The sequence below is a fragment of the Salmo salar genome, chromosome ssa26 (genome assembly GCF_905237065.1).
Source record: "Salmo salar chromosome ssa26, Ssal_v3.1, whole genome shotgun sequence".
Lineage (NCBI taxonomy): Eukaryota > Metazoa > Chordata > Actinopteri > Salmoniformes > Salmonidae > Salmo > Salmo salar.
In genome coordinates, this window is record NC_059467.1 from 34,048,383 (window position 1) to 34,192,561 (window position 144,179).

The window sequence follows — 144,179 nt, forward strand, 5'->3', positions numbered from 1 at the left end:
TGAGAGTACTGTAGCGATGGCAAGGTCTCAGATGCAGAGATTACACAGGGACACAACAACCAGCGAGTGCTGATGTCTCATACATACACACACACATGTACACACACACACACACATTTCTCTGAATGCATCACCATATTGAAATGTAATATACTCAAAAACAAATATTGTGTTGCTGAGGGAAACAAAAGTGGAGGAATAGAATCATGAATCCTGTATGATTAATTCATATCATTAGATGGAGATTATGCTTCTGTCATGTCCTTTTTTCTCTGACATTTAACTAATGGAAATCACATCATTAAAACACATGTAAGGGCAGATGAACAGAGAGAGAGAAAGAGACAGAGAGAGAGAGAGAGAGAGAGAGAGAAAGAGAGAGAGAGATGAAGGGGAGAGGGAGAGAGAGCAGAGCGATAGATGAAGAGAGAGAGAGATCAGAGAGCAGGGAGAGATGGAAAGAGAGAGGGGGAGAGAGAGGGGGAGAGTGATGGGGGAGAGAAAGATAGAGAGATTGGGGCATAGACATCCTATAATTGGCTGTTCTATATAATTGTGTGGATGGGGAAACAGCAACAACAAGTGGGATGGTGAAAGAACAAGAAGAGAGAGAGAGAAAAAGAGAGAGGGAGAGAAAGAAAGAGAGCGAGAAAGAGAGTGAGAGAGAAAGCGTATGCACACATACACATACATACACACACACACATTTCTCTGAATGCATCACCATATTGAAATGTAATTTACTCAAAAACAAATATTGCATTACAAGTGGGAAACAAGAGGAGAAATAGATTAATGAATCCTGAATGATTAATTAATATAATTAGATGGAGATTATGGTTTTGTAACATCCTTTTCTCTTTTTTAACTAATGGAAATCACATCATTAACACACATGTAAGGGCAGATGAACAGAGAGAGAGAGATGAAGGGGGAGAGAGACCGCAGAGCGAGAGAGAGAGAGAGAGTAGAGCGCAGAGAGAGAGAGAGAGAGTGGAGAGAGAGAGAGCAGAAAGAGAGAGAGAGAGAGACCACTGACCACTTTGACTGACCCCAAATTAAGAAAATCCTTGACTATTTGCAGACTCAGTGAGCATAGCCTTGCTATTGAGAGAGGCTGCCATAAGCAGACCTGGTTCTCGAGAGAAGACAGGCTATGTTCCCACTGTCCACAAAATGAGGTGGAAACTGAGCTACACTTCCTAACCTCCTGCCAAATGTATGACCACATTAGAGATACATACAGTACCAGTCAAAAGTTTGGCCACACCTACACATTCAAGGGTTTTTCTTTATTTTGGCTATTTTCTACATTGTAGAATAATAGTGAAGACATCAAAACTATGAAATAACACATATGGAATCATGTAGTAACCAAAAAAGTGTTAAACAAATCAAAATGTACTTTATATTTGAGATTCTTCAAAGTAGCAACCCTTTGCCTTGATGACAGCTTTGCACTCTCTTGGCATTCTCTCAACCAGCTTCATGAGTTAGTCACCTGGATTGCATTTCAATTAACAGGTGTGCCTTGTTAAAGGTTCATTTGTGAAATGGCTTTCTTAATGCGTTCGAGCTAATCAGTTGTGTTGTGACAAGGTAGGGGTGGTATACAGAAGATAGCCCTATTACAGTCCCTCCAGGATTCTGCGATCAGCGAGGTATTATGCTAGAGCTCGCAATATTGACCAATCCCCGCACTTTTAGCGCATAAAAGAGTCCAATCAAAAGCGGGTTCGTAATTTTGACCAATTACTGCAATGTTATTGTGGAAAATTGCCCAATCCAACCACACATCAACAATGTTTTTTCCTCCTGGCCTGTCAGCGTATTCATGTGCGAAGGTGATGGTCGATGGCTGACAGTACAATGAACAGAAATCAATCTCATTTGACCAAAAAAATAACAGCTAAAGACCGTGCTGTAACGAGTGTCGTGTGTGGAGGACCAAGATGCAACAGGGAAGTGTATACTCATCTTCTCTTTTTAATATATAAGAAGGAGAAACAAATATACAATCAACAGACACGACACTAACAGTTCTGTCAGGTGCCAAGCACAAAACAGAATACAACTACCCACAAACCACAATACAAACACACCCCTAATTATAGGACCTTCAATCAGAGGCAACGATAGACAGCTGCCTCCAAATGAAGGCCCCAACACCAATTAACTAAACATAGAAATACAAATGACTAGACAGAACATAGAAATAAACTAACATAGAACAATAACCAAAACCCTGGACTAATAAATCAAATACCCCTCTCTACATGGACACATACACACAACCACCCTGAACCACATAAAACAAATACCCCCTGCCACGTCCTGACCAAACTAAACACTAACAAATCACACCTTTACAGGTCAGAACGTGACACGTGCGAAACAATATCCAAATGTTTTTGGAAACTAGAGAAATTCGTCAATAAACAGTCACTTCGAATCAGCAAAGTATATGAGAATGTCAGAACAGTTCCCACAGCAGCGGCAGATCACCATGACTACAGTGGTAGCAGGGAAGACTGTGGCAAGCGCTGAAAGAATCAAGGTGAGTGGCGTTTTACTCAAACTTTTACTCCGCTAACCGGTGTTAATGAGAGAATCACTGACATGATGTCAGCTGGTAATTTTGTGGCAGGGCTGAAATGCAGTGGAAATGTTTTTTGGGATTAAGTTCATTTGCATGGCAAAGAGGGACTTTGCAATTAATTGCAATTCATCTGATCACTCTTCATGTCACCGAATATGTCGTACTCTTCGGCGAATATGTCGTATGTGAGAGAGAAGGACCAAGGCGCAGCGGGATTGTGGATGCTCATGTTTTAATTTAAAAAAGGAGTAAAGCATCCACTGGAAAAACAATGCACACGACAGGAACAGTCTTACAGGCATACAAAAAAGCAGTGCAAAAACAATTCCCCACAACCCCAAAGACAAACACACACACCTATATAGGACTTCCAATCAAAGGCAACTATACACACCTGCCTTCAATTGGAAGTCCCAATCACCAACACAACATTCAACAAACACAAACCACCTGCCACATCCTGACCAAGACTAAGCAATACGCCCTCTGCTGGTCAGGACGTGACACTTCATAACATTCTGGAGTATATGCAAATTGCCATCATACAAACTGAGACAGCAGACTTTGTGAAAATTAATATTTGTGTCATTCTCAAAACTTTTGGCCACAACTGTATACTGAACAAAAATATAAAAGCAACAATTTCAACGATTTTATTGAGTTACAGTTCATGTAAAGAAATCAGTCAATTGAAATAAATTCACTAGGCCCTAATCTATGGATTTCACATAACTGGGCAAGGGCGCAGCCAACGGGGGCCTGGGAAGGCATTGGCCCACCCACTTGGGAGCCATGCCCACCCACTGGGGAGCCAGGCCCAGCCAATCAGACTGAGTTTTTCCCCACAAAAGGGCTTTATTACAGACAGAAATACTCAGTTTCATCAGCTGTCCGGGTGGCTGGTCTCCGGGTGGCTGGTCTCCGGGTGGCTGGTGTCCGGGTGGCTGCTGTCCGGGTGGCTGCTGTCCGGGTGGCTGCTCCGAGTGGCTGCTCCGGGTGGCTGCTGTCCGGGTGGCTGCTCCGGGTGGCTGCTGTCCGGGTGGCTGCTGTCCGGGTGGCTGCTCCGAGTGGCTGCTCCGGGTGGCTGCTCCGGGTGGCTGGTCTCCGGGTGGCTGGTCTCCGGGTGGCTGGTCTCCGGGTGGCTGGTCTCCGGGTGGCTGCTGTCCGGGTGGCTGCTGTCCGGGTGGCTGCTCCGGGTGGCTGCTCCGGGTGGCTGGTCTCTGGGTGGCTGCTCCGGTGGCTGCTGTCCGGGTGGCTGCTCCAGGTGGCTGCTGTCCGGGTGGCTGCTGTCCAGGTGGCTGCTGTCCGGGTGGCTGGTCTCCGGGTGGCTGGTCTCTGGGTGGCTGCTCCGGTGGCTGCTGTCCGGGTGGCTGCTGTCCGGGTGGCTGCTGTCCGGGTGGCTGCTGTCCGGGTGGCTGCTGTCCGGGTGGCTGCTGTCCGGGTGGCTGCTCAGTGGCGTCCGGGTGGCTGCTGTCCGGGTGGCTGCTCCGGTGGCTGCTCCGGGTGGCTGCTGTCCGGGTGGCTGCTGTCCGGGTGGCTGGTCTCCGGGTGGCTGGTCTCCGGGTGGCTGGTCTCCGGGTGGCTGGTCTCCGGGTGGCTGGTCTCCGGGTGGCTGGTCTCCGGGTGGCTGGTCTCCGGGTGGCTGCTGTCCGGGTGGCTGCTGTCCGGGTGGCTGCTCCGGGTGGCTGCTCCGGGTGGCTGGTCTCTGGGTGGCTGCTCCGGTGGCTGCTGTCCGGGTGGCTGCTCCAGGTGGCTGCTGTCCGGGTGGCTGCTGTCCAGGTGGCTGCTGTCCGGGTGGCTGGTCTCCAGGTGGCTGGTCTCTGGGTGGCTGCTCCGGTGGCTGCTGTCCGGGTGGCTGCTGTCCGGGTGGCTGCTGTCCGGGTGGCTGCTCCGGTGGCTGCTGTCCGGGTGGCTGCTCCGGTGGCTGCTGTCCGGGTGGCTGCTCCGGTGGCTGCTGTCCGGGTGGCTGGTCTCCGGGTGGCTGCTCCGGTGGCTGCTGTCCGGGGGGCTGGTCTCCGGGTGGCTGCTGTCCGGGTGGCTGCTGTCCGGGTGGCTGCTGATGTGGAGGTCCTGGGCTGGTGTGGTTACATGTGGTCAGCGGTTGTGAATCCGGTTGGACATACTGCCAAATTCTCTAGAATAACGTTGGAGGCGGCTTATGGTAGGTAGAGAAATTAACATTACATTCTCTGGCAACAGCTTTGGTGGACATTCCTGCAGTCCGCATGTCAATTGCACGCTTCCTCGAAACTTGAGACATCTGTGGCATTGTGTTGTGTGACAAAACTGCACATTTTAGAGTGGACTTTTATTGTCCCCAGCACAAGGTGCACCTGTGTAATGATCATGCTGTTTAATCAGCTTCTTGATATGCCACACCTGTCAGGTGGATGGATTATCTTGGCAAAGGAGAAATGCTCACTAACAGGGATGTAAAAACATTTTTGCACACATTTTGAGAGAAATAAGCTTCATGTGCGTATCGGACGTTTCTGGGATCTTTTATTATTGCGTTTATATTTTTGTTCCATGTATAATGCTTTTGTCCATTTCAATTTGTGACACCTACCAATAACCGAACCATAGATGCAGTTCCATTTTGAGTCTCAGAGTATTGTATGCATGCACGCAAACACACACACACACACACACACACACACACACACACACACACACACACACACACACACACACACACACACACACACACTGAGAACATATCAAATAAAATAAAATCAAACTTTATTTGTCACATGCGCCGAATACAACAAGTGTAGACCTTTCCGTGAAATGCTTACTTACAAGTCCTTAACCAACAGTGCAGTTCAAGAAGAGTTAAGAAAATATTTACCAAATACCTAAAGTAAAAAATTATGAAAAGTAACACAATAAAATAACAATAACGAGGCTATATACAGGGGTACCGGTACCGAATCAGTGTGTGGGGGTACAGGTTAGTTGAGGTAATTTGTACCTATAGGTAGGGTGAAGTGACTATGCATAGATAATAAACAGCCAGTAGCAGCAGTGTACAAACAAATGTAGGGGGGAAGGGGGTTTATTGTAAATAGTCCGGTGGCCGTTTGATTAATTGTTCAGCAGTCTTATGGCTTGGGGGTAGAAGCTGTTAAGGAGCCTTTTGATCCTAAACTTGGCGCTCTGGTACCGCTTGCCATGCGGTAGCATAGAAAACAGTCTATGACTTGGGTGACTGGAGTCTCTGACAATTTTATGGGCTTTCCTCTGACACAGCCTATTATATAGGTCCTGGATGGCAGGAAGTTTGGCCCCAGTGATGTACTGGGCCGTACGCACTACCCTCTGTAGCGCCTTACGGTCAGATGCCGAGCAATTGCCATACCAGGCGGTGATGCAACCGGTCAGGATGCTCTCGTTAGTGCAGCTGTAGAACTTCTTTAGGATCTGGGGACCCATGCCAAATCTTTTCAGTCTCCTGAGGGGAAAAGGTTCTGTCGTGCCCTCTTCATGAATGTCTTGGTGTGTTTGGACCATGATAGTTCGTTGGTGATGTGGACACTAAGGAACTTGAAACTCTCGACCCACTCCACTACAGCCCCGTCGATGTTAATGGGGGCCTGTACGGCCCACCTTTTCCAGTAGTCCACGATCAGCTCCTTTGTCTTGCTCACATTGAGGGAACGGTTGTTGTCCTGGCACCACACTATGTATTACAGACTCAGTCAGGGAGAGTTTGAAAATGTCAGTGAAGACACTTACCAGTTGGTCCACGCATGCTTTGAGTACAGGTCCTGGTAATCCGTCTGCCCCGCTGCTTTGTGAATGTTGACCTGTTTAAAGGTCTTGCTCACATCGGCCACCGAGAGCGTTATTACACAGTCATCCAGAACAGCTGGTGCTCTCGTGCATGCTTCAGTGTTGCTTGCCTCAAAGCAGACATGAAAGGCATTTAGGCTTGCGTCACTGCGCAGCTCATGTCTGGGTTTCCCTTTGTAGTCCGTAATAGTTTTCAAGCCCTGCCACATCCGACGAGCGTCAGAGCCTGATTCTTAATCCTGTATTGACGCTTTTCTTTTTTGATGGTTCGTCTGAGGGCATAGTGGGATTTCTTATAAGCGTCCAGATTAGTGTCCCGCTACTTGAAAGCGGCAGCTCTAGCCCATAGCTCGATGCGGATGTTGCTTGTAATCCATGGTTTGTGGTTGGGATATGTACGTACCGTCACTGTTGGGATGACGTCGTCAATGCACTTATTGATGAAGCCGATGACTGAAGTGGTATTTCCCTCAATGCCATTGGATGAATCCCGGAACATATTCCAGTCTGTGCTAGCAAAACAGTCCTGTAGCGTAGCATCCGCATCATCTGACCATTTCCGTATTGAGCGAGTCACTAGTACTTCCTGCTTTAGTTTTTGCTTGTAAGCAGGAATCAAGAGGATAGAATTTTGGTCAGATTTGCCAAATGGCGGGCGAGGGAGAGCTTCGTATCCATCTCTGTGTGTGGAGTAAAGGTGGTCTAGAATCTTTTTCCCTCTGGTTGCACATGTGACATGCTGGTAAAAATGTGGTAAAACTGATTTAAGTTTCCCTGCATTAAAGTCACCGTGCCACTAGGTACGCCGCTTCTGGATGAGCATTTTCTTGTTTGCTTATGGCCTTATAGAGTTGGTTGAGTGCGGTCTTAGTGCCAGCATCGGTCTGTGGTGGTAAATAGACGGCTACGAATAATATACAGTGGGGGAAAAAAGTATTTGATCCCCTGCTGATTTTGTACGTTTGCCCACTTACAAAGAAATTATCAGTCTATAATTTTAATAGTAGGTTTATTTGAACAGTGAGAGACAGAATAACAACCAAAAAATCCAGAAAAACGCATGTCAAAAATGTTATAAAATTATTTGCATTTTAATGAGGGAAATAAGTATTTGACCCCTCTGCAAAACATGACTTAGTACTTGGTGGCAAAACCCTTGTTGGCAATCACAGAGGTCAGACGTTTCTTGTAGTTGGCCACCCGGTTTGCACACATCTCAGGAGGGATTTTGTCCCACTCCTCTTTGTAGATCTTCTCCAAGTCATTAAGGTTTCGAGGCTGACGTTTGGCAACTCGAACCTTCAGCTCCCTCCACAGATTTTCTATGGGATTAAGGTCTGGAGACTGGCTAGGCCACTCCAGGACCTTAATGTGCTTCTTCTTGAGCCACTCCTTTGTTGCCTTGGCCGTGTGTTTTGGGTCATTGTCATGCTGGAATACCCATCCACGACCCATTGTCAATGCCCTGGCTGAGGGAAGGAGGTTCTCACCCAAGATTTGACGGTACATGGCCCCGTCCATCGTCCCTTTGACGCGGTGAAGTTGTCCTGTCCCCTTAGCAGAAAAACACCCCCAAAGCATAATGTTTCCACCTCCATGTTTGACGGTGGAGATGGTGTTCTTGGGGTCATAGGCAGCATTCCTCCTCCTCCAAACACGGCGAGTTGAGTTGATGTCAAAGAGCTCCATTTTTGTCTCATCTGACCACAACACTTTCACCCAGTTGTCCTCTGAATCATTCAGATGTTCATTGGCAAACTTCAGACGGGCATGTATATGTATTCTTGAGCAGGGGGACCAGCTGGGACCTGCAGAATTTCAGTCCTTCACGGCGTAGTGTGTTACCAATTGTTTTCTTGGTGACTATGGTCCCAGCTGCCTTGAGATCATTGACAAGATCCTCCCGTGTAGTTCTGGGCTGATTCCTCACCGTTCTCATGATCATTGCAACTCCACGAGGTGAGATCTTGCATAGAGCCCCAGGCCGAGGGATATTGACAGTTCTTTTGTGTTTCTTCCATTTGCGAATAATCGCACCAAATGTTGTCACCTTCTCACCAAGCTGCTTGGCGATGGTCTTGTAGCCCATTTCAGCCTTGTGTAGGTCTACAATCTTGTCCCTGACATCCTTGGAGAGCTCCTTGGTCTTGGCCATGGTGGAGAGTTTGGAATCTGATTGATTGATTGCTTCTGTGGACAGGTGTCTTTTTTACAGGTAACAAGCTGCAGTTAGGAGCACTCCCTTTAAGAGTGTGCTCCTAATCTCAGCTCGTTACCTGTATAAAAGACACCTGGGAGCCAGAAATCTTTCTGATTGAGAGGGGGTCAAATACTTATTTCCCTCATTAAAATGCAAATCAATTTATAACATTTTTGACATGCGTTTTTCTGGATATTTTTGTTGTAATTCTGTCTCTCACTGTTCAAATAAACCTACCATTAAAATTATAGACTGATCCTTTCTTTGTCAGTGGGCAAACGTACAAAATCAGCAGGGGAACAAATACTTTTCCCCCCCACTGTAGATGAGAACTCTCTTAGTAGATAGTGTGGTCTACAGCTTATCATAAGGTACTCTACCTCAGGCGAGTAATACCTCAAGACTTCTTTAGTATTAGACATCGCGCACTAGCTGTTATCGACGTAGCTTCTCTGTTCTGCCTGTGCATGGAAAATCCCGCCTATATTATCCGTGTCGTCGTTCAGCCACGACTCAGTGAAACATAAGATATGACTGTTTTTAATGTCCCGTTGGTAGGATAATCTTTTCTATCTTTTATCAATTTTATTTTCCAATGATTGCACGTTAGACAGTAGAACGGATGGCAGTGGGAGTTTACTCGCTCACCTACGGGTTCTCAGAAGGCAGCCCGACCTGCGCCCCATTTTCCTGCGCCTTTTCTTCACGCAAATTACGGGGATTTGGGCCTGTTCCCGGGAAAGCAGTATATCCTTGTTAAAGGAAAATCTTCTTCCAGTTCGCTATTCTGATGTCCAGAAGTTATTTTCGGTCATAAGAGATGGTAGCAGCAACATAATGTACAAAATAAGTTAAAAAATAAGTTACAAACAACGCATAAAAACTAACAAGTTAGCACAGTTGGTTAGGAGCATGTAAACCGTCAGCCATCCTCTTCGGCCCCATCTTAACATATCCAGAGGTTTATATACAGAATTAAATCCTGTCTCATAACACCAGAAATGAAACATAATCAATGAATCTTATCACTAAATAGCCTCCTGCGGTCAGAAAGGATCTCCTCTCCAGTCATCTGTATTGATAATGACAGATGTTTGTAAACAGAAGAGTCAATCTGGGCTGATACAGCTGTATCCTGATTACTGTGACAGGATCACTTTCATCACTGTTCAGTATAGTTACCTTACTTACTTTATCGTGTTCTTCCTATTTCTTATTTTATATCTTGTGTGTTTTTGTTCTACCTTGTTATTTTTACTATTACATTGTTATTGATTACAGCATTGTTGGGGTTAGAGCTTGCAAGAAAGGCATTTCACTGTACTTGTGCACGTGACATTGAAACTTGACACACTATAGAGGATGGTCAAGAAAATATAAGGGTAGAAAACAGAGACATCACAGAGGAAGACATGGTATTGTGTCCTTATCAGTCCATCTCTGTCTGTTTAGAAGGGTAAAGATGCAAAGACAGCTGTTCTCTCTCTCTCTCTCCTCTACTTCCCCTCTCCCCTCCCTCCTCTGTGTACTGCTGTGATTGTGTAGAGGACTAATAGAGCAGGGTTGTTAAACAGATAGCGAAATAAGAGATGTGGGTGACATTTAAAACTGTGAGACCATAACACCTGCTGCATTAACCCCCCTTCCTATCTTTCTCTCTCTCTTTTCTTTCTCTCTCCCCTCAGCCTACGCTGCCTCCCTTAGCCTCTCCTGACCCCTGCTGGTGACATACTGATGTAACATCTTTATTTATTCACGACTGCTGTTCTCTTTTCTGTCAGCAGGTGGCGCTGCTGAACCACTGCCATCTGGAGTGTGTTTGAACAAGTATAATTAATTGACTGATCCCTCCTGATGACGTGGATGGAATTGTTTGATCCTTCCTTAAACCATAGGAAGTCCCACCCAGTTCAAATAAAATAAAATGTTATTGGTTGCTTACACATATTTAGCAGATGTTACGGCATGTGCAGTGAAATGCTTATGTTTCTAGCTCCAACAGTTCAGTAATACCTAACAACACAAAACAATACACACAAATCCAAAACATTAAGAGAAAGGAATTAAGAAATATCAGAATGAGCAATGTCAGAGTCCGGAATATAAATATATACACGAGTGTACAAAACATTAAGAACACCTGCTCTTTCCATGACATAGACTGACCAGGTGAATCCAGGTGAAAGCTGTGATCCCTTATTGATGTCACTTGTTAAATCCACTTTAATCAGTGAAGGGGAGGAGACAGGTTAAAGAAGGATTTTTAAGCCTTGAGAAAATTCAGACACTGATTGTGTATGAGTGCTTGCCATTGAGAGGGTAAACGGGCAAGGCAAAATATTTAAGTGCCTTTGAACGGGGTATGGTAGTAGGTGCCAGGCGCACCAGTTTGTGTCAAGAACTGCAACGCTGCTGGGTTTTTCACGCTCAGCAGTTTCCAGTGTGTATCAAGAATGGTCCACCACCCAAAGGACATCCAGCCAACTTGACACAACTGTGGGAAGCATTGGAGTCAACATGGGCCAGCATCCCTGTGGAAAGCTTTCGACACCTTGTAGAGTCCATGCCCCGACGAATTGAGGCTGTTCTGAAAAAAGGGGGTGCAACTCAATATTAGGTGTTTGTTATGTTTTGTACACTCAGTGTACGTATATGATGGTGTTCGGGTTGCACATTTTGGGGAATATTCAGAAGTGGAAACTTTCTGTGGGAATTAAGAGGAATATATGGGAATTAACAGGAATATATGGGAATTAACAGGAATATATGCAAATTAATGTTTTTTGCATTGGATATATTTACCATATCATATTGAGACAGAAACATAAACCTTTTACCTTATCATAAGTATACATAAATGCAAACGATTAAATCCTTCCAAAAGAAATTTAAAAAACGATTTAGTTACGAAATGAACGTTAATTAAATGAGTTGACTCTTCACATGGGGTGATTTCACTGAACAACAAAAGAAAGGGAATATTGAATGATCCCCAATGATCCATCACATCTCACAAAAACGTTTTCAACATACATCTTTAAAATTATAGTCTAGAAACTAAAGCTTTGGTTGTCTTCCACTCAGGCTTCCATGTCTTCTCCCTGGACCTCCTCAATGTCCACCTCTTGAACATCAGACTCCGATGCCTCATCTTCACTGTCATTTACCAATCTTGTTGAGGATGGTTCGTTGTCACGCTCAAAAAGCTTCAAATTTGCCCGGATGGCCACCAATTTCTTAACCCTTGTATTGGTCAGCCTGTTGCGTGCTTTGGTGTGTGTGTTTCCAAACAAGGACCAGTTGCTCTCTGAGGCGGCTGATGTTGGTGGGATTTGGAGGATGGAGGCAACAGGGGAAAGAGCCTCAATCCACAAAGTCCCTTCCACCAGGTGGCTGATGAGATATGTTGGCACGAATGCCATCCATCCCAAAGCCCTTGCTTGGAAGTGTACTTCGCCAGACTGCCAAGAACCTTGCCTTCACCTAGGCCAAGGTGGCAGAACCTTGCCTTCACCTAGGCCAAGGTGGCAGAACCTTGCCTTCACCTAGGCCAAGGTGGCAGAACCTTGCCTTCACCTAGGCCAAGGTGGCAGAACCTTGCCTTCACCTAGACTAGGTGGCGAGACACAGAAGTCTTCACACTTTTTGATGTATTTCAGAACTGCAGTTTCCTCTGCTTGGAGCTCTGCTTGGAGCAAGGCAGTATGGATTTCTTCTCTTACATCTGCAAGCAGAGTCTGAACAGCAGACAGGATGGCATTGTCTCCCTCAATCCGTGCACTAGCTACTGCTATAGGTTTCAGGAGTTTCAGGCTGCTTACCACTCTCCTAAAATACATCATCCAGGAGGATCCTCTTGATGGGGCTGTCCATATCGTCAGACTGTGATATGGCCATTTCTTGGAGAGACTCCTTCCCCTCCAGGAGACTGTCAAACATGATGACAACACCTCCCCAATAGGTGTTGCTGGGCAGCTTCAATGTGGTGCTCTTATCCTTCTCACTTTGCCTGGTGAGGTAGATTGCTGCTATAACTTGATGACCCTTCACATACCTAACCATTTCCTTGGCTCTCTTGTAGTGTATCCATTGTTTTCAGTGCCATGATGTCTTTGAGGAGCTTGAGGAGCTCCACTTTAGACCAAGCAGCCTTCATGTTCGCAGCATTGTCTGTCAACAGTGCAAATACCTTCTGTGGTCCAAGGTCATTGATGACTGCCTTCAGCTCATCTGCAATGTTGAGACCGGTGTGTCTGTTGTCCCTTGTGTCTGTGCTCTTGTAGAATACTGGTTGAGGGGTGGAGATGATGTAGTTAATTATTCCTTGCCCACGAACATTCAACCACCCATCAGAGATGATTCCAATGCAGTCTGCTTTCTCTATGATTTGCTTGACCTTCACTTGAACTCTGTTGAACTCTGCATCCAGCAAATGGGTAGATAAAGCATGTTTGGTTGGAGGGGTGTATGCTGGGCGAAGAACATTCAGAAATCTCTTCCAATACACATTGCCTGTGAGCATCAGAGGTGAACCAGTTGCATACACAGCTCAAGGAAAACATTCATCAGCATTTCTCTGACTACGTTCCTCCATTTAGTCAAAAAAACTTAGGATTCCAGGAGGACCATGATCTGTTGCTATCGATAAGGTGCCTGATTCATCGTTTTCACCTTGAATAGAGTAGAGGGACTTTTGTCAAAGGTTGCTTGTTGTGAGCGCTGAGGGAACTTTATTGCACTTGACCAGATGATTCTGCATCTTTGTTGCATTCTTCACATATGATTTGGCACAGTATTTGCAAATGTACACAGCTTTTCCTTCTACATTAACTGCAGTGAAATGTCTCCACACATCAGATAGCGCCCATGGCATTTTCCTGTAAAGATTATAATTTTTTTTATTAAAAAAAAGAAATACAATTCCATGTACAGATAAATAGTTAAGCAGTTAGATTAAACAACTCCTTTGTAAGATAAATGTTTTAAAATGAAACATGTATGGAAACAGGTGAATTAACACTCCTCCGTTAGCAGGTGTGCATAGACAGTATGGCCAGTATATGAATAGAACATGTGTGTACAGCAGTAGTTATATAGGATGAGCCATGACTAGAATACAGTATATACATACAGTATGAAAGTGGGTAAAACAGTATGGCCTGTTATCATTAAATGGCCTGTTATCATTAACCGTACTGTCTGAGTGTCACCCACCTAAATATTTCTATAGAAACAGTGAATACGTTTCAGCTGGAAGTTGACACAGGGCTGGTGAGCCAGGCAGTGCCTTCAAAAAGGATTCACACCCCTTGACTTTTTCCACATTTTGTTGTGTTAAAGTCTGAATTTCAAATGGATTAAAGTGAGATGCTTTGTCACTGGCCTAACACACAATACTCCATAATTTAGATTGACATTTTTTTATTAATTAAATATGAAAAGCTGAAATGTCTTGAGTCAATAAGTATTCAAGCCGTTTGTTATGGCAAGCCTAAATAAGTTCAGGAGGAAAAATTTGGTTAACACTTTACTTGAAACCCAGCGTCATAACACTTTATGACACGTCATAACCATGTCATAATATGTCATATGGGTCATGATAGTGTTATATTTACACCTGTTAAAATTTGTCACATGCGCAGAATACAACAGGTACCGCGTGCAGTTACCTTACCGCGTGAAATGCTTACTTACAAGTCCTTAACCAACTATGCAGTTTTAAGAAAATATAGTTTAGAAAATATTTGGTGCGGCTGATATATATATATATATATATATATATATACATACATACATACATATATATATATACATACATACATACATACACACACAAACATACAGTGCCTTCGGAAAGTATTCAGACCCCTTGACTTTTGCCACATTTTGTTACAACCTTATTCTAAAATGTATTAAATACCTTTTTTTCTTAAGAAATCTACACACAATACTCCATAATGACAAAGCAAAAACATTTTTTTTTTTTTGCAAATGTATAAAAAAAACTAAAACAGAAATGCCTTATTTACATAAGTATTCATACTCTTTGCTATGAGACTCATGACAGTCTGCTTGGAGTTTGCCAAAAGGCACCTAAAAACTCAGACCATGAGAAACAAAATTCTCTGGTCTGATGAAACCAAGATTGAACTCTTTAGTCTGAATGCCAAGCATCACGTCTGGAGGAAACCTGGCACCATCCCTACGGTGAAGCATGGTGGTGGCAGCATCATGCTGTGGGGATGTTTTTTAGCGTCAGGGACTGGAAGGCTAGTCAGGATCAAGGCAAAGATGAACGGAGCAAAGTACAGAGAGATCCTTGGTGAAAACCTGCTCCAGAGCGCTCAGGACGGAAGGTTCACCTTCCAACAGGACAACGACCCTAAGCACACAGCCAAGACAACACAGGAGTGGCTTCAGGACAAGTCTCTGAATGTTCTTGAGTGGCCCAGCCAGAGCCCGGACTTGAACATCTCTGGAGAGACCTGAAAATAGCTATGCAGAAACACTCCCCATCCAACCTGACAGAGCTTAAGATGATCTGTAGAGGAGAATGGGAGAAACTACCCAAATACAGGTGTGCCAAGCTTGTAACATCACACCCATGACTCAAGGCTGTAATCGCTGCCAAAGGTGCTTCAACAAAGTACTGAGTAAAGGGTCTGAATACTTATGTAAATATGATATTTAAAATTTCTAAATCCTGTTTTTGCTTTGTCCTTATGGGGTATTGTGTGTAGATTGATGATGGGGAAAAAACAATTACGGTGTCAATTTTAGAATAAGGCTATAACTTAAAAAAATGTGGAAAACATCAAGGGGTCTGAATACTTTCCGAATGCACCGTATATATTTACTAAATAAAGTTAAGAAATATATCTATATTGTGTTATTCTATGGCTGGTTATGGCACCTACATAAGGGTGTCAAAACCCACATTTATTCAAATGTTTTTCCCTGCCAAGAAGTTTCCTTTCTTTGAAAGTTTGTTTCTTAAGTCCTTTGTTGTAATGAATTCTTTACAGTCATGTTTTCATAATATTTAAATAACTTGTAGAAAATACACTTTATGACACTGTCAAGAAGCATTATGACCATCATAATCATATAAACCAGATAGGCCTATCACGTACATGCCCTTATGTCATTCATCAGTCAAAAAGAGGGTATCTTGTCCTGCTGCTGAAATCTGCTCCTGTGTTCATCCCAGTCATCAGCAACAGAGCATTGGGGTAGGTGCATGTCTGACATCAATGTGTGCTCAATTACAATAATTTTATATGGTACATTTTAGCAAATGTTATATAACAAACATACTGTTGACAAGTAGGCTATGGTGTCATGGAATATTGTGCCTTGTGTGGTAGGTTTTGACACTTATGTGGGTGTCATAACCAGCCATAAAATAACAATATAGGTCATGACAGTGTTATGAACATTTTATGACAGGTTATGACAAGTTGTCAGTTATGACATTATGATGATGCTGGTTGTCAAGTGTTACCAAGTTGAATACATATCTAATCAAGATATGTTCTTTTTCATTTTTAGTATTTTGTTTTGATCATGACCAAAAAAAAGAAAAGACAATTAAATCCATTTTAATCCCACTTTAACACAAAATATGTAAAAAGTCAAGGGGTGTGAATACTTTCTGAAGGGACTGACCAGGAGATCAATCATACCGCCAGTTGCTCATAAAGACAATAAGAAAAACTTTTACAAGAAAATAATTTATTTTTGGAACACAACCATATTTGTTTTATTATTACATCACACACGCCATTGGTTTTCTTTACAAAAACACACCAGTGATCTGAATTCATAATGTCATACTGTATGATTATATCAGTGCACCAAAATTACATTTCAACATCCACCACCCTTTCAAAACAGCTAATATCTTCATACAATGAAACAGATTGTAAACAAGAATAAAGCTCTAGAATGTTAAAGTGAACATTTATTGATGTCATGGATCACTGTGTTCTTATTGGTGGAAAGGGCTCCATTCCCCATATCTTAGGTGTGTTCACCAGCGCGGAATGGTCAGAACGTTTCAGATAGAAATGGATTGCATAGCATTTACAGAGCTTTCTTTCTTGTGGAATCGAGAACCATGTTGGTTCTATGCACTACTTTTCTATGAGCATCGTTCTGGACATTTCACCCCATGGAACAAACCCCTGGGGCTGTAGGAGTGCTGATCTAGGTCCTGAATGTCCATACAATCAATGTATTTTGATCTAAAAGCCAAAACTGATCCTAGATCAGCACTTCTACTCTGAGACACTAATTACATTTGGCCTCTGATCTCAGTGTGGTGACCTCATCCAGTCTCAAAGGGTTGTTTCTCAAAAGCAGGACCTGCAAGACCATAGTCAGTCACACTTACATAATTAGTTTCAACAAGCGGAAGTTAAGATTAATACATTGTTTCATATCAATCCTAAAATAAAACAACTCAGAACATCAGACATGGATTGGAGCCCATTCTCTATGTCGAAACAAAACTGCATAAATAAGATTGTTCTCCCACTTTCATTTTGTACTCATCTTTCCCCTCACATGTTTGCATTTACACCTTGAGAGAAACAAAAATCCCTATTGATTATTGCCTTAATCTTTTATAAAATGGCCCCTGGTCCCTGTCATACAGTAACATATAACTGGGTCGTTTCACCAAATGACTGCCTTTTGCATCCTTTTGATAGTTGAAGTAGAAATTGTGTAGCAATATTGAATTTTAAAAGCCTGTTACATTCATTGAAGCGCCCTTTAATATAGACCACATGGAGAATTCAATAAATCCCATTTTTTATATGAATAGACTTCCTAAAGTGCAAAAATTCAGCATTGGCATGTCCCTCCATGAAGATTTTAACCCACTTAAGCTCAACATTTCTCCATCATTGTAAAGCCCTAGTTATTTAGTTGCTATGGCAGTCATTTCTGAAGATTGTACATTTTTTCATGTGATTACTAATTCATTTCAAGAAAAAAAAAGTCCCTTCATTAAGGTCAACTCTGTTACATTAACTGAACTCTCGTTTTAAAATGGTGAAACTATAATAATGAGCTAAAGAAACTAATATCTAATAGTCAAATCACAGTGTAAAAGCAGATGAGCTGGTTCTGGTGTTCTGTGGTGGGAAACTGAGTGGGTCGAGCATAACACATCAACCCTGTTACCTCATATATAGACAGGCTAGAAATGTTTGAACTTTTATTTTTTTAAAGCTTGCATTCAATTGCCCCTCCCGGTTGTAGACAGCAGGCTCCCATTCAACCCGATTACTTTATTTCACACTTAATATAGTCGGTTTTTATTTAACCTCTGGAGATGGGGAAAAAGTGTTTTTAATTAAGTTGAACATGTGCACTTTGAGAGAATGTTACCAGCTGAATTCTAAAAAGGCTCTGAATTGGTGGAAGGACCAAACTATGTGAACATTTAATTCATTTGTATCTTTAAAAGTGAAGACATGTTTTGGTTTTCCAAACCAGAGATGGTGTTAGGACTCAGCATACACACCTACATTCATTCATATACACTCACACACTGACAAATCTGCACATACAAGAAAATAATAAGTCACCATAACAATACAAAATACAAAAAACATTTCAAAAATAAATCTGAAAAACAAAATGTTGAATTCTGTAAGTAGTTTGAAGAGATACAATCCAAACCTGCATTTCTGTGCAAAGTTAGGTGATAAGTGGATTTTTATAGACAGAACACACCCTGTTGGTGTGGAGTCATAGCGAAGACGGCTTGTTATGCTGGTGTATCAAGACTCAGATCTTACTCGCTGGGATATCTCAGAACGACATGACTATCGGTTAGACTGGACGAGTCACTGACTAACTGATTTTCTATCAACTTTTAACTAGAACTGTGAAGTGTCCTTAAAAATTGGTAACAAACATTGGTAATAAACATCAGTTAGTTCAACAGCTGTATTAAAATCTGGTCTGAGTTAACATCAATAATGTCTAAAGGACTACAGTACAGTAACCTACTGGCTGGATTTAAGACAGTAGTTGTAGTTTGCTCTCCAAGCCTGCAGATGGCACCCTTGTGTTTGGATGCCAGTCGACTGAGGTGAAGTTCGAGAAGGGAGTGACGTTTACAAGGCTGAAAGAACTCAGCCAGCCAAATGACTGGCATGAGGTGATGTTGAAAGAGCTCATTATGGTACACAGAAGGTATGGGTTGGGTGGGACTGATACGCCTGGACAGCGTCCCAAATGGCACCCTACTCCTTATATAGTGCACTACTTTTGACCAGGGTCCATAGGGCTCATATAGGGAATATAATGCCATTTGGGACATAACCCTAATGTACAGTGAATCACCAGCTTTACCTCCCTACAGTTCACTTGGCTGGACCTCTGGACTAGACATGTCATGACAACACACCACCAGCATGGCTGCCACTGCAGGCTTTGAAGGGGACAATGCATGGCCATTATATATATAAGAAGAGGAAACACGGAAAGCTATGACATCTAAACTTGATCTTTTTCGCCACTACCCCTTGACTTCGGGGTTGAGACTTTGCGAACATCAGATTCTCACCTACATATCGTTCTCATACACCTCAGCATCTTGCAGCATTAACATTCCAGCATTCCTTCAAACACAAATATGTGTGCTAAGACCTTCGGTCCTGACAAAACTAAATGGAAAGAAGTTCTCTCCCCCTTTGAAAGATAATGTTCCCTAGCAACAAAGTTGGGCCATTTCCATGTATAATATACTTCCTCTCAACACTGCCACCAATATTCTATCAGTATTCTACCACCAAAAAACCTTTTCTGTGACGACTTTTGGTTCAACAAAATGGAGTCTGTTGGAAGTCAAACACAATGATTATGGCCATCCTACTCAGCACACCTCCCAGCTCAGGTCCCATGAACACATGGTCTATAATACCATACATGATTGTACGTTCATGTCTGTAAAGTGCCCTCGCTAATGAAGGGTTCAACATCAGATGTGATAAACCAGTTATCACAGCAAGTTATGCATGTTGTGACTTTGGTTGAAAAGGTATTTTAGTGATATTATTGAGTCTGAGCTGCTAGCCCAAACAAGTACACCTAGGTCCATTTCTATACGAGTGTCTGACACCGGAGTGTCTGTGTATTGGCAGTGGGCTACTCTCTGTGTCTAAGGGAATGAGTCTATAGTCAGTCATGCTTTAGAAGACCTGGAGCTGATCAAGGGTATAGGACTGAGTAGGTTAGGGTTAGTAGTAAGGCTGAGTAGGTTAGGGTTAGTAGTGAGGCTGAGTAGGTTGACTGCACAGGACAGACAGCCAAGGAAGACTCACCCTGAGGGCTAATCTCAAATGACACTATTCCCTACATAGTGTACTAACATTTAGGGCACTATATTGGAAAAAGTGTGTTGTTTTTATTTTTTATATACAGAAATCCTCTACTGGGAGGGTGGACTGTAGGGTTTAGTGAACGTGGGGATCATTCGGGCCGTCTAACTTGAAGAGTTATCAACCTCTCTCCCTCCCGTTCGTTCATTCGTGTCACTGAACGAAACGTTACGCAAAATAAAAAAGTTTAACTAGTTTCCGCTAGTCCCATAAAAGAAAGAATAACAAAATGGTTGAAGAAAGAAAGAAACGTGACATACAATGTATAAAGTGCATTGAATAAAAGTGATAGAACAACGAGACAGTAGGAATGTGCATGGATCTCATTGAGATTGACCACAGGTCAGGTCCGCTAGGCAAAAACCTACCTCCACTGCTTAATATCACTGAGGGGGTAGTGAGATCTTAGATGCATCCCAAAAGGCACCATATTCCCTTTATAGTGCTCTACCTTTGACCAGGTCCACTATATTTCACCATAGGAACTAGGCTGCATTGTGAGACATACCCCTTGATTCTACATGGAATCAAGTGCGAAATAGATAGTGGGGGATCTGAAAATAATTGTATAATAAAATGACTATAATAATAATAATAATAATAATAATAATAATAATACATTTCATATTTGTATACCTTCCAAAAAGGGCTGATATTCACCAAGAAAACATATTTTGGACTAAAACAGAGTGAACAGAGAATCAGATCAACCTAATAGAAAAGGTCACATACTAACAGAGCTATCCCGTAGCTCTCCTTCTCAGCACACACGGCCTGCTAAACTAAACTGGCTTTTTATACAGTATTTGTGAGTAACATACATTGTATAAAGAGGCGGTGTTGGTTTAAGATGGCAAACTAGGCTAAAGCCTTGGCAGTCGTCAGCAGTGAGCGCAGTGTAACGTACAGTAACTGCAGCTTCGTTAGTCCTCAGAGATAGTACTAGGAGGTTTCTTCTGTGCTCGTTTTCTCTACGACTACACATCTACCATGTCGCTCTCGCTCCCTCTCTACTCGTAGGATGCCAGTTTGTTTCATCCCTTTTTAGTGAGTATTTGGTCAAAGTCTCCATGGTCGGATCTCAGGGATCTCTCTTGGTAATGTATACGTAAGGACAAAAGTAGTTGTTCCTCTCCACTCCACTAGTTCCCCTCAGAGACAAAGCACAAAGGCATTTAGTCGTTTTAGTTCCTTCACGTGTAAGGTGGTTTTGGTTAGAGGGGGGCAGCAGGAGGAGTAGAGGCTGAGGGAATAGGGGTACCAGGGAGGAGAGGGTTGAGACAGTAGCCCGAGAAGAGGCGTGAGAGGAGAGAGAGAGTAATAGTTCAAGTTTGGTTAAGGTTTCTCCTCAGTGAGTGAGTGGGGGGGGGGGGTCAGAGGTGAGCGAGAGAGGAGTTCAGGAAGTTAAAGGTTACGCTGCCTTCTCTTCAGGACAGGGTGTATTCAGGTTCCCACTTTTTTGGCATGGAGGTTTCTGTTTTTCCCATTGGCACATGGCGTTGGCGTAACCCACGATCACCTTGTCCATCCAGGTGAGGGGCTGGGGGACGAGCACGGCCCCCTCAAAGAAGCCCAGGTGCCCCCCGTGCAGTGTCAGGGCGAAGATGACATTCTGCTTCTTCTCTGAAGGGGGATAGGGAACAGAAAGGGAGGGGGTAGAATTAAAAGATAGTAGCATCTTTTAAAACATATTTTTTAGTTGAAAGACAAATGGATGGAAATGTATGAGAGGGAGAGAGATAAGATGGATACAGTACAGAAAGCAAGTGGAGGAACGGGAGATGGAGGAACGGGAGATGGAGGAACGGGAGATGGAGGAACGGGAGATGGAGGAACGGGAGATGGAACCGCTGCCTCCAGGGGCATGTGATCCGGGTCGGCAGCACTACCACCAGACCAGCCGCCGGAACCACATGGGAGTCATTGTTTAGTGACAGTTATGTCAGGAATGATGCTATACATTCTGTAAAATGACGAACACAGCACAATGTTACACCAGGGTCGTAAAATGGCGTCATCCGTGTAATGGGACAGAGATAGAGTCAGGCGTCTAGGAGGACAGGGAGAGGAAGGAGAGCAGGGTCCAGTGTATTAACACAGATGACTATCACCAGGTAGCGCAATAACCCTGATGAAGATAAATAGCGCCTTGATAAAGGCAATAAGCATGTATTATCTATCAGGATCGACCAACTAGAACAATCAACTCATGACACTGTAGCTTTGCTACTTCATACCGTTCGGTTTTGGTTTTTGTTGAAACACCAAATCGTTCAACCCAATCCACTGGGTGGTGCACGTCAACAAAAATGGGACAAGTCACTTTGATTATAGGCTGTACAGTACAGCCTATTTATAACCTATTTAGTGAGGTTAGTGTTCATATATTAACTTGAAATAAATTGTTAGAACCTTGTAAATAACCGATTAAAATAGCACAACATAACCTTTTATGAAATGACTAAGCATGTAGCAAGTCACAACAGTATTGCAGGTAATCCCCAGCTGCTGCCTACCAGTTAGAACTGAATCAGGGTTGGGCTGATTAAGGAACTAAATTGATATTCCAATTCAATAATTTAAAAAAATGCCCCCCATTTTCCATTACTTCTAAATTAAACAGAAAAGTAGAAGCCATATACTTAACCCCAACCCTGAACAGAACACTGGCGTGGCATCCAGACATAGAGCTGGAGAAATTAGGGCTCCAACTGGGTTAGTGGGAAAACTGCAGTGTTCGCCTGGTGAGCGTGACCCCACAGGGCTTGTACCAACCATACACTATCTGCTAACATCTTCCAGCGGTTATAATAGACTAGGTGATTCTAGGAAATGACTCATATTTATAAAAAATTCAAAACGGACACCTCAGCTTTCCATTAGGCTGAACCCTGAAGAGGGTTTGATGTAGGATCACATCATAATAAACCATTCAGTTTGGCTGGCTGCATCTTTTGGGAAGCGGTGTCCTATCAATTGTTTAATAGCGTTTTAAAAAAGGACCAGGGAAAAGTTGAAGCTTGCTTTAAAACAGAAATGATGTCTAATATACAGCTTCCATTTTGTGACACGGAAGATAAGTACGAGCAAAGCATCACGAGGTGGCCCAAGTTGAGGTCAATTCTACAGAAGCCTAATTCATCTAAACTACACACTGTTTAGTCATAATAATACAGTCATATTCTTCATTTGAATAACATTCCATTTGAATCCTAAAATGAAATGGAATCGACTTGGGTTAAGCACTACGCAGCACAAGACTCCTGACTGAGGTTTCCAACTAAAAGATTGTTGTCTGGATTTGTCCGTCAGACAGTCCTAATGACATGTACCAACTACCATGCGGCTTAAAGTCTGATTCCAGGTGAGGTGACTACATTAGTTACACAACAGCTTTTGCATGTTTCCAGGCTTCCTGTGGCCAGTGTGAGTCAGCCTGACTCTTCTAGGGCAAAGGGGACAGAACCAGCAGCTGATTTCCCCTTTCAGAGTGTTAGGCAGGGCACCAGCCTATTTCCCCTTTCAGAGTGTTAGGCAGGGCACCAGCTGATTTCCCCTTTCAGAGAGTTAGGCAGGGTACCAGCTGATTTCCCCTTTCAGAGTGTTAGGCAGGGCACCAGCTGATTTCCCATTTCAGAGAGTTAGGCAGGGCACCAGCCTATTTCCCCTTTCAGAGAGTTAGGCAGGGCACCAGCTGATTTCCCCTTTCAGAGTGTTAGGCAGGGCACCAGCTGATTTCCCCTTTCAGAGTGTTAGGCAGGGCACCAGCTGATTTCCCCTTTCAGAGTGTTAGGCAGGGCACCAGCTGATTTCCCCTTTCAGAGTGTTAGGCAGGGCACCAGCTGATTTCCCCTTTCAGAGAGTTAGGCAGGGCACCAGCTGATTTCCCCTTTCAGAGTGTTAGGCAGGGCACCAGCTGATTTCCCCTTTCAGAGTGTTAGGCAGGGCACCAGCTGATTTCCCCTTTCAGAGTGTTAGGCAGGGCACCAGCTGATTTCCCCTTTCAGAGTGTTAGGCAGGGCACCAGCTGATTTCCCCTTTCAGAGTGTTAGGCAGTGCACCAGCTGATTTCCCCTTTCAGAGTGTTAGGCAGGGCACCAGCTGATTTCCCCTTTCAGAGTGTTAGGCAGGGCACCAGCTGATTTCCCCTTTCAGAGTGTTAGGCAGGGCACCAGCTGATTTCCCCTTTCAGAGAGTTAGGCAGGGCACCAGCTGATTTCCCATTTCAGAGTGTTAGGCAGGGCACCAGCTGATTTCCCCTTTCAGAGCGTTAGGCAGGGCACCAGCTGATTTCCCCTTTCAGAGTGTTAGGCAGGGCACCAGCTGATTTCCCCTTTCAGAGCGTTAGGCAGGGCACCAGCTGATTTCCCATTTCAGAGTGTTAGGCAGGGCACCAGCTGAGAATCTCCTATATCTCCACCCTGCATCTCTGTGTAGCGCAGGACACAACAAGCCAGTGGGCTAGTGTTACCCTCCATCCCAGCTCTGGGACTCTATAAATAACAGGACACAGGAGGCATCACATCACCACCACACATTGTGCACCACTTTGAGGAAACGTGATCATTTCAGTCGGGAATTTCTCTTTGGACCTACTCCTTCAATGTTTGCAGATCTGTAAGGTGGGAAGCAATATGGTGGAAGCTCTACCACTACACAGCTTATACCTATCCAGACCCTTCAGACATGCTTACATTAAAGGGTAAGGGCCAAGGGGGAGGGAGAGAGAGCAATTTGGGATGGGCTGTTCCAGAAATCCCGTGAGAGATGAGAACTGGCTAGAGTACTGTACAGTCCATGGATCTAACATAATCCAACAAATGGTGACTAGTTGGTAGTGCTGAGGTGGTTGTTTCCATAAATAGCATGCTTTCCTTTACTGCTCCATTTGATCAACCCAGTAAACCCTTGAGGATTGAGCTGATTGGCCGTTATTTTCAGTGTTCCATTTTAAAATGATAGGTTACCATGATGGGTGTTCTATCAGTCATCAGAATCAGTTAGTGTTGAAAAAAATGACAGATTTAGCTTGCATATCTAAAAAGGTAAGGCCTAGCGGTGTCTACAGTCTAAGTCACGAGCACACGAGGAGACAGAGGCTCTCATCTGTGTGATACACTACCGTGTGTGTGTGTGTGTTTGAGTTACTGAGCCAGTGTTAACCAGTCAGACATTCCCAACACACCTAGTTCTATATACCGCCCCCTCCCTGGCCTGGGTGTGGGACTTAAAGGATTCGTCTGCCTATTCCAGCTCTGCTGTTTCAGAGACAACGTAAGGGAGAACTTTGTACCAGGTGTTGAACTGGTGAAAATACAGTAGACTTCTAATGATTTCCCTTGTGTTAGTACACAAATAACATGTGCACATACTGTTCTGGACATTACTTTTTAAAGGGGCTTGCTGACACCAAGTTCATTTCAGCAATGTGTTTTTCTTACTGTGTTACAGTACTGGCTAACTTCTTATGGAGCGGCTGCATGATCGGATTCTCTGGATGCCTCTTCTCAATAGCTAAACAACCGTAACTTCAGCCCACAATTATTTTCATGTAGCTCCGCTGCTCCCTCTGCCCTGCATAAAGGCATGTTGTACAACATCTGTTGTAAATATAAACACCATCCACATGTTGTACAACATCTGTTGTAAATATAAACACCATCCACATGTTGTACAACATCTGTTGTAAATATAAACACCATCCACATGTTGTACAAACATCTGTTGTAAATATAAACACCATCCACATGTTGTACAACATCTGTTGTAAATATAAACACCATCCACATGTTGTACAACATCTGTTGTAAATATAAACACCATCCACATGTTGTACAACATCTGTTGTAAATATAAACACCATCCACATGTTGTACAACATCTGTTGTAAATATAAACACCATCCACATGTTGTACAACATCTGTTGTAAATATAAACACCATCCACATGTTGTACAACATCTGTTGTAAATATAAACACCATCCACATGTTGTACAACATCTGTTGTAAATATAAACACCATCCACATGTTGTACAACATCTGTTGTAAATATAAAACATGATCGACGTGTTGTAGCCTACAAACTTCTGTTATAACTATTAGTTGTAACTATAAACAACATGATGTACAAACCTCTGTCTGCATGTTAACTATAATGACATGATCAACATGTTGTACAGACCTCTGTCTGTGTTAACTATAATGACATGATCAACATGTTGTACAAACCTCTGTCTGTGTTAACTATAATGACATGATCAACATGTTGTACAGACCTCTGTGTCTGTGTTAACTATAATGACATGATCAACATGTCTGGCTTCTGTGTCTGTGTTAACTATAATGACATGATCAACATGTTGTACAAACCTCTGTCTGTGTTAACTATAATGACATGATCAACATGTCTGGCTTCTGTGTCCGTGTTAACTATAATGACATGATCAACATGTTGTACAGACCTCTGTGTCCATGTTAACTATAATGACATGATCAACATGTTGTACAAACCTCTGTGTCCATGTTAACTATAATGACATGATCAACATGTTGTACAGACCTCTGTGTCCATGTTAACTATAATGACATGATCAACATGTTGTACAGACCTCTGTGTCCATGTTAACTATAATGACATGATCAACATGTCTGGCTTCTGTGTCTGTGTTAACTATAATGACATGATCAACATGTTGTACAGACCTCTGTCTGTGTTAACTATAATGACATGATCAACATGTCTGGCTTCTGCGTCTATGTTAACTATAATGACATGATCAACATGTCTGGCTTCTGCGTCTATGTTAACTATAATGACATGATCAACATGTTTGGCTTCTGTGTCTGTGTTAACTATAATGACATGATCAACATGTTGTACAGACCTCTGTCTGTGTTAACTATAATGACATGATCAACATGTCTGGCTTCTGTGTCTGTGTTAACTATAATGACATGATCAACATGTTGTACAGACCTCTGTCTGTGTTAACTATAATGACATGATCAACATGTTTGGCTTCTGTGTCTGTGTTAACTATAATGACATGATCAACATGTTGTACAAACCTCTGTGTCTGTGTTAACTATAATGACATGATCAACATGTCTGGCTTCTGTGTCTGTGTTAACTATAATGACATGATCAACATGTTGGACAAACCTCTGTGTCTGTGTTAACTATAATGACATGATCAACATGTCTGGCTTCAGTGTCCGTGTTAACTATAATGACATGATCAACATGTTGTACAAACCTCTGTCTGTGTCAACTATAATGACATGATCAACATGTCTGGCTTCTGCGTCTATGTTAACTATAATGACATTATCAACATGTCTGGCTTCTGTGTCTGTGTTAACTATAATGACATGATCAACATGTTGTACAGACCTCTGTCTGTGTTAACTATAATGACATTGCATTATAGCAGAAGCAGGACAGACAGTCCAAGTAGAGATGTCATTTTATCAAGTGGGGAATTACACATGCGCATGTTTATCTCTGGGGAAAAGGTGTCCTGGGGACGGGATAGGGCGGGTCGAGCCGGTCACGCAGCCTCTGACAACTTTTTAAATGCCCAGAACTGTACTGTGATTTTAGAGCCAGTACCAACAATCAGATCAGTGTACTGGCTCTACATGTGCACGTCAGCATGTCTTAGGTTGAAGACAATAGGCTGACTGACAGATTGACCAGGCACCGCCGAGTGGCCCTGTGTCTCTGTAGGGACGAGCTCTGAGTAGAGAGAGACTCTGTGTGTGTACAAATGCAGGTGTGTGTTACCTGCCAGTGTGCGAGGGATGGTGAGCAGAGACCCGTGCACCAGAGGATCATCTGCAGAGTTGACCAGCAGAAGTGGCACGTCAACCTACAAAATACAACCATAATTAGATATACTGTATGCAATACACAAGCCCAATAAGAGTCCACTTAGACAAGCTTAAATCATGAACTCTCCAAAGAACCTCACACTGTTCTAAGCACTTCCTTTAGTGCATTTCTTAACATTCATACATGTTTAGAAAAGTATTCTTAATTCACACAGGAGAGGGAGGGAGAGAAGTAGGGATTAAGAGCATCGACCTACATTGTGAATATAATGCACACAGCTCTCCTTCTCGTAGTATTCTTTGAGGGAGTTGTGCCCGTGGAACTTCCTGCAGAGACGGGGGTGACAGGTCACAAAACAAAGCAGCATGCTGTGGAAACTGGAGAGGGATTATTAAGTGACATACTACGTGGGTGAGCACATCCCTATGAACCATGCACAGCAAGATACTCAGAGGCCTTTCTTAGGGCTGGGCGATATAGCAAATTAATGTTTTAACACAATGTTCAAAATGCCTGTAAATCGAAACCTTTTTTTTTTTTAATCGAACTGTCTTTTTGCTCCTTCTGTGCTGTGTTCACTGTGCACCTTCCCACTGACAGACACCAAGCCCTCCTCCTTCTGTGCTGTGTTCACTGTGCACCTTCCCACTGACAGACACCAAGCCCTCCTCCTTCTGTGCTGTGTTCACTGTGCACCTTCCCACTGACAGACACCAAGCCCTCCTCCTTCTGTGCTGTGTTCACTGTGCACCTTCCCACTGACAGACACCAAGCCCTCCTCCTTCTGTGCTGTGTTCACTGTGCACCTTCCCACTGACAGACACCAAGCCCTCCTCCTTCTGTGCTGTGTTCACTGTGCACCTTCCCACTGACAGACACCAAGCCCTCCTCCTTCTGTGCTGTGTTCACTGTGCACCTTCCCACTGACAGACACCAAGCCCTCCTCCTTCTGTGCTGTGTTCACTGTGCACCTTCCCACTGACAGACACCAAGCCCTCCTCCTTCTGTGCTGTGTTCACTGTGCACCTTCCCACTGACAGACACCAAGCCCTCCTCCTTCTGTGCTGTGTTCACTGTGCACCTTCCCACTGACAGACACCAAGCCCTCCTCCTTCTGTGCTGTGTTCACTGTGCACCTTCCCACTGACAGACACCAAGCCCTCCTCCTTCTGTGCTGTGTTCACTGTGCACCTTCCCACTGACAGACACCAAGCCCTCCTCCTTCTGTGCTGTGTTCACTGTGCACCTTCCCACTGACAGACACCAAGCCCTCCTCCTTCTGTGCTGTGTTCACTGTGCACCTTCCCACTGACAGACACCAAGCCCTCCTCCTTCTGTGCTGTGTTCACTGTGCACCTTCCCACTGACAGACACCAAGCCCTCCTCCTTCTGTGCTGTGTTCACTGTGCACCTTCCCACTGACAGACACCAAGCCCTCCTCCTTCTGTGCTGTGTTCACTGTGCACCTTCCCACTGACAGACACCAAGCCCTCCTCCTCTGTGCTGTGTTCACTGTGCACCTTCCCACTGACAGACACCAAGCCCTCCTCCTTCTGTGCTGTGTTCACTGTGCACCTTCCCACTGACAGACACCAAGCCCTCCTCCTTCTGTGCTGTGTTCACTGTGCACCTTCCCACTGACAGACACCAAGCCCTCCTCCTTCTGTGCTGTGTTCACTGTGCACCTTCCCACTGACAGACACCAAGCCCTCCTCCTTCTGTGCTGTGTTCACTGTGCACCTTCCCACTGACAGACACCAAGCTCCTCCTCCTTCTGTGCTGTGTTCACTGTGCACCTTCCCACTGACAGACACCAAGCCCTCCTCCTTCTGTGCTGTGTTCACTGTGCACCTTCCCACTGACAGACACCAAGCTCCTCCTCCTTCTGTGCTGTGTTCACTGTGCACCTTCCCACTGACAGACACCAAGCCCTCCTCCTTCTGTGCTGTGTTCACTGTGCACCTTCCCACTGACAGACACCAAGCCCTCCTCCTTCTGTGCTGTGTTCACTGTGCACCTTCCCACTGACAGACACCAAGCCCTCCTCCTTCTGTGCTGTGTTCACTGTGCACCTTCCCACTGACAGACAACAAGCCCCTCCCCCTGCCACTCACCACAACAAAGACTGAAGAGCACTTCTTTCTCTCTGACAACAAGCAGTTTAAACTCTATCTGCATTTAAACTAAACCCTTCTAATGATACCCTTCTCATGTCTCAACTCCCAACATGTAGAACAGAGCAGACCTTACTAAGACGTGTGTATCAACGACTTTGGCAAATGTATGCTAAGTTCCTGTCGTGCGCAGCATTGCAGTAACACCACCGCTAGCAGCATTTTAGCCACATGCTGTTATGTGCTAGCTGTCTAGTATGTGTTTTAGAAATGTGCAATGAGCATAAAAAGATGCATTAATATTAGGAATTGGCAACTCGTTCTCACTTGATTTCAATATCTAAACAAAGTGAACAGTTTGTACAAACAGGTGGAGATGGACAGGAGGGTGTATTCAAAGCAGTTCAACTGTTTATACCATGTTAGCAAGCAAATACACCCAAGTTGGCTAGACTTGAAATATAAAGATTAGCTGGCTACCCACTAGAAGGTTGATCTGTGTTCTTTATCTATAAGTCCTGCTACCTTAAGTTAGTCATTATTAGTGAATGTACATTGTGCCTGGTTCTGGTTACATTTGTAACAAAAAGGGCATTTTCAGAGATTTGAAAGCCAGATCAGTGATCATTGCAAAAAAAGCAGGTTAATCTATTTTGATAAAAATACATTTCATTATTAAATGGGTCAAAGGCTTAGGTATAATTTGACAATCCCTGAATTCATTATATTATTCCAAACTGTTTGAAATGCAGTGTTTTGACCTTAAATTGTGCAACAAAGCTTATTTCAAGATTTAAATGGAGAAACTCCCATAAGTTAGAATTTGTTTCAGGCCATAATCGCCCAGCCCTGCTCAACGGCTCCTAGCATATTGTTCCTATGTATTGACAAAACTCCAAAAGTTTGGCTTCAACTTCAGCAGGTGCTGTTGAGTGTTGACAGTCTATTTTAAACATACAGCCATAAATCTCACATTGACCCCCCTGTGAAATCAGTCCTAAATATTGTAGTGTTGAAGACTCAACACAAACATTTCAGACTGATTTCACAGGGGATCAATGTGAGACCGGCTGCTCACAGGAATAATTGCGGTGTGTGTCATTTTAGCATGTGTTCCTTATTAGATTCTATCTAGTGTCTTTTACTAAAATGTATTGGGTGGAAAGCGAAACACTGATTTGATTGTGAGTCTAGGTTATTTTCAGCATGTCCTATACCTCATGATGGTTTCATCGATCTGCATGAGGGAGGTGGCCGTGTAGAGTCGGCTCAGGTCTGCGTCCTCCATCTTCGTTGCACTTCCAAACAGACTGCCCCTGTAAACACACACACAAAATGTTGAGACATGCCGTTGAAACCCGTGACAACACTAGTTATTCTCAGTAAAGTCCATACCTATACCAGGAATTTCCGTGCCCTCGCTAATTGCCTCCATTTCATTAGTTAAATAGTTTGCCTCAGGGAGCTGCTCTGTACGGGTTTGGTGTTTCTCCTCTATGGGGAATTTTACTGATCTGCTGGGTTGTGACTATGAGTTAAGTCCAAGCCATTTGTCATAGATCTTAAATAATATAAGCCATTTAGCAGACAGTTTGTTTTCCTATGGGTGGCCCCAGCAGGGCTTGAATGGGTGTTATCAGGTGATGATCGCTCCCAATCACCACATGGAGTTTCCACCATATCGCTTTTACAGTAATTTGGCCATTTCAGATGTATGAGAAGTGTCATGGCCCTAGGGTAGGGGCTAGGGGTTTCTTTGGGACTGGGCCTACCAGTGTGAATGTACTAAGTATTGGAACAGGGCTGAGTACCTGTGTGAGAGGATGATCTTCTTCATGTTGTCGGCCATGAGGAAGTTGTAGAAGCGTCTGCACTGGTCCCACTGTAGGAACGTCTCCTGGGCCCTGTACACACACACACACACACCACGAAGTCAGTTGTGTGTAGAGAGAGAACTAATTATATTGTTGTCATGGTTATATCTGTTTGGCCTGACAACCAACATACTCAAAAGTAGGCTAAAGAATGCAACACAGGTTTCATCACTGTAGGCCAATACAGGACAACAAAAAACTGCTGCCAACAACACTTTATACTCTTGAAGCTGACATGCTAACCATCGCCCCACACGCAGAACGATCTCTCACTGCACTATGAACTCACCAACACTATCTAGCTAGCAACAAGCTATCAACAAGCTAGCAGTACGAGCAACTAGCTAATAACTAGCTAGCAACAAGCTAATAACTAGCTAGCAACAAGCTAGCAGTACCCATCTAGCAATTAGCTAGTCCAACTTCATATCTGCTAGTGCACATGTGAAACAAGGTTGAGGAGTAACTGATTACATGTTATCAGTTACATGTAGGCTTAATCAGATTTTTTTGCCTGACCACAAGTTCAGAGACCTCTATGATGACACACCAAATGTGTTTGATGGATCCTTTTTGTCTTCTTCTAATGCCTCTTAAGGGGAAAGTAATCAAAAAGTAATCAGATTACATTACTGAGTTTGGACAATCCAAAAGTTACATTACTGATTACAATTTGACAGGTAACTAGTAACTAACAAATTACATTTAGAAAGTAACCTACCCACCCAACCCTGATGAGAAATACTACAGATGTAGCATATATAGTGAGAACTACGCAGCAGGCATATCAATCCCATTCAACAGATGGCATGGGCAATGACAAAAGACATGGCTTTAGCTATGACATAGACAGGAATGGAAAATAAAATGGAGGTATAAAGACTAATCCCATTTCACAAAAGGTCAGTCTGCCTGGTCCTGACACACACGAACACACTGTTTACTCTCTGGACAGAGCAGACAGTGTTCCTGCCAAGAGACGTTGGCCACCTTTCAAACTCTACGAAAGTGTGGTTCAGAAACACCACACGTTTCACAGAGTTCCATCTTCTCCGTCCCAGAGCTTGTGCAATACCACATCTAGAAACACTAGAGTTGTGCGTTTTCGGTCACTGTGTCGTGATAAAACAGTTTTCCCCATCACTACAGAAGCTCAAGTGTTTACAAAGTCTATGCTCATTATGATAACAGGCAGTCTGCTGCAGACTCAAGTGGGACTAAGAACGGAAAACACTGAAACAACCTCCATGGAAGAACTGCATGGTGCATGAACAATAACACTAACAACCCAGGTTAACGGAGCAGCCAACAGTATGAGTCTGTTTCAGTATTCAATAACACATAACTACTGTAGCCTAGCCTACATCTTTGCCTTCCTCAAAAGACTTGGCAAGGCAACAACCAGTTGTCTACAGCAGAGACAGACTGGCACCCAGGCAAGGATAAAAGGTGGGGCATCTGTCCTCTGTCTTTGTTGTGTTAGTCACTAGTCCACTGAGATCACAGATAAAGCTAAACTACAGGAAATGATCAATGTTTGCTCAGAAGTAGGAGAGACAGAGCACTTGTATTCAAAGCAATACACTTGGAAAGTATAAAGGTGCATAAAAGATGACGGCCATCCATGTACTTAGCATAAAACGCCTCGTTTGCTAAGTTCGCCGTATTGTACATTGCTTTCTGTTACTCATTTATTCTATTGGCATTATCACAGTATACATGATTCTAATTCTCACAGCAAGACAGTGGCAATTAAAAAAATAAAAAACTTTGTGCTTATTTACTGGCACATTGAACCATGTCGCTTGCCGTAGTTTACACACTCAGTGGATCGTGCTCAAACTAAGACATATCTGAATTCCTTCATTTTTAGGCGTCTTCGCCAATGGTAAAACACAGCTGAACAGAATCATTTGATAGCTGTTTTACCATAGCTTGCAAAAGAGTAGCAATGGATGCTAACCAACTGTACAGTAAATAACTTCAGCTAGCTAGCTAACTTCACTAAGTTGGGGAAAAACAATTCACTTATTTACATGAAGTTAGCTATGTTACAGCTCATTGCTAACAAGCATAACACTGCCTCTAAAAAAGACAATGTGTCTCCACTGTTTATATTTTGATGTTTATGACACCTTCACTGACCAAGTGTACAGCTGTGTGTAAAAAGGGGATATAGTATGTAATGCAACAAACACCATTAGCTAGGCAAAATGGCTGTTCGGCGTCCTTGCGTAGCAATTATAATACACAAACGTGTGCAGCACTGCAATCTGTAACTCCACGGGATAGCCATTTTGAGTAGCTCTTACATGTTGCTTTTGCGTACTTGAACAGGGTATAAATAAGTCTTAAGACCGTAGCCCACCTGAGTGCACTGTATCCCTGGCAGACGCTAATGCAGCACAGCACCCTCTCCTGATTGGTCCGGTTCTCTCCCAGGAACTTGCACACGATGTTGCCTCCCAGGCTGAAGCCCACCACTATGAGGTGGGTGTGAGGGAACATCTTCTTGATGTAGCCCACCATGGACGCAAACTCCCACGTGCAACCTACCAGAACAAGCACACGGGCAAGGACATTACATACTGGGGCTTTGAGTTGGTTCATTTCCTTGGTAGCTTAATTCATGGCCACTGATCTGAAATGAGGGTGGTGTGGTGAAAACCTATCCTGTCTTTTCACCTATAAAACTCGTTGTTGCACACACACACACACACACACACACACACACACACACACACACACACACACGTGTTTTTTTTATTAGGAGTATGTGTGTGTTTGTACACGTCTGTGTAGTCCTCACCGTAGGTGAACATGCGAGGTGAGGTGAGCTCGATGTTGGGCAGAGCACCCAGGTGATTGAGCACAGCACACCTGTAACCCTCCTTCTGGGAGTGACCCACAAAGGTGCGGATGTAGTGCTTCTCGCTATGGTTACCGATCCCCGGGCATATCACCATGGTGACGTCATCTGTTGGAATAGCAAACATACAGACAGATGGATCAGTGAGCTGTTTGCAAATGAAAATATGTAAAGGCAAGATTACACGTCCTCATGGGCCGATCATTGCACGGTGTGGTACGCAAATATGACAGGCAGCAAACAGAGACAGTATGGTGCCTCAATAAAACCTCTATAGGATGAGATGTCCCAGTCACTCAAATAATAAAACAACAACTAGCCTAGTTACCAGAGACTCTTTATTACCTTTATTTAACAGGCTAGTCCATTAAGAACAAATTGTTATTTACAATGACGGCCTGACAAGAGGCAAAAGGGATACAAATATATTTTTTAACTAACTATCTAAGATAAAACGGACAACACAGACAGAAGCCACTGGCAACAGCACAACTAGAACAGGAAACAAACAGTGGATGTGGATGTGTGTAGGCATGTGAAGTAAAGCAACATGCTTCCTTCCATATGGCAACGCGCAAACTAGTGATAATTAGAAACTCAACTCTGAGGTCAAAACAAATGATCTACGTCCCAAATGGCACCCTATTCAGTACACTACTTTTGACCATGGCCAATAGTCTGATCAAAAGTAGTGCACTAAATAGGGAATAGGGTACCATTTGGGTCGCAACCCTGATCTCATCACCTTAGCCGAAAGTAGAGGTAGTAGAGTTTACCTAGAGTCACGGTCTGTAAATCTGTGTCCTCAACAACACTGACATAATAATCACCTACAGAACAGGAAATGGAACCATAGTGTAAACAAGTCAATGGACCAAAAGGTGTCAAAACCGCCCTGACAAACTGAGCCCAGACAGGACCGATACTGTACATAGGACAGGTCCATAACACAACATTGGGCTATGAATTTTCTCTCATGCTTCCAATGAGCTCATTTAACAGCTTTCCTTCCCATTGCACTTCTCTCCTTGGTCATTGCTGTAAATGACAATGCATTCTCAACCAGTTAACCTAGGCATAGAAAAGATAAGACAAGCACATCTCAATTGAGGGGGATGCTTTTGTTGTTGACTGTTTATATTGCAAAAATAGAGTCCTAAGCCAATAGAGATTCTCCATTCTTGATAAAAGATCCATAAATGACTGAACTAGCCCACCTCCTGTCCGGTGGTCCCCCATGGGCTCGAAGAGGTCAAAGGTGGCGGTGGCCCCATCCTGCATGGGTAAATACTTCCTGAGGCCTATGGGGTGAGGGCAGCTCACCCGCCCCATCTTGCCATACAGTGCTGTCTGTAGGTGGCCACTTTTACCCCACAGCAGGGGCGGAATGTACCTGCAAAACACACAAACACACAGATTCACTATGGGCTGTTCTGGCTCAGACAAGGCTTACTTACTTAATTTACTCAAGAGATTAAAGGTTTATTTGCTGTTAATAAAATACATTGTAATTCTTCGTATAGGCCCTAGGAGCTCTATCACATAGGCTAGTAGCCTACATCGCACACATATAGTACACTCAACAATGCCATGCTAACTCGAGATCTGAGCACAGAAACGTGTGTGGAATGTGCAGCAGTGTCCATAAGAGGTCCCTGTAAGAAACAAACACACAACAGCATTAGGATGTCCCTTGAAGTAATAGAATAACTTTACTTGATGACTTGTTCTTGCTGACAGTTGTGTTTTATTTCAGTCAGTCAGCTAATGTAGTATACTATTTTATTTGTATTAAATCTTTAACTAGGCAAGTTAATTAAGAAGTCATTGTTATTTACAATGACAGCCTACTAAGAGGCAAAAGGCCTCCTGCGGGGAACGGGGCTTTTTTTTAATAAAAGGTAGGACAAAACAGACTTCATGACAAAAGAGACACCAACACTACATAAAAAGAGAGACCTAAGACAACACAACATGGCAACAACACAACATCAACATGGCAGCAGCACAACATGAAAACACAGTATCAGCACAACATGGCAGCAGCACAACACAGTGGCAGCACAACATGGCAGCAGCACAACACGACAACAACACAGTAGCAGCACAACATGGCAGCAGCACAACATGACAACAGCACAAACGTTGTTAGGCACAGACAACGGCAAAAAGGTGGGTGTTTTATTTGCTGTGTTGACTTTCAGTCACAGTGCGTTGGAACAACATTTACACACAGCGGGGGATAGGGAAGAGATTGACATTCCTAAGTAGAACACACAGGAAGCTGACCATCCTTGATAATGCATCTGCCCTGGTACTGTATCTGTATGGGAGTACACGTATGCAAGGGTCCAACCCTGCAGGAGATCAAAGTGGATCTATCTGCTGCTAGCACTGCAGTGAGACATGAGCTGGGCTAGTCATATCACAGTCATACAATCTACCATCTCACATCCGCACACTGAGTTTAGCACAGAAGTACACCGATCATTTAGCAGGAAACTCTTGGCAAAAGGCCAAAAACAACTAGTGGTTTCCATTTTAGGTCTGTTTATAGATTAGCGGGCACGATAACAAAAGAAGGAGATCGATGTTGACAATTGCAATGTCCTCAAATGTAGCTTTGGCCTCCGATGCTCTCAAATGTAGCTTTGGCCTCCGATGCTCTCAAATGTAGCTTTGGCCTCCGATGCTCTCAAATGTAGCTTTGGCCTCCGATGCTCTCAAATGTAGCTTTGGCCTCCGATGCTCTCAAATGTAGCTTTGGCCTACTCACTATGGCCTCCAGCCAGGCAGCTCCCCGACTGGAGCGAACAGCCAGGCAGCTCCCCGACTGGAGCGAACAGCCAGGCAGCTCCCCGACTGGAGCGAACAGCCAGGCAGCTCCCCGACTGGAGCGAACAGCCAGGCAGCTCCCCGACTGGAGCGAACAGCCAGGCAGCTCCCCGACTGGAGCGAACAGCCAGGCAGCTCCCCGACTGGAGCGAACAGCCAGGCAGCTCCCCGACTGGAGCGAACAGCCAGGCAGCTCCCCGACTGGAGCGAACAGCCAGGCAGCTCCCCGACTGGAGCGAACAGCCAGGCAGCTCCCCGACTGGAGCGAACAGCCAGGCAGCTCCCCGACTGGAGCGAACAGCCAGGCAGCTCCCCGACTGGAGCGAACAGCCAGGCAGCTCCCCGACTGGAGCGAACAGCCAGGCAGCTCCCCGACTGAACAGCCAGGCAGCTCCCCGACTGAACAGCCAGGCAGCTCCCCGACTGAACAGCCAGGCAGCTCCCCGACTGGAGCGAACAGCCAGGCAGCTCCCGACTAGCAAACGCCAGGCAGCGTGAACAGCCAGGCAGCTCCCCGACTGGAGCGAACAGCTAGGCAGAGAAAACCAAGGTCAGGGTGAACCAAGGTCAGGGTGAACCAAGGTCAGGGTGAACCAAGGTCAGGGTGAACCAAGGTCAGGGTGAACCAAGGTCAGGGTGAACCAAGATCAGGGTGAACCTCTCGCAGTCAAAAGACGGACTGACGGTGCACACACATGGGTGGGGAGTGTACACACTGGTACAGTAAGTATTGTCAGCGAGCAAAGTCTGTTGCTAAATCAACAGTTGCACAACCCCCTCAATCTCATCTTCCTTCAGTGTCATTAGAGCAGTCTGAGCACCTGGACATTACTTCCCTTACATAACGCCTATCTCAAAACACACAATGACTGCTGATGCTTCCCCACACCATTACTAATATTACAGATAAGCCCTCCAACCCCTGTGTGTAAACAGCATTATCAACTCTGACGTAGGTAGAGTTAGGGAGGTAGCATGAAGTAGAACAGAAGAGCAGGAGTACTCCAGACCTCCAGGCTCTGATTTAAATATCCCCGATATAGACTAACACACTAAAGCCTTGGTCAGGTTTGATTCCCCAGAACATTCTAGCTCTGCGAATAATCCTCGACTGGCAGGGATGACGTAATGTTGTCACAGGAGGGCTAAGAGGACAAGGGGAGGAGTCCAGGCAGGCGAGGGGGGGGGGCAATACTGTTCCAATTACACATCTGACATGACTGATGAAAGCTACACTTTTGAATATCTACTGTGTGAATGAAACCAGTCTGTCATATTGCCTACACTTTAGAGTGGTGTAGGTCTGGGTGCTCCAGTCAAGACATAAAAAAGAGGAGAATCTGAATCTCGTTCCAGCAAACGTGTGTCCACACGCATGTAGCTACATGTCTGTGTGCAAGTGTGTGTCCTCATACATGTCTATGTGTATGAGTGTGTGCACTGTAACCTGCTGTCGCCCTTGACAGTCAGCAGCAGACCAAAGCAAAGGAAACAGAAGCCAGCGTGGGCTGATAGATAGACAACACCCTTAGTTGTCTGAGGTACAGATCAAAGTCACAGGTCTGTTCTATTGGAGGTCTGATTTAATAACTAGCCTTTTGATATGATGCAATACACAGCCCTCTGATCTACTGCCTGGAGGGGTAACCACAACACTTGTTGGTGGTAAAATCATGGGGTAAGCCAGTTAACCTAAGCTCTTCAAGGCATTCATAAATGATATTCTTCAAAAAAACAATGGCTACATATCATTAATTTAAACATTCAAAAACGGATGTACCAATCCCACGTTGCCCCTTTACAGGGCTGGTTTCCTGAACACAAAGCCATCCGAGACAGATTGAGATAAAAGGCCAAGTAGACCTCTGATCATTGAAACCTGGCTTCACTCAGTCTCAGAGAAGAATGGCTCTGTTGCACATCACTCCAGCGCAGGATCTGCCCTTTCAGAGGCTAACTCCCAAACTACTTAGGCTATTCCCAAACTCTCCGTAGGCTAAATTGAGTAAAATGTTGCAGCTGCGCCCTTATTTTCTAGAATACAATGACAGATGGAATGCATTGACTGCTTTGAAGACAGAGTCGTTGCCCCCCTGTCTCGTATTTCCTCCACTGTGTACCCCTCTCCTTCTCCATGATTGATCTGTCCGTGGTCACCGTGCTGGAAACAGTGTTATGCAACTCGACTGGGTGTCACTAGGAGTTACACGAACCGTCTTGGACCATTAGTCAGCATAAACGGTGCCAAGGAGCAATAGATGAATGAACGACAGCCCTACTAGCCCAATATCCATTTACACACTTTCTGTCTTGGCTAGCTTTTGACTGAGTACAGCCCAGTGGAAGGATATAGTGCAAAATTAAGATTAAAATTCATTTAATTAAGAAGCATTTCACCTACTGATTAGTATAATGAACCTTATAAATTATACAAGAGTTGGAGCTAAACAAATAGTCTTATCACATACTTATTAAGCCTATGACTAGATCAAATGAACTGACGGCAAAAATTTAACTGGGCATCCCTCCCTGAGGAAGTCTGGAACATTCCAGGTCCGTTAGGCACAGCTAAAATCACACCAGTCTTAAAACACAGACAGACTGTCAAATAAAAGCAAACATGAACACACACAAACCTCAAACTACATCTACAGTCTGTTTGGATAAAACGAATCTGCATCCCAATTCCCTACATGCACTAGTCTTGACCAGAGCCCTAAGGGGAGCACTCGTGGCCAGAGATTTGAGATTAAGTAACAGAGGCTTACATAATGAGACAGCTGATGAGGGAAGCCTCCAGAGTCTCCCACTGGGCTTCAGACTCCCTTAAGACAGGACTATTAGGCCAGTAGAGTAGAGTACTGGCTCTGAACCATGCCACACATTCAGAGAAACCGCTAGTCATACAGGAGTATCGTTTTTTTACACAACACACAGGAGTTCTTTGGAATGTAGCACTAGATGTAGGCTATAGCGTAGCGTGACAACAGAAGTGTTGGTGCTGTCACGGCAAGGTGATCATGGGTGCAGTGTTCCAATTACGGGCTACTGAAAACTCCCAGAACAAATCATAGGACCCCAATAAGCTATAAAATACTCACGGCCAACTCAGTGGCCTGGTGGTTAGAGTGTCCGCCCGGAGACTGGAAGGTTGGGTTCCCCCGGTCAAGTCATAACAAAGACTGGAAAAATGAGACCTGATGGGTCTCTGCTTGGCACTCAGCATTAAGATATATTGGGGGTAAGGACCTGCGCTAGACTAGTGTCCTGTATGGTCGCAGAACACAGCCAAAGACTGAACGACAGGCAGAAAGGTCACTCACTCTTTGGTCAGGATGGGACAGGACTTGAGCAGGAAGCGGTTGAGGGGCGTGTCCTGGTAGGTGATGTCAGGAGCGGCGGTGGGACTCTTGAGGTTCAGGCAGCGGACGATGACGTACAACACCGTGGCGACCGCCGCCAGCTTCATGCCGTCGAACATAGCCGGCATCTCCGGGGCGACGATGGTGTAGTCATAGTAGCCCGAGTCTTGGGTGGCCATGGTGCCTCTGAGAGAGACAAACACAGAGAAGTAAACAAAGCGTTAGACTGTAAATAATCCACTTAGAACAAATACAGCTAGTACGGATGATCCTGCTACACAGAACACATTAAATCAACTAGCCTACATCAGCCATGCTCACTAGTACACTGATTAACTGTACAACACAACTACATTTATGTCACTTTAAACTTACGTCTTGTTCACAAAACTTAATCAGTGGCAGTAAACAGTGTGGACCATGGAACAAACAGAGGGCACAAAGTGGTCTAGCTATTTCTCTGTCAAAAATAGGAATTCAAGGCATGTAGCCTAGCAACAGCTAAATATGTTTCAGCTGCCTGCTAAGAGCAATGACAGAAGCAGAAAATGAACAAAGCCAATGATGGTAAACAGACTGGCAAAAACAAAAAGAGATGGTGGAGAAAGAGGTAGGCTGGTTTACAGTCCAAAAAGAGGAACTTGTGGTATGTAAATATGAGTCAGATGAGGTAGTTTAGATAAAACAAACAAACTTCAGAACATGGATAGGAAAGAGTTGAGCAATTCTATCAAACAATTATTTACTTACAATTTAGGTTTCAATTCAATAAAAAGATGATCCACTCTGTCCAACAGCCTTTATTTCTGAGGTGACAGAGTCACAGTGACGTGGTCAAATCTGGAAGAAAAACAAACACTTTTATTTCATGTTTTAAAACAGGTGTTAAGAATTTGCGTGATCTGGCCAAGACAACCCAACATCAGAGAAAATGTGCCTCTTCATATCTCCATACTAGACTTCTTTCCTTTAACATGGTTCTACAAACCCTATAGTTCCTCTTCAATATTAAGCACTGACCTCAAACCAGTTATTTGTGAAGGATGTGTTCAAGTTCATTTGTCTCCTTGGTTAACAAGAGAAGTGATCAATCCTAACAGCTCATTACTAACAGCGATCCCGCTGTCCTCCACTGCTCCAAATGGAATTCCCCGTAGAGCACGGAATTGCTGCCCTCTCCAATCAGAAATAACACTATCTGATAAGAATCAATTACATTAGCCATGGCCACTAAGGTCAGCAGGCCGAGCACTTCTATGAATCCTTTCTACGGCTGTGTGCACTAGGCCTATATAGGGAATAGGGAGCCATTTGGGATGTAAACTAGGCTCTGTGTGTTCTCCTCTATACCCTCTAGAATGCATTAGTTATGTCCTAATAATAACTGCAGTAACTACTGTTTCATGTAAACTGCAGATTTCCTCTTCGATGTGGGAAGGCCAGTCAGTCATCCAGTGTGATCACTGATGTAGCCTTAAATCATTTGGGGGGGAAAGCAGGTGCCTCAATAGGCCACGGCTAGCAATGTGCTAAGAATCACAGCCTGCCCTGCCATCATGAGATACAATAACATTCCAGAGCTGCGTAGTTGAGAGATTAGGGAAACCACCACGGGCTCAGCCCCATATCACCCCACTCTTTAATCTGTCTGTCACAGTAGTGAACACTTGCAGCTGGGCATGAGTGAGAATGCAGAGAGATGGCTTACCCCAAACTTAACTCTCCTGTTTTAGTTTTCATCACATGGACCACTTTTTTTCACATGTGTATTGGTAGGCAGGTGTAGGAATAATTTGCCTAAGTGTGTGATGATGATGATGACGATAATATAGGAATAGGAACACACACTGCATGAGAAGACAATTACCTAGCTATCTAATTTAGTTAGCCATCTCAGTAAATGCAGATTATCATGGTGCGCAGCAAGTCAAGCCTAGTCATGGGAAACCCACCACCAGCTACAGTACGCACCACGCAGTCCCCGTTGCTTTTTCTAGCAATGGCTTTGCCACCGACAAGTAATGCTGGACACAGCAATGTTTTAGACAGCTTTTGTAAAATAAAAATGTTTTTGTCGACATAAGTAATAATATAGTAAACAAGTAAGAGAGGACTAGTACTGTAACGTTAGCTCGATGCTATTTGGCAAAGGGCCCCAACTCACCATCCCTGCTTTTCGCGCATCCACGAGCTAGTGGTGGAATGAATGTTGCAACCTCTCTCGCAGTATGTCAAACCAACATACAGCTAGCGAACTAAGCAAGGTATTTGTTCAAGTAGAAAATACAATTTGTTAGGTAGCTAGCATACATTGCTTAGTTCGATAGTGGTGTGTTCAGCTAGCTAAACCGACGAAAACAACACAGGTCTCTGCGCCCCGTCCCTAATCGGTACAGACAGAGATAGCTGGCAAACTAACCTCGTTACCGTCCTCTCCTACACCGTGTTCAGTCTTTTCCTTTTCTCCTTTGTGTCTGAATCCGTGTCTTTCCATAGGGATGTTTCTATATTTATCTCGAAATAATTTACGGTCCGTTTTTTCTATTATTTCCCTGTCTGTCGATGGACATGCATTGACATGTAGCTACCGCTAGACTGACATCTCGGAATTCACTTCCTATTCCTATCTCATTTGCATATGATTCCCCTTATTCTATTGGGTTACAAACGCAGATACGTAATTTCTCTGACGTATTTTCCATCTCTTACACTGCGCGGCTCCAGTTTCTTTACAGCGATTGGCTAAAGAAAATGAATACAATTGTATCCCCCAAACAATATTCAGGAAAATAACATGCTTACATATTCATCCGTTAATTGAATAAATAGCTAGCTCAATGATCACAACCTTTTGTTGAAACGTGTGGAGAGTCGTGCGTCAATGTATAAGCCAATATAGTTGTATCTCATATAATACATTTTCATTGATCAAAATGATCAATAGCATATAGTCTTTCTTGGAATGTGCAAGAAGCATGAGGATGCCTCCAAACAACAGTTATGTAACATCAATACATTCCCTTTTAGAAAGAAATCTGAGCGCTTTGTTCAGATAGGATTTACAGATTCAGCTGTAATGTGTAGACTATCTTATTCCTTCAAACAATAACTTTTGTGCAATCACACAACTTTCCTAATGGATCACACACATTCACAACACTATAACAAAATCATTTTCAAATAATCAAATGTACTTGTAGGCTTTTGATCTGTAATTACTGTAATTACTTTATGTAAGTTTGACCCATAGAGATAGTTACAGTAGGGGTTCCCAAACTGTGCGGCGCTCCCCCCACAGGTCAAATTTTTTTATTGTGTAGTGCATCATCAGTTTTTCTCTTGTCATATCAGTCATTACATACCTTAGAGAGATATTTATAACTGCCAGAAATGTCCAGATCAACTAGCCCATGTCAGCTAATGTTTTTCAGCTAGGTGTTTTAGCCCATAGATTTTGTTGTAATGTTCAAGTCACTCAAATATCACATAAATACACACTAGACATGGCAAAATCTATAGAATTCCAAGGAAATTAGCTTTAAAACAGAAAAAAAATGATGCACCCCGTGACAAAATGTGTGTAATTGCAGGAAATAATATTTAAACCTGCACATGTTCCTCAACGCCAACAAGAGGGTGTGAGCAATTTCTCTCATGAACAGGGCTTGTTCTCATATAAATAGGCGTGGCGCACACACACGGGGGGTGGGCGGGTGTTCTCCAATTCTGGAAGAGGGTCCTGAGTGAAAAAGTTTGGAAACCCCTGAGTTAGAGACCACATTTTGAAGTAGTCAATTTCCTTCTTCTACTACTTCTAGGATTTGGCAAACAAACTGAAAGGGGGCATACTGCCACCTGGAGTGTGTTTTTTTAAGTATAAAAGCCAAGGTTGGCGTTTTACTGCCACATGTAGTTATGGAATGTTTGCTCACAAGTATAATTCATTGTGATGACCTGGATGGAATTATGTGATCCTTCCTTAACCCATAGGAAGTCCCTACCCAGTAGACTACTTCAAATTGCGAAAGTCCTCAATGGCGCTGCCCATGCTAAAACGTACTTTTGGGCACTATAGAGTCCTCTATCTATCTCTATGGTTTGACCATAGCCACAAGTTGTTCTATTTCATTGGGAAAAGCGTCCACTAGGGAGCGATAAAACTCAAAATGTGGACGTCAAACCCCCCAAATCCAGATCTGCAGAGGGTAGGGTATAGGTACCCACTATAAAGGGTAAATTAGTTACTTATAGCGAAAAATGTTAGCCTACCATTGTTCTTATACTATAGCCAGACTTCACCAACATAGTAAGTTCTCTGAGTACATATGTCTATTCCAAAGTGTTTATAAAAAAATGTATAAAGTGAAACACAAATGTTAACACTAATTTTACAGTACAAGGTTTAGGGATCTACTCCAGCCACAGATGCGCCCACCCGCGCATTAATCCATGGAATCAGCTCATTTAGAACCCGCCTACCTTCCTTGTCAATCTCAGCCGGGAAACTAGCGGTATCGCTGTACTAGGTTATCCATCTGGTCTACTCTCGGAAAGAGTGGGGAATTCTCGAGAAATCAACATGAAACGTCACGGGTTTTTGTGCCCTTTGACATTTATTTGCACTTGTGTCCTTATCGCTGCCATCTGCTCAGTGAAAGGTGAGTCCCGTTTATTTAGTTGGTTAACTCATCCAACCCTATCGCAAGAATCTACTGTTAAAACCTAATCCTTCAAAGGGACAATCCGGAGTTCAAACAATAACAAAGCGGCTGACCCGCTACTCGTTTTGGTAAACAGCTGAAAGATGTAGCTTGAGAAATATAACCACTCTCAAATTCACAGATAGACTAACCATCCATGAGGACTGACCATCCATGAGATCAACATTATAGTTTTAACCATGTTTTGACGCTATAGACCTACAGTGTATATTTACATTGACTTTGTTTACAAACATTGGATTAAAACAAGCTTAAATGTTGGGTTCTGATGAAGTTCATGAAGCATTTACAAATTATATTCTTTAATAATCAATGGCTATATGTCTTTCATTTAACAGTCCAAAAATGGATGTAGTAACTCCAGATTGTCCCTTTAACATGCAAGGACCTTATGTGTTACATTCAGAGGTAGACTGGCTCTGACAGACAAAACAGCCAAAGACTCCATCTAAGGTTCTAGAAACATACTGCCCTCTACTTTTATATCAGATACAAATATAAAATATAAACTTACTGTACAGTACACTGTTTCAACCAACAATATTTTTGAGTTACAACAAGTTTCTGGCATCCTTCCTTCACACACATACTGGTTACTCACAGGTGTTCATATTTGTATCATTTACCTGTATTGATTTTATTCAGATGACTATTTTTCACTGTAAAAGAACTAAGCAAAGTAACTGTCTGTAGGCCAACACTTAATTAATGCCAGATATAACTGCTGATTTTGCCTGTCACTCTCATGTCCAACTCTCTTGTATTTACTGCTCTGGCCCATACCTCTTGCATCAGACACTTACAATGCAATGTCCCAACTTTTCTCCTGTAGGTCTCAGTGAAAAGGTTAAATGTCACAGGAGATTGGAATCCAAATGTGGGCTGGATGATAAACATAACAGGATGAAAAATCTTTTTAATCAGGAAACTGTCATTTTCTTGTCATGACTTCTTTGTTTTTTTGTGTAGTCAGGTCTGTAAAATGAAGGGATGTCAGTTTCTATGATCCATGATTAGTTTATCATTTAACTCTCATCATGAATACAATTTCCCTGCATTACTCAGCTAAGAATTACATTTGAAGTGTGCTTTCAGTCAAGTGATTTTCCTTCTCACCTACTCAAACACACTTTTCAAGCTCTGCTTTCATCCTTTTTATGCATTTAATTGTGTAAATCATATTTTAAACAGTTATCACGTATCACCACTAAAAATATTTTGTCTGTCTAATCTTAGCTAAAAAAAAAATCACTAGAACTTAGTGAAGATTGCTGCTCTTTGCCTCAGACATTTCCTTGATCCAATCCAGAGGGCTGTACCTCTCTCAAATGGTCTAGGTGAGTGGAGTTGTTCAGACCATGGTTCTAGTGATGACAACCCCCATAAACCTAAAAGATCATCAAAGTTGGCGCTTCAAAAGTGTGAAGGGTATTATTTCAGTCCTGTCTGCTATTTTTAGGGCACCCCAAAGAGTCAATGTATGTAATTGAACGCCTGACTCAGACATATTGTTGCCATGTGATTTTTGATGATAGACTGTCAAGCCTGTACTTAAATGTAACGATATGGTTAGCAATGTATTTTTGTTACTCAACCCACCCCAATGCACACAGAAGGGTTGGAAGCACAGGGTCAGCCACTGTGCAGCACCCCTGGAGCAGATGGCAGCTAAATATTCAGTTCTCACCAGATTTTTACTGTCGGGCCTGTGATTCTACCCGGCAACCCTCCGCTTTCTGGCCTGTCTCTCTAACCCTTTAGGCTACCTGCCACCCCCAAGTAGGATCTGTTCTCTACTAGTCCTAATGTACACACAATAATACTGTATTTCCATAAGATATGCTTCACAGAAAGTGTATAAGAAGCTGTACCGATTGAATAGGAATCATCCGTATGTGATGTTACCTGTTCCCGCTGTAAAACAGCATTATCAGCCTACAAAGCTGCTATCTACAACCTAAAAGTGTCCCCATAGAACTGTTTAAAGAACCTTTTTGGTTCCCGGTAGAACCCGTTTGGTTCCAGGTAGAACCCTTTTGGTTCCCGGTAGAACCCATTTGAGTTCCAGGTAGAACCCTTTACACAAAGGATTCTACATGGAACCCAAAAGAGTTCTACCTGGAACCAAAAAGGGTTCTCTTATGGGGACAGACGATTAACCCTTTTGGAACCCTTTTTTCTAAGAGTGTATAGCTACTGTAATGAAAGGTCTACCTGTAAGCTTAGGCAACAATGTGCTCAATTATATCCGCATCACTATACAACAAAACATATGTTTCTTTGCAACATCTCTTGGAATACTTATAATGCAGAGATTTTCAGATTATCTTCAGAGAATTTAGAGAATCATCAGTTTCTCTCTGGTGATAGAATGAGCTCTGTATAGTCACCCTTATTTGTGCGCCAGGAATGTTTACCTCAACCACCTGTCCATGTTGTGTATTGATGGGTTCAGGTGATATACCTGGCTCAAGCCCCCTGACCCTCGACACACCTAGGTCGCGTTCCACTGCTTAGACGTTGTCAGATCTTACAACGAAAGAGTTGCTTGGAGTTTGTCAGAATTTGTCGGTTTTTGTTTGTCCACCCGCCTCTTGAGGATTGACCACAAGTTCTCAATGGGATTAAGGTCTGGGGAGTTTCCTGGCCATGGACCCAAAATATCAATGTTTTGTTCCCTGAGCCACTTATCACTTTTGCCTTATGGCAAGGTGCTCCATCATGCTGGAAAAGGCATTGTTCGTCACCAAACTGTTCCTGGATGGTTGGGAGCAGTTGCTCTTGGAGGATGTGTTGGTACCATTCTTTATTCATGGCTGTGTTCTTAGGCAAAATTGTGAGTGAGCCCATTCCCTTGGCTGAGAAGCAACCCCACACATGAAGGGTCTCAGGATGCTTTACTGTTGGCATAACACAGGACTGATGGTAGCACTCACCTTGTCTTCTCCGGACTAGCTTTTTTCCAGATGCCCCAAACAATCGGCAAGGGGATTCATCACAGAAAATGATGCAGTCCAATCCCTGTACCTTTTGCAGAATATCAGTCTGTCCCTGATGTTTTTCCAGGAGAGAAGTGGCTTCTTTGCTGCCCTTCTTGACACCAGGCCATCGTCCAAAAGTCTTCGCCTCACTGTGCGTGCAGATGCACTCACACTTGCCTGCTGCCATTCCTGAGCAAGCCCTGTACTGGTGGTGCCCCGATCCTGCAGCTGAATCAACTTCAGGAGATGGTCCTGGCGCTTGCTGGACTTTCTTGGGCACCCTGAAGCCTTCTTCACAACAATTGAACCGCTCTCCTTGAAGTTCTTGATGATCCGCTAAATGGTTGATTTAGGTGCAATCTTACTGGCAGCAATATCCTTGCCTGTGAAGCCCTTTTTGTGCAAAGCAATGATGACGCCACGTGTTTCCTTGCAGGTAACCTTGGTTGACAGAGAAAGAACAATGATTCCAAGCACCACCCTCCTTTTGAAGCTTCCAGTCTGTTATTCAAACTCAATCAGCATGACAGAGTGATCTCCAGCCTTGTCCTCGTCAACACTCACACCTGTGTTAACGAGAGAATCACTGACATGATGTCAGCTGGTCCTTTTGTGGCAGGGCTGAAATGCAGTGGAAATGTTTTTGGGGGATTCAGTTCATTTGCATGGCAAAGAGGGACTTTGCAATTAATTGCAATTCATCTGATCACTCTTCATAACATTCTGGAGTAAATGCAAATTGCCATCATACAAACTGAGGCAGCAGACTTTGTGAAAATTAATATTTGTGTCATTCTCAACATTTGGCCACGACTGTACACAACACGAGGGTCGCGTTCCACTTGAATAGCTGACAATTGGTGAAAGAAACTGAAACAGGTTGATACCATTGATGATTTATTGGCATGAACCATAAACTCAAAGACAGGTGTCACTTCTGTTCCCCTTTCCATCCCCTCCCTGAGTGTAATCAGCAGAGGAATTTTTGGGTTCCAGGTAGATTGGGTTCCAGGTAGAAGCCTTTTTGGGTTCCAGGTAGAAGCCTTTTTGGGTTCCAGGTAGAAGCCTTTTTGGGTTCCAGGTAGAAGCCTTTTTGGGTTCCAGGTAGAAGCCTTTTTGGGTTCCAGGTAGAAGCCTCTGTGGAAAGGGTTCTACATTGAACCTAAAAAGGTTTCTACCTGGAACCAAATGGGTTCTACATGGAACAAAAAAGGGTTCTACCTGGAACCAAAAATGTTTCTCCTATGGGGACAGTCAAAGAACCCTTTAAGGTTCTAGATAGCACCTTTTTTTTCTAAGACTTTAGGAGTCTCCACAAAATCATGAAATTCCTCGTACACTTTCAACACAACACTTTCTCTCACCCCTTTTGTCAGCTCCTCAAAGGAAGTGTTTTAACGCTGGTGTTCATGCTGTAACGTGTCTGTTGTTGGTTGGTATAAAGCCAGTATGCTCACTACAAAAGGTTGACCGAGGCTGTAAAACCCACTGATGAATAGAACAGCCCAGGTGAATGGTGAGAGGAGTGAGATCCCCACCATGCAGCCCTCTACATTACATAGACCTGGGTATCTAAAACACTTAGTATTTACATTGTACCAAGAGGGTAACTACATCAAGTATTCCTGTAACTCTATAATAAGCTACGTAGCAATACTTGACAGGGAGCACACCAACTATTTTTCTCAGGCAGGGAGCTTGTTCATGATTGTCAACTCTAATGACCATTCTCAGCTCACCTCTTCAAACTCCTGTATGTCATTGAACCTACCCATTGTAAAGCAACTATTATTCTGTTTTATGAATTGGAATAGTATGCTGGTATGTCATGTCATGGAGGACTGTAAGGTCACTCTTGGCTTAGTTGAACCATAAAACCACCTGTCTCCTACTGGATGTTTCTGTCCTCTCCTTCCTGTGCTCTGTGAGTCAGGACTTAGGCCCTCTATGACCTCCCAGCTAACATGGGCCCTCAACATCACCACATCTCCTTTGTGTACATGGAGGGAAACGACACTCGTTAGAGTGCCAGTGCCTGTATTAACAAAGTGTCTCAGAGTAGGAGTGCTGACCTCGTATCAGGTCCTCCCTGCCCGTGTCATCTTATTCATTATGATCTGAAAGAATATACTGACCCTAGAGCAGCACGCCTACTCCTACTGCTTGATAAGGGACGTCCCCAGGAGTCCAGGGACGTCCCTTATCAAGCCTCCAACTCTTCATGCTGTGATGTAAGATATGCTTGATCACATGTAATGGAGAGGCCATTGGGGTGAGGTGTGACTGCCTTTTGACTCAGAGATTGTCAAACTGTTTAAAACATGGCAGGTGCATGGAGGCTCCATATCGTGCCTTTATGGGGCCACCCTGTGACACTCCTCTCTCTCACGTAATTTTATTTCCTCCGCCCTCTCTCTCCCTCTCTTTACCACTGTCTCTTTCTCCCTCTCCCCCATTTCCCTGTCTCTCTCTTGCTCCCCCTCTTCCAGGAGACTACTGTGAAGTGAATCTCTGCCATAACGGAGGGACGTGTGTGACCGGGGTGGGGGAGGACCCATTCATCTGTATCTGTGCTGATGCTTTTACTGGAGACACCTGCCACCTCAATGAGACTGGTAAGGAGGAGTAGAGCTAGCCAAATATGGTCAAGGTAGGTCGAGGAGACTGGTAAGGAGGAGTAGAGCTAGCCAAATATGGTCAAGGTAGGTCGAGGAGACTGGTAAGGAGGAGTAGAGCTAGCCAAATATGTCAAGGCAGGTCGATGAGACTGGTAAGGAGGAGTAGAGCTAGCCAAATATGTCAAGGCAGGTCAATGAGACTGGTAAGGAGGAGTAGAGCTAGCCAAATATGGTCAAGACAGGTCAATGAGACTGGTAAGGAGGAGTAGAGCTAGCCAGATATGTCAAGGCAGGTCGATGAGACTGGTAAGGAGGAGTAGAGCTAGCCAAATATGTCAAGGCAGGTCAATGAGACTGGTAAGGAGGAGTAGAGCTAGCCAAATATGGTCAAGACAGGTCAATGAGACTGGTAAGGAGGAGTAGAGCTAGCCAGATATGGTCAAGGCAGGTCAATGGGTAAGGAGGAGTAGAGCTAGGCAAATATGGTCAAGGCAGGTCAATGAGACTGGTAAGGAAGAGTAAAGCTAGCTAAATATGGTCAAGGCAGGTCAATGAGACTGGTAAGGAGGAGTAGAGCTAGCCTAATATGGTCAAGACAGGTCAATGAGACTGGTAAGGAGGAGTAGAGCTAGCCAAATATGGTCAAGGCAGGTCAATGAGACTGGTAAGGAGGAGTAGAGCTAGCCAAATATGGTCAAGACAGGTCGATGAGACTGGTAAGGAGGAGTTAAGCTAGGCAAATATGGTCAAGGCAGGTCAATGAGACTGGTAAGGAGGAGATGAGCTAGCCAAATGTCATCAAGGCAGGTCAATGAGACTGGTAAGGAGGAGTAGACCTAGCCAAATATGGTCAAGGCAGGTCAATGAGACTGGTAAGGAGGAGTAGAGCTTGCCAAATATGGTCAAGGCAGGTCAATGAGACTGGTAAGGAGGAGTAGAGCTAGCCAAATATGGTCAAGGCAGGTCAATGAGACTGGTAAGGAGGAGTAGAGCTAGCCAGATATGGTCAAGGCAGGTCAATGGGTAAGGAGGAGTAGAGCTAGGCAAATATGGTCAAGGCAGGTCAATGAGACTGGTAAGGAAGAGTAAAGCTAGCTAAATATGGTCAAGACAGGTCAATGAGACTAGTAAGGAGGAGTTAAGCTAGGCAAATATGGTCAAGGCAGGTCAATGAGACTAGTATGGAGGATTAGAGCTAGGCAAATATGGTCAAGGCAGGTCAATGAGACTGGTAAGGAGGAGTAGAGCTAGCCAAATATGGTCAAGACAGGTCAATGAGACTGGTAAGGAGGAGTTAAGCTAGGCAAATATGGTCAAGGCAGGTCAATGAGACTAGTATGGAGGAGTAGAGCTAGGCAAATATGGTCAAGGCAGGTCAATGTGACTGGTATGGAGGAGTAGAGCTAGCCAAATATGGTCAAGGCAGGTCAATGAGACTGGTAAGGAGGAGTAGAGCTAGCCAAATGTCATCAAGACAGGTCAATGAGACTGGTAAAGAGGAGATGAGCTAGCCAAATGTCATCAAGGCAGGTCAATGAGACTGGTAAGGAGGAGTAGACCTAGCCAAATATGGTCAAGACAGGTCAATGAGACCGGTAAGGAGGAGTAGAGCTAGCCAAATGTGGTCAAGACAGGTCAATGAGCCTGGTAAGGAGGAGTAGAGCTAGCCAAATATGGTCAAGGCAGGTCAATGAGACTGGTAAGGAGGAGTAGAGCTAGCCAAATGTGGTCAAGACAGGTCAATGAGACTGGTAAGGAGGAGTAGAGCTAGCCAAATGTGGTCAAGACAGGTCAATGAGCCTGGTAAGGAGGAGTAGAGCTAGCCAAATATGGTCAAGGCAGGTCAATGAGACTGGTAAGGAGGAGTAGAGCTAGCCAGATATGGTCAAGGCAGGTCAATGAGACTGGTAAGGAGGAGTAGAGCTAGGCAAATATGGTCAAGGCAGGTCAATGAGACTGGTAAGGAAGAGTAAAGCTAGCTAAATATGGTCAAGACAGGTCAATGAGACTAGTAAGGAGGAGTTAAGCTAGGCAAATATGGTCAAGGCAGGTCAATGAGACTAGTATGGAGGATTAGAGCTAGGCAAATATGGTCAAGGCAGGTCAATGAGACTGGTAAGGAGGAGTAGAGCTAGCCAAATATGGTCAAGACAGGTCAATGAGACCGGTAAGGAGGAGTTAAGCTAGCCAAATGTGGTCAAGGCAGGTCAATGAGACTGGTATGGAGGAGTAGAGCTAGCCAAATATGGTCAAGGCAGGTCAATGTGACTGGTATGGAGGAGTAGAGCTAGCCAAATATGGTCAAGGCAGGTCAATGAGACTGGTAAGGAGGAGTAGAGCTAGCCAAATGTCATCAAGACAGGTCAATGAGACTGGTAAAGAGGAGATGAGCTAGCCAAATATCGTCAAGGCAGGTCAATGAGACTGGTAAGGAGGAGTAGAGCTAGCCAAATATGGTCAAGGCAGGTCAATGAGACCGGTAAGGAGGAGTAGAGCTAGCCAAATGTGGTCAAGACAGGTCAATGAGACTAGTAAGGAGGAGTAGAGCTAGCCAAATATGGTCAAGGCAGGTCAATGAGACTGGTATGGAGGAGTAGAGCTAGCCAAATGTGGTCAAGACAGGTCAATGAGACTGGTAAGGAGGAGTAGAGCTAGCCAAATGTGGTCAAGACAGGTCAATGAGCCTGGTAAGGAGGAGTAGAGCTAGCCAAATATGGTCAAGGCAGGTCAATGAGACTGGTAAGGAGGAGTAGAGCTAGCCAGATATGGTCAAGGCAGGTCAATGGGTAAGGAGGAGTAGAGCTAGGCAAATATGGTCAAGGCAGGTCAATGAGACTGGTAAGGAAGTGTAAAGCTAGCTAAATATGGTCAAGGCAGGTCAATGAGACTGGTAAGGAGGAGTAGAGCTAGCCAAATATGGTCAAGACAGGTCAATGAGACTGGTGAGGAGTAGAGCTAGCCAAATATGGTCAAGGCAGGTCAATGAGACTGGTAAGGAAGAGTAAAGCTAGCTAAATATGGTCAAGGCAGGTCAATGAGACTGGTAAGGAGGAGTAGAGCTAGCCAAATATGGTCAAGACAGGTCAATGAGACTGGTAAGGAGGAGTAGAGCTAGCCAAATATGGTCAAGGCAGGTCAATGACACTGGTAAGGAGGAGTAGAGCTAGCCAGATATGGTCAAGGCAGGTCAATGGGTAAGGAGGAGTTAAGCTAGGCAAATATGGTCAAGGCAGGTCAATGAGACTAGTATGGAGGAGTAGAGCTAGCTAAATATGATCAAGACAGGTCAATGAGACTGGTAAGGAGGAGTAGAGCTAGCCAAATGTCGTCAAGACAGGTCAATGAGACTGGTAAGGAGGAGTAGAGCTAGCCAAATATGGTCAAGGCAGGCGGACGTATTTACAAAGCTTTGAGTTTCAAATGGGACAATTCAATATACTGAGATTTTGGTCTTATCACTTCATTTTTAGAAGCAAAGCTAATTTCTTGGACTGGCACCCAGGCACTGGCTTCCATTTCTGTTCTTTAAACCTGACTGTTTTTTATTAAATAAAGCATATTCTCAATTTTTTTCCTGGAGCTTGTCCCGTCTTTATAAATGGTCAATCCACCCTTAGGTCCCTGCATTCCCAACCCCTGCAGGAATGATGGGTCGTGTGAGGTCATCACTCCGACCAGACGAGGAGACGTGTTCAGCGAGTACGTGTGTAAATGCCAGCCTGGCTTCGAGGGCGTGCACTGCCAGATCAGTAAGTTCCTTACTTGTGACTGTACCTGTCCTGTCCTGTCCTAATTCGCCCTGCTGACCCGGGCTTTCCTTCCTTCAAGTAATCCCAGATCTGAATTGGTTGGTTGGATTGGTGAAAGTAATAGGGAAGTAGTCGAACATGGCCAACATGTCTGTGCTACTCAGCGTTTCCCCTAGATTGTTGTCTTAAGATACATTTTTAAATTGAAGACAATTAATGCCAAATTGTTTTAGGTGAGGAGAACCAGAGCTTGGCTTGGGTAGGGTCCACTACCCCAATCCTAACTTCCACCATTCCGGTCAAAACAACAAACTGACAGACTGAATGGTGTGTCATGGCAGGTTGTGTTGAGGTATTATTAACATTAATGGGTGTAAAAGTTGGAAACGCCTGAGACATTTTCCACTCTGTGAATGAGTGTAAGAAAGCATTGTGGTGAGCTCATGATTCATGAGACTTTCATTCAGCTCATTGGAGAGCTGTTAGCTAATGAGGAAATGGCAACCCACCCAAGTCTCTTAGAGTGAAAAAGCGCTTTTACGGCCATTTTGACTAAATGCAGCATGACTGGGTGAATCGTGGATATGAATCTCCTTTCAATCTCCTGCTTGGAAGACATAAGATGTTCAGTGTGATCTCAGCTTTTGAACAAGTTGTGATTTAGCTCTTTAACCTTCACTGGGGGTCCAATCTGGTCCTTACTTAAAAAAAAAAAGTTAAATATGTGAGTAGTACAGAAGACATCACCTTTCAGTCATTAGCAGACACTCATATCCAAAGGGACTTTTTGTAAGTGCTTACATAGAGCAGAATGGATTAAAACAACTGTATTATCCACATGATATGGAAATGTCCCTTTGGCTTCACACTATGACGTAACATTAAAGGGGCAATCTGTGTTAAATACATCCATCTTTAGACTTTTAAAATGAATTATACATGCCCATTTCCCATGAGTTTAGATCAACTGTCGTACCCTATTAGAACCCCAAATATATAAACTTGTTTTACTCCTTTGTTTGTAAACAAATGAATTGCAGCCCAAAACTGTATAGCCTAAAAACATGGTTAAAACTATCATTTTGAGATCATGTATGGACAGTCCTTGTATCCATAGCTCTGTCCATGAATTATAAATATGTTGATTTCTCCAGCCCCTTCCCTCAGCTGTTAACCAAAACAGCAGCTGGGTGTCTTTTGTTATTGTATTGAAACTGCAGATTACCCCTTTAAAAACAGTGAGGTCGTTATGATGACATTTACAACATTTATTTGGATAACAAAAACCTAAGAATGAGTGTTCTAAACCCTTCTATGGTGAGGAGAGGTAACTGCCTGCAGTGCATCCCAGGGACACACCCAGGATGTGGTGAAGCGTGGGCTGCTGATGGATGGGCTTTAAATACTGTGTGTGTGTGTGTGTGTGTGTGTGTGTGTGTGTGTGTGTGTGTGTGTGTGTGTGTGTGTGTGTGTGTGTGTGTGTGTGTGTGTGTGTGTGTGTGTGTGTGTGTGTGTGTGTGTGTGTGTGTGTGTGTGTGTGTGTGTGTGTGAGAAAGAGAGAGAGAACACTGACTGGCCAGAACAATGCATTCTGAAAGTATTGGATCCTGTTTGAATAGTTTCCATCCTTCCTCAGAGGAATCACTGATCCAACCAAATTGGATACGTAACAGGCAACAGCATAGGTTCCACCACATACCTTTCACCTATCGACACTGTAAAACATTCAAGAAATCCATGTAGCTTAAATATACACATTTGCTGGACTTAAAATGTGTAAATTGTTGAGCTGACATGGAATACTCTACTTAACCTACTAATTTCTGCTCAGTCTGAGTCGAATTTGAAAAACAACTTACCTATTTGTGTTGCAAAGGAAACTTTAATATTTGAGTAGTAATGCATTATATTTCAGCCTCTAAAATATACAGTACCAGTCAAATGTGTCCAAACACTTACTCCTTCCAGGGTTTTCCTTTATTTTTACCATTTTCTACATTGCAGAATAATAGTGAAGAAATCAAAACTATGAAATAACACATATGGAATCATTTACTAACCAAAAAAGTGTTAAACAAATCAAAATATATTTTATATTTGAGATGTTTCAAAGTAGCCATTCTTTGCCTTGATAGCTTTGCACACTCTTGGCATTTTCTCAACCAGCTTCGTGAGGTAATCACGTGGAATGCATTTCAATTAACAGGTGTGCCTTGTTAAAGTTAATTTGTGGAATTTCTTTCCTTCTTAATGCATTTGAGCAAATCAGTTGTGTTGTGACAAGGTAGGGTTGGTATACAGAAGATAGCCCTATTTGGTAAAAGACCAAGTCCATATTATGGCAAGAACAGCTCAAATAAGCAAAGAGAAATGACAGTCCATCATTACTTTAAGACATGAAGGTCAGTCAATCCGGACATTTTCAGAACTCTGAAAGTTTCCAAAAAGTTCTTTGATAAAACTGGCTCTCATGAGGACCACCACAGGAAAGGAAGACCTCTGCTACAGAGGATACGTTCATTAGAGTTAACTGCACCTCAGATTGCAGTGCAAGTAAATGCTTCACAGAGTTCAAGTAACAGATACATCTCAACAACTGTTCAATGGAGACTGCGAGAATCAGGCCTTCATGGTCGTATTGCTGCAAAGAAACCACTGCTAAAGGACACCAATAAGAAGAAGAGACTTGATTGGGCCAAGAAACACGAGCAATGGACATTAGACCGGTGGAAATCTGTCCTTTGGTCTGATGAGTCCAAATTTGAGATTTTTGGTTCCAATGGATGATCTCCGCATGTGTGGTTCCCACCGTGAAGCATGGAGGTGTGGTGGTGCTTTGCTGGTGAATACTGTCTGTGATTTTATTTAGAATTCAAGGCACACTTAACCAGCATGGCTTCCACAGCGATACCCCATCCCATCTGGTTTGCGCTTAGTGGGACTATCATTTGTTTTTCAACAGGACAATGACCCAAAACACACCTCCAGGCTGTTTAATGGCTATTTGACCAAGAAGGAGAGTGATGGAGTGACCTGTTCTCCACAATCAGCCGACCTCAACCCAATTGAGATGGTTTGGGATGAGTAGGACCGCAGAGTGAAGGAAAAACAGCCAACAAGTGGTCAGCGTACTGTGTGTTGGAACTCCTTCAAGACTGTTGAAAAAGCATTCCAGGTGAAGCTGGTTGAGAGAATGCCAAGAGTGTGCAAAGCTGTCATCAAGGCAAAGGGTGGCTACTTCGAAGAATCTAAAATATAGAATATATTTTGATTTGTTTAACAGTTTTTTTTGTATATGACATGATTCCATATATGTTATTTCATAGTTTTGATGTCTTCACTATTATTTTACAACGTAGAAAATAGTAAAAATAAAGAAAAACCCTTGAATGAGTATGTGTGTCCAAACTTTTGACTGGTACTGTATGTAATAATGATAAACTGGTCCCTGACAAAAAATGTAATAACATCAAATGGAACTTGCAAAGGCAAAAAACATTGACTCACGTTGAGCATAAATTATTGGGTTAACGGGGTATACAATGTCAGCTCAACAATTTCCCAATTTTAACTTCAGCCATCTTGGATATTTATGTTCAATTTACTTTTTCTAAGTTGCATGTTTTGTGTGTACAGGCTTCTACCAGGTTTTCTGTAATACCCCCCTAGCCAGCCAGGAACTCTCCCTCCGAGGCACCTTTACAGCAATTAGCCATAGTCCACTCTAATCTCAGAAGGCTTTAGCAGAGCAAGGAGAGCGCTGCCAGTCCTGCTCTCTACACAGTAGGCCTAGCTATTGAGAGCCTCAGTGCTAGTTGGGTCAGTAGTTGCCATCTCATTAAAACAAACTGATATTCATGCATGGACTGGTACAAGACTTTTCACATTCCAGATTAGGATCTAGGAGGCTAATGCCACTATAACCCTTGTCCTTTCCATTCATTTCCTTGGTTTGTCCAAGTTTTCCATTGAAAGTCCAGAATCTGATTGAAAAACCAGGCGCTACTGACTACTGACCCATGCGACTACAAAACTGTAGATGATTCATAGCATATTTATAACCTCTAACTGCTAGTCTGACCACCTATTGCAGTGTTATTGCTGTCTGGTTGTCACCACCCACATTTGTTCTTGTTCTACCAGACGTCATAGATTTTATAGGCCTGTAGGTAGGGTGGATCCCAGTACTGTCTTGTTAGTCCATCGTTTGACACCAACATGGCTGGAATTCTCCTGCTTGGGTAGTGGTTGGATATACTGCTGTTTGTTATGGACCCCATTATTCTAGAATCTTCTGCCCTTCCTTCTAAGAATGGATCAAACCACTCTTGACCTTCTGTCAGTGTCCCTGTCTGTCATTGGCACAGACGTAGACTCGTACACACATGCAGGCGCACGCACACACAGACACACACACACAGTCTAAAGATAAACCTACGGCATTTAATCTACCTAATCAAGGTCAGAGATGTTATTTACTGAGTAGATTCTCAGAATGACTGGAGGGTGTGTGTGTGTGTGTGTGTGTTCTGTGTATGTGCATGCACGTGGGTGTGTGTGCTTGTATTTCTCAGTGCGGGTGTGTGTGTGTTGTCACGCCGTTGAGCGGAATGGGTTTTAGAGTTGGGACCAATCCTCTTAGAGTTAACAGGAACAGCAGCTAAACAGAAGATGTAGTGGTAAAGTGCTGTCTGCCCCCTAGATTACAACCTGGAAGTGGCTCCCAGGGACACTTAGACTGCTATAAACACAGTTTTCAACCACTGTGTTTACTGTTTATGGCCTATTTTTAAATTCCCGGGATGAGTAATTACAATATCAAGATGTTCTATCTCTGTGGTTACCAAATATTTCTGTCCGATGACCCACCAAACCATTTTGGAATTTTCCTGTGACCCACGGGCACTGAAAGAACGAACAAAGCAGATTTTTCGAAGGTCCACACCCTAGAACAAATCAGTAATGACTCGCTAATGTGTACCAACCCACCGTTTGGGATATACTGTTTTATCTGACGACAATAATCACTTATAAAATTCCGCTGACGCCAATTACTTTGAATAATTTTTGTTGTTGTTCAATAAGAAGCAAACAGGGGACCTACCAATGTTTTCTGTTGCAAAACATTTTGCTATGGTTTGCTATGGTGTGGACTAATGAATACAGGCCAGTTATAAGTCCATGTTATTTATAATACAACTGAGCCCCCTGGTGGGGACTAGAAAGAGCTGCAGCAGTGGACAGACTACCATAGACTACTCCCAGATCACCTCACCCTGCAGGCACAACATAGAACACACCCAAAACCACAACCCTGCCCTTCACCTGTGGTAATTAATGATGCCTGGCCCCAACATTGCCCCCAGCTGTGCCCCTGTCATCACCCCTGTGTCTTAGAGAACACACCTGCAGAGAGGCATTATGGAGGCACGCTGGTATCGTGGTGCTTCAAGGTTCACCCACCTGGCTGATTAGCCTGCATGCCAGGTAGTCTTACTACTGGGCTATATCTGACCTACCGTTGGGGTACAAGTGTACTGCATTTAGCCATCAGGGACTGTGTTCTCTCCTGCTCAGGTCCAGGGAGGGTTTTAGATGTCAGACCCAGTGGGCAGAACTGGTTCATTCTGATGTATTTTCAATCGTTATGGTCCAGTTGTATAGAGCAAATCTAGTTATATGACCAGATAAGGACAACAATGTTTAGTCTTTCTTGATGTCATGCTGAATAAAATCCATCCAGAAAAGTATTATGTGACATTATGAAGTCCCATGTCAGATTCCTATGTTAGGACAAGGTTTATTATGTGACATTATGAAGTCCCATGTCAGATTCCTATGTTAGGACAAGGTTTATTATGTGACATTATGAAGTCCCATGTCAGATTCCTATGTTAGGACAAGGTTTATTATGTGACATTATGAAGTCCCATGTCAGATTCCTATGTTAGGACAAGGTTTATTATGTGACATTATGAAGTCCCATGTCAGATTCCTATGTTAGGACAAGGTTTATTATGTGACATTATGAAGTCCCATGTCAGATTCCTATGTTAGGACAAGGTTTATTATGTGACATTATGAAGTCCCATGTCAGATTCCTATGTTAGGACAAGGTTTATTATGTGACATAATGATGACATAATGAAGTCCCATTTTCAGATTCTTATGTTAGGACAAGGTTTATTATAATGACATACCCAACTTCTATATAACTGTGTCTATCTCTTGTGCTTGTCCTGTCTAGATGTGAATGACTGTGAGAAGCAGCCATGTAAGAACGGTGGGATGTGTCGAGATCTGGATGGTGACTACACCTGCCTGTGCCCTTCACCCTACGTTGGAAAGCAATGCCAGCTCCGTAAGTATAGGGCAGGGGAATCACTGCGTAGTAGAGACTGAAACATGTCTACAACTCCGTGTATTACACGTTATGAACTGTCTCTCTTTGTACTTTAAGTCATAACCAGTATGTCCATATTAGAGATTATAACCTCCTATATAAGACAATATAACATATGTATGTCTCTGTATGTGTTTGTTCCAGGTTGTATCTCTCTGATGGGGATGGAGGGAGGAGAAATCGTAGAGTCTCAGATCTCAGCCTCCTCTGTACACTATGGCATTATGGGTCTTCAGCGCTGGGGTCCAGAACTGGCCCGGCTCAACAACCAGGGCATGGTCAACGCCTGGACCGCAGCCAACCATGACAAGAACCCCTGGATGGAGGTTAGAGAACCAAGTCAGTTTAGTAAATAATCACTTGTTGTGGTAATCGTGTTCTCAAATGGTGGGTCATAACCCACTGGTGGACCGTGGCCAGCTCCTCATGGGTCCACACTAAACTTTGGCTTGAAACATGCTTTTCTACTTGATGAAGTCACTCAATCTGGCCTCTCTATGGACATTGTCATGGAAAAGAAATGAAACACTTTTTCGATTTGTCTGAACGATGCCACACAGCTCTAGTAAAGTCTAAGCATGCAGTACACATATAAACAGCCATACACTGTACACTCTCAGAAAAAAAGGTGCCATCTAGACCATAAAAGGGTTCTTTGTCTGTCCCCATAGGACTACCCTTTGAAGAACCCTTTTTGGTTCCAGGAATAACCCTTTGGGGTTCTATGTAGAATTCTTTCTAGCTGGAACAAAAAAATTGTTCCTATGGGGACAACTGTAGAAACCTTTTGGAACTATTGTTTCTAAGAATGTATCATCTAAATCCCAGTGGGGAGGATGATTTAGTGGTTTGACCCCTGTCTGACCTTTCTCTGACCTCTGACTCTAGATCAACATGCAAAAGAAGATGCGCCTAACTGGCATCATCACCCAGGGTGCCAGTCGAATGGGCATAGCTGAGTACATTAAGGTCTTTAAAGTGTCTTCCAGCTTTGATGGTAAGACCTACACCCCCTACAGACCAGCGGGACAGAGGAAGGACAAGGTGACTTTACAATATGAGTTTACCATAGTAATATTCATTTATAGTTAGTGACTCAGTGTAAGTTAATTTAAACAGTTGTCCCATTTCCTACAGTCTACAATAACTTATAAAGGGTCAGATACGTTTCATCCTCTTAATGGTTAAGGTCAGAATTGTGGGAGGTTTAAGCTGTTCCTAGATCTGTTCCTACTGGCGTGTTTTACTTGGAGCTGTACAGTTGCTCCCACATGAATGCCTGTAACAACTTGGTGACCTCACTTCTGTGCCCTGTGCCACAGGTGTTTGTGGGTAACATTGATAATGACAGCACCAAGACCAACCTCTTTGACCCTCCCATTGTGGCCCAGTTCATCCGCGTCATTCCTGTGGTGTGTCGCAAGGCCTGCACCCTGCGTATGGAGCTGGTGGGCTGTGAGCTCAATGGTAAACAGACACCTCTACACGAGAAAATAGAGAGGAAAGACGACTAGACTGCATCTCAATAGTTTTAATTGGCTTCCTTTCCTCCTCGTCTGCATCGATCTGGAAACTCAGGACAGGTGATAGAAATATGGTCTGGCCATTTGGTGTCTGGTTTTTTACATCAGATGAAAATAAGGAGATAAAGAGAGGAAGCCACTCCAGACTGTTGAGATGCAGCTGTAAATAAACCCCCATTCAAAACCCCAGGGACATTCAGAGTTCTCTGCCTGAACCACAAATAGTCCTTGAGAAAACTTACACGCCCACCAAGTAAAAGGCATTAAGTTGGGTACATGCGGTCTCCTTGTGTTGACACTGTGGCTCTTCTGTCCAGCTTGCTGACAGTAAGAGGGGTTTGTTTAGATGGCCTAACACTAGTCTAGATTTAGTTATGGTTAGACCACATACTGTAGGGAATGGTTTGGACAGCATTCAGAGGGAGACCCATGCCGTGCAACAATGGAGACGGAATTCTTGACAAAAGCACCACCCATACACACGCACACTCACACACCATGTCCATATGTGTTTCCAGCCCCACCCTATTACTCAGTGTGTATAGAGCTACAGTTCAAATTGACTTGCTGCTAGTAAGGCTATTGGGCACCCATTATTTTCGTATTCCCTGCCTCACCTTTCCTATTAATTTCAATGCCTCCTTTATTCAATTTGATATTTGTTTATTATCAATATCTGTCTGGTACTTTAAATTACTTGGTCTTATTATTGACTTTCTGTACTGTGCATTTACACAGGAAATAATCTGCCATACATATCTGTCCTTCACTGTTTGTGTCATGCTATCTGTCCTTCACTGTTTGTGTCATGCTATCTGTCCTTCACTATTTATGTCATGCTATCTGTCCTTCACTATTTATGTCATGCTATCTGTCCTTCACTGTTTGTGTCATGCTATCTGTCCTTCACTATTTATGTCATGCTATCTGTCATTCACTGTTTGTGTCATGCTATCTGTGCTACAATGTTTATGTCATGCTATCTGTCCTTCACTGTTTGTGTCATGCTATCTGTGCTACAATGTTTATGTCATGCTATCTGTTCTTCACTGTTTATGTCATGCTATCTGTTCTTCACTGTTTGTGTCATGCTATCTGTCCTTCACTATTTATGTCATGCTGTCTGTCCTTCACTGTTTGTGTCATGCTATCTGTCCTTCACTATTTATGTCATGCTGTCTGTCCTTCACTGTTTATGTCATGCTATCTGTCCTTCACTATTTATGTCATGCTATCTGTTATTCACTGTTTGTGTCATGCTATCTGTGCTACAATGTTTATGTCATGCTATCGGTCCTACAATGATTGTCATGCTATCGGTCCTACAATGATTGTCATGCTATCTGTCCTACGCTGTTTATGTCATGCTATCTGTCCTACACTGTTTGTCATGCTATCTGTCCTTCAACGTTTATGTCATGCTGTCTGTCCTTCACTATTTATGTCATGCTATCTGTCATTCACTGTTTGTGTCATGCTATCTGTGCTACAATGTTTATGTCATGCTATCGGTCCTACAATGATTGTCATGCTATCGGTCCTACAATGATTGTCATGCTGTCTGTCCTACACTGTTTGTCATGCTATCTGTCCTTCAACGTTTATGTCATGCTGTCTGTCCTTCACTGTTTATGTCATGTTGTCAAATCAATCGATCAATCAGTAAGTGGCTAATCTGCATGCCTTGAGCTGCAGTGTTGGCTGGTGGAGGGATAAATTAGGAGGATGGGCTCCTTGTAATGTACTCCACTGAGTGGGTGGTTCTTCACTTGGGTGTGATCATTGGTTTCTCTCTATTGGTTCTCTGTCTCTCACCTCCGCTCCTTTCCTGTCCATCATTGTCTCTCTGCTGTTTTGTTTACAGTATATTCCAACACGACAGGTTGCTCTGAGCCAATGGGCATGAAGTCCCGCCTTGTCTCTGATGGACAGCTCTCGGCGTCCAGTGCCTTCCGCACCTGGGGCATTGATGCCTTCACATGGCACCCACAGTTCGCCCGGCTAGACAAACAGGGCAAGACCAACGCCTGGTCCCCCGCCACAAACAACCGCTCAGAGTGGCTACAGGTGAGACTGACTCCACCAGCGCTAATATAATGATGAGATCTCCTCTTTTAAATGGGTAATCTGGATTCCAAAAACAAACCTCTTGTTTTGGTAAACAGCTGAGGGAAGGGGCGTGGAGAAATTTAACCACACTCAAATTCATAGAGCTATGGATGCAAGGACTGAACATCCATGAGCTCAAGCATAGTTTTAACCATGTTTTGAAGTTGGTGTTTGTTTAAAATTACATTGTTTACAAACAATGGAGTAAAACAGTATTTTTGGTTCTGATGGAGTAAAGCAGCTAAACGTCTATTCTTTAAGAACCAATAGCTAGCTATATACACTACCATTCAAAAGTCTGGGGTCACTTAGAAATGGCCTTGTTTTTGAAGGCTACTCCATGTGAGAAATCACCAAGAAACTGAAGATCTGGTACAACGCTGTGTACTTTCTACTCCCTTCACAGAACAGCGCAGACTGGCTCTAACCAGAATAGAAAGAGGAGGGGGAGGCCCACAACTGAGCAAGAGCACAAGTACATTAGAGTGTCTATTTTGAGAAACAGACGCCTCACAAGTCCTCAACTGGCAGCTTCATTAAATAGTACCCGCAATCTCTTCAGATTACCTCAACAAATTGACAACTACAATACCAAAGGTCTGCAAGGCTGTAATTGCTGCAAAATTGAGGATTCTTTGACAAAAGCAATGTTTGAAGAACACAATTATTATTCAATGAAAAATCATTATTTATAACCTTGTCAACGTCTTGACTATATTTCTTATTCATTTTGCAACTCATTTCATGTATGTTTTCATGGAAAACAAGGACATTTCTAAGTGACCCCAAAATTTTTGAACAGTAGTGTAAGTAAAATACATGTATGTACCAATCCCACATGACCATTTTAAACTGTCTTCTTTAACAAAGGATTACAGGAAGCACTTTATTTTTGACAGTTTAGAAATGACATGGTAATTACTTGGAAGTTACTTGGTAAAATGGTATTCATACAGTAATAACCTATGAGTTACTTGTTTATGTCTTTAGGATGGGAACTTTTAGTTACCAGGTAGTTCCCAGTTGTGTTGAATTAGTTGTAGTACGTACCAGAGTGTACAGATTGTTACCGCATAATTTCTTACTAAATACCATCTAAATATCAATGGAAACAGTGCTTAGAGGAAGGATCACTTTCTCTTCCTAATATGATTTGTAACACAAAAATTCATGGATCATTTTTATCATCCTTGTGGGATTCTGACATCTGTTCTTGCTTCATACTATTTTATATGATGAAACAGCTATTCAATATTGGGCAGAAATAGTGTGGTAAAACAGAGCTCAGGGATAGGAGACTGAGATATGTTGACGTAGTATCTTTGTTTATAAACTTCACCCCGCTTCTTATTCTGAAAAGTGAAGACATTCCTGTGAGGGGAGTCTACCTTTTAGTAGTTGTAGGTTTTTATGACACAGATGAAGGTCAGATGGACGAATCGTTTGAAATGGAATAAACCTTTTACTTTTTTCACCTGAAATCAATGTGTGTGAACTATCCTTCTCTTTTCTACGGTGGTTTTTCTACAGTAGACAAGACACGTTTTGTGATTTTATTTGACCTTGGGGAAAGGAGCTACTTCGTAAATACCAAAATACAGGGTTCATTGAATTGAAGGTATTATCTCATCATTAATCTGGTCTATATGCTACTGTCTTGTCCTCCATGATCCTGTCCCAGGTGGACCTGGAGAAGACCAAGCATCTGACAGGCATCATCACCCAGGGGGCCAAGGACTTTGGGGTGGTGCAGTTTGTGTCCTCCTTCAAAGTGGCCTACAGTGACGACGGACAGACCTGGAACCTGGTGAAGGATGAGAACACCAACACAGAGAAGGTCTGTGAACCATTGCTTACAATGTATTCTCATTATGACAGTCTCATATATTGGGGCTCCCCAACAAAATAAGTATTTTTCAGCTTCATAGTTCTGATACGCTTAACTAGCTTCCTTTCCTTGTCTCCTCTCCTTCATCGCCACTGATCTTATCTGTTAGATGATATATGTCTACCCAGCCATTTCAATGTTCATAAAGGAAAGGAGAGGAAGCCATTTAAAAGCAAAGGGACACAGACATACTATAATCTTTTTTACCCTGACTATTTGATTTCAACAGTAGGGATAAGGGGTTTTGCAAACCTCTGCACAGTTTGTTGACATGAGTTGGGACCTGACTGTGTTTTCCGTGCCAATTTACGGACCCCCTCTCCGGACCCCCACCATGTGTGTGGAGTGTATCCCCTGGTCCTCTGTGAATGATCTCTTTACTTCCTGTTTTGCCCCTGGTTGGATGAGTGCTAGTGACGCTCAGCCCTGTAGCCCCCCTCTCTGTGTGGGATAGTGGAATAGGAGAGGCCAAGCTTCACCCCCATGGGAGTATTGCAAGCAAGTGGCTGTTTAAATTTGCATTGGGGGCCTATGCTGAATAATTCAATGACCTTCAGTGATGTATAAACAACCAATATTTTCATTGAGTGTAGACCCTTGACATTATATGACGTAGCCAGGGGCTTCCTCAGAGGGACTGGGAGGGAAGTTGTGTTTGGGTCGTAATGCTGTCATGAATGAGGTCATAGTTCAGACCAATTTACAACCCTTGATGGGAGGGCTCAGACATTGACCTTTGACCTTTACATATTGGATCTGTCCTCCCATTCAGTAGTCCATTAAAAATGACTGTTTCAATGAATATGGTGAATATTGAAGTTTATCTGAATAATAACTGCTACACACATTAAGTCATGTCTTAACACAGTTGGGTAGGAGATTGAAAAACTGAAGTGAACCTTGAAGGACTCCCGCACACTGTGTATAATGCAAAAAAAGACATTTGATGAGTCCCTTTCAACATACATATTTGTTCAGATGTAGAATTATTCACAGCATACAACAAATATGGTAGTTAACCGTTGACCATTTGTGTGTGTGTGTGTGTGTGTGTGTGTGTGTGTGTGTGTGTGTGTGTGTGTGTGTGTGTGTGTGTGTGTGTTCCCTGACAGATATGGTAGTTAACCCTTGACCATTGATGTGTGTGTGTTCCCTGACAGATATGGTAGTTAACAATTGACCATTGATGTGTGTGTTCCCTGACAGATTTTCCAAGGCAACATTGACAACAACATGCATAAGAAGAACCTGTTTGAGCCTCCATTCTACGCCCGCTACCTGCGCGTTGTGCCCTGGGAGTGGCACGAGCGCATCACCCTGCGCATGGAGCTGCTGGGCTGTGACTTCTAGGACTACATTACCCATAATCCCAGTGCTCCACTCAGCCCTCCACCCAGTCTCCATACCGTACCTGTCCACACTTGACCCACACTGGAATCAGTCACACCTTCCTCTGCACCAGGACATAGAAATCTAATGTATAGAATGTACATTGGGAAATTGGGTCAGGTTCTAACTTTCCAGGACTTTGCATCAATAGAATATGCTCCAGATTAAGTCTGCTCTACAGCTTGTATTTCTACAAATATCTTTGATTTTTTTTTTATTCTCCAGCTAAAACTGATCAATTCCAATTGGTTTTCAATCCTTTCCACAGTGACTGTGGCACAGTGTCAATTCTAAATATATGGGCTCTCACATTCTCTTTGTAGAATTAGGGTATGTCTGAAATGACAGCCTATTCCCTATGTAGTGCACAATTGTTGACCTATTGGCAGTACATGTGCTGTGGTCAAAAGTAGCACAGTATAGGGAACATGTTGGACAAGCCCTTCCCCCAGCGCTGCCAGTTCCAACACGTTCCAAACACTCACAGTTCTGTGTGATGTCACTTTGCCAGCCGACCTAGCAGCTGCTTGTCCCGCCGTGCTCTCTGACATTATGTATCCAGGGTGAAAGCCTTCTATTTACAGCAGTGGTATTCAGGGTCAGGGTCGACAAATAAAAATAACATTCTATCCCAGTCGGCGTGGACTTATCCTAGTTGGTGGCAACCTAAAAAATGAAGAGTAGCCAACAGCTTATAGTATGGGACAATATACGTTTTTGAGAAAGATTGGTTCTCTTAATTTTTATAAGAGAGATGAAAAGACAATGAATTGAAGGTTATTTGTTGATGTAAAAATCTAAACTTAGAGATTTGAAGGTTGTGTTTTTAGATTTGGGTTGGGGTCACCAGAAATTCTGCCGAAAAAATGGGGTCCCTGCTGAAAAAGTTTGAATACCACTGATTTAACACAGGAGGTTGGTGGCACCTTTAATTGGGGAGGACGGGCTCGTAGTAATAGCTGTCGCAGAGTTAATGGAATGCTATCAAACACATGGTTTCTATGTGTTTGATTCCATTCGCTCCATTCCAGCCATTATTATGAGCTGTCTTCCCCTCAGCAGCCTCCACTGTGATTTACAGTAAACAAAAGGCTCTGTCGAGGACCACAAAAAAGCAGCTTGCAGTCCTGATGTGGCCCCCAGACCTGGAGTTAAAGACCCCTGGTCTACCATAATATAGATGGGAGAGTATCAAAGGGAGAGTAGACACATCAGCTGGTCGATATGAGCACTTAGTAGTATATTAAAGCAGGGCCTGTGTGCAATATACTTTTTTGGGAAATAGCTGGACATAATAAATTAACGAATGTGTTAATTGACAATGGAATTATTGTACTGTATTTTACCTACACTGTATATTAATTGAAGGAAGGACATTGCTTTTTAAAGTGAAACTAAAAGCTGCAAAGGATTGTTCAGTATGATGGTGTACCTTTCACACTTGATCCATGACCTAAGTTTTTTTCCAATTTAGCAGATTTGTTTATGTTCTAATAATAATCTTGCATTCCAAGTGGGCCTAAAACAGTTTTTTTCCATAATTTATTAGCAGGAATGAAATCGTACAGACGAGACAAGTAGAAATTATTGAGTGAGTAGAAATTCGACAATGTTGTGGTTTTTAATTCTATTTTAAAGAAATCAACTGTTGGTCTTCAACAGACATCATTAATTAAAAAAAGTTGAAAAACATTCTGTGTTAAACATTTTGATTGAAAAGAATGTCCATTACATAAGACATTGCACGGGTAGACATTGATGTTAGTATTACAGTAATAGCATCAACTTAGTTAGAAGCATAAAAAGAAGTGTCCCTTTGTAATTTCGCCCTTCTGCCTAACTCTCATTGACAGGCAGATTCTCTCTCTCTCTCATTTCTCTTTGTCCCTCTACTACTTCCCCCTTCTCCTTTTCCTTCCCTCTCTCTCCCTCCCACTGTTTCTTCCTCTTCAATTTGTGTCCATGCCGCTGCCAGGATGTTACAGAGCAGAACTTTGTGTTCCCCCATTCTCCTGCCTGACCTGTCTGATCATACTGTCAGGACGGGTGTGTCGTGGACAGCAGGACAGAAAAAAGTTGGTTCCAGCAGAAGTGGGACCTGATTATTAAGTGACATCATGGGGTCTTGTTTATGGGGCTGTGTGTGTTAGTGCATACAATCTGAATTGCTTTTATAAAATAAACAGACACTCTTAAACTTCATAGTTGCAATAAACGTGTTTACAGCCAACGTCAGTATAAACTACAGTAATTTAGTTGACTCTTTGGGCGTGATGACTGTCCAGAAATAATGCTCTGTTCCCGACTTCCCGACTGTACAATAGCAGAATAATTCATAAAACACTCATTAAGGCTAGACTAAATCATCTCAACCTTTTTGAATGAAATTCGATGTCCATTTTGGTGTCCCGTACATGTTGGGACTAGGAAGTAGTCTGGCCAGTCCAGTGTGAACCACAGAAGACAACCCATGGGTTTGTCCTAAATGGTACCCTAATGCCTTTTGACCAGAGCCCCATGGGTCCCTGGTCAAAAGTAGTGCACTAAATAGGGAATAGGGTGCTTTTTGGGATACATGCCATTGATGACCACTCTACCGCTCTGTTGTAACACTGTCCGACCCCTGGGGGATTTCCATTGTGGGTCAGACCATAGTCCTGTCTGTGTCTCACCCATCCAAACATTCCCTGGCTGCGTCCCAAATGGCACCCATCTAAATATGGTACCTTTGACCAGGGCACATAGGGCTCTGGTTAAAAGTAGTGCATTATATAGGGAATAGGGTGCTTTTTGGGATACATGCCATTGATGACCACTCTACCGCTCTGTTGTAACACTGTCCGACCCCTGGGGGATTTCCATTGTGGGTCAGACCATAGTCCTGTCTGTGTCTCACCCATCCAAACATTCCCTGGCTGCGTCCCAAATGGCACCCATCTAAATATGGTACCTTTGACCAGGGCACATAGGGCTCTGGTTAAAAGTAGTGCATTATATAGGGAATAGGGTGCCATTTGGGACAGGGCATCTATGACCCAATACAAGACTCTCCTGGCAGGGCAATAGACTGGTGTTTATAGTAGTAATCAGACCCTCTTAGCGCCTCATCTCCCTGATATTAACACAGGCTGGTATGTCTAGCCCCTGGCCAAGGCTTTCAACTACACTCTGACTATATGTTAGCACTGTGTGTGTTTGTGTGTGGTTTTACTATCCTTGTCACAAAATCTTAGTCACAAAATGTTACATCTAAATAAGATGTTTGGTGCAGTATTTCTCAATTGTAAAAATGTGCGTGAAAACGAGTCATCTATAATTGAATGATAACAAACACTTAATTGAAGAATCCCTACTGTTGACCAATGACCGACGAAGGGCCGTAGGCTCCGAACATCGTCTTTCCTTGAAAAAAAGCTCTATGTGCACGAACGGCCCAAAAAACCCTTGCCGAAGAACAAAACAAACAAAAACATCACAAAATGTAATAATATACAGTGCCCTCAAAGTAATAATCAATAGAGAAATATCTAATTTACATAAGTATTCACAACCCTGAGTCAATATTTTGTAGAAGCACCTTTGGTCCGATTACAGCTTTGAGTCATCTTGGGTATGTCAGTATCAGCTTTGCACATCTGGATTTGAGGATTTTCTCCCATTCCTCCTTGCAGATTTTCTCAAGCTCTGTTAAATTAGATGTGGAGTGGCTATGAACAGCAATCTTCAAGTCTTTCCACAGATTTTCAATGTGACTCAAGTCTGGGCTTTGGCTGGGCCACTCAAGGACTTTCACATTCTTCTAAAGAAATTCCAGCATTGCTTTGGCTGTATGCTTGGGGTCATTTTCCTATTGGAACGTAAATCTTCACCCCTGGTCAAAGGTCTTTTGCACTCTAAAGCAGGTTCTCATCAAGGATTTTCCTGAATTTTGCTCCATTCATTGTTCCCTTTATCCTTACCAGTGTCACGCCCTGGCCATAGAGACGGTTTTATTCTCTATTTTGGTTAGGCCAGGGTGTGACAAGGGTGGGCATTCTATGTCCTTTTTTCTATGCTTTGTATTCCTTTGTTTTGGCCTGGTATGGCTCTCAATCAGGGACAGCTGTACATCGTTGTCGCTGATTGGGAGCCATACTTAGGCAGCCTGTTTTCCTTTGGGGTTTTGTGGGTAGTTGTTTTCTGTGTTGACCTGGTAGAACTGTTGGCTTTTGTTTTCTTCTTTTATTTAAAGTGTCATTAAAGTTAATATGAGCACTTACCACGCTGCATCTTGGTCCCCTCTGTTAGACGATCGTTACAACCAGTCTCCCAGTCCCTGCCGCTGAAATGCTTCCACCACCATGCTTCATGGTAGGGATGACGTTAGACGGGTGATGAGCTGTGCCTGGTTTTCTCCAGACAACACTTTTCATTCAGGGAAAAAGGTTACATTTTTGTCTCATCAGACCACAGAATCTTTTGCTTATGCTCTGTCTTACAGGAGCCTTTTTGCAAATTCCAGGCATGCTGTTATGTGCATTTTTCTCAGGAGTGGCTTCTGTCTGGCCACTCTCCCATAAAGCCCAGATTGGGGAAGGGCTGTAGAGACTGTTGTCCTTCTGGCAGGTTCTCCCATCTCAGCCAAGGAACTCTGTAGTTCTGTCAGAGTGGTCATTTGGTTCTTGATCACCTCACTGACCAAGGTCCTTCTTGCCCGGTTGCTCAGTTTGGTCGGACGCCCAGCTCTAGGCAGAGTCTGGGTAGTTCCATACTTTTTTCCATTTCCCCATGATAGAAACCACTGTGCTCTTGGAAACTTTCAACATTCTAGAAATTGTTTTATACCCTTCCCCAGATATATGCCTCATCACAATTATATCTTGCAGATCTACGAACAGTTCCTTGGACTTCATGGTATAGTTTCTGCTCTGATTGTCAACTGTGGGACCTTATTTAATCATGACCAAACAATTGAATTGGCCACAGGTGGACTCCAATCAAGTTGTAGTGACGTCTCAAGGATAATCAAAGGAAATTGGATGCACCTGAGCTCAATTTGGAGTGTCATAGCAAAGGGGTGTGAATACTAATGTAAATTAGATATTTCTGTATTTAATTTTCAATAAATTTGCTAACATTTCTATAAACATGTTTTCACTGTCATAATGGGGTATTGTGTGTAGATGGGTGATAAAAAATTCAGGCTGTAACACAACAAAATGTGGAATAAGTCATGAATACTTTCTGAAGGCACTGTATGCACAAAGAGTTTCCAACTGTTGGGGAGCAAGCGGATGCACACACACACACATTTTGAATGGGAATCAACTGTTTGGTCCACACAAGGATTTTAAAACGTGTGTGTGTGTGTGTGTGTTTGGCAAGAGGAGAGACAGAGAGTGTGTGTGCGTGTGTATGTGTGCGCATGTCTGTGTATGTGCACGAACACGTGTATGTGGACACAGTGCAAGTGCACCGTAAAAGCAAAGGTTGCACACAGAAACAACAGTTGCCAGCTGGAGTGCTCCATGCATCTGAGATGAATAACATCTGCTTTACAGTGTGTTTAGGATAGATGGATCAGAAGAGAGTGTAACCCTCTCTGTTCTCTCTCTGCAGGCTGCAAACCAACCCTCTACTCCCCCAACAGCTGGCCAAGATGAGCTCATTTGTTATGGTTGGGGTTGTGATAGAAGATAGGGATTCTGTAATGAGAGGGGCCCCATAACTACACAGCAGGCAGAAGTCAACAGAAAGTGAGTAAGTAAAACAAGCTTACATTTTCATTTTGGGTTCTAATGGGGGTGCAATAGTTGAACTAAACTCAGGAGGCATTTCTAAGTTATATTCTTCAGTAGTCAATAGGTACAGTGTTGGGACTGTGACACATTTTTTGTTGTTTTGGCTCTGGACTATGAGGTTAAAATGCAGACTGTCAACTTTAAGGGTATTTTCATCCCTATCGGGTGAACCACAAAAAAAATTACAGGACTTTTTGTACATAGTCCCCCCATTTTAGGAGACCAAAATTCACTTATGTGTACTAAAGTAGTAAAAAGTTAAGTATTTGGTCTCATATTCATAGCACACAATGACTACATTAAGATTGTGACTTCACAAATTAGTTCGATGCATTTGCTGTTTCTTTTGCTTGTGTTTACGATTATTTTGTGCCCAATAGAAATTAATGGTAAATAATGTATTGTGTCATTTTGTAGTCACTTGTATTGTAAATAAGAATAGAATATGTTTCTAAACACTTCTACATTAATGTGGATGTTACCATGATTACGGATAATCCTGAATGGTGAATAATGATGAGTGAGAAAGTTACAGATGCACAAATATGATATCCCCAAGACTTGCTAATCTCTCATCATTACAATAACAGGGAGGTTAGCATTTGGGGGGAGGTGGAGGGGTGATATTTGTGCATGCACTAATATTTATTCACAATTAATTAATGATTATCTGTAATCATTGTAGCATCCACATTAATGTAGAAGTGTTTAGAAACATATTCTATTCTTAATTACAATGAAAGTGACTCCAAAATGACGCAATATGTTATTTACCATTACTTTCTATAGACACAAAATAATCGTAAACGCAACCAAAACAAACAGCAAATGCATCCAACAAATGTCTAAAGTCACAAGCTTGATGTAGTCATTACGTGCTAAGAAATATGGGACCAAATACTACACTTTTGACAAATGTAATCCACATATACTGTAAATTAATTTGTCAAAATGCTTTTGATCCCCTAAAATGGGGGACTATGTCGAAAACGGTTCACCCGATATGGATGGGAATACCCTCAAATTAAAACTGACAGTCCGCACTTTAACCTCATAGTCATTGCATCATTGAAAATCCAAAGTTCTGCAGTACATAGCCAAAACAACAAAAAGGTGTCACTGTCCTAATACTTTTGGAGCTCACTCTATATATCATTATTTAAAAGTCAACAAATGTATATGCCCCTTTAAAGTTTTAGAGACTCTGGGGAAAGTGACTCAATTCATGCAGTGTATTAGAGCATGTCAGTTATTATTTCTGCTGACCTGGCAATTATGCATTGGATCCGTTTATAATGAAATCAAATGGTCAGATGGATCGGCTTTGCTTTGTTTCTAATACATTCACACAACCGTAAATTACTTAAGGTTTTTGGGAAAACTTGTAGATTATTTTCATATATTCTTTTGAAGCCAAGTACTTGGGTATGGTTTTTGTGTCATCATTGCGGTCAGAATCCATGGTGCCACTATAGCCACAGGCGGGTACCTTTTTTGAGGACGGTCCAAGAACTCCGCATACTTACCATTTTTTTCTGCTGAACATCCATAAGAAACTGCATCTCTCCCTTTTCTTTGATATAATATTTAGGGGTTTAATAAAACTCGAAGAAGAAAAGTCACGCGGCATTGTACGAGCTAGTTGTAAAACTGTAAGTAAATAATAATCACCACATGAAGAATATCATAAAACAGATGATAAATTAACGGTGTCAGGTTGAAAAAGATTATTCTGATTCAGGTTGATAAATTATATTACTCGTATCGTCGCTACGTAGTTTGATAAGTTGTTTTACTGGAATCGTCGCTCTGTGTAAGTAATGTCAGGTGTGCAGAACAGGAGGCAGTATCATATTCCTTACCGACTTCCTGGGAAATTGCCTCTATAGGTTTCTATGTTATAATCAAAGACTATTAAGATCAAGAAGTCTAATTGAGATGTTGACTCAAAACACATGTATTGTTACCTATTGAATATTTTGAGTACTGTTTTTTTTGTGACCAAATGTTATTTTTTTTAATAATCTGTAAAACACAAAACACATTGAAATGTAATAACCTACAAACACAACAACCCCTACCCTTCACCCCATGGCAAACCTCTGAGAAATGAACAGGAAAAAAGACTATAGACATGAAATGAAATCGCCTTTCAGATCTAGTATTCAGGGAAATGAACTGCAGTAAAATGTTTTAGATGGATTTAATTGTATTATGCATTTAGTTCCCGTATTCACCCTGATTAAATAGACTGTATTTGGGTCAGAAGCACAGACATCTGGAGCAAGAGCACAGACAAATTATTGCTAAATTAAGATGTTGTTTTCACATCAGCTTTTGACTAGGAGCCAAAGTTTACTACGTAGTAAATAAAACAAAACAAAAATGTTAATCTACAACCATTGCAATGCTCAAACAGTGACATAAACTTCAGTTGCAGATTTGCCATACAAAACACATGATACTGCCACCTATTGGCAGTTTATAGATACGACTACTGTTAATATGCAAGTGGAACGTAACAGAATTAGGGCTAGGGAGATAGGCCAGCAGCAGGGGGGAGAGAGGCTAGTGCTAACTGGGATCCTTGAAGTTTAAATGTTAAATGGTTAAGATAAGGGTTAAGGTTAGGGTTATCGTTAGGTAAGGTTTATGTTTATGGTTAGGGTAAGGGTAAGGACTACGGTTAGGGTTAGGGTTTAGGGTAGGGAGATCCCAAGGATCCTGGATAGCACTAGCTGTGGAGAAATGTCAGGGGGCTGAGATTGGGGTCAGTCAAAGTCAGTGGTTCCCACACCCTTTACAGCTCTTAACATGTTTTTCTTAGACCCACCACATAATCTAAATCAATGTGTCTGAACAGGCCCCAGTCTTTAGCCGCGACCCAGAGGGAATTATCTGTGACCCTCCTCTGAGTCCCGTCCCACCATATGGGAACCACTGGGAAGGGGGTCCAGTCAAGACACCATCCCAACTCTATTTGTGTACCTTCTCCCTGCATTGTGCACCTTCTCCCTGCATTGTGCACCTTCTCCCTGCATTGTGCACCTTCTCCCTGCATTGTGCACTGGTTCGTTCCCACTCAAGGATTTCAAATAATTGAAATGGTGGTTGAATTGGCTGAACAGATATCAGTCCAGTCCTTTTATATCCATGAGGGGAGTGAACAAGTGCACACTTCGGGGAGAAGGGAGAGTATTATAATTAGGCTAAAGACACTATACTCGTACTATACTATACACTATACTCGTACTCGTTAGGCTAAAGACACTATACTCGTACCCCAGAGCCTTATATTTGCTTGTATCCTCTGTGGTTCAGTGACAAGGATGATGGTGGCTCACCCTCTCCCACTGTTGGCGATATTGCTGCAGCTGCTCCTCTCCTGCTTGCCAGCCCTCGGATACTCCAACAGATTCTTCTACCAAGACATTCTCAACGGAAACGGCAATGGAGAGAGTAGGAGCATACACTTATGTTTTATGAATGAAGAGTTGAACATGAGTACATGCCTTAGGTAGGGGCAATGCATCCACCTTCCATGTAACATACACATAAATGTTTTGCAATTGAAAACGATAGTGAGCCTTTCTTATTGAACAAGTCCAGGTAGTTCCTCCCTCTTTCAGGCCCTTGGTGCCTAATGAACACGACCCATAAATGGCTTATCAATTCAAACTCTCTGAGGAGGTTGCACAGACCCAAATGAAGTCTGACTAACTGCTGTTTTGTGTGTATTTTCCTTTCTAGTCCACTTTAACGGTGTAAAGCTCCATGTGGACTCCTCCCAGCCCTCTGTGTTCGCTTTGCGGGGGAGTAACGCAACCCTATCCTGCCGATACTGGTACGAGCCAGAGTTGAGCTCCCCCAGGAGGGTGCGGGTGAAGTGGTCCTGGCTGCCCGTCATGGGGGGCCATGAGACAGACGTTCTAGTGGCCATCGGGCCCCGCATTCACAGCTTTGGGGATTTCAGGTACTCTATTCTTGATGCAGGCCCGTTCATTCTAAAACAATTAAGATCATGTGTGTATAGTGAGTGTTTTTATTTCTATACTGTAGTTCTTAAGCTCCCGCCTTTGATTTTTATAGTTTTTTTTATTTTGTATTCCTTTCATTTTTATACTGTCATTCTTTCATTGTCATTCTTTCATTGTTATAATTGTGTCACAAATTCCGTATTATGTACCTTGCATTTCTTTTCCTGCATTTTTGTGAATTCAGGGCTTCCTCGCAAAGACACATCTGTCGAAATGGGACTTCACTGTATAAATAAAGGTTAAATAAAAAAAGGCTTAATTCACACTCGGCAGAGGTGGAAAAAGTACCCAATTGTCATACTTGAGTAAAAGTAAAGCTATCGTAAAACAGGATTGGTGGGTCCCCTGCGGGACGGTTGAGCTAACGTAGGTTAATGTGATTAGCTGTCACGTCCTGACCAGTAAAGGGGTTATTTGTTATTGTAGTTTGGTCAGGACGTGGCAGGGGGGTGTTTGTTTTATGTGTTCCGGGGTTTTTTGGTCTATATTCTATGTAAGTGTATTTCTATGTTTAGTTAATGGGGTCGACCTTCAATTGGAAGCAGCTGCTCCTTGTTGCTTCTGATTGAAGGTCCTATGTATAGGGGTGTTTTTGTTATGGGATTTGTGGGTAGTTGTCTCCTGTTTTGTGTCTGTGCACCTGACAGGACTGTTTAGTGGCGGTCGTTGTTTTGTATACGTGATTTGTTTGTTTTTCCTTCTTTTGATTTAATAAAGAAAATGAGTATACACGTTCCCGCTACACCTTGGTCCAATCCTTACGACGCCCGTTACATTAGCATGAGGTTGTAAATGACTCAATAATTGTTTTTAAGCCACCCAGTAAAATACTACTGGAGTAAAAGTCCAAGAGTATCTGGTCTTAAATATACATACAGTAAGTATCAAAAGTCAATGTGAATGCTTTAAATTAAATTCCTTATATTAAGCAAACCAGACTGTCAGATTCTAGATTTAAAGACAGCCAGGGGCACACTCCAAAACTCAGACACAATTGGCCAACGCAACATGAGTTTAGTCCACCAGAGCAGACATGGGGGTGATTGTGTGTTATATTGATAAGTGTGTGAATTGGACACTTTTTGCTGTCCTGCCTGAGCGTTTCAATGTAACAAGCACTTTGGGGTGTCAGGAAAAATGTATGGGAATAAAAAGTGTATTTTCTTTAGGAATGAAGTGGAGTTAAAGTTGACAAACATATCAATATTCAACTGAAGTGCAGATACCCCAAAAACTACGTAGGTAGTACTTCAAAGTATTTTTATTTTGTTACTTTACACCACTGACACTCTGGGCTGTATAGATGAGGAAAATGCATTTCACACAACTGTTGTGATACAATGGATAATTTTCTGCACAAAAATGTTTATACATCTGTTGAACACATTGATGATAACAAAGTCTTCTATTTATCTGTCAGGGACCGGGTGTATCTCAGACAGGACTCACCAGGAGATGCTTCGCTGGTCATGACTGAACTCCAGCTCAATGACACGGGTCGTTACCGCTGTGAGGTCATCGACGGGCTGGAGGACAAGAGCGCCACTGTCGACCTCGAGCTACGAGGTAGACTATATTATAGTGCCATCCAGCCCCTCCCATCACTACTGTACTCACACACATTAAAGGTGCAATCTGCAATATTTACAGCTATTATGTGGTCATTTAAAATAATTAAATATTATATAGCCTATCCATTGATTCTTGAAAAATGTGCTTAGTACTGTTCATCTGCCTTATCCCATCTTATTGATGTCATGTACTGTCATGCACTACATCTAAAGTTCCCTCTATGGGTTGAAGTGTTACATTGGTCCAGCCCCATCTCTCAGCTTCAACTAAGTTAGGCTAACCAAGTAAGGCTGCTGTTTGGCTGAGAAACTAATGAAGGATTATGCCTTTAAAGTCATTACATATCTCTTGCTCCCCTCCAGGTGTGGTGTTTCCCTACCAGCCTCCTCACGGCCGTTACAACCTGACCTACCATGATGCTCAGCAAGTCTGCCAGGAGCAGGACTCCACTCTGGCCACCTTCGAGCAGTTGTTCCAGGCCTGGGAGGAGGGGCTGGACTGGTGCAATGCAGGTTGGCTGGCTGACGGGACAGTGCAGTACCCCATCACCAAGCCCCGGAGCCCCTGTGGGGGACTGGGCCTCGCCCCCGGGGTTAGGAGTTACGGTAGACGCCACCGCCACCTTCACCGCTATGATGTCTTCTGTTTCTCCTCCTCCCTCCGAGGTGAGACACACACACTCACTCTCTCACACACACACACACACACACACACACACACATTATACAGGTACACACAGTATACAGGTACACACACCATACATGTACACACACCATACATGTACACACACCATACATGTACACACACCATACAGGTACACACAGTATACAGGTACACACCATACAGGTACACACCATACAGGTACACACACTATACAGGTACACACAATATACATGTACACACAATATACAGGTACACACACTATACAGGTACACACACTATACAGGTACACACACTATACAGGTACACACCATACAGGTACACACACTATACAGGTACACACACTATACAGGTACACACACTATACAGGTACACACACTATACAGGTACACACACTATACAGGTACACACAATATACATGTACACACACTATACAGGTACACACACTATACAGGTACACACACTATACAGGTACACACAATATACATGTACACACAATATACATGTACACACACTATACAGGTACACACCATCCATGTACACACCATACAGGTACACACTATACAGGTACACACACCATACAGGTGTACACACACCATACAGGTGTACACACACTATACAGGTACACACACCATACAGGTACACACAATATACATGTACACACAATATACATGTACACACAATATACATGTACACACACTATACAGGTACATACTATACAGGTACACACACTATACAGGTACACACACTATACAGGTACACACCATACAGGTACACACCATCCATGTACACACCATACAGGTACACACAGTATACAGGTACACACAGTATACAGGTACACACTATACAGGTACACACTATACAGGTACACACACCATACAGGTGTACACACTATACAGGTGTACACACTATACAGGTGTACACACTATACAGGTACACACACTATACAGGTACACACACTATACAGGTACACACAGTATACAGGTACACACAGTATACAGGTACACACATTATACAGGTACACACATTATACAGGTACACACCATACAGGTACACACCATACAGGTACACACAGTATACAGGTACACACAGTATACAGGTACACACAGTATACAGGTACACACTATACAGGTACACACACCATACAGGTACACACACCATACAGGTGTACACACCATACAGGTGTACACACTATACAGGTACACACACTATACAGGTACACACACTATACAGGTACACACAATATACAGGTACACACAATATACAGGTACACACAATATACATGTACACACACTATACAGGTACACACACTATACAGGTACACACACTATACAGGTACACACATTATACAGGTACACACAGTATACAGGTACACACAGTATACAGGTACACACAGTATACAGGTACACACACTATACAGGTACACACACTATACAGGTACACACACTATACAGGTACACACAATATACAGGTACACACAATATACAGGTACACACATTATACAGGTACACACATTATACAGGTACACATTATACAGGTACACACATTATACAGGTACACACACTATACAGGTACACACACTATACAGGTACACACATTATACAGGTACACACACTATACAGGTACACACACTATACAGGTACACACACTATACAGGTACACACATTATACAGGTACACACACTATACAGGTACACACACTATACAGGTACACACATTATACAGGTACACACACTATACAGGTACAGAGATAATGCAGATATAGAGATAAATCACCCTACAACTAGAGTCAAGCACAGTCCATCTATTGTGTAACATTCTGTTATATGCATTTGAAGAAATCTGCAATTGACTCTTACTGTAACTTTCATTTTGTGGTGAACTTTCAGTGAGCTCCCTTAGATGCATAACTTTGAATTGATCACCTTATACACCTCCGGTCTCTGCCATGCCCTCTTCTCCAGGTAAGGTCTACTACCTCCAGCACCCCCAGAAGTTCAACCTCACTGAGGCCCAGCAGGCGTGCCTCAACGACGGGGCCCAGATAGCCAAGGTGGGCCAGCTCTCGCCGCCTGGAAGTTCATGGGCCTGGACCGCTGTGATGCCGGATGGCTTGCTGACGGGAGCCTGCGCTACCCCATCACCAACCCCCGCCGCAACTGTGGCCCCCTGGAACCAGGGGTGCACAGCTTTGGGTTTGCCCCACCGCACCACAAGCACGGAGTGTACTGCTACAGTGCAGGTACGCGGTAAATCTGATATATGTGATAAAAGTACATACCACCCTTAGGTCATACCATTTACATCTCTCGTAGTAGGTAGGGGAACAAAACGAAATCCACGTGAATGAATGTTGACATGCATAGAAATTCAAGATGCTATGGTGAGAGGGCTGTGTTATGATGTAAAGTTATGGTATGGTGTGTGAGGGCCTCTACTGTGGTGAAGGCTTGTCAAAAAATTATTATACTGGGATACGATGGCCTGGTGGTTGTGTTTCAGGGTTATAGTCCTCGCTAGTCTGTCAGCCTCCCTTGTGATTTAGACAAGCAGGTTAGCACCATGGTGAACAACATGCATGTTCCACACAGGGTTAGCCACTCACTGTAACAAAATGAACATTTTGTTCAATATCTTCTCCCTGGATTAGGATGTCCTTGCTCTTTATGTTAAAGGGTATCTTTTTTCTATAAATTTTACCTCATATTCATTATATCTAGGACAATACCAGTCTACATATGGAAATGGAGCGTTTCAATGTTTTGTAGTCAAAAAGATGGAAGAAAGGGTTGTAACCAAATTACTCCCAGTGATGTTGTCTGTAATTTTGAAATAAAAACAAAGACTTTCATACAATGACTTTCCAGTCTTCAAAAATCATTGTTTTAATTTGAAAATGGCTCCCGGTGACATCACAGGGCGTAATTTTCTCAGAACCTTTTCTTCTACCTTGGGTGCATTCGTAAATTCACTCTGGCTATCTACTCCGATTTCAGAGCACTCTCGTCTGAGTGTGCCAGAGCGCAGAATAACTGATGAATTTTGTGTACTCTCAACACCTGTTGAATATGGCCGGTGTCAGTAAACGTCAGCAAAAAGCATAATTAAATTGTTGCCAGCAGCACAGTTACAATCACCAACACTCTGGATAACATGGTCAGAGGGAAGTGTTCTCTCATTTATGCCTGGAAGTAGCTAGCAAACTAGCTAACTTTAGCCAGTTAGCTTGGGTGCTTGACTGCTGTTGTGAGGCCAGAACGCTCAGAACAACCCTACTCCTCGGCCAGAGCATCCAGTGTTCGCTCTGAACGCTCCGAGAGCAAAACACTCTGAATTTACGATTGGACAATCTGACAACTCTCTGAATTTACAAATGCCCAGAGCACACTCTGAGCGCTCTCTAGCACTCCAGAGTGAATTTACGAGCGCACCCCTTGTTGCCTACAAAACCATTTCACATATACAGACACTGGTATGGTGCTGGATGTAACAAATATGAGGTTAAACTGAAGTGTTCCTTGAATTAATCTATGACTGATCCTCTAATGTCATGTATGAATATTATACGTAATAATAATAATATCATTATAATATTAATATGTTTAATAATTCTGGATCCACCTAAATCTTGCTGTAGGCTATAATGTGATCCATCACTAAGTATGAATGAATCTGTATTTAAACTCTGACCTCAGTTTCAACTGCAATATTATGCATATTTTTATTTATACTTCATGTATTGTATTTATCTGCTGTACTCTCTTTGTAAACATATTTGTGTATGACATAGGAGCTGAACTCAGAATTAATAAGTAATTCATTCATTCATTATCAAGAATAACCAGTTCTGTGATGATTTATAAATTGTTTTTATGTTTATCTCAAAAACCAGTACTTATCTTTTATACTGTATGGCCTGTACCTCACTTGGTTGGTTGGTTTGATTATGTAGGTGGTGGGTTTTAACATGGTTTTAGATGATAACGGATACGTATACTAACTTATTTTTGTAAAATAAATAGTCAACATTTTGATTCATGTGTTAATGATTTTGCTTACGTTGGAGGCATGCTTGGTTTGTTTGTGTTTTTATAATGTTCAATTCAAACATTAAATCCTTGCACATGTACCAGGCTTAGCAGTGTTACTTCCTCGCTCACAACATCCTTACCAGTACTTGATCTTGCGCCCTCTGCCTCGCCAACACTGGTGACCACCCTGCTTGACAACGTACTAACCAGTTGCGCCACAAAAAAAAAGATCCAATTCAATGGCACTATTGGCAACATTTCAAGCTGCGGAGTGAGCTAACAGCACGATCTTATCTCCGAGCTAACAGCACGATCTTATCTCCGAGCTAACAGCTCGATCTTATCTCCGAGCTAACAGCACGATCTTATCTCCAGCTACACTCTTATCTCCGTTACACTCACCCCAGAGGAAGCTGGAGGGAGGAGCTATAGGAGGACGGGCTCATTGTAATGACTGGAATGGAATGAATGGAACAGAGTCAAATGTGGTTTCCATATGTTTGATGTGTTTGACACAGTTCCATTTATTCCATTCAGCCAATTACAACGAGCCCATCCTCCTATAGCTCCTCCCATCCGCCTCCTCTGACTCACACACAACCCAGCTAACAATTCCTATGTCTGAAACCTTTGTGGAATGTTATGTTTTAATGTTCTTACGTGAAAGTGTCCAGTTCCAGTTCGGCAATGTTTCATTTACATCAATGAGCACATCACCAAATTATAATTAGCATGTTTTGCCATGAAGTTTTTAACATGTTCAGAAAAACGTTAAGGTTGGGATTCAATGCAGTTGCGGGTTATAGTTATTGAGGCTTTTAAAGGCAATGTTCCCGCGTTTACAAAGATCCCATTCATGATAAACACTGTAAATGTCGGCTCGATCATAAATTGCCTTTAAAAAGTGCAATGCCTATCCCTATAACCCAGGATGGGATTGAATCCTGGTCTAACACTTTGTGTCCTGCTCTACCTCAGCATCCATCTGTTCAAGCATTGCAACACTGCTATTAACAACTTTAATACATGATTACACTGCTATTAACAACTTTAATACATGATTACACTGCTATGAACAACTTTAATACATGATTACACTGCTATTAACAACTTTAATACATGATTACACTGCTATTAACAACTTTAATACATTATTACACTGCTATTAACAACTTTAATACATGATTACACTGCTATTAACAACTTTAATACATGATTTTATTTATTTATTTCACCAGGTAGGCTAGTTGAGAACAAGTTCTCATTTACAACTGCGACCTGGCCAAGATAAAGCAAAGCAGTGCGACACAAACAACAACACAGAGTTACACATGGAATAAACAAGCGTACTGTCAATAACACAATAGAAAAAAGAAAGTCTATATACAGTGTGTGCAAAAGGCGTGAGGAGGTAAGGCAATAAATAGGCCATAGTAGCGAAGTAATTACAATTTAGAAAACCAACACTGGAGTGATAGATGAGCAGATGGTGATGTGCAGGTAGAAATACTGGTGTGCAAAAGAGCAGAAAAGTAAATAAAAACAATATGGGGATGATTGGGTGGGCTATTTACAGATGGGCTGTGTACAGCTGCAGCAATCTGTTAGCTGCCCAGATAGCTGATGTTTAAAGTTAGTGAGGGAAATATACTGCTCAAAAAAATAAAGGGAACACTTAAACAACACATCCTAGATCTGAATGAAAGAAATAATCTTATTAAATACTTTTTTCTTTACATAGTTGAATGTGCTGACAACAAAATCACACAAAAATAATCAATGGAAATCCAATTTATCAACCCATGGAGGTCTGGATTTGAAGTCACACTCAAAATTAAAGTGGAAAACCACACTACAGGCTGATCCAACTTTGATGTAATGTCCTTAAAACAAGTCAAAATGAGGCTCAGTAGTGTGTGTGGCCTCCACGTGCCTGTATGACCTCCCTACAACGCCTGGGCATGCTCCTGATGAGGTGGCGGATGGTCTCCTGAGGGATCTCCTCCCAAACCTGGACTAAAGCATCCGCCAACTCCTGGACAGTCTGTGGTGCAATGTGGCGTTGGTGGATGGAGCGGGACATGATGTCCCAGATGTGCTCAATTGGATTCAGGTCTGGGGAACGGGCGGGCCAGTCCATAGCATCAATGCCTTCCTCTTGTAGGAACTGCTGACACACTCCAGCCACATGAGGTCTAGCATTGTCTTGCATTAGGAGGAACCCAGGGCCAACCGCACCAGCATATGGTCTCACAAGGGGTCTGAGGATCTCATCTCGGTACCTAATGGCAGTCAGGCTACCTCTGGCGAGCACATGGAGGGCTGTGCGGCCCCCCAAAGAAATGCCACCCCACACCATGACTGACCCACCGCCAAACCGGTCATGCTGGAGGATGTTGCAGGCAGCAGAACGTTCTCCACGGCGTCTCCAGACTCTGTCACGTCTGTCACGTGCTCAGTGTGAACCTGCTTTCATCTGTGAAGAGCACAGGGCGCCAGTGGCGAATTTGCCAATCTTGGTGTTCTCTGGCAAATGCCAAATGTCCTGCACGGTGTTGGGCTGTAAGCACAACCCCCACCTGTGGACGTCGGGCCCTGATACCACCCTCATGGAGTCTGTTTCTGACCGTTTGAGCAGACACATGCACATTTGTGGCCTGCTGGAGGTCATTTTGCAGGGCTCTGGCAGTGCTTCTCCTGCTCCTCCTTGCACAAAGGCGGAGGTAGCGGTCCTGCTGCTGGGTTGTTGCCCTCCTACGGCCTCCTCCACATCTCCTGATGTACTGGCCTGTCTCCTGGTAGCGCCTCCATGCTCTGGACACTACGTTGACAGACACAGCAAACCTTCTTGCCACAGCTCGCATTGATGTGCCATCCTGGATGAGCTGCACTACCTGAGCCACTTGTGTGGGTTGTAGACTCCGTCTCATGCTACCACTAGAGTGAAAGCAACGCCAGCATTCAAAAGTGACCAAAACATCAGCCAGGAAGCATAGGAACTGAGAAGTGGTTTGTGGTCCCCACCTGCAGAACCACTCCTTTATTGGGGGTGTCTTGCTAATTGCCTAATAATTTCCACCTGTTGTCTATTCCATTTGCACAACAGCATGTGAAATTTATTGTCAATCAGTGTTGCTTCCTAAGTGGACAGTTTGATTTCACAGAAGTGTGATTGACTTGGAGTTACATTGTGTTGTTTAAGTGTTCCCTTTATTTTTTTGAGCAGTGTATAAGTCTCCACCTTCAGCGATTTTTGCAATTTGTTCTAGTCATTGGCAGCAGAGAACTGGAAGGAAAGGTGGCCAAAGCAGGTGTTGGATTTGGGGATGACCAGTGAGATATACCTGCTGGAGCGCGTGCTATGGGTGGGTGTTGTTGTCATGACCAGTGAGCTGAGATAAGGCGGAGCTTTACCTAGCATAGATTTATAGATGACCTGGAGCCAGTGGGTCTGGAGGCGAATATGTAGCGAGGGCCAGCCGACTAGAGCATACAGGTCGCAGTGGTGGGTGGTATAAGGGATGGCACTGTGATAGACTGCATCCAGTTTGCTGAGTAGAGTATTGGAAGCTATTTTGTAAATGACATCGCCGAAGTCGAGGATCAGTAGGATAGTCAGTTTTACGAGGGTATGTTTGTCGGCGTGAGTGAAGGAGGCTTTGTTGTGAAATAGGAAGCCAATTCTAGATTTAATTTTGGATTGGAGATGTTTAATATGAGTCTGGAAGGAGAGTTTACAGCCTAGCCAGACACCTAGGTATTTGTAGTTGTCCACATATTCTAAGTCAGAACCGTCCGGAGTAGTGATGCTAGTCGGGTGGGCGGGTGCGGGCAGCAAACGGTTGAAAAGCATGCATTTGGTTTTACTTAAGAACGGTTGGAGGCCACAGAAGGAGGGCTGTATGGCATTGAAGCTCGTTTGGAGGTTTGTTAACACAGTGTCCAAAGAAGGGCCAGATGTATACAGAATGGTGTCGTCTGCGTAGAGGTGGATCAGGGAATCACCCGCAGCAAGAGCGACATTGTTGATATATACATAGAAAAGAATCGGCCCGAGAATTCAACCCTGTGGTACCCTCATAGAGACTGCCAGAGGTCCAGACAACAAGCCCTCCGATTTGACACACTGAACTTTGTCTGAGAAGTAGTTGAAGTGAACCAGGCGAAGTAGTGAACCAGGCGAGGCAGTCATTTCAGAAACCAAGGCTGTTGAATCTGCCGATAAGAATACGGGGATTGACAGAGTCGAAAGCCTTGGCCAATTAGTGAGAGAGAGCCTCAAATAACCCCTTAATTTGTATATATCCACTGTGTACATTAATTGTGGCAAAGTTGGTCAACATGTAAACGCAAGTCTGACCATTTTTATCCCCATTATGCAACACATTTGGAAAGGTGGTGACCAACAATGGTCAACGACTTTATAAAACAGAGCCACTCGTACACACGCAATTCCTAATGAGGCATGTACAACTACCTTACCCTATCACAAACCCAAAATACGTTGTTTTACTCCATTGATTGTAAACAAACAATGTATCCCTTCAAAACATGGTTAAAACTATAATTTAGATCTCATGGACTGTCTGCCTTTGCACCTCTGGTTACATTGCTCCAGTCCTATCCTTCAGCTTTATTGCAATTCCAGTGGCAGGGCTGTTGTTTGGCTGAAAAATCTAATTACATTACAGTGATTACATATCTCTTGCTCCCCTCCAGTTGTGATGTTTCCCTACCAGCCTCCTCACGGCCGTTACAACCTGACCTACCATGATGCTCAGCAAGTCTGCCAGGAGCAGGACTCCACTCTGGCCACCTTCAAGCAGCTGTTCCAGGCCTGGAAGGAGGGTCTGAACTGGTGCAATGCAGGTTGGCTGGCTGACGGGACAGTGCAGTACCCCATCACCAAGCCCCGGAGCCCCTGTGGGTGACTGGGCCTCGCCCCCGGGGTTAGGAGTTACGATAGTCGCCACCGCCACCTTCACCGCTATGACGTCTTTTGCTCCTCCTCCCCCCTCCGAGGTGAGAGATTTTTAGACTTCTGTACATCCCATAGAAAAAGATCAACACTGTGTAACTGTATGTGTACACTCTTAGGAAAAAAAGGTTCCAAAAGGGTTCTTCGGCTGTCCCAATAGGAGAACTCTTTTAGGTTCCAGGTTGAACCATTTTTGGTTCCAGGTAGAACCCTTTTGGGTTTCATGTAGAATCCTCTGTGGAAAGGGTTCTACATTGATCCCAAAAGGGTTCTTCAAAGGGTTCTCCTATGGGGACAGCCGAAGAACAATTTTAGGTTCTAGATAACACCTTTTTTCTAAGAGTGTAGCTTTAGATATGCTAAGCTTGGATTTGGATGGGTAGACAATACAGTTTCCCTTTCTCTTCTCCAGGTAAGGTCTATTACCTCCAGCACCCCCAGAAGCTCAACCTCACTGAGGCCCAGCAGGCGTGCTTCAACGACGGAGCCCAGATAGCCAAGGTGGGCCAGCTCTACGCTGCCTGGAGGTTCATGGGCCTGAACCAGGGGTGCGCAGCTTTGGGTTCCCCCCTCCATACCAGAAGCATGGGGTGTACTGCTACAGTGCAGGTATGCAGTAAATCTGATAGATGTGATAAATCTACATATCTCACATCTCTTCTAGTATGGTAACAGATCACAATCCACAAATGAATAGGTGTATCTCATGAATAGAAATTCTAGAATTACTATATTAGGATGCGAAGGTTGTGTTATGGTGTGAAGTTCTGAGAATTTCTAATGTAGCTGGGGCCTGCTAAAAACAACTGGGAGAATTATCTGTCTGTACTTAGTGGCTGTACATGTTTACTATGGTCCTCCTTGTGAGCAGCCTCCCTTGTTATTTACACCAGCAGGTTAGCAGCACCATGGTAAACATGCATTTCTCACACAGGATCAAACACTCACTGCATCTAGCCTGTGGTCAACGAGATCAGGAACATTTGTCATAGTCCACCATTCAAGGACTTGAGATTTCCTTGCTCTGTTTTTTTGGCGGTATTTGATAGGGACAGATATAATCTAGAGATTGAATGAACAACAGTCAGATGCAATGCACCATCATACCTGAGCTAATTTCCAGTGGTTGTCCTCAGATTAACATTGAAGTACACTAGTTAGTATTAAAACATCTACACAGTTGTTCTAATGTCATGAGCCAGATCTTTACAGTATGCATATCTATGACTGTTGATAGATGTGTCACAGTGTTATATTGTAATATAATGTATGACTACTATACCTACATTTTGGACCAATAATGGTCAACAACTTTAGTACATTATGGACCTATCTAAATCTTGCTGTTGCCTATAATGTGATTCCTCACTGTGTGAATGAACCTGTAGTTAAACCCGGACCTCAGCTTCAACTGTAATATTATGTGTATTGTTAGTTAAACTTCATGTATTGTATGCATTTACTCTTCTCTCTTTGTAAACATTTTCCTGTACGACATAGGAGCTGATCTCAGCTGATATTTTTGTTAAATAAATTGTCTACCTTAAGAGGCTTTTGATTAATGTGTTAATGATTGTGAGAGGCATGCTTGGTTTGTTTGTGTTTTTAAAACCATTTAATTCAATCCAAAAATGTAATCCTTCACACACAATCCGCAAAGCCGAAGACAGGAAAGACTAGTAACATCCGTGTTTGGGAAACAATGTCTAATATTGTAGTATAGAAAACGACTAGAAACAACTTATTTCTTTATATCCCTGCCTTGTTTTCCAACCATATAGACGGATAGAGGGCACACTTGCCAGTTTTTGCAAAGCCTGTTTTTGCATGGGCAGCGCCAGGGATTAAAGAGGCAATCTGCAGTTGCTACATTCATTTTTAGACTTTTTAATGAATTATAATTACCCATTGATTCATGAAAAATATAATTTATACAGTAGATGAGCTTAGTTTAACTGTCGCAACCCATTAGAACCCAAAATGTAAGATTGTTTTACTCCATTGTTTGTAAACAATGTACAAGTAAACAATCACTTTGTAGCCTCAAAACATAGTTAATTAACCAACCATGCTATTTTGTTAGTTTTTTTGCGTTGTTTGTAACTTATTTTGTACATAATGTTTCTGCTACCGTCTCTTATGGCCGAAAAGAGCTTCTGGACATCAGAACTGAGATTACTCACCTCAAATTGGAGGAGTTCTAATTCAATGAGTCGGACGTGAGGGATATACTACAGACACCCGCCCAAGCCCAGATCCCCGTGATTCTTAGGAAAATGAAACATAGCTTTCGAGGAAAGACATCAGGATGCCTTGTGAGGATCAGGCAACGAATGGCTAATCTGCCCTTGCCGTCTGTTCTGCTAGCTAATGTACAATCGCTGGAAAATAAATGGGACGAACTGAAAGCACATATATCCTACCAACGGGACATTAAAAACTGTAATATCTTATGTTTCACCGAGTCGTGGCTGAACGACGACATTAAGAACATACAGCTGGCGGGTTATACACTCTATCGGCAGGACAGAACAGCAGCCTCTGGTAAGGCCCGGGGTGGGGGCCTATAAATATTTGTAAACAATAGCTGGTGCACGATATCTAAGGAAGTCTCAAGGTTTTACTCGCCTGAGGTAGAGTATCTCATGATAAGCTGTACACCACACTATCTACCTAGAGAGTTTTCATCTGTAATTTTTTTGTAGCTGTCTACATACCACCACAGACCGAGACTGGCCCTAAACCGGACTCAATGAGCTGTATTCCGCCATAAGCAAACAGGAAAACGCTCACCCAGAGGCGGCGCTCCTAGTGGCCGGGGACTTTAATGCAGGGAAAGTTAAATCAGTTTGACCTAATTTCTATCAGCATGTTAAATGTGCAACCAGAGGGGAAAAAAATTCCAGACCACCTTTACTCCACACACAGAGACGCGTACAAAGCTTTCCCTCGCCCTCCATTTGGCAAATCTGACCATAACTCTATCCTCCTGATTCCTGCTTACAAGCAAAAATTAAAGCAGGAAGCACCAGTGGTCAGATGAAGCAGATTCTAAACTACAGGACTGCTTGGCTAGCACAGACTGGAATATGTTCCGGGATTCTTCCGATGGCATTGAGGGGTACACCACATCAGTCACTGGCTTTATCAATAAGTGCATCGATGACGTCGTCCCCACAGTGACTGTACGTACATACCCCAACCAGAAGGCGTGGATTACAGGCAACATTCGCACTGAGCTAAAGGGTAGAGCTTCCGCTTTCAAGGAGTGGGACTCTAACCCGGAAGCATATAAAAAAATCCCGCTATGCCCTCCGGCGAACCATCAAACAGGCAAAGCATCAATACAGGACTAAGATCGAATCGTACTACACCGGCTCCGACACTTGTCGGAAGTGAATGGGCATGCAAACTATTACAGGCTACAAAGGGAAGCACAGCCGAGAGCTTCCCAGTGACACAAGCTTACCAGACGAGGCTAAATAACTTCTATGCTCGCTTCGAGGCAAGTAACACTGAAACATTCATGAGAGCATCAGCTGTTCTGGACGACTGTGTGATCACGCTCTCCACAGCCGATGTGAGTAAGACCTTTAAATAACATTCACAAGGCTGCTGGGCCAGACGGATTAGCAAGACGTGTACTCTGAGCATAAGCAGACCAACTGGCAAGTGTCTTCACTGACATTTTTTGAGTCTGTAATATCAACATGTTTCATAGTCCCTGTTCCCAAGAACACTAAGGTAACCTGCCTACATGACTACCGACCCATAGCACTCACGTTTGTAGCCATGAAATGCTTTGAAAGGCTGGTCATGGCTCACATCAACACCATTATCCCAGAAACTCTAGACCCACTTCAATTTGCATACCGCACCAACAGATCCACAGATGATGCCATCTCTATTGCACTCCACACTGCCCTTTCCCACCTGGACAAAAGGAACACCTATGTGAGAATGCTATTCATTGACTACAGCTCTGCATTCAACATCATAGTGCCTCAAAGCTCATCACTAAGCTAAGGACCCTGGGACTAAACACCTCCCTCTGCAACTGGATGCTGGACTTCCTGACGGGCCACCCCCAGGTGGTAAGGGTAGGTAACAACATATCTGCCACACTGATCCTCAACACGGGGTCCCTCAGGGGTGCGTGCTCAGTCCCCTCCTGTACTCCCTGTTCACTCATGACTGCATGTCATCGAAATGTACAGCTGTGTGTCATCCGCATAGCAGTGAAAGTTAACATTATGTTTCCCAATGACATCACCAAGAGGTAAAATATATAGTGAAAACAATAGTGGTCCTAAAACGGAACCTTGAGGAACTGTAACGGTTGTCGTCGGGAATGGAGGACCAAAACGCAGCAGGAATGTGGATGCTCATCTTGTATTTTATTTTAAATAAAGGTGAACACCAAAATAACAAACAAGGAAAGAACGCACGAACAACAAAACAGTCTTGTCAGGCTCACACTCAGCAAAACAAGAAACAACCTCCCACCCCGAACCACATAAAACAAATACCCTCTGCCACGTCCTGACCAAACTACAATAACAAATAACCCTTATACTGGTCAGGATGTGACAGTACCCCCCCCCCCTAAAGCTGCAGACCCCGGATGCACCTCATAAATAACCCCCCCCCAAAAAAAAATCCCCCTAAACTAAAGGGAGGGAAGGGAGTGTGTGCTACACCCCCCCTTCCCAACCCACCTATACAGGTGGTGGTTCAGGCTCCGGCCTACTGTCCTCCAGAATGCAGACAGACTTGATTAGTTTCGGGCCGTAGGCAGACTCCCCTTGTTCCGGATCGTAGGCAGACCTCTTCCTTTCCACACTGTAGGCAGACTCATTAAATACATAGTTAATCATTTTTAGTTCCGGATCGTCAACTGACTTACTTAGTTCCGGGTTGCTGATAGACTCCTTTGGTTCCAGGTCATAGGCAGACTCACCCGGTTCTGGGTCGCTGACAGACCCCTTCGGTTCCGGGTCACAGGCAGACCCCTTCGGTTCCGGGTCGCAGGCAGACCCCTTCGGTTCTGGGTCACAGGTAGATTCCCTCAGTCCCGGGTCGCAGGCCGACCCCCTCGGTTCCGGGTCACAGGCAGACCCCTTTGGTTCCGGGTCACAGGCAGACCCCCTCGGTTCCGGGTCACAGGCAGTCTCCCTTGGTTCCTGATCACAGGCAGTCTCCCTCGGTTCCGAACTAGACACTGTTGCCGGATACTCTGGACTGCACACTGGTGCCGGATACTCTGGACTGCACACTGTTGCCGGATACTCTGGACCGCACACTGTTGCCGGATACTCTGGACTGCACACTGTTGCCGGATACTCTGGACCGCACACTGTTGCCAGATACTCTGGACTGCCCACTATTGCCGAACTCTCGAGGCTGGGCTGACGCACTAGAAGCCTGATGCGTGGTGCTGGTACTGGACGTATCAGCCTGGGAACACGCACCTCAGGGCTAGTGCGGGGAGCGGGAACAGGACGAGTCGGACTGGGTTGACGCACTTGACCATAGAGGCGTACTGGCGGTCTCGAGCGCAGAACTGGCATCGCTTTTACTGGCTGGATGCCCACTACCCCCTGGCAAATGCGGGGCGCTGGTATAGCGCGTACCGGCCTAAAAATACTTGGCCTCGCCACAGTACCCATTACCCCGAAGCACGGGACCTGTCCATCCACTGGTTGCCCAGAAAAGGTACGGGGATTTGGCCTGGGGCTCAAACCTCGCCCAGCCAAACTACCCATATGCCCCTCAAAAAAAAAATCTTGGGGCTGCCTCTCGGGCTTAAACGCCAGTCGTGTTCCTCGGTAGCATTCCCCGTCCTTACCCGACTTCCTCCATGGGCCCTCTCCGGCCAGAATCTGCTCCCACGTCCATTTCTCCCGCCAGTCCATGTCGAAATCCCTTTGCTCCTTACTCCGCTGCTTGGTCCATTTGTGGTGGGAGGTTCTGTAACGGTTGTCGTCGGGAATGGAGGGCCAAAACGCAGCAGGAATGTGGATGCTCATCTTGTATTTTATTTTAAATAAAGATGAACACCAAAATAACAAACAAGGAAAGAACGCACGAACAACAAAACAGTCTTGTCAGGCTCACACTCAGCAAAACAAGAAACAACCTCCCACCCTGAACCACATAAAACAAATACCCTCTGCCACGTCCTGACCAAACTACAATAACAAATAACCCTTATACTGGTCAGGACGTGATAGGAACACCGAAATTTACAGTTGATTTGTCAGAGGACAAACCATCCACAGAGACAAACTGATATCTTTCCAACAGATAAGATCTAAACTAGGCCAGAACTTGTCCCTGTAGACCAATTTGGGTTTCCAATCTCTCCAAAAGAATGTGGTGATCGATGGTATCAAAAGCAGCACTAAGGTCTAGGAGCACAAGGACAGATGCAGAGCCCCGGTCTGACGCCATTAAAAGGTAATTTACCACCTTCACAAGTGCAGTCTCAGTGCTATGATGGGGTTTAAAACCAGACTGAAGTGTTTCGTATACATTGTTTGTCTTCAAGAAGGCAGTGAGTTGCGCAACAGCTTTTTCAAACATTTTTGAGAGGAATGGGAGATTCAATATAGGCCGATAGTTTTTTCAAATTTTCTGGGTCAAGGTTTGGCTTTTTCAAGAGAGGCTTTATTACTGCCACTTTTAGTGAGTTTGGTACACATCTGGTGGATAGAGAGCCGTTTATTATGTTCAACATAGGAGGGCCAAGCACAGGAAGCAGCTCTTTCAGTAGTTTAGTTGGAATAGGGTCCAGTATGCAGCTTGAAGGTTTAGAGGCCATGATTATTTTCATCATTGTGTCAAGAGATATAGTACTAAAACACTTGAGTGTCTCCCTTGATCCTAGGTCCTGGCAGAGTTGTGCAGACTCGGGACAACTGAGCGTTGGAGGAATACGCAAATTTAAAGAGGAGTCCGTAATTTGCTTTCTAATGATCATGATCTTTTCCTCAAAGAAGTTCATGAATTGATCACTGCTGAAGTGAAAGCCATCCTCTCTTGGGGAATGCTGCTTTTTAGTTAGCTTTGCGACAGTATCAAAAATATATTTTGGATTGTTCTTATTTTCCTCAATTATTCCCCCTCGGGATACTGAAAAGATTTGGCATGGGTCCTCAGATCCTCAAAAGGTTTTACAGCTGCACCATCGAGAGCATCCTGATGGGTTGCATCACTCCCTGGTATGGCAACTGCTCGACCTCCACCACAAGGCACAACAGAGGGTAGTGCGTATGGCCCAGTACATCACTGGGGCCAAGCTTTCTGCCATCCAGGACCTCTATACCAGGCGGTGTCAGAGGAAGGCCCACAAAATTGTCAAAGACTCCAGCCACCCTAGACTGTTCTCTCTGCTACCACACGGCAAGCAGTACCGGAGTGCCAAGTCTAGGTCCAAGAGGCTTCTAAACACCTACTACCCCCAAGCCATAAGAGTCCTGAACAGCTAATTAAAATGGCTACCCTGACTATTTGCATTGCCCCCCCACGCTGCTGCTACTCTCTGTTATTATCTATATATAGCCACTTTAAAACTCTACCTACATGTACATAATTAGCTCAAATACCTCAACACCGGTGCCCCCGCACATTGACACATTGACTCTGTACCGGTACCCCCTGTATATAGCCCCACTATTGTTATTTACTGCTGCTCTTTAATTATTTCTTATTCTTGTCTTTTTTTAGGTATTTTCTTAAAACTGCATTGTGGTTAAGGGCTTTTAAGTAAGCATTTCACTGTAAGGTCTACACCAGGTGTTGCCTATGCTGTCAAAGCGATAATGGGCTCTCTTTCTATCTCAATATTTCCAACCGATCAGCTTCATGGAACAACCAACAGAGGGTGCAACAGGCAAGAGAGAGATTGTGCAGACTTGTTTACGCTGCTGTGCGTTTTGTTGCCGATCTTACTTTGCTACCTGACGGTTTTTTACTTTTTCATTACCGTATATTTTTACTTTTTCCCTCACTCAACTTTTTTCATTCAACTTTTTCACCCCGGAGGTTTTATCTGGACATGGTTCGTCAGGACTTCAAAGAGCCGAAGCTAAGTAACATTAACATGATGCCTTCTAATTGCAGTCGTTGTACTTATAATATACAGGAGAACGATTGCCTTACGGCAAGGATAGCTGTGCTGCAAGCCCAGCTTCAGACGCGATCGTTAGGCAAGGGTAATTTCAGTGTAGGAAAGGATGAAACAGCGTCTGTGCCACCAGTAAGTACAGAGAGTAACGTTAGTATAAACCCCCTCGCACGGTCCCCGCAGCCGGACATCTTTCTCATGGCTTCTGGAGGGAAACGCTGTAGGAATGCTCAACCGGTGTCGCTTATTCAGCCGACAGAAACTTTCAACCGGTTCTCCCCATTAAGCGAGAGTCGGAGTCGGAGGCCGAGATTTCTCTGGTCTCTACTCCTCCCGTTGTGGGGTCTGAGACGCCGACGGCTCCCACCATTAGCTCTGACAAATTGAAAACCCTAGTCATTGGCGACTCCATTACCCGCAGTATTAGACTTAAAACTAATCATCCAGCGATCATACACTGTTTACCAGGGGGCAGGGCTACCGACGTTAAGCCTAATCTAAAGACGGTGCTGGCTAAAGCTAAAACTGGCGAGTGTAGAGAGTATAGAGATATTGTTATCCACGTCGGCACCAACGATGTTAGGATGAAACAGTCAGAGGTCACCAAGCGCAACATAGCTTCAGCGTGTAAATCAGCTAGAAAGATGTGTCGGCATCGATTAATTGTCTCTGGCCCCCTCCCAGTTAGGGGGAGTGATGAGCTCTACAGCAGAGTCTCACAACTCAATCGCTGGTTGAAAACTGTTTTCTGCCCCTCCCAAAAGATAGAATTTGTAGATAATTGGCCCTCTTTCTGGGACTCACCCACAAACAGGACCAAGCCTGGCCTGTTGAGGAGTGACGGACTCCATCCTAGCTGGAGGGGTGCTCTCATCTTATCTACGAACATAGACAGGGCTCTAACTCCTCTAGCTCCACAATGAAATAGGGTGCAGGCCAGGCAGCAGGCTGTTAGCCAGCCTGCCAGCTTAGTGGAGTCTGCCACTAGCACAGTCAGCGTAGTCAGCTCAGCTTTCCCCATTGAGACCGTGTCTGTGCCTCGATCTAGGTTGGGCAAAATTAAAAATGGCGGTGTTCGCTTTAGCAATCTCACTAGTATAAAGACCTCCTCCATTCCTGCCATTATTGAAAGAGATTGTGATACCTCACATCTCAAAATTGGGTTACTTAATGTTAGATCCCTCACTTCCAAGGCAGTTATAGTCAATGAACTAATCACTGATAATAATCTTGATGTGATTGGCCTGACTGAAACATGGCTTAAGCCTGATGAATTTACTGTGTTAAATGAGGCCTCACCCCCTGGTTACACTAGTGACCATACCCCCCGTGCATCCGGCAAAGGCGGAGGTGTTGCTAACATTTACGCAGCCTACTCACTATGCAGCCTACTCACTCACTTTTTATAGCTACTGTTTACAGGCCTCCTGGGCCATATGCAGTGTTCCTCACTGAGTTCCCTGAATTCCTATCGGATCTTGTAGTCATAGCAGATAATATTCACATTTTTGGTGACTTTAACATTCACATGGAAAAGTCCACAGACCCACTCCAAAAGGCTTTCGGAGCCATCATCGACTCAGTGGGTTTTGTCCAACATGTCTCTGGACCTACTCACTGCCACAGTCATACTCTGGACCTAGTTTTGTCCCATGGAATAAATGTTGTGGATCTAAATGTTTTTCCTCATAATCCTGGACTATCGGACCACCATTTTATTACGTTTGCAATTGCAACAAATAATCTGCTCAGACCCCAACCAAGGAGCATTAAAAGTCGTGCTATAAATTCTCAGACAACCCAAAGATTCCTTGATGCCCTTCCAGACTGCCTCTGCCTACCCAAGGACGTCAGAGGACAAAAATCAGTTAACCACCTAACCGAGGAACTCAATTTAACCTTGCGCAATACCCTAGATGCAGTTGCACCCCTAAAAACTAAAAACATCTGTCATAAGAAACTAGCTCCCTGGTATACAGAAAATACACGAGCTCTGAAGCAAGCTTCCAGAAAATTGGAACGGAAATGGCGCCACACCAAACTGGAAGTCTTCCGACTAGCTTGGAAAGACAGTACCGTGCAGTATCGAAGAGCCCTCACTGCTGCTCGATCATCCTATTTTTCCAACTTAATTGAGGAAAATAAGAACAATCCGAAATTTCTTTTTGATACTGTCGCAAAGCTAACTAAAAAGCAGCCTTCGCAAATGGAGGATGGCTTTCACTTCAGCAGTAATACATTTATGAACTTCTTTGAGGAAAAGATCATGATCATTAGAAAGCAAATTACAGACTCCTCTTTAAATCTGGGTATTCCTCCAAAGCTCCATTGTCCTGAGTCTACACAACTCTGCCAGGACCTAGGATCAAGGGAGATACTAAAGTGTTTTAGTACTATATCTCTTGACGCAATGATGAAAATAATCATGGCCTCCAAACCCTCAAGCTGCATACTGGACCCTATTCCAACTAAACTACTGAAAGAGCTGCTTCCTGTGCTTGGCCCTCCTATGTTGAACATAATAAACGGTTCTCTATCCACCGGATGTGTACCAAGCTCACTAAAAGTGGCAGTAATAAAGCCTCTCTTGAAAAAGCCGAATCTTGATCCAGAAATTATAAAAACTATCGGCCTATATCGAATCTTCCATTCCTCTCAAAAAATTTTGAAAAAGCTGTTGCACAGCAACTCACTGCCTTCCTGAAGACAAACAATGTATACGAAACGCTTCAGTCTGGTTTTAGACCCCATCATAGCACTGAGACTGCACTTGTGAAGGTGGTAAATGACCTTTTAATGACGTCAGACCGAGGCTCTGCATCTGTCCTCGTGCTCCTATATCTTAGTGCCGCTTTTGATACCATCGATCACCACATTCTTTTGGAGAGATTGGAAACCCAAATTGGTCTACATGGACAAGTTCTGGCCTGGTTTAGATCTTATCTGTCGGAAAGATATCAGTTTGTCTCTGTGAATGGTTTGTCCTCTGACAAATCAATTGTAAATTTCGGTGTTCCTCAAGGTTCCGTTTTAGGACCACTATTGTTTTCACTATATATTTTACCTCTTGGGGATGTTATTCGAAAACATAATGTTAAATTTCACTGCTATGCGGACGACACACAGCTGTACATTTCAATGAAACATGGTGAAGCCCCAAAATTGCCCTCGCTAGAAGCCTGTGTTTCAGACATAAAGAAGTGGATGGCTGCAAACTTTCTACTTTTAAACTCGGACAAAACAGAGATGCTTGTTCTAGGTCCCAAGAAACAAAGAGATCTTCTGTTGAATCTGACAATTAATCTGGATGGTTGTACAGTTGTCTCAAATAAAACTGTGAAGGACCTCGGCGTTACTCTGGACCCTGATCTCTCTTTTGAAGAACATATCAAGACTGTTTCAAGGACAGCTTTTTTCCATCTACGTAACATTGCAAAAATCAGAAATTTTCTGTCCAAAAATGACGCAGAAAAATTCATCCATGCTTTTGTTACTTCTAGGCTGGACTACTGCAATGCTCTACTTTCCGGCTACCCGGATAAAGCACTAAATAAACTTCAGTTAGTGCTAAATACGGCTGCTAGAATCCTGACTAGAACCCAAAAATTTGATCATATTACTCCAGTGCTAGCCTCCCTACACTGGCTTCCTGTTAAGCCAAGGGCTGATTTCAAGGTTTTACTGCTAACCTACAAAGCATTACATGGGCTTGCTCCTACCTATCTTTCCGATTTGGTCCTGCCGTACATACCTACACGTACGCTACGGTCACAAGACGCAGGCCTCCTAATTGTCCCTAGAATTTCTAAGCAAACGGCTGGAGGCAGGGCGTTCTCCTATAGAGCTCCATTTTTATGGAATGCTCTGCCTACCAATGTGAGAGACGCAGACTCAGTCTCAACCTTTAAGTCTTTACTGAAGACTTATCTCTTCAGTAGGTCCTATGATTAAGTATAGTCTGGCCCAGGAGTGTGAAGGTGAACGGAAAGGCTGGAGCAACGAACCGCCCTTGCTGTCTCTGCCTTGCCGGTTCCCCTCTTTCCACTGGGATTCTCTGCCTCTAACCCTTTTACAGGGGCTGAGTCACTGGCCTACTGGTGTTCTTCCATGCCGTCCATGGGAGGGGTGCGTCACTTGAGTGGGTTGAGTCACTGACGTGGTCTTCCTGTCTGGGTTGGCGCACCCCTTGGGTTGTGCCATGGCGGAGATCTTTGTGGGCTATACTCGGCCTTGTCTCAGGATGGTAAGTTGGTGGTTGGAGACATCCCTCTAGTGGTGTGGGGGCTGTGCTTTGGCAAAGTGGGTGGGGTTATATCCTGCCTGTTTGGCCCTGTCCGGGGGTATCATCGGATGGGGCCACAGTGTCTTCTGATCCCTCCTGTCTCAGCCTCCAGTATTTATGCTGCAGTAGTTTATGTGTCGGGGGGCTAGGGTCAGTCTGTTACATCTGGAGTATTTCTCTTGTCTTATCCGGTGTCCTGTGTGTATTTAAACATGCTCTCTCTAATTCTCTCTTTCCCTCTTTCTGTCTTTCTCTCGGAGGACCTGAGCCCTAGGACCATGCCTCAGGACTACCTGGTATGATGACTCCTTGCTGTCCCCAGTCCACCTGGCCGTGCTGCTGCTCCAGTTTCAACTGTTCTGCCTGCGGCTATGGAACCCTGACCTGTTCACCGGACGTGCTTGTTGCACCCTCGACAACTACTATGATTATTATTATTTGACCATGCTGGTCATTTATGAACATTTTAACATTTTAACATCTTGACCATGTTCTGTTATAATATCCACCCTGCACAGCCAGAAGAGGACTGGCCACCCCTCATAGCCTAGTTCCTCTCTAGGTTTCTTCCCTAGGTTTTTGGCCTTTCTAGGGAGTTTTTCCTAGGGAGTTTTTCCTAGCCACCGTGCTTCTTTCACATGCTTTGCTTGCTGTTTGGGGTTTTAGGCTGGGTTTCTGTACAGCACTTTGAGAATATCAGCTGATGTACGAAGGGCTATATAAAAATAAATTTGATTTGATTTGATTGTAAGATAGTGACAGAGAGGACGAGAAGAGAGAGAGTGTGTTGGAGAGAGTATGGGAGAGAAATTGTGGAAGACAGAGTGACTGTAAGTGATGGGTGAGAGAGTGAGAGAGACAAACAGAAAGTGAGAGAGATGGGAGAGAGAAAGAGCACACAGCCAGGAGTTCTGGGGCAGGGAGGTGAACCGGGGTGGCCAAACAGAGAGAAAGTCAGTCTGGGGGAGGGAGAGAGGGAGGGAGGAAGGGAGGGAGGGAGGGAAAGAGGGAAGGAGGGAAGGAGGGAGTAGGCAAGGCAGAGAGGGGACCACAAACAGGCCTCTATTCAGTCACACTCACAGGGCTAAACTGACAGCAACCCACCCTGTTGGCAAATAGAAATGTACCATAATTTGATTATTCCTCATGACTCTAAGTCATATCCTGTTTATACTGAACCAGCTGCCTCAGAAACAGTAAGTCGACTGAGACTGATGGGAGGTGAAAGAAGGCTTGTGTTGCCTCTACCTAGAATGTTTGGGAGACCCTCCCATAATTAGAGGGATGTGATTGATCTTTGTCGTGTGTCAATCCTGTTAAACACTCTGACCTAAAAGACCATGCCAATAAACTATCCATTTGAACATTCATTTTTCACTGTTGAACATGCTCCGCACACAGAAAGTGAATGAAATCAAGAGAAAGTAACAAGTAAAGTATCTTTATTTGGCATCTGATGATATGTTTTGGAGCAAATGTTGAATACAGACATTGGAAGACAAACAGTTGATTTCAGGCACATTTGGGTACATTCTGTAGAGCTCCATAAGACTAGAGCCTCTACAGCTCTTGCTACTCATGATGTTCTCAGTGTGTGGTTTATTGGGCCTGTTCATGCACAGGGTCAGTCGCTCTCACACAACCCACTGGACACAGACGTCAGTTCAACATCTAGTTTTGACTGTCAATAACGTGAACTCAAAGTAAAATCAACAAACATGCTAACCATCTCATTGGATTTTGGATAAAAGTTAGGTGAAAAAAAGACAATTATACCCGAAATCCTTTACGTTGATCACTTTTTGCAAATCCAATCAGTTTTCCACGTTGATTCAATGTCATCACATAGAGCTTAGCAGTTAAAATGACATGGAAACAACGATGATTCAACCAGTTAGTGCCTAGTGGGAAACAGAAGAAAACAGGAGACGTGTTCAGGTAACTGATCCCGTGCTCCATTTCAGAACATTTTGCTCCTGTTTTGTGCCTACAGTACACAACCCTAAACAGATGGCAGGGTCGGGGGAGTTGCAGGAGTGCTCTACACCAGTGTTTCTCAACCTCTGGTCCGTGGACCGGCACCTTTCCCTGGGACGTTGCTGACAGGTCCCTCAGGAAGTTAGTTGACAAGGGTGTCGTAGTTTGCCAATCACTGGTAGTAAAAGGTTGCTAAACACTGCTCTACACCCCTTTGTCAAGTTGCTTCAGCTGCTTTGGAGACAATCCTCCCTCAGCAATGACAGGAGGCATTTAAGTTAATTTGATTTTATACACTAGACCTGGCATTGTGTTATTATCTTCTAAAAGCTCTTAATACTTTCAGCCCTGTAGGGGTACAGTAAAAAGCAATGGTGTGTGTAACTTTAAATGACACTCTTCTGTCATCAGAAGTTCCAGGTAGAGAATTTCTTTAAGCCTGTTCTTTGTGGAACCTCTCAGTCATCTCTTTGATTGGTATATGGTTTATGATTGCAGGTGAAGCTTTTGGCCAGCAAGACATATGACGGTGTGTTGAAGGAGGAGGCACAGCCTCCTGTAAACATAAACAATGAATGAAGCATCTATATCTTCATCAGATATAACAGCAGGTTATGCATACAATACAAAACTGAAGGACTACAAGAGATTAAAATGGCGATGGATCTGGAGTTTAAATCAATGTGTCCGCTGAGGTTTTTCTGTGAAACAAAACAGACAATGAAGAGAAACATTTGATCTGAAAGCTACTGCAGTTGTTAAAACTGGTCCCACGGAGTTGCTATGCACTGCACAGCCTTGTGTGAGACGACGAAAGTGTCAAACCGACCAATGACATTCATCCGTTTGGTCCTGCTTAGGCCAACAACATTGTTGACAAACCAAGGGGTCGATTCCGATTCAATTCCAATCCCCTCAGGAAATAAATACAGTGAATTTCAATGAATTCAATGAATTAACTGACGGAAATTGAAATGGAATTGACCCCAACCCTGTTGTTTTTCTATTCTACCGTGTCACTACTGAACCTGAGAGAGAAGTTGAGTCCTCTCTCTTATTTGAGAAGTTGAGTCCTCTTTCACTCTCTTATTTTAGGGCATGCTCAGTAGATTGCATGATGTTGCGTCTCCAGTGTGGCAGGCAGAGATTCTAGCATTGCTGTGTATTATTCACATCAGGCACTCTGTCTCCCTTCTGCTCTAAACAACTGATGTAGGTTTGAAATACAGACGGACACAGTAGCCTGCTGTGTCGGCTTCGCTAGCTTTCTCTTTATGACTTAGAGATTAAATAAATAATATCTCCCTTAGTATCCCCTCCCGTAGCCCTTTCCTTCAGTCAAATGACCTAGTGGCCTCATGGCTGGAATGTTATTCATATTTTTCATCATTTCATAATTAATTTGCATTATTTTGAACAAATCTGTTTTTTCTATGTCAAACGGTTTTGTTATATTTCAGTTTTCTGTAATGTATATAAAGTGTAATATTGGGATGCAAACTCAACATTTAATACATTTCAACTGTATATCTGACATGGTACAGGTGTCTTCTTTTTTAAGCCCATAACCATGTGTGTGAGGTGTATACTTTAGTTTTAAAGTAGATTTATGTGACCCTGATTTAGCCCACCGTTCACCCCAAAATCAAAACTCGTCAGACATTTTTATTCCTCAAAAGTGTTGATATGTGCAATTGAAGCGCAAAAGATTTCTCGGTTTGACACAACACCACTCTTGATGTATGAAGACATCTGACAAATATAGATATAGTTTTCCCCTTTAGCATCTACAATTTTCAAGATAGGTGACAATTTGGTGACTCATAAATGCTTGTTTGGTGGATACATGCACAAGATCTCATCCCCTTTACTTCACCTTGCTCATCATTACTACAACCGGACATGGCTAGGCTAACAGCGGTGAATTTCACCAAGCCTCTGCTTGGCTCATAGCAACGTGCCAAACCCACATTAAATACCGGCTGGTCCAGATTGGGTGTTTACCTCTGGGTGGTACAGTCTAACACACACTGTTTGGTTTGGCAAAGATCTAGAACAGACTAGAGAGTCTGATTGATGCATCATACATGTAGGGTGAAGTTTCCCCTAGGTACAGAGTTAGGATCAGCTTCCCCTCCACCAACCCTAATCTTAACCATTAGTGGAGGAAAAGCAAAACTGACCCAAGATCAGTGTCTAGCAGAAACTTCACCCTACACCGTGCCTCTATAATCCAGTCTAGTTGGCGACATGGACAAAGTATTTTAGCAACAACTCGCACCTTATCGACGGCATCCCAATCCACCAAAACTAAAAATTATATTAATAATAATAATAACAATAAAACTCCAAACAATAAACAATTCTTATATATAATTAAAACATGTCATTATTTTAGGACAAGAATGACAAAAACATACAATTACATAATGGCTTAATTTAAACTTTTTAAAAATAGTCAGAGAGTGACAAACTGAAAAGACAATGTTACTGCTCGAAGTTGATTTGGTCTTATGTACAAGGTGGGTACTTCAAACATTCAAACCTCTTTAGTAAGTTAGAAAATGCCTTCTGTGTTCTGTAAATGTTCTTATAAAATAATTATCTTCAAGAGATTTCCATTAATCTTCCCTGCTTAGTGACGTTTGCTGCTGGTTGATTCTCCTCGCCTTCTGATCGATCTGCGCTGTATTCTGTTACTGGGGGAGGGCACTGCTGTTGGCAAGAGAAACAAACATTACCTTCAATGATTCCAAAGTCATTTCATAGCATCAGACAAAATTGCAATAATGCAAAGCTTCACTGAAAAATACAGTGACATTTTCGTCAACCTACAAGGAACCTCGATTTCCACCTTTCTAACGATCATTTCAATAGCAGAGTTCTTAACGAGAATTGGAAGTGTGTCAATGTGGGACTAACCTACAGGTATGTTTATAGAGCGTTGAAAGAGCAAAAGAGCGTGTACTACTCACCGCCCATGCATTCCACCTGTGGCTTCTCCCACTGTCCGTCTGCCATGCAGCGCACCACAGGCAGGTGGCGCTGTAGGAGGCCTGGGTTACACTGGTAGCGGATGATGGACCCAACAGTATACTGCTCCCGCCTGCTGCCGAACATCTTGGCATTCTCCACCTTTGGCGGTGCGCCACAGTAGACTGGGGAACAGTGATCAGTAAATCAGTCAATCAACAAATCAATCAATCAACAAATCAATCAATCAACAAATTACAACTGATGATATTTATTGGTAGCAATTTATTTTGAAGGGTACCTGCCTAATGAGTTTATAAAACATGAATGAGTTGTAACACCAACACAGGTATAAGATAACCACACATAATGATGGCGAAGGTACAGTAAAATGAGTTTTTAAGAAAACAATTACCAGTGCCCATCCAGACTCTAGAACACAATTCTTGAACCCTGACCCCTGACCCATATGTACCTGGGCCAGTCTTGCAGGTGAAGGGCAGGTGGTAGTTGCAGGGAACGTCGTTCCATTGGCCGTTCTCGTGCCAGATCATCACCACACAGTCTTCTCCAGAGTTAAAGTAGTTATCCGGCTGGTTCGGCCGCCAGTTCTCAAATTGCTGAGGGCAGTGGAGAGCAACATTGGTAGGAAGTTACAAAGACCATTTATGTTTCTGTTGGTTTCTTGTTTTCAATGTAGAAAACCCAGAAATCAGGAGAGTAAGTAAGTAGGCTATAGCATGCAGATCAGAATCTACACGTACAGTATGAACAGTATATGAATCTACAGGTACAGTATGAACAGTGTATTAATGTACAGGTACAGTATGAACAGTGTATTAATGAACAGGTACAGTATGAACAGTGTATTAATGTACAGGTACAGTATGAACAGTGTATTAATGTACAGATACAGTATGAACAGTGTATTAATGTACAGGTACAGTACGAACAGTATTAATGTACAGGTACAGTATGAACAGTGTATGAATGTGGTAGGCTACAGTATGAACAGTGTATTAATGAACAGGTACAATATGAACAGTGTATGAATCTACAGGTACAGTATGAACAGTGTATGAATCTACAGGTACAGTATGAACAGTGTATGAATCTACAGGTACAGTATGAACAGTGTATTAATGTACAGGTACAGTATGAACAGTGTATGCATGTACAGGTACAGTATGAACAGTGTATGAATCTACAGGTACAGTATGAACAGTGTATGAATCTACAGGTACAGTATGAACAGTGTATTAATGTGCAGGTACAGTATGAACAGTGTATGCATGTACAGGTACAGTATGAACAGTGTATGAATCTACAGGTACAGTATGAACAGTGTATGCATGTACAGGTACAGTATGAACAGTGTATTAATGTACAGGTACAGTATGAACAGTGTATTAATGTACAGGTACAGTATGAACAGTGTATTAATGTACAGGTACAGTATGAACAGTGTATGAATGTGGTAAGCTACAGTATGAACAGTGTATTAATGTACAGGTACAGTATGAACAGTGTATTAATGAACAGGTACAGTATGAACAGTGTATGAATCTACACGTACAGTATGAACAGTGTATGAATCTACAGGTACAGTATGAACAGTGTATTAATGTACAGGTACAGTATGAACAGTGTATTCATGTGGTAGGCTACAGTAGGAACAGTGTATTAATGTACAGGTACAGTATGAACAGTGTATGAATGTGGTAGGCTACAGTAGGAACAGTGTATTAATGTACAGGTACAGTATGAACAGTGTATGAATGTGGTAGGCTACAGTATGAACAGTGTATTAATGTACAGGTACAGTATGAACAGTGTATGAATCTACAGGTACAATATGAACAGTGTATGAATCCACAGGTACAGTATGAACAGTGTATTAATGAACAGGTACAGTATGAACAGTGTATGAATCTACACGTACAGTATGAACAGTGTATTAATGTACAGGTACAGTATGAACAGTGTATGAATCTACAGGTACAATATGAACAGTGTATGAATCCACAGGTACAGTATGAACAGTGTATTAATGAACAGGTACAGTATGAACAGTGTATGAATCTACACGTACAGTATGAACAGTGTATTAATGTACAGGTACAGTATGAACAGTATTAATCTACACGTACAGTATGAACAGTGTATGAATCTACAGGTACAGTATGAACAGTGTATGAATCTACAGGTACAGTATGAACAGTGTATGAATCTACAGGTACAGTATGAACAGTGTATTCATGTGGTAGGCTACAGTAGGAACAGTGTATTAATGTACAGGTACAGTATGAACAGTGTATGCATGTACATGTACAGTATGAACAGTGTATTCATGTGGTAGGCTACAGTAGGAACAGTGTATTAATGTACAGGTACAGTATGAACAGTGTATGAATGTGGTAGGCTACAGTATGAACAGTGTATTAATGTACAGGTACAGTATGAACAGTGTATGAATCTACAGGTACAATATGAACAGTGTATGAATCTACAGGTACAGTATGAACAGTGTATTAATGTACAGGTACAGTATGAACAGTGTATTAATGTACAGGTACAGTATGAACAGTGTATTAATGTACAGGTACAGTATGAACAGTGTATGAATGCGGTAGGCTACAGTATGAACAGTGTATTACATTTACATTACATTTAAGTCATTTAGCAGACGCTCTTATCCAGAGCGACTTACAAAATGGTGCATTCACCTTATGATATCCAGTGGAACAACCACTTTACAATAGTGCATCTAAATCTTTTAAGGGGGGGGGTTAGAAGGATTACTTTATCCTATCCTAGGTATTCCTTAAAGAGGTGGGGTTTCAGGTGTCTCCGGAAGGTGGTGATTGACTCCGCTGTCCTGGCGTCGTGAGGGAGCTTGTTCCACCATTGGGGTGCCAGAGCAGCGAACAGTTTTGACTGGGCTGAGTGGGAACTGTGCTTCCTCAGAGGTAGGAGGGCCAGCAGGCCAGTGGTGGATGAACGCAGTGCCCTTGTTTGGGTGTAGGGCCTGATCAGAGCCTGAAGGTATGGAGGTGCCGTTCCCTTCACAGCTCCGTAGGCAATCACCATGGTCTTGTAGCGGATGCGAGCTTCAACTGGAAGCCAGTGGAGAGAGCGGAGGAGCGGGGTGACGTGAGAGAACTTGGGAAGGTTGAACACCAGACGGGCTGCGGCGTTCTGGATGAGTTGTAGGGGTTTAATGACACAGGCAGGGAGCCCAGCCAACAGCGAGTTGCAGTAATCCAGACGGGAGATGACAAGTGCCTGGATTAGGACCTGCGCCGCTTCCTGTGTGAGGCAGGGTCGTACTCTGCGAATGTTGTAGAGCATGAACCTACAGGATCGGGTCACCGCCTTGATGTTAGTGGAGAACGACAGGGTGTTGTCCAGGTACAGTACAGGTACATAATGTACAGGTACAGTATGAACAGTATTAATGTACAGGTACAGTATGAACAGTGTATGAATGTGGTAGGCTACAGTATGAACAGTGTATTAATGTACAGGTACAGTATGAACAGTGTATGAATGTGGTAGGCTACAGTATGAACAGTGTATTAATGAACAGGTACAATATGAACAGTGTATGAATCTACAGGTACAGTATGAACAGTGTATGCATGTACAGGTACAGTATGAACAGTGTATTAATGTACAGATACAGTATGAACAGTGTATTAATGTACAGGTACAGTATGAACAGTGTATTAATGTACAGGTACAGTATGAACAGTGTATGAATGTGGTAGGCTACTGTATGAACAGTGTATTAATGTACAGGTACAGTATGAACAGTGTATGAATGTGGTAGGCTACAGTATGAACAGTGTATTAATGAACAGGTACAATATGAACAGTGTATGAATCTACAGGTACAGTATGAACAGTGTATGAATCTACAGGTACAGTATGAACAGTGTATGAATCTACAGGTACAGTATGAACAGTGTATTAATGTACAGGTACAGTATGAACAGTGTATGCATGTACAGGTACAGTATGAACAGTGTATGAATCTACAGGTACAGTATGAACAGTGTATGAATCTACAGGTACAGTATGAACAGTGTATTAATGTACAGGTACAGTATGAACAGTGTATGCATGTACAGGTACAGTATGAACAGTGTATGAATCTACAGGTACAGTATGAACAGTGTATGCATGTACAGGTACAGTATGAACAGTGTATTAATGTACAGGTACAGTATGAACAGTGTATTAATGTACAGGTACAGTATGAACAGTGTATGAATGTGGTAAGCTACAGTATGAACAGTGTATTAATGTACAGGTACAGTATGAACAGTGTATTAATGTACAGGTACAGTATGAACAGTGTATGAATGTGGTAAGCTACAGTATGAACAGTGTATGAATGTGGTAGGCTACAGTATGAACAGTGTATTAATGTACAGGTACAGTATGAACAGTGTATTAATGTACAGGTACAGTATGAACAGTGTATGAATGTGGTAAGCTACAGTATGAACAGTGTATGAATGCGGTAGGCTACAGTAGGTGATCTGGTGGTCCCGGGAAAGGAAATGTTGGGAACCACTGGGGGAGAGCACTCTGAGTGGGGACTATGTTCTGAGCTAACCCACTTTCTCTGTACTGTGTCTGTCTGCCTGACTCACCAGTGGTGTGCCGTCTATCCAGCGGAAGTCATTCTCCACTGTCTTGTCATTGAGCCCAATCCACTGGTAGTCCTGGCCGTTGGCTGGAGGGGGGGAAAGAGTGAAGGGATATTCTCTCTCTCTCTCTCACATCACATCATATCACACACACACACACACACACACACACACACACACACACACACACACACACACACACACACACAGGCCTTTACTCACAGTTGACAAAGTGCTGTTCCTCTGGGGTGATGATGCTGACCAGGTGAGCGCTGAGGTCTCGGCAGCGCTGCTCGGCGTCCAGCCAGGTCTCTCTCTCGGGGAAGTGCAGGTAACAGTTGCCCTGAAACTTAGTCCACCCCTCCTCACAATCCTGCTCGTCTGTGTCGTCAACAGCAGGGGGCGATAATGAGACAGAGGCTACCACACCCCGGAGAAGCCCGGTTTATTACAGACACTCAAATACATTTACATTAGATAGGAGGGAATACTGATCAACACCACATATGACACCATAGAGGTTTTATGGAGGCTGTGATTGTTCTAGAAATGCTGCCATTTGTCTATGCTCCATTATTAGTCCAACTATAAACATTGATTTGTTTCAGTCCAACCTATGGTGTGATAAATATTACTGCACATTGGTGAAAATACTGCATTTTCCAGGACCTATTAACTATCAACTTGATTCACTGTTTGAGAACACTGGCAATACACATTTACTTTGGGCCACTTTGAGGTATATGACATTTTTTGGAATGGGTGAAACATCCATCAAGCATCCATTTAACCCTCAACTACAGGGTTTGGTGACCAAAACATTCTGCTTTAGCCAACGTGTTGTTGTTCTGCAAAACAAGCCAAAATGTACAGTTGTTAATGCAGAAAATGGTTCTTTCTATAATGCATTTGTGTTTTAAAAACTAAAGCACAAACAAAAAACACCTGGAAAATTAGCACACGGGGTCTCTTGGGTAGTCTTTAACTAAATAATAATTGGTTGTGATACTTTAAATATACAACAAATCATTTAAATAGTCAGTCTAGTGAGTATCTCCCAACAGTTAATGAGAGTTTCTGTAGTGAGTATCTCTCAACAGTTAATGAGAGTTTCTGTAGTGAGTATCTCTCAACAGTTAATGAGAGTTTCTGTAGTGAGTATCTCTCAACAGTTAATGAGAGTTTCTGTACTGAGTATCTCCCAACAGTTAATGAGAGTTTCTGTAGTGAGTATCTCCCAACAGTTAATGAGAGTTTCTGTACTGAGTATCTCCCAACAGTTAATGAGAGTTTCTGTAGTGAGTATCTCCCAACAGTTAATGAGAGTTTCTGTAGTGAGTATCTCCCAACAGTTAATGAGAGTTTCTGTAGTGAGTATCTCCCAACAGTTAATGAGAGTTTCTGTAGTGAGTATCTCTCAACAGTTAATGAGAGTTTCTGTAGTGAGTATCTCCCAACAGTTAATGAGAGTTTCTGTAGTGAGTATCTCCCAACAGTTAATGAGAGTTTCTGTAGTGAGTATCTCTCAACAGTTAAGTTTCCGTACACCTGCTTGCTAGGAGCAGCAACAGAACTACACACTAAGAAAAGAAGGTTCCTCAAGGGTTCTTTGGGAAGGGTGATGGTTCTATGTGGAAATGCATGAAATGAAATGAAATGTATGAAATGTATGAAAATGTATGCATTCACTACTGTAAGTCGCTCTGGATAAGAGTGTCTGCTAAATGACTAAAATGTAAAATAATGACTCAAAGAACTATTTGAGCCCTTCAGTTTTGTGATAATTAAAATGTATTCATTTGAATATTTTGGGGCGTGGCTTGCGCATAGCTTTCTGTACAACCGTGAGTGAGTGTCATTCCAGTTGATCTAATCTGTTGTGTTATGCTATTACATGTTAAATATGACTGTGGCCGGTGACAGTGTCTTGTAAAAGACTCATGTATGACCTCGTGTCAATTGAGAACATTTGACTACTTACTAAATCAGTGGTTGTCAATTCTCTCCTTAGTGACTCCCAGAGCTAGCACACCTAACTCAACGTGTCAGCTAAAACAATAATAACGCAGAAGGAATTCCAACAATATAATAAAACAACATGTATGGTTCTTCAAAAGGATCTACAAAGAACATTAACCATAGCGGAACCCTTTATTGGTGCTATATAGATCCTTTATAGAACCTTAGGAAAAGGTTTGTTATAGCACCATAAAGGTTCCATTTAGAACCTTATGAGCATGGTTCTTTATAGAACCTTCAAAAAAAGGTTATATATAGCACCATAAAGGGATCCACTGTGGTTACAAGCCAAAGAACCCTTATTTGGCATTATACAGAACCTCTTGTTTTGTGTGTAGACCTGGCTGAGAAAATCCACCCACCAGATATAAGCACAGTCCTGAGTAAAGGACAGGGAGCAGTATGATGACATTGCCCCTAGACTACGGATGGCCCATACCCCTTTAGACCCGTGGATCAGTCAGGGTCTTAACTTACTGTTGACACTTAGAATACACAAGATGCGCTTCCCGGGTGGCGCAGTGGTCTAAGGCACTGCATTGCAGTGCCACCAGAGATTCTGGGTTCGTCCCCAGGCTCTGTCGCGACCGGGAGGCCCATGGGGCGGTGCGGCCCAGCGTCATCCGGGCTAGGGAGGGTTTGGCTGGCAGGCGCACTAGCGACTCCTGTGGCGGGCCAGGCGCAGTGCACGCTGACCAGGTCGCCAGGTGTACGGTGTTTCCTCCGACACATTGGTGCGGCTGGCTTCCGGGTTGGATGTGCATTGTGTCAAGAAGCAGTGCGGCTTGGTTGGTTTGCGTTTCGGAGGACGCATGGCTCTCAACCTTCACCTCTCCCGAGTCCGTACGGGAGTTGCAGCGATGAGACAAGACTGTAACTACTACCAATTGGATACCACGAAATTGGGCAGAAAAAAAGTTTAAAAAAATAAATAAATAAATAGAATACACAAGGTGCAATTTCTACATGTTATGTTATGTCATTCACTGACAGTTACTCTATTAGCCCGTGTCAGCCAAACCATTTGTATTGGTAAATTAATCCAGCCAGCTGTCTAAACTTGTAGTAATCATAGTTGAATTACAGACTGAGGCTCCCCCATTGATTTTGTTAGTCACTCTCACTGAAATATCATATTGAAAACTGCAAACATTTTTCTCTACCCTATGGCAAAATGTGTACAATTGCAGGAAAGTTGCTGTAAAACTGCTAATTAGTCTCTCCGCCCTATGGCAAAAGGCGCAGAATTTCAGCAAACTTGCTTTAAAACTACAACATTTTCTATACACCCCATAGCAAAATGTGTAGAATTGTAGATTTTTTTTTTTAATGATCTCTGTCAAGAGGGGGGCCGCTAAAATGTTTTGCTCACAAGGATCTAATGTCAGTTTTGTGTTTTTACCCCTAATGATAAGGATTTGGCAAAAGGAACGCTGATCCTAGATCTGTGCCTACAATCAACTTATTCTGGGGGCAGACAGAAGAATTCACTGCCACACCTGGGTCACGTTCAGCATGCACAAAACAGGAGAAAACGTTTTTGAAATAGAGGAAGTATACCCAAACTTGGCCGATGATAAACCTAATTGGGGTTTTCCATTTAAAAACGTTTTCGGCCATTTGTCCTCCTGAACGCTGCCCTGCTATGATGAAAGCTGCCAGCGGTAACAGTTTCCTTTGCATCCTGTTGTTTCTGAGAGGTTGTTGTTTGTTAGTAAACATTAGCTGAAGCGGACCTCGTACCAATCTCGCAGCGGTCCCCTCCGTAGCTGGGCAGGCATAAGCATTTGTAAGAGTCTGCATTTTCCACACAGGTGGCTCCATTGGCACAAGGGTTGGAATGGCACACATCAACCTCTGCAAAAAGGGGGGGGTGAGACTGGTGCCTCAGGGGGTGAAGGGGTAGTTGCCTTGGCAGGGGGGGAAGCTGGGAAACAACATCTTGGAAGTCATGGAATCGGAACATTCTGAGATGCTGCAACATGGTGATTCAGACTCCAGCCTTACTGTCAGGTCATCATTGAAAGGAAGATTAATTATCATCTCAATGATGTTCACTCCTGTACATGTTAACCTTTCTTCAGACCACAACATTTTACTACTTTTTTCATAAATGTTGAACTTCTGATTCATACAGTTTAGAAGACAGATACTTTATCATATCAATGTATTCAGATCTGAAGTAACTTTAAGTCTGGATCAGCTACTTGTTGGGTGGCATACCCATAGAAATAGAATGACTAGATGAGAGTAATTCTAATTCTTTGGGAAGTCTTGTGTTCAGATTCATATAGGCAGAAGTTCCAAGTATGTACCCAGCATGTACCCAGTATGCACCAGGATGTTGGTAGGTGTACCAGGGGTTAGCAGGCATGCAGTAGGAAAGAGAATAGAACCAGCAGGCAAATCTGTCTGAAATGGCATCATAATGACGTCCAACCAGTTTTGCCAGTTGGGTAAGCTTACTGTAGCCTAGGCAACAGCAGAACAAAAACAACACAGGATGGAGTGAATCATGATAAAGGAGTATGGTGGAGAAATCCTGAGACCTTGAGGCAAGGACACGATACACACATACACGCCAAAGACCCCGCGACTGTCTGACAAACACGAATGAGAGACCCAAAACCAGGTGCAGGTAAAACAGGACAAAACATCACACTACAACACAAAGCATACAGTACATCAAGTCAGGAAAAAGTGGGAACGAAATACATTGTTAGTGTTAGTGAATCACATATAAAAATATAGAAAATACAGCCTACAGAATATTGCTAAATGTCTGAATATGTACAGTATCAGATAGTAGCATCGGGACAGAGGGTTGCAAAATTCCAGGAACTTTCAATAAATTCCCTAGTTTCCCAGAAATCCTGGTCGGAGGATTCCGGATTTCCTGCTGATTCTGGGAAACCTCCAAACAGGATTTCAGAAAAACCATTCCCTGAATTTCGCAACCCTAATCATGACAGAGCGACCGATGTCCAGGCATACAGTAGAGAGATGAGAAAAGCATCGTTAGAAACTTTCTTTACTAAGGTGTGTTACTTTCCAGTAAAACATTTACAAAACTTCTGAGGACGTCAGAATGGATCAGAAAGAGAGATGTGCAGAGAGTTAGGAACGAAGACCTTGCTAGGAACGAAGGAATCTTATGAGAGATAATGAGAGATAATGATACCCCTGCATCAGGACTCACCATACTGGCACCCTTCTCCCACTTTCCCGGGCGGACACTGGCACAGCCCAACACCATCCTCCACTGAGCATGACCCAGCACCACACGGGTTAGGGTCACATGGGTTAGGGATACCTAAGCATGAATACAATTAGGATGAATACAATACAGTGTGTACCTTAGCACCAAAATGGCACCATACTCCCTATTTAGTGCACTATATAGGGAATAGGGTGACATTTCTGATTGGCCCGTTCAATAAAAACACCATGCCACTTTACATCATTTAAATAAGTCTGTTGGCTCTACAGCTTAACAGCCAAACAAACGTTATTTTAACTGTCCATAGCAATGAACATGGAGTCGACTGAAAGTGTGCTGACTCACCCTCCTCTGAGGATGGCTCCTCCATGACGGCAGGGGTCTGCAGGGAGATGGCTGGGGCAGCCAATCCGGCGGGAGCAAGGTTGGGGGCAAAGGTCACGTAAAACTCGCTGGTGGTCTCCCCCAGCTCAGCCCCGCCAGCCATGGCCTCCTCTGGCCCCTCTGTGCCCTCCATAAGCTCCCTATTGCTGGGCGGAGAGGACAGCACCACAGGGAGCAGATCTCCAGAGTGTGCCCCAGATGAGACACCGCTGGCCTGGGTTGGGTGGTCAGCACCACTCCCTGTGTGGGACCCGCTTCCCTGCCCACTGAACTGCACTGGCCCAGCCCCCAGCTCCATGGAAACCGTGGTCGCCTTGGAAACCTCTGTCATGAAGTCATTAGTCAGGAAGGTGACAGCGCTGTCCTCCTCATCGCTGGTGGAGGATCTGGAGATTCCAGACATGTCTCCGGATGGGAAGCCCGACGTTCCGAACCCTGATGTGTATCCACCTCTTCCGGCTCCGGAGCCGTAGTGGAGAGACCCCGAGGCCTCCTGTTCCCCTGAGGCTGACCCCGTGAGGTCAGTAAACCCTGACCCCAAGAAGGTCACACCCGGGAAGAACCCTGAGCCACTGCTGCCCGAGGCTGAACCGCTGATATCACCGCTTCCGGAGCCGTAGTGGAGAGACCCCGAGGCCTCCTGTTCCCCTGAGGCTGACCCCGTGAGGTCGGTAAACCCTGACCCCAAGAAGGTCACACCCGGGAAGAACCCTGAGCCGCTGCTGCCCGAGGCTGAACCGCTGATATCACCACTTCCGGAGCCGTAGTGGAGAGACCCCAAGGCCTCCTGTTCCCCTGAGGCTGACCCCGTGAGGTCGGAAAAACCTGACCCCAAGAAGGTCACACCCGGGAAGAACCCTGAGCCACTGCTGCCCGAGGCTGAACCGCTGATATCACCACTTCCGGAGCCGTAGTGGAGAGACCCCGAGGCCTCCTGTTCCCCTGAGGCTGACCCTGTAAGGTCGGTAAACCCTGACCCCGAGAAGGTCACATCTGGGAAGAAACCTGAGCCGCTGCTGCCAGATCCGTAGCCACTGAATTCCAGGCCCCCTCCACCCAGCTCCTTCTCTTTGTGTGTGTGAGAGGTGGAAACCTCCATCAGTTTCCCATCGATCAGCAGGACCTGAGTGTCTCCGGTTCCCGGCTCTCCCGAATGACCACTGGAGCCTCCTGAGGGAAAGAATCCTGAGGGAAATCCGGAAAACTCCTCACTGGAACTAGAGCTGGAGCCGGACGACATTCCAGACAAATCCCCACTTTCCCCAGAGCTGCTGGAGCTGTCAGACGAAGAGCCGCTCTCCTCAGAACTGACACCGGAGCCACTTCCCGAACCCGACAGGAACCCACTGCCACTGAACATTCCCAATCCCATTTCTGAGGGGAAGGTGAGGATTCCAGTGATTCCTTCTCCAGCCTCCTGAGGACCCCCAGAGCCAAAACCGGATAAAACGTTGCTACTCCCTGAAGAGAAGGTGACCGTTATTCCCGATCCGTCTCCACTCAGCCCCGAGCCGGAAGCATCTTCACTACTCAGACCAGACGATCCGCTGGGAATCTCTGCGCTTCCGCTGCCTGAAAGATCACCTGACCCGGACAGATCCCCGGAATGAGGCAGTTCACCAGAGTGATCACCAGAGAGATCTCTAGAGGATCCACTCGCCCCAGAGGCCCCGGAACCAGAACCTGAAGACTCCACAGAGATGGGAGGAGTGATGGAAGGCAGGACTGTGGAGAGAGAGTGAAAGTCAGAGAGAGAGAAAGAGGGAGAGAGACACAGAGAGCGAGAGAGAAAGAAAGTAAAGTGATTTACATATTTCAGTAATGTATATACAGTGTACATACATACATACATATATACATATATATATATATATAGTGTAGAATTCCATAAAATGCTTATTACTGTAAAGGCAAGTGAAGACTATGGCTCTTACCAGGCCTCAGCAAATCAGTGATGGATGTGAGGTTAACCAAAGCCTCTTCTATCTCTGTGATGTTCAATCCAGTTTCATTGGCGAGAAGCAAGATGTCCACTACAGGAAACAAAAATATTTGAGTGAGTGAGTGAGTGAGTGAGTGAGTGAGTGAGTGAGTGAGTGAGTGAGTGAGTGAGTGAGTGAGTGAGTGAGTGAGTGAGTGAGTGAGTGAGTGAGTGAAGGTGAGTGAGTGAACATGCAAGCGAACAAGTGAGTGAGAGTGAATGATAATGCGAGCGAGTGAAGACTGAGTGAGAGGGTGAGAGGGAGAGTGAGTGAAGGAGTGAGTGAGAGAGTGGGTGAGTGGGTTGGTGGGTGAGTGAGAGAGTGGGTGAGTGAGTGAGTGAGTGGGTGTGTGAGTGGGTGGGTGTGTGAGTAGGTGGGTGGGTGGGTGATTGAGAGAGTGGGTGAGTAGGTGGGTGGGTGATTGAGAGAGTGGGTTAGTGGGTGGGTGAGTGGGTGAGTAGGTGGGTGGGTGATTGAGAGAGTGGGTGAGTGGGTGGGTGATTGAGAGAGTGGGTGAGTGGGTGGGTGAGTAGGTGGGTGAGTAGGTGGGTGTTTGAGAGAGTGGGTGGGTGGGTGGGTGGGTGGGTGGGTGAGTAGGTGGGTGATTGAGAGAGTGGGTGGGTGAGTGGGTGGGTGAATGGGTGGGTGGGTGAGTGGGTGAGTAGGTGGGTGATTGAGAGAGTGGGTGGGTGAGTGGGTGGGTGAGTGGGTGAGTAGGTGGGTGGGTGAGTAGGTGGGTGGGTGAGTGGGTGAGTGGGTGGGTGGGTGGGTGGGTGGGTGGGTGAGTGGGTGGGTGATTGAGAGATGACACATTATTCTATTACATTCCTGTGTCTATCCAAGACCAACGTCCAGATTTGATTGCGTTTTAGCCTGAATATTTTTTTGATGTTGAAATAAAGTGGAAACAACATGACTTATGATTCAACACATTTCAGTCCAAACCTTTGAAGCAGTAGGCGTCATATCTGGAATACAGGTCTGGGTATCCCGTCTGGTTGTTGTGGGTGTATACTGTGTACACCCCTGCCTTCCCTGCACCACACGCCGCACGGGGGTTGGTGATGGGGTACCGGACACTCCGGTCGATTAGCCAACCTGCGCGGCACTTATCCAAGCCTTGTCTCCAGGCGGTGTAGAGCTGCCCAGTAGAGGCCAGGGTAGCGTTCAGCTCCTGACAGTGAGCCAGAGCACCGTCATAGGTGAAGCCCTCACTGGAGCCAGCATGGAACACATCACCTAGAGAAGGGAGGACAGTCAGGTTAACGGATCAGAGGATGGTGAGAAGAGAAGATAAGAGGACAGTCAGGTCAACGGATCAGAGGATGGTGAGAAGAGAAGATAAGAGGACAGTCAGGTTAACGGATCAGAGGATGGTGAGAAGAGAAGATAAGAGGACAGTCAGGTTAACGGATCAGAGGATGGTGAGAAGAGAAGATAAGAGGACAGTCAGGTTAACGGATCAGAGGATGGTGAGAAGAGAAGATAAGAGGACAGTCAGGTTAACGGATCAGAGGATGGTGAGAAGATAAGAGGACAGTCAGGTTAACGGATCAGAGGATGGTGAGAAGATAAGAGGACAGTCAGGTTAACGGATCAGAGGATGGTGAGAAGAGAAGATAAGAGGACAGTCAGGTTAACGGATCAGAGGATGGTGAGAAGAGAAGATAAGAGGACAGTCAGGTTAACGGATCAGAGGATGGTGAGAAGAGAAGATAAGAGGACAGTCAGGTTAACGGATCAGAGGATGGTGAGAAGAGAAGATAAGAGGACAGTCAGGTTAACGGATCAGAGGATGGTGAGAAGAGAAGAGAAGAGGACAGTCAGGTTAAGAGATGAGAGGATGGTGACAAGAAGAGAAGATAAGAGGACAGTCAGGTTAACAGATGAGAGGATGGTGAGAAGAGAAGATAAGAGGACAGTCAGGTTAAGAGATGAGAGGATGGTGACAAGAGAAGAGAAGATAAGAGGACAGTCAGGTTAAGAGATGAGAGGATGGTGACAAGAGAAGAGACGATAAGAGGACAGTCAGGTTAAGAGATGAGAGGATGGTGAGAAGAGAAGATAAGAGGACAGTCAGGTTAACGGATCAGAGGATGGTGAGAAGATAAGAGACGATAAGAGGACAGTCAGGTTAAGAGATGAGAGGATGGTGACAAGAGAAGAGAAGATAAGAGGACAGTCAGGTTAAGGGATCAGAGGATGGTGACAAGAGAAGAGAAGATAAGAGGACAGTCAGGTTAAGAGATGAGAGGATGGTGACAAGAGAAGAGAAGATAAGAGGACAGTCAGGTTAAGGGATCAGAGGATGGTGACAAGAGAAGAGAAGATAAGAGGACAGTCAGGTTAAGAGATGAGAGGATGGTGACAAGAGAAGAGAAGATAAGAGGACAGTCAGGTTAAGAGATGAGAGGATGGTGACAAGAGAAGAGACGATAAGAGGACAGTCAGGTTAAGAGATGAGAGGATGGTGACAAGAGAAGAGAAGATAAGAGGACAGTCAGGTTAAGGGATCAGAGGATGGTGACAAGAGAAGAGAAGAGAGGACATGGACAGTCGAGTCAGTGCTCAAAACAACTCCCACAGCGATGTGGTCTGTGATAAGCCAAACCTATTTTTCAATTGCCATTCATTTCCCACATAGTTAAGACAGTGTATATATAATAAACTAGCCCAACCTCTTGACTTATCTTTAAAGACTACTACTGCAATAAACAGACAAGAAATAGACAAGGTATGACAACATCTCTGGGTTACAAAGTGATTCAAGAGCAATTTGAGTGAACAAAACCTAGTGTGTTTTCTCACCCCTGAGTCTGTCCACGTAGCAGTACACATCGTAGTTTTCATCAGCGGGCCTCAGTCCATAGGACCTCACTCCTGGTAAAGTCTCCAGATCCCCAGAGCACTTTTCCAGAGGAGACACGATGGGATACCTGGGCATGAAAACAACCTTTATTCACGGCCATGATTGGGACTATAATGAAGAAGAAGATGGTTGTACTGATGGTAAGGAACAGTGACAAGGACTTGAAACAAGTACAGTGTGTGTGTGTGTGTGTGTGTGTGTGTGTGTGTGTGTGTGTGTGTGTGTGTGTGTGTGTGTGTGTGTGTGTGTGTGTGTGTGTGTGTGTGTGTGTGTGTGTGTGTGTGTGTGTGTATACATGTATTAATCTGTCTGTACTTGTATCTTTAAATATGTTTGTGTGCCCATGTATACAGACAAGTGTGTGTGTGTCTTCCCTCCTACCTGACGGTCTGATCCAGAAGCCAGCCTGCATCACACTGGTGGTAGCCAGCCTCGTAGGCAGCCTGGAGCTGCTCTGGGGTGGCGATGGAGGCTCCAACACTCTGACAGGCCAGCTGGGCCTCCGCGAAGGTGAAGGCGTAGCGGCTAGGCCCAGCACGGTAGTGGAACACCACACCTACAGATGGAGGGGTAATGATGCTGATATAATGTGGTTGATCTCATGCACCAAACACATTAATCACCCAACTGTGTTTTTATTCACAGTTTGTAATCATTCAGATTTTTTTAACAATTATTTGGTGTCTTTTTCAGAGTGTGCTGTAAAAACGACATTGCAAATATTCTCTCACAGTCAACCAATAAAGCTGGCAAGTCTCCTCAGCAATGACTGCAATTCTTCTCTTTCCATTTCAACACGCAAACTCTCAGTAGTATTGAAAGTAGGGCTTGTACACTCAGTTGTTCCAGAAACAACTTTTCCAACACAGCGTCCCATGAAAAGTGACTACGTATACTATTTACAGTGAAACCCAGCAGATATCCAGTCACTGACCTGTAGCAGAAAATAAATATTCTGATGCGCTCACTTCGCTGATCTCACTCCCCACATCCGGCCTGGCCGTTACTCTCCCCACCACATCCACAACCAACTCTGTCACACTGGGCGGCTGTGGGAGTGGAAGCTCGGTGACACTGGGCGGCTGTGGCAGGGGCAGCTCAGTGACACTGGGCGGCTGTGGCAGGGGCAGCTCGGTGACACTGGGCGGCTGTGGCAGGGGCAGCTCGGTGACACTGGGTGGCTGTGGCAGGGGCAACTCAGTGCCGAAGGTGAAGTCCACGCTAGTGGGTTTCTGGGTGACCAGGTCCTCGCCCAGCGCCTCGCTCTCTGTGGTCATCTTCCCGAAGAACACCTCGGGAGGACCCTGGGTCACCGTGGCAATGCTCAGGACGCTGCTGCCCGCCTCGGTGGGCACCGCCAGGCCTGAGCCCTCCTCATCCGTTTCTAGAGGAGACCGAAGAAAGGGTTCATGCTCGTGATCGCTAAACTGTTGGGAACGGTTTCCAAACGGAAACGTGTGGTGAGAATGGTTGTTAACTGTTTCACTTAACACTGTTGTGATCCTGAACAAATTCAGCCATTTGACAAATTTGAAATAATAAAACGCTTACAAATATGACACAAATATGACACTAAAACGCAGACACACACTTAGAAATATGACACTAAAATGGGCACACACACACACGCTTACAAATATGACACTAAAACACTTACCAATATGAAACATTAAAATAATCTTGTGTCGGTAGGTTCATTCCAATGACAACACATTCCAGTCTATGGTTGATTCACAGTGTAACCTAGCCTGGCTATATAGCCAACTCCTATAGGAGTTGCCAAGACGACACAGACAGATCTGGGACCAGGCTAAATGCAACCTACCTGTGTAGCAGTAGGCATCATAGCGGGATTCGGGGAGGGGGTACCCCGTCTGGTTGACGTGGAGGTACACGGTTCGTACCCCCAGCAGACCCCCTCCGCACTGCGGCCTCCGGACGTTGATGGGGTAGCGGACGCTCCTGTCTCCCAGCCAGCCTGCATTGCACACATCCAGACCAGCCTGCCAGGCCAGGTACAGCTGTCCTGTGGTGGCCAACAGGGCCCCCTGCTTACTACACTGTTCCTCAGCCTCAGAGTAGGTGAACTTAGCCACAGAGCCAGAGTAGAACACACTGCCTGGGAGAGGAGACAACAGGGGAGGATGGACGTGAGATAGTGACATGTTCAGTGTAACTTGAGGTTGATAGTTGTGAAGTTAAGAATATTTGAGTCAATGTAACTCATTTATTTCATTAAGGCAATGCACATTAATCACAATTAAAAAGTTCACCATTTTCACATCAGAGAGAAAAAGGCGTCTGTGAAAACGTTCTGTATTCTCCAAAGTGAACATGTCCTGATGTCATCCTGTCACTCACTTATGAAAAAAAGATCAAGGATGTCTCCTTGGTTACCTGTCATCTTCTCGGCAAAACAGTACACGTCGTAAGTCTCGTTGACATCTCTCACTCCGTAGGTTCGCACCCCGGGGAACTCGTCTTTGTCGCCATAGCAATTCTCACGTGGATCATGGATTGGGTACCTTTCACAGAAAACAGAGATGAGTGTAAAATCCATACCAGTGCAGAGTGATAGGCCTACCTTGCAGAGAGATCATTTAAAGTGGTATCCTGTGGGATCTGATGTATATCTCGTTGTATATGTTTTGACCCAAATAAATTCAATTCAATTCAGTGTGTTGGTTTAATACAGTTAAACACCTCCATTACAACATCAACATTCTGAGTGAATCAGTTGAGGCAGAGACGTGTTAGTTTATTGATTCAATTGGAGCCTTTGTCTTCCTTCCTGGGTAACATATTATTTCAAACATATTATTTTTATGGTTAAAAAGCTTTAAAAAGCTTCTTTGTCCAATACTAGGCTTAATCTGTGTCCGGGAAACCGGTCCACAATGTTTCTTCTAAACCTTGTAGTATTTCTGAGAAATAAACTAGAGGAGGTTTATGGAATGAGGGTTTTCATTCTGAGGTGTTGAAAAAAAACATACAGGTGAGATCAGAGAAAGGTAAACACAATCCTCTAGGTTTTTGCCAGGGATGGAAGGAGGGATGGATGGATGGAGGACAAGAGAGGCTGTGTGTCGAGAGGAAGTGACATGTTCAGAGGCTCAGCTGTCAAACAGTCAACAGGAAGTTCGGCATGGCAGACGTCTGTGTTTAGACGGAGGATCAAACCAAATACTGACGTGAAAATGGAAACATTACATAAATGGACAATGTTGAAATACAAACCGACAAGTATATCTCTATTTATAATTCCTATATAAAGTAAATGATCTCAAGACCTCATGATGCTTAGAGAACTGTATGCACAGTCATTATAAACTATGTGTAATAAAATCTTTTAACTTATGTTCAAACATTGGATAGATTGCAGATCTGGGTTCAAAATTCTAAGTATTTGGTCAATTTTTTTTTATCATTGTTTTCTTTCAAAGCATTTGATTGAGCCTAGTTGGAGTGCCAGATAGGCAGAGCTTGCACTTTTGGGATTATTCCATTGGCTCCATTGCGTCAGGCAAGCTCACTCAAGCTCACTCAAGCTCACTTAATATTTTAAAGAAACAAACAGTATTTGAAGACAAGCCTTATAGACTCCCTCCTTCACTTTGTTCTGAAATCAGCTCAGTTATTTCCAGTCACTTCATTCACTTCACTGCTTTCGGCACTGATCTGAAAACAGCAACTGATTTCAGATCAGTGCAGATGAAGGAGAGGGATATACGCTGACCTGACAGTCTGGTCAGAGAGCCAGCCGGCGTCACACTGGTGGAAGCCGTCATCATACGCGGCCTGGAGCTGCTCTGGGGTCGCGATCACAGCACTGTTCTGGATACAGGCTGCCTTGGCCTTCTCAAAGGTCAGAGTGTAGCGTGTCGTGATGGCCCGGTAGTGAAACACGATACCTGGAGAGAGACAACAGTGTAACAGCGACAGAGCAGCCAATAATGCCTCCATAAAATAATTAGATCACTGTCTATCTGTGTGGCTTAAAGATACATGATTTATTTTGCTTCAAAGTTGTCTGTATGGTTCATATACAGTACATACAGCAAATTATAGAATATAAAAAAATAATTACTCATGAAACCATACAAATCCTTAGTTTTAGGCAAATAATAACATTTTTAATGTCCTAAAATCAAAAGATAGAAACACACGTGTGTACAGGGGTAGCTTTAAGCACCAACTTTGTTTACAAAGAGAGCAATATCAAAAGATGAATTCCTTGGCAGCAAGCAGCCGTCACACTCCCACTACCCTCTGTCCCTACCTTGAACCAGGACGTCCACAGTGTCATGGTTGTCCTCGATGCCGTGCTGGACCTCACATCGGTAGGTGCCGGTGTCGTTGGACCTCAACTCTGTAATCTTGATGCTGGCGTCAGTGGGGGTCTGGGGGTAGCCCACCAGGTGGACCCGGTCCAGATAGTCCTCCTCCACCTTGACCTCTCCGTCCATGGCCACCAGGATGACAGAGACACGCTCCTTGGTGATGCGGCTCCATTTGATGCGGTGGGACAAGGGGGCAATGGTGGGGGCGCCGGGATCGTGGACGGTGTGGTCCTGGAAGTAGGGTTAAAGTTAAAGTTTATTAGAAAAACATAATTACATTACAATATAATATTAAATACTATTATTATGTTGATGACCACTCTGAAATAAAACACATAAAGTCACATAATGGTGAAACTACAATGGGGTTTCTTATCATGGAACTTTGTATCACTCTAACTCATCATTGGTCAATTGAACTGCAGTCCTGTCTAACTGCGTTTTTTCTCCTCACCAGGAATCAAATATGTGAAAAGAGTTGATACATGAAACAGTATTATGAGAAACATGAAAACAAGTGGAGAGAGTGGAGAGAGTTAAAACAGTGGAGGGCATTAAAACAGTGGAGGGAGTTAAAACAGTGGAGGTAGTTAAAACAGTGGAGGGAGTTAAAACAGTGGAGGGAGTTAAAACAGTGGAGGGCATTAAAACAGTGAATGGAGTTAAAACAGTGGAGGGAGTTAAAACAGTGGAGGGAGTTAAAACAGTGGAGGGAGTTAAAACAGTGGAGGGAGTTAAAACAGTGGAGGGAGTTAAAACAGTGGAGAGAGTTAAAACAGTGGAGGGAGTTAAAACAGTGGAGGGAGTTAAAACAGTGGAGGGAGTTAAAACAGTGGAGGGAGTTAAAACAGTGGAGAGAGTTAAAACAGTGGAGAGAGTTAAAACAGTGGAGGGAGTTAAAACAGTGGAGGGAGTTAAAACTGTGGAGAGAGTTAAAACAGTGGAGAGAGTTAAAACAGTGGAGGTAGTTAAAACAGTGGAGGTAGTTAAAACAGTGGAGGTAGTTAAAACAGTGGAGAGAGTTAAAACAGTGGAGAGAGTTAAAACAGTGGAGGGAGTTAAAACAGTGGAGAGAATTAAAACAGTGGAGAGAATTAAAACAGTGGAGAGAGTTAAAACAGTGGAGGGAGTTAAAACAGTGGAGAGAGTTAAAACAGTGGCGAGAGTTAAAACAGTGGAGAGAGTTAAAACAGTGGAGGGAGTTAAAACAGTGGAGGGAGTTAAAACAGTGGAGGGAGTTAAAACAGTGGAGAGAGTTAAAACAGTGCAGGTAGTTAAAACAGTGGAGGGAGTTAAAACAGTGGAGAGAGTTAAAACAGTGGAGAGAGTTAAAACAGTGGAGAGAGTTAAAACAGTGGAGAGAGTTAAAACAGTGGAGAGAGTTAAAACAGTGCAGGTAGTTAAAACAGTGGAGGTAGTTAAAACAGTGGAGAGAGTTAAAACAGTGGAGAGAGTTAAAACAGTGGAGGGAGTTAAAACAGTGGAGAGAGTTAAAACAGTGGAGAGAGTTAAAACAGTGGAGGGAGTTAAAACAGTGGAGGGAGTTAAAACAGTGGAGAGAGTTAAAACAGTGGAGGGAGTTAAAACAGTGGAGAGAGTTAAAACAGTGCAGGTAGTTAAAACAGTGGAGAGAGTTAAAACAGTGGAGAGAGTTAAAACAGTGGAGAGAGTTAAAACAGTGGAGAGAGTTAAAACAGTGGAGAGAGTTAAAACAGTGGAGGGAGTTAAAACAGTGGAGAGAGTTAAAACAGTGGAGGGAGTTAAAACAGTGGAGAGAGTTAAAACAGTGGAGGGAGGGTCCCTGAAACAGGAGGTAGTAATCTTGTTTATTTTAAATTTAAAAAAATTGAATAATATGATATGTTTTGCTAAATCCAACATCCTTATTCCTCATAACTGTGTGGTATTGACAGTGGTGCCAGGCCGACCCACCTGGAAGTAACAGGATAGTACCAAGGTGCTGCCCAGTAGAGGGCGCTGAGGCAGCTCCAGTGGGACGATCACACTCAGTGTGTCCTCAGGGTCTGGAGGGGAAGAGGGCAGAGAGATGGACACACACACACACACACACACACACACACACACACACACACACACACATAATCACACAATGATTAACAAACAGACACTGGTAAAGACAGTCACACTCGCACACACAAAAAGCCATGAAACCAGACACAGATAAATATGTCATTTCATATGCACTGTATAGTGGGGAGTAATATGTCCACATACCCAGAAAGGAGTGCTCCTCATAGCTGCTGATTTGCTGATAGTTGTTGAATGTTGCCGAGGTGACGGACAGACAAACACAAAGTAATACAATCCACCTGGTCATAGTTTACCTGAAATCAAAAGAAGAAACGCTGACATTGCACCCTAGGTAGTGTTCTGTTACATTGTAGTTTAAGGTTAATGTTATACAAAGACATTGATTGGCCTTAATTCATTCAAATTCATTAAAAGACCTTAGAATCAAAGACAGACCAGTTCTGTCTAAGAATGACGACCATTAAGAATCACTTCCACACAAACCCTCTGTACCTCTCCTGGCCTCTGACTTCTACTAGAATGTCTTCTCAATGTAACTAGAGGCACTCAGGTTCTGGCTGCCTCAGGTTCTGGCTGCCTCAGGTTCTGGCCCCAGTCCAGTCCACTGACTGCATCTATAATAGATCATCATAATACAATAGTAATACAGTGCATTCGGAACATATTCAGACCCCTTCACTTTTTCCACATTTTGTTACGTTACAGACTTATTCTAAAATTGATTAAATCGTATTTTTACCTCATCAATCTCCACACAATACCCCATAATGACAAAGCAAAAACATGTTTTTAGACATTTTTGCAAATGTATGTATTATTTTTACATAAGTATTCAGACCCTTTACTAAGTACTTTGTTGAAGCACCTTTGGCAGCGATTTCAGCATCGAGTCTTCTTGGGTATGACGCTACAAGCTTGACACATCTGTATTTGGGGAGTTTCTCCCATTCTTCTCTGCAGATCCTCTAATACTCAAGGACATTCATAGACTCTCTGTACTTTGCTCCGTTCATATTTCCCTCGATCCTGACTAGTCTCCCAGTCCCTGCCAGTATTAAACATCCCCACAGCATGATGCTGCCACCCCCATGCTTCACCGTAGGGATGGTGCCAGGTTTCCTCCAGACGTGACACTTAGCATTCAGGCCAAAGAGTTCAATCTTGGTTTCATCAGACCAGAGAATCTTGTTTCTCATGGTCTGAGAGTCTTTAGGTGCCTTTTGTAAAACTCAAAGTGGGCTGTCATGTGCGATTTAATGAGGAGTGGCTTCCGTCTGGCGACTCTACCATAAAGTCCTGATTGGTGGAGTGCTGCAGAGATGGTTGTCCTTCTGGAAGGTTCTCCCATCTCCACAGAGGAACTCTGGAGCTCCATCGGGTTCTTGGTCACATCCCTGACCAATGCACTTCTCCCCCGATTGTTCAGTTTGGCCGGGCAGCCAGCTCTAGGAAGAGTCTTGGTGCTTCCAAACTTCTTCCATTTAGGAATGATGGAGGCCACTGTGTTGTTGGGGACATTCGATGCTGGTACCCTTCCCCAGATCTGTGCCTCGACACAATCCTGTCTCGAAGCTCTACAGTCAATTCATTCAAACTCATGGCTTGGTTTTTGCTCTGACATACACTCTCAACTGTGGGACCTTATATAGACAGGTGTGTGCCTTTCCAAATCATGTCCAATCAATGAAATTTACCACAGTTGGACTCCAATCAAGTTGTAGAAACATCTCAAGGATGATAAATGGAAACAGGATGCACCTGAGCTCAATTTCGAGTCAAAGGGTCCGAATACTTATGTAAATAAGGTATTTCTGTTTTTTTGCTTTGTCATTATGGGGTATTGTGTGTAGATTGATGGGGATATTTTTTTTAATCCATTTTAGAATAAGATTGTAACGTAAAGAAATGTGGAAAAAGTCAAGGTATCTGAACACTTTCCAAATGCACTGTATATGCCATTTAGCAGACACTTTTATCAAAAGCGACTTACAGTTATGCGTGCATAAATTTTACTTAGGGATGGTATCGAATCCACTCTCCTAGCGTTGTAAGGGCCATGCTCTACCAACTGAGCTACAGAGGCCCACACATTTGTGAACTAGTTTCCCAACTCCTCCCAAACAAACCCATTACCTCAGAGGTGCCTGTGTGGAAGGCATGTACAGTACAGTCCTGTTTTTTAAAATCCATTTTTAGACCAGTTCAATCTGGGCATTAATGACATCAGAATGAATGAAGGACACTGAAACGCCGTCCTCTACTACGAGCTTCACTGAGATAAACAGTTTCATTATGTCGGTTTTATCAAAACTACAGAATTAATCAGGATTGAATTGGAAGCACAAAGGGTTATATTGTTAGAGTTAATGAATGGCTATTGTTTAACAACTGTGTACATAAAGTTACAGTGGCCTATTCCTTCCAGCCAACTTTAAACAAAAATGAAATCTCCCCAGTTTTCATAGAAATAAAATAAGCATGTAAGTCATCATTGTATGAAATTCAACCAAATGAATATACTGAAAAAAAGCAAAAAGCAAATAGTATTTGTGACAGTATAAAGTTAGAAGGTGAATTGGATAGGCAAAGGCATTGTAACATCAGTACTGATACTGCTACAAGTAAGGGCCTCATAATACCATGATAATATCAACGTCCTGTAATTCTGCATGTAGTTGAAAGAGTTTGATATGTGGTAAGTGTTATATGCGTTAGTGTATTGCCACTCCAAGCTCATGAAATAAAGCATTACAAATGTCCCTCCTCATCTCACACAGCAGTCCGTTCTGTTGTTAACGCCTCGACCACAGCGGCAGCATCATTGTACAAAACAGTACGCAGCATCATCTGATATGTGTGAAACAGAAGTTCAACATTCCACATACAGTTTAATGCATGCGTTCAATAAATCCAACATCTGCACCTCACAGAACGCACTGCAACTGCCTCTGCAAGGCAATGCTGCAAGGCAAACGCAGCGGTCCACTGGAAATGAATGTAGTTCTGGTGTACCAAAACGCAATAACGCTGTCAGTGTGGTGGAGGCGTAAAACACAAACCTCTAAACCGGACGGAGGGGGTGGCCAGGGACGAAAGCAGTCAACAGAAATGCTTAGTAACATCCTCAGATATATAGACATGTACTCACACTCATACACAACCTCCCTGTTCTCCCACCATTAACAAAGAGCTACTCAGTTATTTCAGAAGTAAATGTTCAGGTTTTGTGTTATTGCATTGGAGCTCGATTCGGTTACTTCTGAGTAACAGCCTCTCCCTCCTCTTTAAGTAAAGACTACAACTTTTCTGAAGAGAGAGAGGGCAGGAGGCTGCTTGCTCAAAACATCCAATAGCCGACCAGGGTGAATTTCTCAGAGAAGGATCAATGTATTAGCCACGTATAGTAAACTTGAAACAGGCATCTGATTGCAGATCAATGGAGGCTGTTGGAAGGAGGGAGAAATGGGGAGTGGGGAGGACAGGCTCATCATAATGGCTGGAAAGTAATGAATGCAACGGTAGCAAACACATGGACCAATAAAATCTGAGTTTGGTCAACCCAGAGCAGTCAGTTTGGTCTTTCATGATTTGGTCAGTACATAAGTCTGACTAGAATAGCAGTGTGTGTGTGGGTTTGTGTGTGTGCGTGGTTGCATGTGTGTGTGTGCGTGGTTGCGTGTGTGTGTGTGTGTGCGTGGTTGGGTGTGTGTGTGTGGGTTTGTGTGTGTGCGTGGTTGCATGTGTGTGTGTGCGTGGTTGGGTGTGTGTGTGTGGGTTTGTGTGTGTGTGGGTTTGTGTGTGTGCGTGGTTGCATGTGTGTGTGTGCGTGGTTGCGTGTGTGTGTGTGTGGGTTTGTGTGTGTGTGGGTTTGTGTGTGTGCATGGTTGCATGTGTGTGTGTGTGTGCGTGCATATGTGTGTGTGCATGCATGTCTCACCGAGGTTCAGTCCCTCACTGATCTAAGTATATAATGATGTATTTTCAATTTATATTTTTTATTCAGAATATGGTACCTGGTTTAGGACCATTTGGACCAGGTCACTTTTGCTAAATAGATTTTATCTCAACAATAGAAACCTGAATATAAAGGTTAAATAACTCAATATAAACCAAATCTAGTGGCAAGCTATGGTGATCTAATCTCTCATGACATCTTTAACAGTACTTTATTTGGTTCTGGCTGCCGAGATTAATGGTAATGAAATAATCACAGTTGTTCTCTTGATGGGACGTGACCAGTAAATGAGCCATGACAGTAAGTCTTCATCCCAAATGATAACCTATCCCCTTTATAGTGCACTACTTTTGACCAGGTCCCATATGGCTCTTGTCAAAAGAAGTGCACTATATAGGGAATAGGGTGCCATTTGGGATGCACCCTAAGACTCTAACCTAACACTGGGGTCACTATGAGCACCATGCTATTACCTGACCATGCCGGATGGTTACACCCACTAACACACTTATCGTAACATAAGAAGAAGACAGGGTACTGATTCTATCTATAGCGTGTTACAGGTAGGGGGCTATATTAGATCTGGAACAATAAACTGAAAATGATCGACACCGACCAGACAGACCACTAATCGCAGGCATTTTGCTGATATCCTTCATTACCATATGTAGCCTATACTAGAGAAATGTGAAGTTTTAAATGAAATAAGTTTGCTAATATATGTGATTGTTAATGGGACAACTGATGGATACAACTATCAAACTTGTAGTAAAAAACGATGGTGTACATTAATGTTATAAATGTATATTTCTATTTATCGTTATCGCATCAATTCAGGCAATTTATCACCATATGGATTGCTGTCCATATCGCCCAGCTCTAGGCTATATTGTCATGCCACAATAAAGTCATTTTCTGAGCAAAAAGCAAATGCAATTTCCTGACTGTTCATCTTTTCTGAGTACCTAACTGTGTTTACCCCCTTGTGTGAAGATACTCATAACAGCATGAAGCCATTTCAGATCTTGTGTGAAGATACTCATAACAGCATGAAGCCATTTCAGATCTTGTGTGAAGATAGCCATAACATAACAGCATGAAGCCATTTCAGATCTTGTGTGAAGATAGCCTACATAACAGCATGAAGCCATTTCAGATCTTGTGTGAAGATAGCCATAACAGCATGAAGCCATTTCAGATCTTGTGTGAAGATACTCCATAACAGCATGAAGCCATTTCAGATCTTGTGTGAAGATAGCCATAACATAACAGCATGAAGCCATTTCAGATCTTGTGTGAAGATAGCCATAACATAACAGCATGAAGCCATTTCAGATCTTGTGTGAAGATACTCATAACAGCATGAAGCCATTTCAGATCTTGTGTGAAGATAGCCATAACATAACAGCATGAAGCCATTTCAGATCTTGTGTGAAGATAGCCATAACATAACAGCATGAAGCCATTTCAGATCTTGTGTGAAGATAGCCATAACATAACAGCATGAAGCCATTTCAGATCTTGTGTGAAGATAGCCATAACAGCATGAAGCCATTTCAGATCTTGTGTGAAGATAGCCATAACATAACAGCATGAAGCCATTTCAGATCTTGTGTGAAGATACTCATAACAGCATGAAGCCATTTCAGATCTTGTGTGAAGATAGCCATAACAGCATGAAGCCATTTCAGATCTTGTGTGAAGATAGCCATAGCATAACAGCATGAAGCCATTTCAGATCTTGTGTGAAGATAGCCATAACATAACAGCATGAAGCCATTTCAGATCTTGTGTGAAGATAGCCATAACATAACAGCATGAAGCCATTTCAGATCTTGTGTGAAGATAGCCATAACATAACAGCATGAAGCCATTTCAGATCTTGTGTGAGCTTACGTTCATGTTATTTCATCCTTGATGTCTAGTTACAACATTGTACATATACATAGTTAATATTGTGCACTAAAATATCCAGTATGACTGTTGGGAGTCAGCATAGACACAGAATGGAAAGCGTAGACACCGAATACAATTATTCAGTTATTCCCGTATAGTTACATAGGTATAAATCAACGTAAAGCATTAGTCAACTGTCGCACTGCCTTAAACAACAAACTTCAGATCAATAACTCTCCCTTCAACACCCAAGCCTGATTAAGTAATAATACATTAGGCCTGAGCAGGACAGGAATAATCCCAGTACTGGACCAGTGTCCTTGGATAACCTCCCAGGAGGAAAGGAATAATCCCAGTACTGGACCAGTGTCCTGGGATAACCTCTCAGCAGGACAGGAAGAATCCCAGTACTGGACCAGTGTCCTGAGATAACCTCCCAGGAGGAAAGGAATAATCCCAGTACTGGACCAGTGTCCTGGGATAACCTCTCAGCAGGACAGGAAGAATCCCAGTACTGGACCAGTGTCCTGGGATAACCTCTCAGCAGGACAGGAAGAATCCCAGTACTGGACCAGTGTCCTGGGATAACCTCTCAGCAGGACAGGAATAATCCCAGTACTGGACCAGTGTCCTGGGATAACCTCTCAGCAGGACAGGAAGAATCCCAGTACTGGACCAGTGTCCTGGGATAACCTCTCAGCAGGACAGGAAGAATCCCAGTACTGGACCAGTGTCCTGGGATAACCTCTCAGTAGGACAGGAAGAATCCCAGTACTGGACCAGTGTCCTGGGATAACCTCTCAGTAGGACAGGAAGAATCCCAGTACTGGACCAGTGTCCTGGGATAACCTCTCAGCAGGACAGGAAGAATCCCAGTACTGGACCAGTGTCCTGGGATAACCTCTCAGTAGGACAGGAAGAATCCCAGTACTGGACCAGTGTCCTGGGATAACCTCTCAGCAGGACAGGAAGAATCCCAGTACTGGACCAGTGTCCTGGGATAACCTCTCAGTAGGACAGGAAGAATCCCAGTACTGGACCAGTGTCCTGGGATAACCTCTCAGTAGGACAGGAAGAATCCCAGTACTGGCCCACTGTCCTGGGATAATTTCCCAGGAGGACAGGAATAATCCCAGTACTGGACCAGTGTCCTGGGATAACCTCTCAGCAGGACAGGAAGAATCCCAGTACTGGACCAGTGTCCTGGGATAACCTCTCAGCAGGACAGGAAGAATCCCAGTACTGGACCAGTGTCCTGGGATAACCTCTCAGTAGGAAAGGAAGAATCCCAGTACTGGACCAGTGTCCTGGGATAACCTCTCAGTAGGAAAGGAAGAATCCCAGTACTGGACCAGTGTCCTGGGATAACCTCTCAGTAGGAAAGGAAGAATCCCAGTACTGGACCAGTGTCCTGGGATATCCTCTCAGCAGGACAGGAAGAATCCCAGTACTGGACCAGTGTCCTGGGATAACCTCTCAGCAGGACAGGAAGAATCCCAGTACTGGACCAGTGTCCTGGGATAACCTCTCAGCAGGACAGGAAGAATCCCAGTACTGGACCAGTGTCCTGGGATAACCTCTCAGTAGGAAAGGAAGAATCCCAGTACTGGACCAGTGTCCTGGGATAACCTCTCAGCAGGACAGGAAGAATCCCAGTACTGGACCAGTGTCCTGGGATAACCTCTCAGCAGGACAGGAAGAATCCCAGTACTGGACCAGTGTCCTGGGATAACCTCTCAGTAGGACAGGAAGAATCCCAGTACTGGACCAGTGTCCTGGGATAACCTCTCAGTAGGACAGGAAGAATCCCAGTACTGGACCAGTGTCCTGGGATAACCTCTCAGTAGGACAGGAAGAATCCCAGTACTGGCCCACTGTCCTGGGATAATCTCCCAGGAGGACAGGAAGAATCCCAGTACTGGACCAGTGTCCTGGGATAACCTCTCAGCAGGACAGGAAGAATCCCAGTACTGGACCAGTGTCCTGGGATAACCTCTCAGTAGGAAAGGAATAATCCCAGTACTGGACCAGTGTCCTGGGATAACCTCTCAGTAGGAAAGGAAGAATCCCAGTACTGGACCAGTGTCCTGGGATAACCTCTCAGTAGGACAGGAAGAATCCCAGTACTGGACCAGTGTCCTGGGATAACCTCTCAGTAGGAAAGGAAGAATCCCAGTACTGGACCAGTGTCCTGGGATAACCTCTCAGTAGGAAAGGAAGAATCCCAGTACTGGACCAGTGTCCTGGGATAACCTCTCAGCAGGACAGGAAGAATCCCAGTACTGGACCAGTGTCCTGGGATAACCTCTCAGCAGGACAGGAAGAATCCCAGTACTGGACCAGTGTCCTGGGATAACCTCTCAGCAGGAAAGGAAGAATCCCAGTACTGGACCAGTGTCCTGGGATAACCTCTCAGCAGGACAGGAAGAATCCCAGTACTGGACCAGTGTCCTGGGATAACCTCTCAGCAGGACAGGAAGAATCCCAGTACTGGACCAGTGTCCTGGGATAACCTCTCAGTAGGACAGGAAGAATCCCAGTACTGGACCAGTGTCCTGGGATAACCTCTCAGTAGGACAGGAAGAATCCCAGTACTGGACCAGTGTCCTGGGATAACCTCTCAGTAGGACAGGAAGAATCCCAGTACTGGACCAGTGTCCTGGGATAACCTCTCAGTAGGACAGGAAGAATCCCAGTACTGGCCCACTGTCCTGGGATAATCTCCCAGGAGGACAGGAATAATCCCAGTACTGGACCAGTGTCCTGGGATAACCTCTCAGTAGGAAATGAAGAATCCCAGTACTGGACCAGTGTCCTGGGATAACCTCTCAGCAGGACAGGAAGAATCCCAGTACTGGACCAGTGTCCTGGGATAACCTCTCAGGAGGAAAGGAATAATGCCAGTATTAGACCAGTGTCCTGGGATAACCTCTCAGTAGGACAGGAATAATGCCAGTATTAGACCACTGTCCTGGGATAACCTCTCAGTAGGAAAGGAATAATGCCAGTATTAGACCAGTGTCCTGGGATAACCTCTCAGCAGGATAGGAAGAATCCCAGTACTGGACCAGTGTCCTGGGATAACCTCTCAGTAGGAAAGGAATAATGCCAGTATTAGACCACTGTCCTGGGATAACCTCCCAGGAGGACAGCCAAGATTTGTCCAGTCAGGTAGAGAGGGATCCCACTCTGGCAGAGCCCATGGATTCTGCACGTCCCTGCAAACTCCACTGTGACATGATGATACATGTGGTGCGGAGGAGTTCTAAGAGACACTATGGGACAGTAGTGCAGGAGGCTGATCTAGCGGTATTACTGACACCTCCAAAACACATACGGCCCCTGGAGATGAGGGTTCAATCCAGTAGTCCACCTCAACCTTTCAGCCTTCTCAACTATCTCCCTGTCTCAAACCCTGTCTAACACCCCCCCTTAAGTTAGGTAACTACTGTCTCTATTCTGCCTCTATGATCTAATACAGTACGTGCAAAAAGAGGCAAGGTCATCATATAAGCTCCATCATTCTAGAAGAACTTGAGCTGCATAACAATGAAATCATAGTTTAACATATTGCTGGCTTCTTTGAATCAGTGTAGGAGGGTCAATATGAAGAGAATGTCTGTTCTCAATACTGTCAAACCCCATAAACCTTAGAATCAGACATCTAAAAACCAACCACTAGCAAAGAGTTAACAACTGGTACGTGCATCGAAAGACATAGCCAACCCTGGAATCAAGGTTCAAAGCTGGCAGCGCCAGGGCTTTTCAGGCGAACATGGACTAAAAACGTCTTGCTTGGAGAAAAATAGTGACAGTTCATTAGCCGCCAGGTTATTTGAGCGCCGTGCTAACAGCTAACCCCCACAGTGTTTCCATTGAGCTGGTGTGGTACGGTCTATTCCCGGTGAGGCTGGGGCCCATAAGACCCGGTCTGTTCCCCCTGAAGCTGGTATTATAGGAGCTCTGACAACATTCGGCCCAATGTAAACACTTGGAGGCCCTTTCCATTCCACTGAGAGACCAGTGGCAGGGTAACACTGCTCACATTCAGGTAGAGAGGTTAGCTAGCAGTGTAAGACATGATGGCAGCAGTTAGGGTCCATAGCTAATGGATGTGATGGCTACTGCTGACTAACACACTGATTGGATCAGAGCTCTCATAGTGAATATAGGATTTTGAAAGTGAGAGGGACACATCTTTTGCAAATTCGCATCGAACAGAAACCACATTAGAGAGCATTTTGTCAATTAATTTGGCGTTTGTGTCGATGATGACTGCTTGGACATTGACGAGCATTGGCACAGCAGTGTCCATCATTGGTAAAACTCAGTGTTCAAGATTTGGCATTATGGAGGCAAATCTGCAGGTACCAGGCAAGGTTAGCTTATACTCATCCCATTATAGGCTCTTTTGCACTGTTACCTGTTTCACACCATCATGGAGACTTGAACCGTACTGTGCTGGCTCATTTTCACATTGTTCTGCCAAGCACGGTCCCAGCAACTATGATGGATGTTTAACCAGGATAGCACAGTCTGACTTGGCTCAGCACGGTTCAGCTCAGTAGTGTGGAACGGGAACAAGGCATAGACACTATCAGAATGGTATTATGACAGCATTGAATGACATTAGGGTATAGTTGTATAGTTCAAGGATTATTTTTATTTTTCTCTTTTTGTGGTTCATATCACATATAATACTATTTCTCATTCAAACTGTGTCACACAGACACATTCATTGAAAAATCTGGTTAGGGTTATCAATACTGTCAGTCCAACACCTTAATCATTATGCCAAGAGGTCTGAACGCCTGGAACAATGTCACTCATTAGTCATCCAGAAGAGGACTGGACAGTGGACACCCCTCGAAGCCTGGTTCCTCTCTAGGTTTCTTCCTAGGTTACTGCCTTCTAGGGAGTTTTTTCCTAGCCACTGTGCTTCTGCTTCTGCATTGCTTGCTCGTTGGGGTTTTAGGCTGGGTATCTGTAAAGCACTTTGTGATTTTGTGACAACTGCTGATGTAAAAACGATAGGTATTGTACTAGGTCAATACCGCTTCACTCTTGTAAGTCCCTTGTGTCCATACTGATGGGACATGCTTTGGATGGCTGCACCGAGGTGCCATCCCACTTCTGACACCAATGTGGTGAATAGCCCTGACTGGGACTCATCTACAGGTCCCTCTGACTGTCAGTCGCAACACTTTAAATGTTACACTAAGAGGTCCAAACCTCTTGACGAGGTCACTAGCTTGGCTAACTGTTAGGTGGGGCTGAGGTGAGCGAAGTGGACTGGATTCATTTATCTATCACATTTAGGGGTGGCCAGTAATCTCGAGGTTAGCATGTTGGGCCACTAACCAAAAGGTTGCTGGTTGAAATACCAGAGCTGACAGGGTGAAAAATATATAAATCTGTTGCTGTGCCCTTGAGCAAGGCACTTAGCCTTAATTGCTCCAGGGGTACTGTACAACAGCATCCCTGGCTGTGACCCCACTGCCTGTGGGTGTCTCAGGAGGAGTTGGGATATGCAAAAAAAAACACATATTATGTTATAATAGTACTTTCACACATCAGAGTCAAATACTTTCTATAGAACAAACTTCACGTCAGGATAGGCAACCAAAATGAATAATGAATGTATGTGTGTTATATTCAACATAGAGGAGCGCGTATAGCGGCATCTTTACAGATAGCTAATGTGTAGATTAGTCTAGGTAAGGAGGTTGCATTATCGGCACGCACGATTTGCGCGTCATTTTAGTGAAGACTGCCTGTGAAGATGATGAGTTATGTGCGCTCGTGGACAATACACTACAAAGCTAAAGTTTGCAATTTGATAAGCCCCGAACCAAATAATTACGTTTTGTTCACCTGTAGAAATGCAGACTCTCTCCGCGATCCGTCAGCTCAAAGATAAAAACTGCACCTGCAGAAAAGGTCAATGATTCTGGTATTCTTATTTCTTCGAGGGTCGTTTATTCTCAACGAGTTTTCTGTCGTAAATGTTACTTGTCCCGTTGATGGTCGCGGGTACCAGTTTAAAATCCCAGTGACAGCCCACGAGCGGTAGAGGACGATGGTCCGCTCGAGTGTCAAGAGCGAAAAGAATCCACTTTCACACGGGGAGCAGGTTTAGCTGTAACAAACCTGGAAGGGGGGGTGATGTAGTGAGTGAAGGGGAGGATGGAGAAAACATATTAAAACTTGCTACCTCATGACACCAAACTATTGTGCCCAGTGAAATTAGGTAACGTTTCACGTTTACACATCAAAGCACAGCCTGCCTGCGGTGGTGGGAGCTCAGACCAATATGGCAGACACACAAGCCAAATGATCCAGATAAGTGACATAAGTTACATTTCTGTGATTTATTCATACAGGCCTAGTCATATTTCCATACCATTTGTTTTGGCCATAGCATTTCACATTTCAAAGACTTGAAGGTATCAACTTCAGAGGCAATTCAGAGGCAACCACCTGAATTAGCCTAGTTTAGAGGGCACCAACCCACTGATGATATTTTGGTCAACTGACTCCTGATGGGGAATTGTCACTATAGTAGGCCTATTCATATTTGTTCTCAGTAAACCATCTGGGTTTGGAAAATGGAAAGAAACGATGTCATCACTTGGGTGCATGGAAAAGGGCACTGCTTGGAATGGTTGGATGATGTTTCTGGGAACCCAATTCATTTTGGCAGCTACAGAAGTCAATGATGGATTATGTATGTGGTGTACTGTACATAGTGCTACAGTTATAGCTCTGTTGCCTCTTATGTATAGCAGAAACATGTATCTCGTGTCCCCTTCTATCTATTATGTCATTCCTCTCAGCATAAATGAGGTGAAAGGTCAAACTCTGGCCTAATGTGGCTAAATCACCCATTTCCTTTTTTCTCATTGTTTCTCAATACTCTACTCACCTCTTCTTTCACAGGGGTATCAAAATGGATCCCAACGTGCTGATAAAAGAGTAGAAGAAAACCACAAACAGGGCAGGGGAGCAAACAGAGACCCTTTCAGGTCCAGACTCCTGTAGCCCCACTGAATGCTCACTGGAGCAGGAAATAGCAACACATGCAATTACAAAAAATTACACTTTCTGGAATTTTGTTTAAGTGAAGATTTATCCACCCAAGCATTGTATCTGTTCTTAATTCTTATGTTGATAATAGATTGCATTCAACAACGGACTTGAAAGGAGTGCATTTCCATTCTTATTTCTTGTGTGCAAAAGTTACACATGTTATTATGTGGCAGCTTCATCCTTTGTCCTCCATCCACGGTTATTCTGTTACTGTCTTTTACTCTCATTAAGTCTCTTAACCTTCATAGTTGCCGGCAAGTCTAACACAGAGGACCCTGTCCTATTAGGTTTCTGACTCCAAAGGAAACAGCCTCTACATTGCCAGCCCTCCCAACAACCCACAGGGTGTGTCATGTTCATGTATGATATGACTGAAGCCGTGTAAGGGAACAGCGTTTCCTGCCCCACCCGCTTACCTGCTCTTTCCTCCTGCTTCCCTTTCTGGAAGAAAGCATCACAGAAGAGAAGGTGAAGGGAGTCAAGGGATGCAGGAATGGGGGGAATGTTGAATGTGACTTGAGGTTTGGGGAGGGGTGGTGTTTGGCCGATCTGTCTCACATGTGTTTAAGCTGAACAGTGTAACTGAAGTGCCTGGAGACAACTTCGTAAGGGGCGGTTCTGGTATCCCACAGCGGGCCTGTATGTCTGCACTGTGTCACCAATCCAAGGGACAGACTTAGTCACCAATAGGAATGCCAGATTTACTTCGGATTTTCTCCAATACAATGTTCACACCAGAACATAAAAGGAAGAGCTGAATGCACAAATAAAAGGAATAATAGGGGAAAAGACAATACCTACATTTACAATAATTCCATGAGATTTAGTTTTCTGTGTCATCTGCTCTGATTATGTGTTAGCAACACAGTTCACTGTGGTTCAAATGCTTAATGTGACCCCTTACTACTACAGTTATTTTACTGTGTGAGTACCGTGTGTAATTCACTAATGAATAGTGTAGCAGATGGGGATGTGTAAAACTCAGTGTTGCCGCTTGTGCCATTGAAGAAGACCTTTTATAGTCGGAATGCTTCATGAGGGCGGTTACGTGTGTTTGCAAGCCAGAGGTCCTGAGTTTGACTCTCGCTATGAGCCGATCAGGGGAGGTCATACTTGCTAAGCATGCAACGTGACATCCTTTACAAAAGCAAAACACCAAGGGACTAGCTCTAACCGTAACCCGTCATACTGAAAGTAGGCATTACGCATCACCGGCGGCAAACTACCTGTCCTCCAGGACACCTACACCACCCGATGTCACAGGAAGGCCAAAAAGATCATGAAGGACAACAACCACCCGAGCCACTGCCTGTTCACCCCGCTATCATCCAGAAGGCGAGGTCAGTACAGGTGCATCGAAGCGGGGACCGAGAGACTGAAAAACAGCTTCTATCTCAAAGCCATCAGACTGTTAAACAGCCATCACTAACACAGAGTGGCTGCTGTCAACATACTGACTCAAATCTCTGGCCACTTTAATAATGAAAAATGTATGTAATAAATGTATCACTAGCCTACATTACTCATCTCATATGTATATACTGTACTCTATACCATCTACTGCATCTTGCCTATGCCGTTCGGCCATCGCTCATTCATATATTTTTATGTACATATTCTTAACCATCTCTTTACACTTGTGTGTATAAAGTAGTTGTTTTGAAATTGTTAGGTTAGATTACTTGTTAGATATTACGGCATAGTCGGAACTAGAAGAACACGCATTTCGCTACACTCGCATTAACATCTGCTAACCATGTGTGTGACAAATACAATTGATTTGATTTGATTTGAAATGATAAATCGGGTGGTTCGATCCCTGAATGCTGATTGGCTGCAGCCGTGGTATATCAGACCGTATACCACGGGTATGACAAAACACTTATTTTTATTGCTCTAATTACGTTGGCAACTAGTTTATAATAGCAATAAGGCACCTCGGGGGTTTGTGGTATATGGCCAATATACCATAGCAAAGGCCTGTATCCAGGCGTTGCGTCCTGCTTAAGAACAGACCTTAGCCGTGGTATATTGGCCATATACCACACCCCCTTGGGCCTTATTGCTTAAATACACCCACTACGGTGACATATTACTCTTCTTTACAGTTTGTTGCGAACTGCTCTGACTTCAATCGCTCACTTCTGTGCAAAGTTTGTGTCTTACTCTTAGAACAAATCAGGCAACCTTTTTGTCCAAACAGTACCGTAAACCTCATTATAATCTCACACTCTTATTACATTTGAACGTTTTCTTCAACAATGTATGCTATAAGGTTGTAAGGAGGCGATTATTTAACTGGAGTTTAGTAAATTGAGCAATACATAAATAAACATCTATTTATATGGCACATTGTTGAAGTAACGTTTCAAAATTAAATCATGCTGCCAGATTTTAATTTGGTTTAGGCCTAAGGTAATTGTTGCACTTTGCAAAATGCTTTTCCACTATAAAAATGTTGCCCATCAGCTGTTATTGTTCGGGCTGGGGGCTCAATTACTTCAGGTCTCAGGAACTGTGCCGTCACTGCTCGAGCTTAAGCTAGGTACGACTAACTGACCATAGCTACAGTTGCATTATTCACATTTTCCATGTGCTGTAAATGGACCAGTCATATGTACATTTATATCATGTTGTAATTGGAATATTAGTCAGAGTTGTGGGCAAACCGGCACTTTAGGAAAAGTGAGGTGGAAATACACAGCTGAGGACAGGTGATGCTTAGAACCAGCTGACTCAGACGGAGGAATAATATGCTCTCCTCTTAAAAGCAGTGCTACACCTGAAAACCACACCTTCGTGAATACAAATAAGTCCTCACACACTGTTTTATAACTGTTGTCAATGGGTATAATATAAACTGTGAGGTCATCTCAAAGGTTTGTGATGACCATGAACTTAAAAGGCTACAACGAGACCCCTTCCTCTAGACTGTAGATGAAGTTACAGTAACCTCCATTACTTTCCTTTCCATTACTGACATATACTGCACTGGGATTAAATATGTTTTAATAACATAATTAGTCCAGAGTGT

At 43.7% G+C, this 144,179-nt stretch overlaps 3 protein-coding genes and 1 pseudogene across 12 annotated transcripts; 2 read left to right on the forward strand and 2 right to left on the reverse strand.

Annotated features, from left to right (window-relative positions):
- Nucleotides 1-16,308: 16,308 nt before the first annotated feature.
- Nucleotides 16,309-45,532, reverse strand: LOC106562454 (monoacylglycerol lipase ABHD2). Of its 4 annotated transcripts, none has more exons than XM_045709019.1 (11): nt 45,363-45,532; nt 41,634-41,723; nt 40,845-41,069; nt 35,904-36,079; nt 34,627-34,794; nt 34,186-34,369; nt 31,755-31,847; nt 31,161-31,259; nt 28,086-28,155; nt 27,782-27,866; nt 16,309-21,616 (listed from the first exon to the last, which is right to left on the reverse strand). In XM_045709019.1, exons 3-11 carry the CDS (start codon nt 41,060-41,062, stop codon nt 21,405-21,407), a joined length of 1,305 nt encoding a protein of 434 aa, XP_045564975.1. In that variant the 5' UTR covers nt 41,063-41,069; nt 41,634-41,723; nt 45,363-45,532; the 3' UTR covers nt 16,309-21,404. The 4 variants fall into 4 exon arrangements, with proteins under 4 accessions (XP_045564975.1, XP_045564973.1, XP_045564976.1 ...); XM_045709017.1 differs by lacking the exon at nt 45,363-45,532 and adding an exon at nt 43,303-43,538; XM_045709020.1 differs by lacking the exon at nt 45,363-45,532 and adding an exon at nt 43,048-43,069.
- On the forward strand, nt 45,292-69,956 carry LOC106587816 (lactadherin). Of its 2 annotated transcripts, none has more exons than XM_045709011.1 (10): nt 45,292-45,541; nt 51,075-51,200; nt 54,821-54,952; nt 61,200-61,313; nt 61,500-61,681; nt 62,244-62,399; nt 62,678-62,822; nt 64,743-64,945; nt 66,669-66,824; nt 68,082-69,956. In XM_045709011.1, exons 1-10 carry the CDS (start codon nt 45,463-45,465, stop codon nt 68,223-68,225), a joined length of 1,437 nt encoding a protein of 478 aa, XP_045564967.1. In that variant the 5' UTR covers nt 45,292-45,462; the 3' UTR covers nt 68,226-69,956. The 2 variants fall into 2 exon arrangements, with proteins under 2 accessions (XP_045564967.1, XP_045564968.1); XM_045709012.1 differs by having other exon boundaries at nt 64,761-64,945.
- A 5,392-nt stretch (nt 69,957-75,348) lies between these two features.
- Nucleotides 75,349-90,948, forward strand: LOC123730829 (hyaluronan and proteoglycan link protein 3-like; annotated as a pseudogene).
- A 12,208-nt stretch (nt 90,949-103,156) lies between these two features.
- LOC106587597 (aggrecan core protein) lies at nt 103,157-140,205 on the reverse strand. Of its 6 annotated transcripts, XM_045709000.1 has the most exons (21): nt 139,931-140,200; nt 128,698-128,819; nt 128,389-128,498; nt 128,086-128,177; nt 126,093-126,384; nt 125,550-125,724; nt 124,211-124,338; nt 123,639-123,932; nt 122,748-123,197; nt 122,195-122,369; nt 121,753-121,880; nt 119,890-120,183; nt 118,897-118,995; nt 116,924-118,687; nt 116,558-116,671; nt 115,102-115,215; nt 111,562-111,759; nt 111,343-111,425; nt 107,157-107,301; nt 106,684-106,866; nt 103,157-106,423 (listed from the first exon to the last, which is right to left on the reverse strand). In XM_045709000.1, exons 3-21 carry the CDS (start codon nt 128,489-128,491, stop codon nt 106,344-106,346), a joined length of 4,911 nt encoding a protein of 1,636 aa, XP_045564956.1. In that variant the 5' UTR covers nt 128,492-128,498; nt 128,698-128,819; nt 139,931-140,200; the 3' UTR covers nt 103,157-106,343. The 6 variants fall into 6 exon arrangements, with proteins under 6 accessions (XP_045564956.1, XP_045564958.1, XP_045564957.1 ...); XM_045709002.1 differs by lacking the exon at nt 128,698-128,819 and having other exon boundaries at nt 111,562-111,720; nt 139,931-140,205; XM_045709001.1 differs by lacking the exon at nt 128,698-128,819 and having other exon boundaries at nt 103,157-106,420; nt 139,931-140,205.
- Nucleotides 140,206-144,179: the final 3,974 nt, after the last annotated feature.

What these genes read in the sequence shown, in the direction of transcription:
- LOC106562454 (XM_045709019.1), bottom strand. Translation starts at nt 41,062, where the DNA reads ATGGCCACCCAAGACTCGGGCTACTATGACTACACCATCGTCGCCCCG. An exon ending in GGGGGACCACCGGACAGGAG is followed by an intron (nt 34,795 to 35,903) that starts GTGGGCTAGTTC and finishes CTATTCCAACAG; the next exon opens with ATGACGTCACCATGGTGATA. An exon ending in CAGGGATACAGTGCACTCAG is followed by an intron (nt 31,848 to 34,185) that starts GTGGGCTACGGT and finishes GTGTGTGTACAG; the next exon opens with GGCCCAGGAGACGTTCCTAC.
- LOC106587816 (XM_045709011.1), top strand. Translation starts at nt 45,463, where the DNA reads ATGAAACGTCACGGGTTTTTGTGCCCTTTGACATTTATTTGCACTTGT. An exon ending in CGGGACAGAGGAAGGACAAG is followed by an intron (nt 62,400 to 62,677) that starts GTGACTTTACAA and finishes CCTGTGCCACAG; the next exon opens with GTGTTTGTGGGTAACATTGA. An exon ending in GGTGGGCTGTGAGCTCAATG is followed by an intron (nt 62,823 to 64,742) that starts GTAAACAGACAC and finishes TTTTGTTTACAG; the next exon opens with TATATTCCAACACGACAGGT.
- LOC106587597 (XM_045708999.1), bottom strand. Translation starts at nt 128,491, where the DNA reads ATGACCAGGTGGATTGTATTACTTTGTGTTTGTCTGTCCGTCACCTCG. An exon ending in TGATGCCTACTGCTACACAG is followed by an intron (nt 123,198 to 123,638) that starts GTAGGTTGCATT and finishes GGTCTCCTCTAG; the next exon opens with AAACGGATGAGGAGGGCTCA. An exon ending in GGAACAGCACTTTGTCAACT is followed by an intron (nt 111,426 to 111,561) that starts GTGAGTAAAGGC and finishes CCCCCCCTCCAG; the next exon opens with CCAACGGCCAGGACTACCAG.